This window comes from Ahaetulla prasina, chromosome 2 (assembly GCF_028640845.1).
Source record: "Ahaetulla prasina isolate Xishuangbanna chromosome 2, ASM2864084v1, whole genome shotgun sequence".
Classification (NCBI taxonomy): Eukaryota; Metazoa; Chordata; class Lepidosauria; order Squamata; family Colubridae; genus Ahaetulla; species Ahaetulla prasina.
Window position 1 is genome coordinate 189,174,926 of NC_080540.1, and position 129,751 is coordinate 189,304,676.

The 129,751-nt window shown below is 40.6% G+C and overlaps 1 protein-coding gene and 1 long non-coding RNA gene across 2 annotated transcripts; one reads left to right on the forward strand and one right to left on the reverse strand.

The window, feature by feature from the left end:
* Positions 1–39,747: 39,747 nt before the first annotated feature.
* On the reverse strand, positions 39,748–58,561 carry LOC131190261 (uncharacterized). The gene is made up of 2 exons (XR_009153276.1): positions 58,423–58,561; positions 39,748–40,484 (listed from the first exon to the last, which is right to left on the reverse strand). It is a non-coding gene; the product is annotated as an uncharacterized LOC131190261 (long non-coding RNA).
* Positions 58,509–89,161, forward strand: ATP1A1 (ATPase Na+/K+ transporting subunit alpha 1). The gene is made up of 23 exons (XM_058167446.1): positions 58,509–58,724; positions 71,525–71,632; positions 72,032–72,091; positions 72,799–73,002; positions 73,906–74,019; positions 74,141–74,275; positions 74,400–74,517; positions 75,629–75,897; positions 76,009–76,207; positions 78,181–78,290; positions 80,867–81,001; positions 81,249–81,441; positions 82,211–82,386; positions 82,707–82,843; positions 83,820–83,970; positions 84,474–84,642; positions 84,993–85,147; positions 85,343–85,466; positions 87,204–87,349; positions 87,479–87,609; positions 87,768–87,869; positions 88,114–88,205; positions 88,881–89,161. Exons 1-23 carry the CDS (start codon positions 58,713–58,715, stop codon positions 88,907–88,909), a joined length of 3,069 nt encoding a protein of 1,022 aa, XP_058023429.1. The 5' UTR covers positions 58,509–58,712; the 3' UTR covers positions 88,910–89,161.
* The last annotated feature ends 40,590 nt before the right edge of the window (positions 89,162–129,751 follow it).

Genomic DNA, 129,751 nt, shown 5'->3' on the forward strand with positions numbered 1-129,751 from the left:
TTGTTCTTTCTCCTTAATTGCTAGTGTTAATTTGTTCATTTCTGCACATTCTAATATTTTCCTAATCACCTTTTCCTCAATAGGCATCTCTTCACTTTTCCAATGTTGTGCAAATACAATTCTAGCTGCAATTAGAACATGGATAATTAAATAAGTATTCTCTTTATTATAACTTTTGGGTAAAATCCCAAGCAAAAATATTTCTGATTTTAGCTCGATATGTTGTTTTGTCATCTTTTCCAGCCATGTCCTATTTTTGTTCAATATTTTTGTGCTTCTACACATGTCCACCTCATATAAGCCTCCCTGAGTCTTCGGAGAAGGGCGGGATATAAATTCAACTAAAAAAAAAATGATAGTAAGACAATTATGGGTCACCCAGCTGCACCACTGACAGTTTTTCTACAATAAGCCTTGTTATTGAGTTTTTCTATCCTTGGAAATCTATTTTTGAAGCTTTCTGCATTGCTAGCTAAGGAGGGTGCTACTTTGGGGCCATTTGTTCAGAGAAGAACTTGTCCCCTGATACATGATTGCTGTAGTCGCCAGTGCTTTCTCCCTCACCTCCATGTTAAAGGGACAGCAGTTCAGAACAGATCTTCTCAGTTACAATTCAGGAATGATCTCCCACCTATCCCGCATCAAGGTAGGTGGTTCCCTATTTCAGAAGGCTGCTAAAAGCAAATTTTTTTCAGAGCCTTTGGGGCAAGTGATGCCTCTCAATTGATGGTAATCTAGAAAATCAGGGGGGGAAAGATATGATCATGTAATGTTGTAGAACTGCATAGTTCTATTTAATTATTGATCTGACCTAACAATTGGCCAACACTTCAGTTCAAAGGTAGGTAAACAAATATCAATACATATAATTGCCTTTTTATTTTAGATCTTGTCATTTCAATGGGAACCATGTTTGCATTTTGATCTTGCATCTCTTTATTAGAACTATATTCTGCTACAACTTTTATATGAAAATAGATATTTTAATTTTCCCAATTATCATGTATTACATAGCACTAGAGAGCTATTATCTTGCAATACAAAAAAAAAATGCTGAGACCCTAGAAAGAGTGTAGAGAAGAGCAACAAAGATGATGTTCTTATTGAACAAAGACCTGGAGGCTAAAACGTATGTTGAAAGACTGAGGGAAATAGGCACGTTTAGTCTAACAAAAAGAAGGTCTAGGGGTGACATGATAGCCATCTTCCACTATTTTAGAGTCTATCACAGAGAAGAGAGGGTTGACCTATTCTCCAAAGCACCTGAGGGCAGAACAAGAAGTAATGAGTGAAAGATCACTAAAGAAAGATCCAACCAAGAAATAAGGTGAAATTTCCCTTTTTTAAAATTATTTTTATTTTGCAATTTTCTTTGTTATATATAAAATTTCCATATTCACAATAGCAGTGTACTGTCTGGGTACAATCTCTTTTAAATACACATAATAAATCTTATACACACAATAATTATGACTATTATTCTCAAAATCTGTTTGTCATGTTCTTCGCTTATCCTTGTTAAACATTTTCCATTGTTTAATTAAACACTCTTCAGTTTTGTCTATAGTCAATTAATAATAACAGATATTATAAACATCATGTAAACATCACATTTATAACCATTATCCTCCAAGTCTATTAATCATAATGTTTACTTATCCTAATTATTCAATATTCATTATTTAATTATAGTTAGTTCATCTTTGTTTACATATCCTCCTTGAGTCTAAATTTGTAACTTTTGCTTCTATTTTCTAACCATTAATAAAATACTTCCCAAGTTAAAAGGTAATATCTTCCGTTTCTAGTTTCTACCTCTATAGTAATTTTTAATGGAACAACTTCTAACCTCTATAGTAATTTTTAATGGAACAACTCCTATATTAAACAGTATTCTACATCTATCACTTATCACTTGCCCATATTCATATCTTATCTCTTATTGACTTCTTGGCACATCTCCCATACTCCTCCCTTGGGGCCTTGTATCTCATTCATGTTTAATCTATTTCATCTATCTCTATAGCTTCTTCACTCTGTTGAGCCTTCAATAGGCCTTTCAATGATCCTTTCATCACTTCAGGGGTGTCTTTCCTTGTATCCTCTTCTGTTTTTTGATCTCTTAAAGTGTAATTTATCTTTTCTATTTCATCAGCTTTTACTATCTCTTCTCTTTATTTTTGTATCATTTGTTGTTTTTTCTCCCCTGTTCTTTCTGTTTTCTCCTCTATTGGATTTCATATTCATTATTCAGTCTCATAATTTTCTGGTCTCACAACTACATCATGTATTAATTCCTTTATGATCTCCCTATGATTTCTTGTCATCATTTTCTGTGTACCTTGGAACTTCAATAATATTTTTTTAATAATATACTTATTTCTCCGTTATACCATTTGGTCTTATTTTAATGAATTAAAAAGTTACTCGATAATCTATCAAGATCTAATGTCCCTATCACACCAAGAAAGCCAATATTAGAGCAGTTCACAAAATCACTCCATTAAATTAGCAACCTTTACTTAGTTTCAAAACAAATCCAAGCTGTTTCCCACTCTCATACTGTTCAGCATATTTGTAACCCTCAAGGTTCTAAGAATTGAATGTTTTCATAGTCTGTCTCCAAACACCAAGTATAATCAATTTGCAGGTGTTGTTTAGTGTACTCCAGCTAATTTGTAGACTAAACAACTTTCACTTCTTCCACTTTTTTCCAGCTCTATGATGTCTTCTCCGGCCAGTAGGTGTCACTGTTACTCTTTTTCTCCATTTTTGCTGGGAATAAAATATCTCCAATTTTCCAAAGTCCTTCAAATCAAGATGGCAATAAAAGTATAATCCAATATTTTGAAACTATTTAAATTTCTAAAAATTAGCCAAGCCAGTCTATCCTTTATCTTTATGGTTGCTTCTGTCTAAATTTCATTTCTTTCTTTTCCAAACTTGACAGTAGCTCCAAGTCTTAGTCACTGCTATTCACCTCAGTTGAGTCCCACTTTCCAAAGGGGGTATTTTTAGGGGAAATTCCATGGCAAAAGTTAGACATTTCTTACCCTGACTGAGCACACTGTTACAGGATCTTTCCTTTCTTCTCTTCCATTTCAGCTGTCATGGCTTCAGTCCAGCCATAATGGCTGTCTTCTGCCGGTTAAAGGGGCTTTCTTTGGGTCAAACGAGGAGACTGTGCTCTCCTCGCAACCATCAAAGCTTCCCCTCTGTCTTCGTCACCCCTACAAGGTGATTTTTGGCTCTGCAGAGCCTCCTGGCTAGAAGAATTCAGAGGGACTTAATGGAGCTACCGCTTATCCTACTTCAGCTGTCTTCTTGATTAAGGTGAAATTTCCTGATAGTGAGAACAATTAAACAGCGGAATGGCTTGCCTCCAGAAATTGTGAATGCTCCATCACTAGAGGTTTTCAAAAAAAATTGGACATCATTTGTCCCAAGTGGTATAAGGTCTACTGCTCAAGCAGGAGGTTGGACTGGAAGACCTCCAAGGCCCCTTCCAAACTTGTTATTTTATGTTCTGTATTCTATGCAGCTTTAATATCTTGACTCTGATTCAACTTAGGTAATAATCATGATTCTCTTTTTCCTGCACTAAAAGTCACGAAACGTATTTGGAAAATGTGAGACAGGACCACCGCATATGATAATACATTCCCTTTTGTTGTTTACATTTCCAACATAGTGGTGAAGTATTGGGGAACATTTTTGCCAATCTAGCTTTATATCTAAGTATATATGTAATTAAAATAATTAGAATAATATAATATATTATAGTGATATATATATATATGATATATTAGAAATATATGTATAAAAGATACATTAGGATAAGAGAGAGAAAAAGTTTAAATATTGATCATCGACGCGAAACTGTTGAAAAGAAGAAAGTGTTAATATTTCTTTTTTTTTAAAAAAACTATTTAATAAAAATTATTTACACAGAAAAAAGAAAAAAAGAGAATGTGAGACAGAACATTTAAAATTTGGATCCAAACTCTTATGAAAAATTGACAAAAAAGTCTAACCCAATTCTAGAAAACTATTTTTCTAAATTTATGGGCAAAAAAACCAAGACAGACTATATTTTTTTATTTAGTATTTTAAAAGGTGATTTTTTGCACAAACATGCCTAAATATGGCTGTACAGTTAATTAAAACATAGTACAGTATCAGACTGATGCACTAATTGTCTATGAAGTTTCTAAAGTATTAACACCAGAAATAATTTTTGAAGTTCCTAAATTTAGAGTTAACATTTATTCATAACTGAAAATTTTTATGAAAATAGCTACGGATAATGTATTGCTAATATGGAATAATGAATTTATTTTATTTTATTTTATTTATTTTGTCACAACATCATACAAAAAGATTATATAGTATATACACATATAAACATATATAGGAAGAAGAAAAGAAAAACAATAGGACAGGAACGGTAGGCACGTTTGTGCGCTTATGCACGCCCCTTATGGTCCTCTTAGGAATGGGGTGAGGTCAATAGTAGAAAGTTTTTGGTTAAAGCTATTAGGATTATGGGAAGAGACCACAGAGTCAGGTAAAGTATTCCAAGCACTGATGATTCTGTTGCAGAAGTCATATTTTCTGCAATCTAGATTAAAGCGGTTTACATTAAGTTTAAATCTATTGGTTGCCCTTGTATTATTGCAATTAAAGCTGAAGTAGTCTTTGACAGGAAGGACATTACAATAGATGATTCTGTGAGTTAAACTTAGGTCTTGTCGAAGGCGACGGAGTTCCAAGTTTTCTAAGCCTAGAATTTCAAGTCTGGTGGGATAAGGTATTTTGTTGTTTTCTGAGGAATGGAGAACTCTTCTTGTAAAATATTTCTGGACACGTTCAATTGTATTGATGTCAGAGATGTGGTGAGGGTTCCAAACAGGTGAGCTGTATTCTAGAATTGGTCTAGCAAATGTTTTATATGCTCTGGTTAGTAGTGTGGTGTTTTTGGAAAAGAAGCTACGCAAAATTAGGTTTACAACTCTTAGAGCTTTTTTTGCTATGTAGTTGCAGTGGGCTTTGGCACTTAGATCATTTGACATGAAAACTCCAAGGTCTTTAACGGGATGGGGGTCGTCTGTAAGGTAATGTCCATCTAGTATGTACAGTAATTGGAACTGTTTTAATATATCAGTGGGTTGAGTTTTAAAGAATGTCAAATGAGTATGCTAAAATTGCAATATATCAGAAGGAACTCTGTTTTGAGCTTCAACTACATTGACATAGAGTACCAAAAAGTAAAACAAACAAACACAAGATTCTTGAAAGCACAAAGTCCTACCTCTTCATATGTGCATGCAATGTCAACATGCATAGTGTTGGGACTTTGATCACATGCCAAGACTGACATATTTTTTATCTTGATGGTAAAGAGAGTGATCGTGAAAGAGTCAAAGATGGGAAAGGGATGTTGAACTACCGTATTTTTTGGAGTATAAGACGCACCAGAGTATAAGACACGCCTTCGTTTTTGGGGAGGAAAGTAAGAAAAAAGCTGATTGTCCAGTGGATTGGCCTCCCAGAATACCCCCAATCAGCTGTTCCCAGAGGTGAATTTTAGCAACAGTTTCCTTGGTTGCGAGCTCTGTGCCGTGCTTTTTTTTGCTTTTTTTTTTTTTGCCTCTGAAACTCTGTTTCAGAAACTGCCTCTGTTTTTCTGCCTCTGAAAGCCTCCGAAACAACTTCAGACAAAAAGCCTCTGAAGCTCTGTTTGGGGCTTTTTTTCTGAAGCTCTGTTTGGGGCTTTTTTTCTGAAGCTTAGTTTCTGATGCTTTTTTCAGCCTCTGAAACCTCCGTTTGAGAAGCTGGGTGGGGCTACATTCGGACTATAAACCACACCCAGATTTTCACCCTCTTTTTTGGGGGAAAAAGGTGCGTCTTATACTCCAAAAAATACGGTACATTCCAAGAATTCAAGAATTGTCTTTGTAAAAAACAAACTGCTTTTGTTGTACAGAAGCAGGAGGTAAGATTGTTCTGCTCGGCTGGACTTTTTATGTACTGTATAAATAGACTTTCTATGGACACCATGGAAATCTGATTAATATGATTCTGTATGGTCAAATTTAATTGGTTAAGATTTGATATCATTGTATAATGAATTGGTCTGATATACATTAACCTCTGAAATGTTGTTTCTTTTGTTTTTGTTTGTGGATTTTTTTAAATCTATGTTTTAATTATGTTCTGGGGATTTTGGTTATAAAGTAGAAAGCAATAAAATATCTTTGTAAATATATATATTTTGTAAAAATAGAAGGATACTGTAATATATTTAAGTGATTGTACCCTGTGGATCACAAAATATTGTTGTGTCTCAATTCTACCAGAAGGTGGTAGGCTTTGCATTATTGGAAATATTTCTGGTTTCAATAATGTGTAATATCCAGTTGTACAGCAAATAATATAGGCAAAGCCCCAAGTGATCATTTGAAGCTGCATAAGGAACTCAAATCTCTGGGAAACACTGATCTTAGACAAAAACAGAGCAAACACACAATTCACTGTAATTTTTGATACAGATAATGTTCTATAGATGACCCAAAATAAACTGATAATAACAATATAGTATGCCATCCCCTTTTTGTTTCTACCTGCTCTGCCCAGAATTTGTTCTCTTTAACAGTACATTTGAACCACAGATGGTATTCAGCCAGTTTGGGCTAATTCGGGTGAACCAGTAGCGGAAATTTTAACTGGTTCACCGAACTGGCAAATACCACCTCTGGCTGGCCCCCACCCTGCCCGCCCAGACACTACTCACCACCATCCACCTCTGGCCTTCCCCAGGGTCTCCACCCACATGCCGCCCGCTTGCCCTCATTCATCTTAATCCGCGCCTTGGGGGGGTCTCTGGCAAGGCTCAGCCGGCGAGCCTCCAGCCGCCAGTAGTTTTCAGCTGCCTTCTGAGCAGCTCTGCTGCGACACCATCTCTCTAGTGCAGCAGGTCGTTCTCCTGGCCGGGTCTTCTCGCAGCTCTTTTTCAGCGTGAGAAGCCTCCAGCCACCGCTGCCAGCTTAGTTCCTGCTGGCAAAGTGGCTTCCCGCGCCAAAATAGAGGTGGCAGCTGCTGGTTTCTTGCACTGAAAACTACCAAAAACTACAGTCCGAAAAAAAGGTCTTGAAGTCCCATTGCCACCATCACTGCCCTGTTCTTCTCACTGTCTGCACACGTGCACCCCATTGCCTGCCGTGTGCATGCACAGCTGCACCCCATTGGCAGACCAGGCCAGAAGAATGGCCTTTTGCATCAGAGGGACAGCATCGCAGTGGAGCTGCTCGGAAGACAGTCTCTTTAAGGTAGTTCAACACGGGGAGGGGGGACCATAAAGGGACAGGCTGCAGGAGCTGCCTTTTCTGCCGGTTCTATGGATGTGGCTTGGTGGAGGGGGGTCATGTGACTGAGTGGGTGTGGTCAATTTGATATCACTCTCAGCAAGTTGCTGCCCCACCAAGCCATGCCCACAGAACCGGTAGAAGAAAAATTTGAATCCCACCACTGATTTGAACCTGTTAACTCAATGCACAATTAAGTTATCACTAAATGTCACATCTGCTAATATTTGGATATCATAGTATGTAGTAGCAATTTTTAAGAATGCTTGTTTCTCTCCTATGTCTCCTATGCAGTTTGTTGGGCAGTTTTCAATCATAGAACCTGAGTTTTTAGACATAATCCTTCCCTTGTGAGCTTGACCTTTGCCTTTCTTCTGAGGTGGCCGCTACATGTCAGGAGAGTTTGCATTTCCTCCCAGCAATCTTAAGACTTGTGCCCTATGATGTATGTCATTCTTAAGGTATCCACAATCTGTTTCCATATCACATCTAGTTAATCAATGTTCAGCCTTCCTTTCAAATGTGAATGAATCCTCGTGTATATTTTGTGCACCTTTCACTGGCCATTGCTAGGCTTTCAGGCACAATTCTTGAGCTTTGCCCTGCTGCACCCGTAAGAGAGAAGTTCTCTGAGTTCCAGTTGGAAATGAGCTTATTTATTTACTCAAGTATTATCATCACACCCTCCAATCATATTTTAGAATAGTTTAAAAAAAGAATTAAGCAGTTAATATGTAAATCAGAAAGAAAGTAAGATAATTCAGAAAAGTAAAAAGACCCAAAATTATATAGTCAAGAAAAAAATGTCAGCGGGATTAAACTTGACACATTTTGGTGTGGCACCCACAGCCCAGTGAACAAGACTGGCTGATGTTCCTCCCGCTGTTTCCTGCCCTGCCACTGCCGCATTGACTTCAGGTGCAGACAAAACCTGTGTGGAAGTTCTTTCTTGAGCTGCAGCTTGTTGGAGTTTTCTGCAGCTCCTGATGCTGATGTCAGATGGCCAGGAAAGCATCCTGAAAACCGGAAGGGGTTTTGGCTTGGGGGGAGTCTATAGAAATAAGAAGCAGGCCCCAAACTGCCGAAGGCCCTGCAGAGTTGGGCAATCAATTAGATTTTGAAGTACAGACCCTCCCAAAAATTTGGGGTAGGGTTAATGAGGGCACCATGTGTGTCTTCAAATAACTATGATAATGAGAATTGTGACCATCCTTTGCTAAAAAAAGACCTTCCTAAGTCACATAATAGAAAGGCAAGAACCATATCTTATGCGCACACACAGTCTCTCACACACACATACACACACACCTTGCTCTGTAGCTTCTTGCCATCTTTTCTCATATCGCCAAGAAAAATGCTAAGACTCTACTTTCCTCTTCTGATTGCTTGGTTGTACACAGCAGAGTAGAGCAAAGCTTCAGAAGCAGTGGTGGGTTGCTACTGGTTTGCCCCGGTTTGAGTGAATCGGTAGTGGCAGCGACAGGCTCCGTCAAACCGCCTGGATGCTTCTATGCATGCGCAGAAGTGTTGCACGTGAGCATGAGTGCGTGCACAAGTACGTGCACAAGCACGCACACGAACAAACCAGTAGCAAACTGAATTGAAACCCACTACTGTTCAGAAGCCTAAAGAAGCAAAAATATAGCTATGTGTTATTCCAGACCCCAGACGTATGAATTCTCATTCCAAAAGTCCTAGTGTGCCTCTTTTCACAGGAAGGAGTCTATGCGGGTATGGGAGACTTCCCATACCTTCCCTATAGGTTTCCCCATTGACTTTCTTGGGAATCTGGCAGGGAAGGCTGCAAATGACGATCAGGTGATCGCGGGGTGCTGCAACTAGCCATATGTATGAGTCAGTTGCCAAACACCCAGATCATGAGCATGTCACGGTTGAGGTGCTGGGAGGGCCATAACTCAGAAGACGGTCATATTTATTCAGTGCCATCATAACTTTGAATGACTGCTGAACAAAAGGTGTTAAAACAGTTAAGACAAAAACTATCTGTAAAAGACAGATTATATTTTTGGGCTAGCGGTTTCTGTCTATCTAAAATTACTTCTAAATTATTCATAATTAAAATATCTGTTAAGTGGTATATAAATCAAGATATAAATCAAACCAATAAATTAGCAGAGATATTTAATAATATTCATACTGTATCAGTAAAACAATGCAATCCTGTATCAAAGAATAAGCTTATTAGAACTGTTTTCAGTATTCAAAATATTTAAAATATATTGTAATACAGATGGACTTTACTTTGGGGTGGATTTTAATGATAAAAATTGTAAATAAAAATATTATATGGCAGTCGAGTCAACAAGGGCAGTTGTTTCTGGGTCATCATAAAAAAAACCCAGAATTTTAAAAAATCTCACTTGAACCTGTTTTATTCTCATCTAAATAGCTGAACAATTCTCTTGACCTATGTGCACATCGGATACATTTCAGCCCAGAGCTTGCAAGGGACCCATTTCCAAAACTGAGGCAAAATTGAGTTGGGCTGATTTGATTTTAGGGCTCAGAAAAATCTATCTAAATTAATACTGCTTTGCCTCTGGATTTGGAGTTCATGAAATGTAATGCAGTTCCCATATGACTGAAACCGAGCAGTTTGTATAATAAAATTTCCTATATAATAATTTCCTGTATACTGTACAGTATTTGATGGCACTAAAGTTATGGTAGTGATCTGACAATGCCAGCAACAGAGCCCCCTGAAGCAGCTGTGAATTAACTGACAATCAGTTAGAACAATAGTTCATTTATAAATAATGTTGAGAACTAATGCCCGAAAGTGATATCACTAATGTTCTCTTGAAACTTTTCATCACGCTAGACTCTGCCAGGAATACATAGTTTTCTTGGTATATTCACTGCCCAAAAATAATTTACCTTCAGGTAGAGAACTGGACAACCATCATTGTAAATCAAGCAAGCCCTGGGAAAAAAACACTTTGAAGCTTCAATGCACTGTCCCTAAGCAGGAGAGTGAGCCCCTTGAACACTGCGGCCAAAGTCTTTGATTCAAATGTGCAATTCAACACCAGGTTTCTAGATATTAGGCTATTTTAGCCTAAATATATGCCCGGTTCTGCTGATCAGGCATGATATTCATTAAATCAGGATAAAAAATAGTTGAAGTGAAAGTAGGAAGAACATTAAATCACAAGGGGGCAGTAGGGTGTAGTCTGAGTCTATTCCTCTACTTGTTCTTTGGTCTAAGAGGTTGATAATCAGAGCATTTATTTTTACCATGAAGGGCTTGATAGGCCCAGCATCTTGAATTACATTTAAAATGCATTTAAATCTGGATTTAAGATAGGTATTTCCTGACTTGGGAAGTGGGGGGGAAGGGAGGGCGAGGAATAGAATCATAGAATCATTGGATTGGAAAGGACCTGGAAAGTCATGTAATCTACTACCCTGCCCAAGGCAGGCGATCTTATACTATCCTAGACAAATGGCTGTCCAATTTTCCTTGAAAACCTCCAGCAAAAGAGTACCCACAACCTTGGGAGGAAAGCTGTTCCATTGATTATTTGTTCTCACCCTTTAGTTTCTCCTCTAACTTTTGGTTGAAAACATTGTCAGTTATTCACGGAATGGGACTTTTTTCCTCTAGTTTTTCTCCCACAAGGCGGAAGCCTGGCGGAGAAGCAGGCACAGCCAAGGGTAGGAGGCAAAAGGTCTTAAACCCAATATTTCCTATCTAAGTACCATTGCTGAAATTCACGTTATTGGATTCTTCACATTCTACCAGCTTGTTCCTGAATCTTGACATGGTTCTCTAATGCAGAATTCTCCAATCTTTCCAGGTTGGTGGCCCAAAGCGGGAGGGAGGGATGGTTTTGTGGGTGGGGTAGGCACATGGATGCACATGAGCACCCAGTGCTCGTGCAAGTGGGGCTGCAAATTCCTGTGACCTTCATGCAAGTGGGGCTGTGTGAGCGCACACACCAGCTGGTCACTCACATGGGTCGGTTGCAAATAGGCCACAGACCTATTCAGACCCACACGTTGGGGACTCCTGCTCTAATGTATTTGCTATCCTCCACTATCCTTTTTATTATCCACAAATTTAATAACTATCTTTTCTAGCCTTTCACTCAGATTTATAAATATATTGTACAGGACCTAGATCAATGAACCTATGTCACGCGTGCTGGACGTGGCACACAGAGCCCTCTCTCTGGGCATGCCAGCCGTTGCCTGTTGCTCTTTCAGCACTCACAGGTGTGCGCACCAAAGTGCTGCTCTTCTGGTTTCCCGCACTCTCATTTCAGCACTCGGTGCCAAAAAGGTTCACCAGCAATAACCTAGAACGAAGCTTGTGATGCAACATTTCTATCAGCTTCAAACTTCAGCCCTGCCAAATAAAATTAAGTACCCTCCCTTTTTATTCTTACCTTCTATGTGTGTCTTATTCTTTCCATCCAGTTTTATTTTGAATATATTGTATGTAAAGATACCTGTATATTTTGCTGTTCAAGGCAGTCTAACTGCAGCTTTCCAGATTCTACCTCCACAGTTCAGAGCAGTGGTGAAATCCAATTTTTTTTACTACCGGTTCTGTGGGCGTGGTTTAGTGGGCGTGGCTTAGTGGGCATGGCGTGGCTTGGTGGGTGTGGCAGGGGAAGAATAGTGCAAAATCTCCATTTCCTCCCCACTCTGGGGCTAGCCAGAGTTGGTATTTGCCAGTTCTCCGAACTGCTCAAAATTTCTGCTACCAGTTCTCCAGAATCTGCTGGATTTCACCCCTGGTTCAGAGCTATCTGTGCTGATCCTGTGTTCTATATACTGTCCTACTTGGCTGTCTTTCTACATCAGTGATGGCTAACCTTTTCCAGACCGAGTGCCCAAACTGTGCGTGCACACTCAAAATGCAATGTGCTCACAGCCCCTGCACGTGTGCCCTGCACATGTGCGCACACCCTTCCCATATGCATCCCACCCCCCACACATGCATGCCTGTCTCCCACATGTCCCCGCCCCCCACTCGTGCAGCAGAGACCTGAAGACCAGCTGGCCCGTGGGAGGCGCATGCGCATTTGCAGCAGAACTGAGCTGGGCGATGACTTCGAGTGCCCACAGAGAGGGCGCTGTGTGCCACCTCTGCCACACGTGCCATAAGTTCACCATCACTGTTCTACATCCTACGTGCCCTTTTTTTTTTGTTAGTTTTCAAATCTTCACTGAGCTTTTCATGTGATTATTTTAGGTTCTGCTACTGTTTTCTGTTTCTTTTCTCATTGAAGTTACTTGCAATTGTGCATTTATCATCACTGCTTTTAGGAATTCCTATTCATACTAAACTCTACTTGTTAGCTTTCCAAGTGAGCTAGTTTCCTAGCTAGAAAGCAGAAATGTTTTGATCTGTTTTACCAAAAATCTATTTTTTTAAAAAAATCCAAAATACTCAGAGCTATATTTTCTACTAAAATCAAGAACTCCAGCACTGCATATTATAGCTCTAGAAAATTCTAGAATGGGCTGCTACTACCAAAATGTCCCTGGGAAGGGAAGCTGACCTTACCCTTCTAGCCTTTTCTCCAGTGTGATTATCAGCCCATTTTAAATTATGTGGATGGTTTTTTGAAGCCATTCAAAATTAAAGCTATTTAAAGCCATTTGTACTTAAGCAATGAAATGTGCTTAAGTGATAAAACAATGAAATGTAAACTCACATACTCCGTATTGTAGTCAGGACATTAGTAGGTCATGGGAATATAGTTGGACAATTCTCAGAACAATAAAGAGGATTTTGTACTATGACAGCACCAATGCAAACACTGGTTGTTTTTTTTAATGATTATTAAAGGCACCATCTTTATTACAACAACTGCACAGCGAATATCAGCTTCATGTGGTTTTTCTCACATGAAGATGGAAAAAAACATCACACAGAAAATACTATGATTTTTATTTGTCTAGCTTAAATGGTAACTGCACAAAATACTTTGCTTTAAAGACAACTCTTTGAAGTGATATGTGAAGGATCTGAGGAGAAATATTCCATGACATGAAAAACTGCAGTGTATACTACATTAGTTGCACAGATTTGAACAAATATTCAAGCGGGACTGGTCTAAAAGTTTTATTAAATTTTAATTGGGGTAATTTATATTTTAAGGTTTGTTAAATTGCTTTTAAATTCCGGCCACCTTGTAAAATGTTTTGTTTTAATCTTGTTTTAATGTGTATATTGTAGATTTTTTATATGGCTGTATTATTCTGTTGTTATAATCAGAGAAGCCATCGAGATAGAAAAACGCCCACACAGCATGAACAAACGAGATGATACCTCCTGCCTACCAGCCATTTGGAAACCCGCCCTTATTGACAAACGAGTCCCTAACATGATGAATGACACCAGACCCACACTCACGAGGTCCACACAGGATGTCACCACCACACATCCACCCAGAAAGCAGACCCAAACCCACACTGATCAGGAAGCACGACCAAGGACCAGAAGCCAGACCGCAGCTGCAACATTAGCCATTTCAAACCCCTCCAATCCATACATACAGCAGACAGACACCCACTATGAAGATGTAGCACGACCACAAACACGAAGCCAAACAACAGCAATGCAGCTCACCAGCTCAAATCCCCCTGCAACTCAGACTAATCTGAGCACAACCAAACCCCCACCCAAACAGGACACACCCCCAGCCAATCAGAGCACAAAAAAACCTCCATCCAATCAGAGCACAGCCAAGCTCCCACCCAATCAGTTCAAACCCCCACTAGCAGTTAAAAAGGAAGAAACAGCTGCAATCACACATTGCTCCCAGAAGCACGAAGCTGAAGCCTGAAGATGACGAATGAGACTTCACGAAACGTCGCCAAGACACTTCTAATTTTACACGGAGAAAACCCAACAACCAAAGACCTACATATATATATATATATATATATATATATATATATATATATATATATATATATATATATATATGTGTGTGTGTGTGTGTGTGTGTGTGTGTGTGTGTGTGTGTGTGTGTGTGTGTGTGTGTTTTCTGAGGTTTTCGGTGTTTGTATGTAGGTCTTTGGTTATTGGGTTTTCTCCACGTAAAATTGGAAGTGTCTTGCTCCCAGAAGACGAAGCTGAAGCCTGAAGATGACGAATGAGACTTCACGAAACGTCGCCAAGACACTTCCAATTTTACGTGGAGAAAACCCAATAACTAAAGACCTATATATATATATATATATATATATATATATATATATATATATATATATATATATATATATATATATATGAAGAAGAAAAGAAAAACAATAGGACAGGAATGGTAGGCACATTTGTGTGCTTATGCACGCCCCTTATGGTCCTCTTAGGAATGGGGTGAGGTCAATGGTAGAAAGTTTTTGGATAAAGCTTTTAGGATTATGGGAAGAGACCACAGAGTCAGGTAAAGTATTCCAAGCACTGATGATTCTGTTACAGAACTCATATTTTCTGCAATCTAGATTAAAGCGGTTGACATTAAGTTTAAATCTATTGGTTGCTCTTGTATTATTGCAATTAAAGCTGAAGTAGTCTTTAACAGGAAGGACATTACAATAGATGATTCTATGAGTTAAACTTAGGTGTTGTCGAAGGCGATGGAGTTCCAAGTTTTCTAAGCCTAGGATTTAAAGTCTAGTGGGATAAGGTATTTTGTTGTTTTCAGAGGAATGGAGAACTCTTCTTGTAAAATATTTCTGGACACGTTCAATTGTATTGATGTCAGAGATATGGTGAGGGTTCCAAATAGGCGAGCTGTATTCTAGAATTGGTCTAGCAAATGTTTTATATGCTCTGGTTAGTAGTGTAGTGATTTTGGAACAGAAGCTACACAAGATTAGGTTTACAACTCTTAGAGCCTTTTTTGCTATGTAGTTGCAGTGGGCTTTGGCACCTAGATCATTTGACATGAAAATTCCAAGGTCTTTAACGGGATGGGGGTCATCTGTAAGGTAATGTCCATCAAGTATGTATTTAATGTTTGGGTTCTTTTTTCCTATATGTAAGACTGAGCATTTGCTGGTTGAGATTTGGAGTTGCCAAGTTCTAGACCAAGTGGTTAGATGATCAAGGTCTTTTTGAATGATAGATGTATTGTCTGTGGTGTTAAATAGTTTGACATCCACCTGACTTTACTATTTAATAATTCTTTTTTAAAAAAAGAAAGAAACTGCTTGAAGAAAAATGTCTAATGGAGAGAGATATATCTTCCTGATCAAGCAATTTCTCTCTGGCTGATGTGGAATTAACTCATGGACAATTGGATTGTATTTTTGACAGGAGATGATCTTACTAACTTCACCTGCCCAATTCAGCCTTATTGAAACTTGGCTTAGCTCAAATTTGCACATTCATGCCTAAACTGCCTACGTGCATTTAAACTTTAAACTAACAGGCAAGTTCAGGCATAAAGTCTTTCACAATTTCACATTACTATACTATATAAATAATTGAGTTGAGTTTCAGAAGTGATCTTTTTGAAGTGATTTTTGTGAAGACATGTTAATTATGGTTTATTGACTAAATTGCACCTGATCAGTTTGTAAAACATGGTAAGCCATACAAAGGGAGAGTAGTTTTGGGTTTAGTGTAAAGTAGGAACTCAGGCAAATTAAGTAATTCAAGAGATGACTCCAGGGTGGATCTCTTAGCATATTGAGCAATTGTCATAGTGTTCTGGAAAGGGACCATATTCAGACAGTATAGATGGGATGTTTCTATCATAAGCAAATGGAAACTTGTTCTAAAAGGAAGAGTCGGTGCCCTGGCATGCATCTATGCAAATGTACATTTGCATTGTACATTTGTATTAGAATCTTTAAAAGCAGTATATTCTTACCACTCCCCTATTAAATGCTGAAAATATAATTGGATTTGATTACCTTAAACATGATTGTTTATGTTCATTAGGTTCATATCTTCATATAGGTGGGACCCACTTCAGCTTTGTAATGTAATAGCCATTTGAGATACAGTATGGGGCACTCTTTGTAAATTAAAGATAAATTAGGGATTTGCTTCTTGGGCTTAAAAAAATTAAACCAGAGCTGCTTCCCTTGTGCTCTGGAAAACAAAAACGCCAGCGTGCCATGACTCTAATTCAAAAGAAGCAACCCTTCCAACTGGCCACAGACACATTTTTCATCTGGGGGAGTATGGAAAATGTGTAGGGCAGACTAATTCAAAATGTGAAAAATCAAAGTGAGTATCTTAAGGGGATGGCATCTAATTTAATTACTTCACACAAAGTCTGTGTGAAGCTGGGTATAAATGAAGAGTTGTGTCCCTTCCAGCTATTAATGGAGGCACAGTCTGCATATTGTCCCTAGAAGAATCTGCTTTATATCAGTGCAGGCCTCTGATCCATTTGGCCCAGCCTTATCTAATCTGGTGGAGAGGTTGGCCCTGTGTGTCTTTCCAGTTCTGATACCAAGGATCCTTTGTGGAGATGCCAAAGATCGATTGCAAGACCTTCTTTATATGCACTGAGTTAAGTAAGAATATGTGGGTATATGTTCACTCACACACAGTTTGATTTTTACTGAATAATAAACAAAATCCAGGAGACAAGTCCCATCCTTGCCAAGTTGCAAGTTAAATATATTTCTTATAGTACAAGCCACTATTTATGTTTCTCTCCTGCTACCTACTAATCATCTGTACTCAGTTTCAGCTTTTAAATGGTCTCTGGATTCATAGAAGACAATGTGTCTTTCATTCACTTTGTTTACTGCCTTCACCCATAGAAAAACTGGAAACTGAATTAATAAACTTTCAGCTATTTATTTTTGGAGTCACAAGATTTCGTAGACAATGCATGCTGCCAACTATTATATCAAGGGCTTTTTGCAAAGGTCAGAACAGAAAAAGTGACCTGATGTGACTAATATTAATTTTTAGTAGGACTTTTCTAATGAAGGAGATGTTGAAAGTGAACTGTAGGTTGAAGGCAATGTACAGGTAATAGTCTACTTATGATCACAACTGAGTCCAAAATTTTTGTTGTTAAGTGAGACATGTAAGTTTTGCCTCACTTTACAATCTTTCTTGCCACAGTTGTTAAGTGAATCACTGCAGTTGATAACAACCAGTAATCTGGTTATTAAGTGAATCTGGCTTCCTCATTGACTGCTTGTCAGAAGGTCACAAAAAATGATCACATGACCTTGGGACACAGCAACAGTCATAAGTATGAACCAGTTGCCAAGCATCTGAATTTTGTTCACATGATCAGGAGGATGCAACAAAGGTTGTAACTGTGAAAAATGGTCATAAGTCACTTTTTTCGGTGCCATTTTAACTTTGAACAGTCACTAAATGAACTGTTGTAGGTCGAGGGTACCTGTATTTTCTATTAAAATAACAATACTTCTTATCCCACATTCCTAATATTCACAAGTCATGCCCAGAATAAAAGTTGCCCCTTTTAAAATTGTTTGCAACTTTAAACTCAAGGAACAAAATCTGCAAACTTTAAACAGGTTACTAATCCTATCTGGTGAAACTCAAGTAGTCAGCCCTCAGCAAGGACAACCCAAGACAGGACAGGGATTTGTGATCAGTGAAAAAGGTCAGATCTGAAAGCTTTATAGTGTTTACTTCTTTTCTCCAACCATTCCTTCTTTCAGCCTTCTCTATCAGGGTCCAAGGCACAATGCACCCTGGACCCCTGAGAGTTCTTTAAAAAAAAAAAGAATAGAACTCTTTCAAGTTAGGATTTTTTTATTATCCCTCCCTCCTTCTTCTTAATCCCTTCTGGCAGTATGAAATTAAATTGTGTTCCTTTTTGTCCTGTTTTCTTTTGTTTTTGAAGGTGGCAGGGTGGGGCAGGAGGATAGGACTGTAGAGCTCTCCTCATCAGGGGAAGAATAGAATGCTGTTGTCAGGATCCTGCCATCAAAGCGGAGGGGAGGGGGAAGCATTTGGAGCAATCCACACCTGTTTAGGAAGAGGAAGCTGACATGTGAAGAAGACCAGAGCTGTTTGTACTCATTATGCCGGGTATCTTCAAGGCCTCTTGCCCTGGATGTGAAATCTCAGCAGCCTAAACAACTCAGAGTTTCCCACAACATCACGGCAGATCCTGGATTGCATGGCAACAGACTGGACATTGGGGGGAGGGATGGGGAATGCTGAGTTTGGCTCTTTGTATCGGTGAATGGGAACTTCAGATTCTGCCTCACCTTCTTGCAACTGACATCTTTAGTAAAAGTTCTTTTCACTTCAATCAATTAGAGTGGAGAGTCTGCTTTGCTAAATGATTGTTTTGGGGCAGGTCTGACTGCTATATTTCTTATAGGTAGGGCAATTTGAAATGCTAATTGGGGGCTAAACATCAATAGGGCAGGGCAGACTGTATCTTCCACCACTGGTATTCATAATATCCTATATAAGGAAATGCAGGAAATGACCTGGCTGAATGTGAGGGAGGGGTCAAATCAGGGGTGAAATGTAAAATTTGTTACTACTGGTTCTGTGGGCGTGACTTGGTGGGGCGGGGTAATGTGACTGGATGGGTGTGGCCAATTTTTTTTACTTTTAAAAGCATTTTTTTGGCTGAAGAAAAAAAGGCTTTTAAAAGTAAAAAAAAGCCTCTGATGATCGCACGGCTCAGCCGGACATGGAGGGGGGCAGGGATTTTTGCTACCGGTTCTCCGAACCACCCGCCGCCATTGCTACCGGATCAGGCGATCCGGTCCGAACTGAGAGCATTTCACCCCTGGGTCAAACACATTGCTACCACCCTCACATAAGAGACCTAAGTCCAGGACCTCTTGAAGTCCATTTACACTTATTTGGTGCTAATTTGCCTTGACCATTAGTAGATAAGATTCTTATGTACAGGTTGCATGGAATAAACCCATAGTGCTTTTGAACTCTATTCTGGCTACTGATTTCCTGTGCCTGATAGGAAAGTCATAATTTGGGAAAGGTTGACAAACTCTGACATGACTAATGTTAGCTTCCTTCAGGATTCATAGGAGGGTAAAACAGCTAAACAAAGCAAAAGATGTCAGCCTGTAAGAATTTTGTCAGACCAGAAGATATTTATTTGTTTAAGTGATTGTAATTGGGATACATTGTCCACATCTATCAATTGTTCTTGTATGTTTGCCACAAGGTATTTTTTAACATGACCTTTTTCATGAATTTGTCAAGAAATGATTCCAGTTTCAGTTCCAGTCTAGGAACAGGGCAATCCAATTTATGCCAAGTTATTATTGCAATGTTCTCTACATGGGGCTACCCTTGAAGTGCACCCGAAGGCTGCAGCTAGTCCAGAATGCAGCTGCGCGGGTAATAGTGGGAGCAACTCGTTGCTCCCATGTAACACCAATCCTGCGCACTTTGCACTGGCTTCCTGTGGTCTTTCGGGTGCGCTTTAAGATTCTGGTTACCACCTTTAAAGCGCTCCATGGCTTAGGGCCCGGGTACTTACGGGACAACCTGCTGTTACCCTATGCCTCCCACCGACCCGTACGCTCACACAGAGAGGGCCTTCTCAGGGTGCCGTCCGCCAGACAATGTCAGCTGGCGGCCCCCAAGGGTAGGGCCTTCTCTGTAGGAGCTCCTACGCTTTGGAACGAACTTCCCCCTGGTTTACGTCAAGTGCCTGATCTTCGGACTTTTCACCATGAGCTGAAAACGCACCTATTTATTCAAGCGGGACTGGCTTAGATGTTTTACTAAATTTTAACTGGGGTTATTTATATTTTAGGTTTTAAACTGTTTTAAATTTTTGGCCATTTTGTAATATGTTTTGTTTTAGTCTTGTTTTAATGTATATACTGTGCTTTTTTATTTGGCTGTACACCGCCTGAGTCCTTCGGGAGAAGGGTGGTATAAAAATCGAATAAAATAAAATAAATAAATAAATAAATAAGTCAGCCTCCGGTCTACCTACTTCACTATCTGAATGACAGATCATCTGAATGATCTGTAGCAGCTCTACAGGATTTAGAATGGGAAATTTTCTAGCCAGACTTGGGCATCTGCATATTCTGCAGGCTTAGTTAGGCATCAACATATTAGAATAACTGGTTAGCATTTCGTGGGAAATAGTGGTAGGGTCATTTGCAATGGGTACAAAAACATATCTGGCTGGTTCTAGGACAACTTGCCATGGCCAACTCGCTATGGTCAACTCTCCACAGTCAACTCTCCACAGTTAATTTGCCGTGGCCAGCTTGCCACAAGACAATTCACCACAACTAACTTGCCACAACACTGTATTAATCATTTCATTCAGTTACTTTTATTATAAGTGTCCATGTTTTCATTGAAATTATTGTAACTCTTGTGTTTCTGGATTTACTTTCTTTCTTTTATTATTATTGATGGCCACGGTTCCATCAAGATTAATTTAACTTTTGTATTTGTTGAATTGTCCCATGTTGAGTTGTCCCATGGCAAGTTGGCCATGGCAGGAATTCCATACCTGACCAGTATCTGAAACTTAGTGTTCATACTGCTAATCAGGCAAGTTTTCCACCTGTTAAGAAAGCAGGCTTTGCATCACTGCACCAATATGCTGTGTAACTGGTTCCCATTTAAGAAAAAGAAAAAAGAAAACAACTCCATTCCATCCGGACTTTTTTTTATCAAGTTGCTGCTTCTGAGGATTTGCCATTAGAATCAGGGAAGCAACCATTTGCCTCAAGGTTACAGAGAAGTAACAGACGTGGGGCTCTTTCCTGGCACTATACAATTCAGCTAAGTCATGTCAACATTAAATGGGAGCCACTGTCATTTACAGGCTATTAGCACTGATCTGTCCAGTTTCCCTGCCAAGAAACCTTTCCCCTGTTTTAATAAAGAACCATTGTTTCAGAGTGTGGTACCAGTGAATCTAGCTGGGTTGCATTGGATAACTAATATAGTAGATTCTTTTCTTTAATGTGATACTAAAGGGCATAATGGGGCATGTATAAGCAGGTATTTCTATAGGCCACCACAACATATCTGAAATTGTGACTTGCCTTCAGAAGACAGTAACAATATATTAAACCAATGCGTGCAGTTTTTGGACAAACCCTTCCTAGCAAATAACATGTTTGTTGCTTTTCTAATAACCCACCATCTATGGGAACTTCCCAGACATCACATCAATAAACAAAGAATTCTCAGGCAAAGAGGCAGGATGGAAAACCACAAAGTTATACACCCCCACTTATGCAAATGAAGGAGTCAGACAAATAGTCTCTCAGAGCCACTGACTCACCTGACTTGGCTGGTTACGTTGCTAGTTAAGTACAAATTTTTATTTATTTTTCACATAAATCTTTTAGATGTTTTTTCATTGTGTTTACCAATAACTAAGGCAAATATTAAATACAGATGGCTCTGCAATGTGCTGTTAGATATGATTTATTTAACCATAATTTCTTGAATTAATCCAGTGGTGGGATTCAGCCAGTTCGCACCTATTCGGGAGAACCGGTTGTTAACTTTCTAAGCGGTTTGGAGAACCGGTTGTTGGAAGAAATTTTGTTTTGTTTTTTTCCACTTTACAGGGCTAATCCTGTAAGGAAGGAAACATTCTGGTGGTGTTTCTCGCCTAATCTTTATTGCCCTGCTTACAGAAACTGCCTCTCTGGTTAACCCTTATTACATTGTAGCAGCTAAGGCGAAGCACCCATCGACGTGAGTGACGTTGAGTTGGCACACCCATACAGTCACATGACCACCAAGCCACGCCTACCCAGCTGGTTGTTAGGACAGAGAACTGATTGTTAAATTATTTGAATCCCACCACTGAATTAATCCCACTTAGATTCATACAGAAGACAACAATCTCAAGATGTCTCAGGTACTGGACTAGGATTCAAACTTTATCCCACCTTAGGCTACTTCCCATATCAACCTACTTCATAAGAACTTCATTGTAAGGAAAAGGTTGGAGGAAAGAGAGTTAATATGGGTTTCTGGACAAACAGTGAGACCCAAGTCTAAGGAATAAATAATTCAACAAGCATACCTGTAAAAATCCCTTTTGCATTGGGGGAAAATCTCCCACTAATTCCTGTGAATTGGAGTTTTCCCAGAGGCAACGATAATTGCAATTTCAAAAACTGAAAACTCAAATTAGTTGAAAAAATAAACAAGGTTAAAGTAATTATTTAAGACTTAGGGAAATATTCACACATACTGAATCATAATGTCATTTGCTTAGGAGTGATTTGGTTTACATTTTGTGCTCAGCTGTAATTTGCTTAACCATGTTTTGATGAATAAACCACATTTAACTAGATACTCACAATATAGTGAATTGTAGCATTTTTATACAACTACCTTACAGCATAGAAGTTAGGGTTGGAATTTCTTTCGGTGTCTTTTGTATTCTAATAGTTGGTTTTTTTAAAAAAACAACAACATGCTGATTGAATGTATTTTAACCTGATCTAATACTACTATGTTTTTTCTTCTGTACCTATACATATATATGGGGCATATTTACACAACATGCTAATCATCATTAAGTACCATTGAAGCACTCACTTAGAGAACATATCCCAGCTGACACAACAAACTATAGTCAGCATATTGTTAAACCCCTCTTGCTTTTGAGTGATTCCCCAGCAATCTTTCCACCAGATGGAAAGAGTATTGTAGGAATTTAGCACCCACCCCCCTCCTAGAAGAATGAAATATTCTAGGAAATATTTTAAAAAGCAGAATATTATACCTTCCTGGATGAGAAATGGAGAAACATATTTTAAAGACAAAGGAGCTCCCTGCAACTTCCTGACTCCCCCCCACCTTTGTCAATGGGCCATTAAAAGCCTCAGCTAAGCTCACTCATTCTCCCCACCTTTGTCAATGGGCAATTAAGGCTTCAACCAAGCTCACTCAATCCCCCCATGATTTGCAACACAATACAACTGAAACTCACCACATGGCAAGGCTCAAGCAAGCTTGAGAGACAGCCAGCAAGGCTAGCTAAGACCCCCACCCCCTGGGAGTCTGACAACCAATCAGGATACTCTTCCTGTGCCCCAGAAAGGTCAAAGCTCAGAAAAAGCATAAAACCAGGGAGCACACAGGATCTCGCCCTTTTTTTTTTTCTGTTCAGGATCTCAAGCCATGTGATCCTGGCCAACATTAAACCATCTTTCCAAGCAGCCTCCATGTTTCCAGTGTCTTTGTCCCCACTTGGAACTGAACCCAGATGGATATTTCTTCCAACAGTATGCAAAAAATCAACAACAGGAAAAGACTAAGCTAGCCCAATGGGAATAGCCACACTGTGTCTTGGGGTGGAAGGGAGTGGAGGACACATGTTTGAAAAACAAAGTTGGAACAGCAGGAACTCTACTTTTGTACCTTTCTTCATTTTCTTGGAAGATGACTTTTTTTCATTGGGAATTATTTATTTGATTGGATTTGAATGATACATTAGACTTAATTTAAGGTAAGCTAATTTACAGCAAGTGATGGTTACAGGCATTCATTAAAGCATTCCTTCTTAACCACAGCTTAGCCTGCCATCTGGGTTCAGCCATTACATCAACCCAATATATTGTTTTTTTGGGGGGTGCCTTCCAGTCAGTCTTGACCAGGGGATCCCCAACCACCAGGCCATGGACCGGCACTGGTCCATGGCCCCCCAGAAACCAGGCCATGCAAGCAAGAGAAAGCCCACGCATGCACGCACGGGATCCAGATAGTACACAAAACCACATCCCTCCCCCCGGTCCATGGAAAAACCATCCTCCACAGAACTGGTCCCTGGCACCAAAAAGGTTGGGGCTGCTGGTCTTGACTTGGCAATGCCTGGATTAATCCCTGCAGTTTTCTTGGCCTTACCACTTCTTAAGGCTGAAAGAAAGAGACTGGCTAAAGATCACCCAGCCAGCTTTGTTCTTAAGGTGGGACTAGAATACTTGGTCTCCCAGTTTCCTCCTGGTTCTTTACCCACTTCACCAAACTGATTCAATGTATTGCTTAAATATTGTTTAACATGCCATATGAAAGAACAGTTTTTTCCCGAAGGCCATCACTCTGCTAAACAAATAATTCCCTCAACACTGTCAGACTATTTACTGAATCTGCACTACTATTAATCGTTTCATAGTTCCCATCACCAATCTCTTTCCACTTATGACTGTATGACTATAACTTGTTGCTGGCAATCCTTATGATTTATATTGATATATTGATCATCAATTGTGTTGTAAATGTTGTACCTTGATGAACGTATCTTTTCTTTTATGTACACTGAGAGCATATGCACCAAGACAAATTCCTTGTGTGTCCAATCACACTTGGCCAATAAAATTCTATTCTATTCTAAAAAAAAAAACAAGCAACCATCAGAGCATACCTGTGTGGTAAATTAATATTCTTCTCACAGGGGGGATAGGGAATAAACCAAGAATGGTATGATCAGACTATTAACATGGTCCATGGATAAGGTGAAATTTTTAGAGGGCTTCTGGGAAATGGGTAAAAAACCGGAATGGATTTGAATTGGTGACAAAAATAAAATTGATGCTACAAACAGATGTGTCAAAGATAATGTGAATGGTCTACGATCCACAACCATTTCAATGGATAGTATACCTTTTAGTAAATCTCCAGCCCTTCTGCAAGATTAAAACAGTGCAAAACACATAGACTCATCAATTACAGAGCATTAAAGAGAAGCTGAAACTACCATGGGAATCATATTTTTTAGTTCCAATGCAGGCCAAAACTCAATATAAGAGCCGTAGTGGTGCAGTGGTTTAGATTACAGTATTGCAGGCTAATTCTGCCAACTGCCAGCCGTTCAGTTCTGACTGGCTCAAGGTTGACTCAGCCTTCCATATTTCTGACGTGGGTAAAATGAGGATCCAGATTGTTGGGGGCAATATGCTGACTCTGTAATTCATTTAGAGAGGCCTGTAAAGCACTGTGAAGCAGTATATTTCTCTGTACTATTGCTATTTTGAAAGCTAAATAAAAGAAGCCAACCAAATAATAGGTCTTTTGGCTCTCTGAGATACCTGTGATTCAGGCAGTTTTCTAAAATAGGGACTTAGCAGAGAGAATTTCCATATAAGATTTACATCTGTCATCACTTGCATACTTTGTACAAAGTCACACAATTGCTCTTATTGCACTTGAAGTACCTATGAAAAATAATTTTTAGCTCATTAATTTCTTCAGCCTGGATAATTTAGACAGAGTATCAGCCAAGTTTATTATAGACAGCGACCAAAAATAAAATTCCAGCAAAATATTCATTGCATAATATTGAATGTGAATGTATATGTATGTATGTATGTCCAAAAAAGTTTGTCCTTAGAGCAACAGACAGACTAGAGCTATTGAATTTTATCAACAGCTATTTAACATACAATTTAGCAAGCCTTCCTGGTTCCAGAGATGATAATGAAACAATTGTTTCTCGAAGAGCTCAAGCTTAAAAATTTCAAGTAAAAAAGAATATGTTGTAGCTGCCACCTTTTTTCTAGTTAGATTAGAGAAATGCTAAAGATAAAAAAGCCCTAAATATTTTCCCCAAAGCATCTCTGAAGGTAATGCATTTAAACTGAAACAAGAGAAAACTAGCTGATAAGAGCTAGCAACATTCACATTTCCAAGATAAGCAGCTCACTGAAAAGAATTTCCTTAGGAGATGCCTGGGGAATAAAGGAAAAACAGGTTGATTAAGAAACAAGTTCCTGAAAGGAAATAGCCTCTAGTCTTTAGTTTATTAGTTTTATCACAAAGCTAAAATCCATCTGGAAAAAGGGAGAAATCATAATCCAATTTAATAAATTGGACTCTCTCACTGAACCATCTAGTTATCTAGCATTACGGCAGATGGCTGCACATTTCCCTCTAGCTGTTTGACAGTGTATTCCCCTGGAAGAGCTCAGGCACTTATTGATGTGTTTCTATCCCCCCAAAAAGTGTTGCCATCACCCCTCACCTAGAACTATCTTCTGGTTATACAATCAAGCTCAGTTTCAGCAATTTTCAAGCCACCCCACAGTTGAACTGGAGACCCCCAGACTTTTAGTCATGGGGGACTTTAACTTGCCATCTGCTGGCTCGTCATCGACAGTAGCTCGGGAGTTCATGGCCTCCATGACTGCCCTGGACCTGACTCAAGTAGTGGATGGCCCTACTCACATCGGGGGAGGCACACTGGACCTGATTTTCATCTCTGGTCAGTGGTTGAAGGATCTGGACTTGAGAGATATAGTCACAGAACCTTTGTCATGGTCAGATCACTCTCTCCTTCGCCTGGACTTTCTGACCGCTACCCAACACCGCAGGGAGATGGAACCACTACGTTGGTACCGTCCCAGGCGCCTGATGGACCCAGAGAGGTTTCGGACGGAGCTTGGGCCATTCCCTGAGGGTCTGGCTCACGGCACGGCAGAGGAACTAGCCGCAGCCTGGGAACGGGCTGCGGCTGGGGCGTTAGACTGTGTCGTGCCTCTGCGGCCTCTGACCCGGCGCAGATCCCAACCGGCTCCTTGGTTCTCCGAGGAGCTGAGGGGGATGAAACGCCAGAGAAGACGCCTAGAGAGTTCTTGGAGGTCCAGCCGTTCAGAGGCTGATCGGACACTAGTTAGATCCTATACTAGGACCTACCTAGTGGCACTGAGGGAAGCGAGGCGTTGCTACGCCCCCCCCCCCATTGCGCCGGCAGATAACCGCCCAGCTGCCCTGTTTCGGGTGACCCGCTCCCTCCTTCACCAGGGGGAGCGGGATGACCCGTTGCAGGGACGTGCTGAGGAGTTTAACGGTTATCTATACGATAAAATCGTTCAGCTTCGGGACGGTCTGGACCAAAATTGTGGCGATTCGGACGGGGCGTCTGAGGGCGGTCTTGGTGATATTGTCTGGGATGAGTTTGACCCTGTGGCTCCGAGGACATGGACAGGTTGCTGGGTAGATTGAATGCCACCACGTGTTTACTGGACCCGTGCCCTCCTGGCTGGTGCTGGCCACTCAGGAGGTGACACGAGGCTGGCTCCAGGGATTACGAGCGCTTCCTTGTTGGAGGAGTCTTTCCGGCCGCCTTGAAAGAGGCGGTGGTGAGGCCCTCCTCAAGAAGCCTTCCTGGACCCGCTGTTTTAGGTAATTATCGTCCGGTCTCCAACCTTCGCGGCGAAGGTTGTAGAGAGTATGGTGGCATATCAGTTTCCCCTGCACCTGGAGGAAACTGTCTATCTAGACCCGTTCCAGTCCGGCTTCCGGCCCGGTTACAGCACTGAGACGGCTTTGGTCGCATTGGTGGATGATCTCTGGAGGGCCAGGGATAGGGGTTATTCCTCTGCCCTGGTCCTATTAGACCTCTCAGCGGCTTTCGATACCATCGACCATGGTATCCTGCTGCGCCGGTTGGAGGGATTGGGAGTGGGAGGCACCGTTTATCGGTGGTTCTCCTCCTATCTCTCCGACCGGACGCAGACGGTGTTGACGGGGGGGCAGAGGTCGACCCCGCGGCGCCTCACTTGTGGGGTGCCGCAGGGCCGATTCTCTCGCCTTCTGTTCAACATCTATATGAAGCCGCTGGGTGAGATCATCAGTGGCTTCGTGTGAGGTACCAGCTGTACGCTGATGACACCCAGCTGTACTTTTCCACACCGGGCCACCCCAATGAAGCTATCGAAGTGCTGTCCCGGTGTTTGGAAGCCGTACGGGTCTGGATGGGGAGAAACAGGCTCAAGCTCAATCCCTCCAAGACGGAGTGGCTGTGGATGCCGGCATCCCGGTACAGTCAGCTGGGTCCACGGCTGACTGTTGGGAGCGAGTCATTGGCCCCGATGGGGGGGGTGCGCAACTTGGGCGTTCTCCTGGATGAACGGCTGTCTTTTGAGGACCACCTGACGGCCGCCTCCAGGAGAGCTTTCCACCAGGTTCGCCTGGTGCGCCAGTTGCGCCCCTTTCTAGACCGGGATGCCTTGTGCACAGTCACTCACGCCCTTGTGACGTCTCGTCTGGATTACTGCAATGCTCTCTACATGGGGCTCCCCTTGAGGGGCATCCGGAGGCTACAGTTAGTCCAGAATGCAGCTGCGCGGGTGATAGAGGGAGCCCCTCGTGGCTCCCGTGTGACACCTATCCTGCGCAGGCTGCACTGGCTACCTGTGGCCTTCCGGGTGCGCTTCAAGGTGTTGGTGAACGTCTTCAAAGCGCTCCATGGCATTGGGCCGGGCTATTTACGGGACCGCCTGCTGTTACCGAATACCTCTCACCGACCCATGCGCTCTCACAGAGAGGGACTTCTCAGGGTGCCGTCGGCGCGACAGTGTCGTCTGGCGACGCCCAGGGGAAGGGCCTTCTCTGTGGGGGCTCCCGCCCTCTGGAACGAACTCCCCCCAGGACTCCGTCAACTTCCGGACCTCCGAACCTTTCGTCGCGAGCTTAAAACTCACTTATTCATCTGCGCTGGACTGGGTTAGTTTTAAATTTATGGGTTTTTAATGGGTTTTTATCCTAAATTTTTTAATCTTGGCCAATTTAATAAGTTTTTTAATTGTATTTTAATTGTATTTATACTGTATCATTGTGTATTTTTACCTGGCTGTGAACCGCCCTGAGTCCTTCGGGAGAAGGGCGGTATAAAAATTTAAATAATAAATAAATAAATAAATAAATAAAGAGGGCAAGAGCTGAATTGTACCGCCTGCAGCATTTTCCAGCCATTCTGTCTGCAGTTGTGTCTCAGTCTATGTGCTCATACCCCTTGTATTCACCATTTACAGCTCTGTCTCCTCTTTGAGGTTTAAAGACCACCCAATAAACTTGCCCATCTCCAAGAAGTCCATAGGACGAATAAAAGGAACATTTAGGATGAAATCAACCTGGCCCAAAATATTTGTTGGAGAACTCACAGATGATTTTATGTAATTATATACTTGGTAGTAAAATACATTTTGTGAGATAATTATCTTTTTATTCAGGAAATCATAATTCAAAGTGTTCTAGCAGCAACATCCACCTGGGCAGCAAGATAGGCAAGCAAGAACATGTTCTGGGCTGCCTGGGTAACAGTTCTGCCTCCCATGGGCAAGTTGCTCTACCATGCAATTCTAGGCATAGGACAACGCACACAAAATCACTTTCTTTTGAGATGATTGTCTAGCTGGGAGCAGGAAGCAAATCTCAACAAGATAGACAATATCAGATACATTTAGATTTCTACAAATTAAACTTACATTCACATAATTCCCAGCGTCCAGGCTGACTTTAGAACATAGAATCATAGGACTGGAAGGAACCTCAGAGGTCTTCTAGTCCAGCCCCCTGCTCAAGGCAGGAAACCTTATATAAATGGCTGTTCCAGTTTATTTTTGAAAACCTCCAGTGAGGTTATTCCATTGATTAATTGTTTTCACTATTAGAAAATTTCTCCTTAGGTCTAAATTGGATCTCTCTTTAATGAGTCTCCACCCTTTATTTCTTGTCCTGCCCCTGGTGCTTTGGAGAAAAAGTCCTCTGTTGCTTTGATGCTCTGCAATGAAATGTTATCCTGGAAGAGAAAGTAGGAACTGAACATGTTGCTTAGAGGTGTTCTAAGCTCAACAGTTGAATTTACTAACCACTGAGAACATGGCCTGGGGGGAAAGAAGGAAATAGTAATTTCTCCTACACCAAAGTATATCTGAAGTTGATTGAAGTATCCTTGATTCTATTTGCACACATTAATTTCCATGGAGTTGGGGGTGGATGGGGGAAACAGAGCTTTATTTATTTATTTCATTTTGTCACAACAGTATACACAAACATTGTCATAAATAAAACAACATATCATGAAGAATATATGTATGTATGTATGTATGTATGTATGTATGTATGTATTGTAGGAATTTAGCACCCACCCCCCTCCTAGAAGAATGAAATATTCTAGGAAATATTTAAAAAAGCAAAATATTATACCTTCCTGGATGAGAAAAGGAGAAACATGCTCTTGGAAAGCGGCCCCCACCTTTGTTAATAGCCCCAGAAAGACAAAAGACATCTTATCTACAACACAGAAGACCTTCAGCTCCAGGGTGATGGGATTAAGACATGGCCCTCAGGACATGATAGGATTAGCCTCTACCCATTTCACCATATGGCACCTGGGAAGATTACATCAGCCAGCAAGGCTCAGGCAAGCTTGAGGGACAACCTACAATGTTAGCTAAGACTGCCACCCCCTGGGAGTCTGACAACCAATCAGGATACTCTTCCTGTGCCCCAGAAAGTTCAAAGCTCAGAAAAAGCATAAAACCAGGGAGCACACAGGATCTCAGCCCTTTTTCTGTTCAGGATCTCAAGCCATGTGATCCTGCCCACCATTAAACCATCTTTCCAAGCAGCCTCCATGTTTCCAGTGTCTTTGTCCCCACTTGGAACTGAACCCAGATGGATATTTCTTCCAACAGTATGTATGTATGTATGTATGTATGTATGTATGTATGTATGTATGTATGTATGTATGTAAAAAAATATGCATCAGCTATATTAATTTGATATAATGAAGGGAACGATAGGACAGGAACGGTAGGCACTTTTGTGCTGTTATGCACGCCCCTTATAGTCCTCTTAGGAATGAATATGTGAATGAATATAAGCTTCTTGAATATGTGAGGAAGAAAGAGCATCCTGTAGAGATATGAGGATGCTGCACTCACCAAAGCAGCCTTACCAACTTTCTTGTCTAATTTTGCCTCTCCCAACAGGAGTCTTTGTCAGTGTGTCTGTTAAACGTGTCCAGCTATCTTCCAGAAAACCACAGTACAAATGCTCCTGAGAGTTTAGGCTGTCCCACCCTTGGCTTCAGCACTGCGGTGTCAAGGTTACAGGGCGGGTAGGGGAAATACATTTTAACATCAGTCCTGTGGCCTTCTGGGTACTTTTAAAATGCGCCTATGGCTTTGATGCAGTGCTGAAGCTATAGGGAGAGCCTTACCCATGGGGAAAGTACTGCTTTCCCTCCTCTTCCCTGCTTCCTCTCCCAAGTCTTGCTCTGGGTGGCAGGAGAAGGGGCGGAGGGGGGAGACAGAAGGAGTGAAGAATGGCTCCTTTGATGTCAGTTCTCCAGTCTGAGAGAGCTGACAGCAGGAGAGTGGTAAATGCTCTGCTTGATGTAACTGGCCCCTCTCCTCCAGGTTTCCTATGTGGATCCAACTCCAATTTACATAACTGAAAAGGCAGTTGGAAATAGCACTTTTGTGCTGCTGTGGGAAAGTCCTCAATCTCTGCTGCCTCCAAAATTTATTCATCCAATGGACTACATTGCAGGGCTGCCCTGAAGCGCAACTTCCTGGGCCACCCCCACCTCTCATTAGATGTGGATCACAAGGATAGAATTCATTTGTCTTTGAATGGGCAGAGGGGTTGCTGATGGTGGGGTGCAAATGTTAACAACTACCCTTGGGTTATTTTGCACAAAAGAAGATCTGATTTAAAAAGACTATTTAAAGGACTTCATCTAAGTACCTGCCTTTTTGTTTACAAAGGCAAAGAAATTGCATACTGATAGCTGTGCCAAAATTTTGATTGACTCTGGTCTCCAAAGGCTGGGGTCATTTCTGCCCTGCCGTGCCCCTCCCACCCTCCCGTGCACCTCAAAGGTCTCAAAGAAATATTGCTTCAAGGCAACAACAACGGAATTGTTCACATAGGCATTAGCCTTGGGGGGAAAAGGGCTGCGGTTGAAGGAGAGGCACTGGAATATATAACAATGGTGTCTTCTAGCCATGGAAAATACTTGAATTGGCTTCCTTCCCAGTGTGGAAATTTACTATGGAAACCAGTATCCCTAAATGTTACAGAGGACATGATCTAAATGATACTAACACTTATAGCCAGGGAACGCATTACTACAAGAGAAATAGTCTGGGTTGTTTATATCCTGCCATTCCTTATAAGATATCTAAGCTGTTTATCCCACACTTAATGAAAAAATACAGACAGATATGTGTTCTCTTCTTGCTTTGCCCATTTGAGAACAAGGAACAAGACAAATATTAAATAGGTAAAGAAAAGCGAGTTTCATAATTCAATATTCTAAAATACCTGCCTAAATAAAAATGTAGCCTTTTTTGGCCTGGTATTCTCATTGCATTTTTACTGATGGAAGTAGCTTGGGGAGAAAACCTATTTAATACTGTTTTAATGCTTCAAAAAAAACTTTTTTTCAAAAAGTTCTTCTATATGAAAAAGAATGTGACATGATTCTACCTTAATGTATCACAAATCTTACCAAATTGCAAGGATTGCTTACATGTACCACTTGATATTGGTTACTCTCTAAATCAGAATTTGTAGAAAATCACCAACAGAAAAATATTACCTTCAAGGAACTCCATCTCTAATTTCTTCAAAAATCTCCAGTGGTCACCTCACATAAGATGTCCTCAGAATGAGAAGGGAAATGAGGATATGTGTATGATTTATTTTATTTATTCATTCAACAAACTTTTGTTGCAATCAAAGAAACTCTCAGCAGCTTAGTATAGGTGTAGTTGTAGATCATGCCATACTGGCATCACACACTATTACACAACTTTTAAAATGTCACTTATGCGAGATGATGATGCATATGTCATTTTGAAGTTGTTGCAGCTTGTTATGGAGACCACTGGATAAAAGGTAGACTTTGCTCGCAAAACAGCTGTATTTCTTCTTGAGCTCACTTTCTTTTTTGCTCATTTTGGCAATATTTAAACTCAAACCTTTGAACTATTACTAAATAAATGATAACAAATTAAATGGCATCCTTTTTTGCTTTACCATTTAAGCATAACTACTATTTGCAGCTTTGAATGCTAAGCAAGTATCTAACTCTAATATGTTTTATTTAAAATAGCAGAAACTGTTTTAAGTTATGGATTCTATAGATTCTGTTCCAGGGAAGGATCCTTCAAATGATCATCAGTGTAGCAGTATAACCTGAAGCCATGGTATATGCATACGTGACAAAAGTGTGTATTGGGAAATCTGCAACTGGAACAAAACTGGTTAGGTATGCAGACAGAAATAAAATTCAGAATTATATTTGTAAGCTAGGGAAACTCCTGAAAGCAACATAATGAATTTGAATAAAGACAATTTAATTAGGAAAAGCAGCTAAATGCATATGGGTGAATCCTGGCTTGGTTAATGGTAATTGCTTTTAAAAAAAAAGAATTATTGGTTTTTTTTAAAAAAAAAAGATAATGCAAAAGAAACCCAGAAGGGAAAAGAAAAGAAAGGAAAGAGACGATAAAAAGTAGAAGAGAAGGAAAAGAGAAAAGAAAAAAATATGTATTTTTTAAAAATGACTTCAGATCTTCATCATAGGTAGTGCTAACAAATTTAATAATTTTTTACCCCCTACAAAGATCTCTTCCCATAACTCTTCCTTATCCATCAACAAGTCCATAAATCATTAAAATATCAGTCCTGGTGTCAAAAAAAAGTCCATAAAGCATTCATGGTATTATATAGAAACATGTACTTTTAACTTTGTTCAAACAAACTAACCCTGTATTCCTTACTCTTGCTTTTAACAATCTTGATTTTTAACTCATTCATATATTGACATAGAATTTGATTTCTCTTCAGGTTTTCTTTTTCTGATCTCAAAAGTTGCTTTGGGGCTGTCATATCTGCCCTAATCTGATCCCTTAGGGAAGTAAAACTCTCGATTCCATTTGGTTGAAGTGAAAAGGCACTTTTACTTAAGAGATGCTGATTGCAATAAAATCAAGCAGGATCTAAAATTCCCGCACGCTAATACAGAACTAAACCCTGGTTCCCCCAGACTTCTCCCTGTGGTCTGTTTGTGTACAGCCAATACAACACCACCGAGATGTTTTAGGAAATGCTGAGGTGTTTCGGCAGGCAAAGATGCCAGCACACAGATTCCACAACCCTCTGTTCTTCCTCAATTGTCAATCCCCTCTCCCAATTTCCATCATAAAGTTATACAACTTTATTGCCCATTTGTTCTCTCCTCCTTTTCCCAATTGATGACCACCAAGGCACCAAGCCGAAGCTGGTGGATCTGGCATTGACCCCCTTAATAAAGACAGAAAGACAGATTAACTGAGTTGGAAGGGATCTTATAGGTCATCTAGTCCAACCCCACCACCCAAGCAGGAACCCCTACACCATTTTTGACAAATGGCAGTCCAATCTCAGCCTTCAGTGATGAAGCCCCCACAACTTCCGAAGGCAAATTGTTCCATTTGTTGATTGTTGTCACTGTCAGAAAATTTCTCCTTATTTCTAGGTTGAATCTCTCTTGATCAGTTTCGTGATCAAAGATGTCAGTCCTGCAAAACAAATGGAAAACACAAGAAACAGAGAGAGAAACAATGTAGAATAGGGAACTGTTTTTGTTTATGGAGATATTGGTTATGGAAGTGTTTGAGGAGTTCGCCTGCTTTGATTATTATTATTATTATTATTATTTAAATTTTTATACCGCCCTTCTCCCGAAGGACTTGAGGTGCTTGAGGTCCACCCATTCAGTCTCTGAAGGAGGAAAGTCTTTCCATGGCACTGGATATTAGAGCTTTCCCCAGTGTTTACGAGAATCTAAAATGTCCTTAATTTCAAAATGTTGTTCCCCCTCAATCATGAGTGGCTTAGGAAGTGGCATTGTGTGTTAGACAGGAGTTTATGATTTTAGTAGACTACAGTGGAAAATTGGGTGAATGCATCTAAGGCATACATGTCAAACTCAAGACCTGTGGGCCAGATCTGCCCTGGGCCACCCCAACCCGACTGGCTGGACATGTGCACAGGAGGTGGTGAGTGTGCAGGGGGCTGGTGGTGCCCGGCAGCTTCAGCTCATTGACCCCTCAGCCACTCATTGCCTGGCAGCAACAGCTAGCTGGATATGAACCTAGGTCATCCAATAAGCCAAGCTTGGCCCTGCCCTGCCCCGCCCCGCCACCTGCCTCACCTTGCCTTACCTCACCCCACAGCAGTGGCACTGGCAGCAGCAGCAGCCACCCAATCTAGCAGGAGCCACACTGCTGAGGCTGAAGAGGTGGAGCTGTGGGTGCAGCACTAGGTGGATGCGCCACTTCTCGGCTCTTGAGATGGTAAGCAGGAGAGGCGGTCCTCAGTGCTTGGAGCTCTGCAGTGGACTGGGCTGCTCCACTACACCTCTCACAAGACTGCCCTTCCCTGCAGACAGCAGCGCTGTCAAGCCTCTAATTTCCCTGCAAGCTGGCTTCGCCATCCTGCTTGGGCTCCGTGATCAGCTGCCAGTTTCCGGTGCGCACGCCTGGCCAAGCCTCAACAGTGTGGCTTTGTACAAAGGAGTGTGGAGAGCATGCCAGATACCAGCCAGCAGGCAGCGTCACCTTTTCTGGCAGTGGATACCACGCTCCTCCCCTCCACTTTCTTTGACATTTTGTTCCCGAGGAACCAGCAGCAGCAGCCCCAGCAGCCTGCAACCAATCAGCAGCCGCAACCGGGCACAGCCGGTTCAACGATCCCACCTGCTTGCCAAAGCAGCCAATGGATTAGGGCGCTGAAGCTGGAGAGGCAGGCAGAACAATCCTCCCCTTTTAGTGTGCTTTGAAAGTTTGGAACTGCAGAAACCACCTTCCCCTGGCATAGCCAGGGTAAATTTGCAATCAGGCGCCCGCTGCTATTCAATCAGTCCTTCATTTAACCCACAACACTTTTATTGGAGAGTTCAAGGAGGGATCAGGGGAGGGGGCTCCCCAGATCCCTCTCAGGGCTATGAAACAGACTGGCCCAACCACATCAAGGGAGGCCAATTAGAGGTGATCGAAGTCCAACTCTCCCTGTTCCTACCGCTGGGTTCTAAATCATTAAGCACTCTGCCCTGCTCTTGAAATCATGGGCAGCTTATGTCCTTGTGGGTAGTGGATTATGTTTACTTTACTTCAACCTCCCTTAATCCCACTCTCAGGGGGGCACAGCCATGCAAAGGGAAGAGGGCAAAATCATTGCAATGAGAACTTGAGGTGTGAGGAGATAATTGATCAAAGTGAAATGGGAAACAAGACAGAAAGCAGAAATAACTTTCCCAAACCAGCCACCTTGGCTCCAAAGCTCTAGTTAGCCACTTTGGGCCGAAGGAGGAGAGCATCCCACACACTTCCCATCCAAAAATGAGATTTTCCGTGCCACATGATTTTGCCAAAAGCCAACTGACATCACCCTAAGCACTTTGCTCTCATTCACTGGTGGGGAGGAGGGAGACGCCAGAGGAAACAGACGTAATCAGGACATGCAGCACCCATTCAGCCTGTCCTCGTCTTCTTCCAAGCAGTGCCTTTGCGCTTTAGGTATCAAGTGGCACTCTCCAAGAGCTTCTGCTTGAAAAGCCACGTTTTAATTTTTCCAACTTCCCTCCTCCAGCCATTAAAACTAGCAGAAAGTTGGTTGAACTGGATAAAGACAACTTTTTAAAATAAACAATGTAATTCTTGAGGATGCTATACATCCATATTACAATAAAGCACTTAATTACCTGTTGGTTTTATGCATTTTGATTACTGATGAGTTTCCCTTTTATATCCTTTGCCATTAATTTTCTATGGAAATATTGTGATTGTTTCTGAACTTTGCAGAGGATGGCAAACTTGTAAACACGAGATCAAAATCTAATAATAAATGTTTTAAAAATCTAAATAAAATTTAACATTCAAAGTCGTAAATTTCTTGAATACATGCATACTCAAAAACAGACTGTTTAAGAATCTTGAGGAATGGCAGAAGGGAATTAACAAATTCATATGGGAAGGTAAAAAAGCTAGGGTTAAAATGAAAATAATTCAAGATTCTCGGGAAAGGGGAGGTTTAAAAATGCCTAATTTTAAATTATATTATGAAGCAGCTGCTCTCTCTGCAATAAGTGATTGGTTTAATTTAACAGAGGACAGAATTTTGAATATAGAAGGTTATGATTTGCTATATGGATGGCATGCATATTTAATTTATGACAAAAAAGTGGATAAGGCCTTTAAAAATCATGTGCTAAGAAATGCCCTTCTGCGTGTTTGGAAAAAATATTCTTATAAACTAAATTATAAGGTTCCTATATGGGCAAGTCCTAGACATACAATAGAAAATATAAACATAGAACAGAATCAGGAAATGATTACATATAAAGATCTTTTGTATACTGAAAGAGGTAATTTGCAGTTAAAATCTCTGCAAGTATTAAGAGAGGAAGGGAAAAATTATACTTGGTTTCAATATGAGCAACTACGTGCTAGATGGAAGGGAGATCAGAAAATTGGTATAGAGCAGAACGAGGGAAATTTGGTAAAGCAAATTAGAAATCAGTCTCAGGAGCATATAAAGAGATTGTATAATGTGTTACTTGAAATAGATTCTGAAAGGGACTTGGTAAAGGACTGTATGATAAAGTGGGCACAAAATTTTCAGGAGCCAATATTATTGGAAACTTGGGAAAAAAATTGGGTTAGAAATGTTAAATTCACGCAGGCACAGAATCTGAGGGAAAATTTTTATAAAATGTTTTATAGATGGCATCTAGATCCTAAAAAATTATCGTGTATGTATCCAGATATGCAAGCAAAATGTTGGAGATGTAATTGTGATGACGCTACATATTTTCACATTTGGTGGACTTGTAAGGACATAAAGGCCTTTTGGATAAAAATTTGGTGGATTTTACAAAATGTTTTGAAAAAGAAGATAAAGTTCCTGCCGCAACTTTTCTTGTTGGGAATTATTACGGATTGTACAGTAATTGAGACTAAATTGATTTTAAATCTAATAACACCGGTCGCAGTCGGTGTTGACAGGGGGGCAGAGGTCGACTCCGAGGCGCCTCACTTGTGGGGTGCCGCAGGGGTCGATTCTCTCGCCCCTCCTGTTTAACATCTACATGAAGCCGCTGGGTGAGATCATCAGTGGTTTCGGTGTGAAGTATCAGCTGTATGCGGATGACACCCAGCTGTACTTTTCTACACGGACCACCCCAACGGTTATCAAGTGCTGTCCCGGTGTCTGGAGGCCGTACGGGTCTGGATGGGGAGAAACAGGCTCAAGCTCAATCCCGCCAAGACAGAGTGGTTGTGGATGCCGGCATCCCGGTACAGTCAGCTTAATCCGCGGCTGACCATCGGTGGCGAGTCATTGGCCCCGATGGAAAGGGTCCGCAACTTAGGCGTCCTCCTGGATGAACGGCTGTCTCTAGAAGACCATTTGACGGCCGTCTCCAGGAGAGCGTTCTACCAGGTTCGCCTGGTACGCCAGTTGCGCCCCTTTCTGGACCGAGATGCCCTATGCACGGTCACTCACGCACTCGTGACGTCTCGCCTGGATTACTGCAATGCTCTCTACATGGGGCTCCCCTTGAAGGGCATCCGGAGGCTGCAGTTAGTCCAGAACGCGGCTGCGCGGGTGATAGATGGAGCCCCTCGTGGCTCCCGTATAACACCCATCCTGCGCAGACTGCACTGGCTACCTGTGGCTTTCCGGGTGCGCTTCAAGGTCTTGGTGACCACCTTTAAAGCGCTCCATGGCATTGGGCGGGTTACTTACGGGACCGCCTACTGCTACCGAATACCTCTCACCGACCCGTGCGCTCTCACAGAGAGGTCTCCTCAGGGTGCCGTCAGCAAGGCAATGTCGTCTGGCGGCGCCCAGGGCAAGGGCCTTCTCTGTGGGGCTCCACCCTTGGAACGAACTTCCCCGGACTCCGCCAGCTTCCGGACCTTGGACCTTCCGCGGGCTTAAAACATATTTATTTAATTGTGCAGGACTGAGCTAGGTTTTAAATTCATGGGTTTTAATTGGGTTTTATTTGTATATTTTAATTAACGGGCTTTCAAATAAGTTTCTTAATTGTTTTTATTCTGTATTTATATTTATATGTTTTTAAATGCCTGTGAACCGCCCTGAGTCCTTCGGGAGATAGGGCGGTATATAAATACGATTAATAAATAAATAAATAAATAAATAAATAACTGCAGCAAGATTACTAATAGGACAATATTGGAAGAAAAAAGAAGTACCTACAATAGAAGAATGGATATTGAAAGTTGCCAATTTGGCTGAGATGGCGAAGATATCAGCCTTTTTGAAAGACAATACGCAAGAAAGATACTTAAAGGAATGGAAAAAATGGATTGACTATATTCAACGTAGATATCAGACTAAGAGTTATCAGACTGTTTTTGAATGATTATGATGTATTATTTTTGATTGTTTTCGGGGGAAGTTAGGAATTGTTGATTGTAGGGGTATAATTAAGTTGGGACGAAATTTTTTTAGCATATGTTTGTTTTATTTTTAACTATACCTTGTGCTCGTTCCGGGAAGTCGGGGGGGGGGGTGTTGTGAAGGGAGGGGGGAGGAGGGGGGGAAAGGGGAAAAAAAATTTTGTAAAACTTTTTGAATAAAAAAACAAAAAACAGACTGTTAATAGGCCAAATAAATTTTATTTATTAATTATTTTTATGCCACTTTTAATACATAAGTAACTCAAGGCTAACATTGTATTCTTTCCTCCTATTTTCCTCATAACAAAATCTTGTGAGGTGGGTTGGGCTGAGAGAGTGACTGGCCCAAAATCACCCAGTCTGCTTTCATGCATAAGGGGAACTAGAATTCAGTCTCCTGGTTTCTAGCCAGCACCTTAGCTACTACACCGAAGTCACTCTATTGTCCTTTGTGAAATGATTTCACTATTTCAGCATTGGGCAAGACATTTCTAGCATAGGTTGAGATTTGAGTATTTGTTAACAACATGAAAAACCCCCAACCTTGTACAGATAACTAACAACAGTTCATTTGCAAAGACTATGCAAAGTTACAATGGTTTTACACACAAACATGCTGCCCTCCCACACCCATCATGAGCAACCTGGCCAAGGAGAGTGAGCACAGCGGTAGCAACTTTAAGGAGAAGGCAAGCAGGGCTGGGCCATGGGGTCCCAGTACCCTGGGAGCTTGAGGGCCAAGCTGGGCGTTTTCCCTCCATTGCCCAGGGCTCAGGGCAGCCCTTGCCGCTGTCCATGTGACCTGAGAGGGATGGCGAGGCTCCTCTGGTGGACGAGGCTTTAGCACTTGCTCTGGTCTTGCCTTCCGCCACTGGAGACCTCTGGATCCCCCTCGCAGCCTTGCCTGCCCCACCCCCTCAGGAGGCGGAAACATGGCTGTAGAAAAGACAAATGTAGTTTGCAAAGCAAAGATTAGTTTACAGATTAAGATCTTTCTACTACATTTTTGGGGGTAAAATTTACACATTAACAACACAGAGAAGGACTATGAAGAATTTCAGAAATAAAACTATTAACTCCAGATGGAAGGAACATGCCTATAGGAACCAAAATGCAGCCAGTAGAAATAACTCCTGCCATGTCACCACTATTGTTGTGGCCAAAGTACCAGAAATCTAATAGACTGATAGCAAGGCTAATGTTCGGGAAATATAGAAAACAAAATTTTAATATCAGATCAACTAAATATGAAATGTTATACTCTGGTGGTGAAACAAATATGAAGGCATGTCTCAGAAATCATACAAGCTACAAAAATATCATTATTGGAGGAAAGGATGAGAGAATTCATATTTTCTAACCAGAGAAGGTAGAAATGTCTGTTATTGTGAAAAAGAACTCACTGAGTCCCACTGACATTATGAAGGATCTAGAGCAGGGGTGTCAAACTCATGTCATCATGGCAGCGTCACGTGACATATTGGAACTTTTTTCCCCTTCGTGGGTGTGGACATGGCTAGCGCTTGACACATCCGGCCCGCGGGCCGGGATTTTGACAGCCCTGATCTAGTGATTTTCTTTTGTATTTTGAAGGATCTAGAAACTTCCTTTTATCTGTCTTTTAATCATAAGGCAAAATAGCTGTTTTTCACAAACATTGCAAACAACGCAGCCCAAGGTCCAGACTTCATCATATTTAATCCTGTGGTGAACAGCTAAGCCCAGGATCTTCCTAATCAATTGTGCTCCATTCTACTGCAAATATTATGCTTGAGTAGCTTTCCATTATACATAGGAAGTTAAAACCCACCCTTCTCCTAGAACTGTGATGGCGAACCTATGGCAGGCGTGCCGGAAGTGGCATGCAGAGCCATCTCTCCAGGCATGCCAGCCATTGTTCTTCTGGGTTCTGGCACACATATGTGCTGGCCAGCTGGTGTTTGCGTGCACAGTAGTGGCAGAAACCTGAAGAGCTGGTGACCGGTGTGCATGCGCGCGCCGGAAATCAGAAGCTCAGCTTCCTGGCGCATGCATATGTGCTGGTAGAACTGCTTTTCCAGTTTCTGGCACTCTCATACATGCACACCAGGAAGCTGCTCTTCCTGTTTTTGGTGCTCCTCCCACGTACGCGTGCATGTTACCATTTTGGCATTTGGTGCCAAAAAGGTTCACCAACACTGTCCTAGAAGAATGAAATATTTTAGAAAATATTAAAAAGGCAGTATATTATACCTCCATGGATGATAAAAGGAGAAACATGCTCTTGGAAAGCAGCCCCCACCTTTGTTAATAGCCCCAGAAAGACTGGTGCCACCCTATCTATAAGACAAAAGGCTGGGCCAGCTTATCTACAAAACAAAAGGCCTTCACCCTCAGAACATAATAGGATTAGCCCTCTATCCATTTCACCTACATGGCACCTGGGAAGATTGCATCACCTAGCAAGGTTCAACCAAGCCCGGGACTCACAACAGCCTACAAAGTTACCCCTGCATGGCCCCATGGGAGTCGGACAACCAATCAGGATACCTGTCCTTACACAGGAACAGGAAGCTCTAAAACAGGAAGCTATCGAAGTGCTGTCCCGGTGTCTGGAGGCCGTACGGGTCTAGATGGGGAGAAACAGGCTCAAGCTCAATCCCTCCAAGACAGAGTGGCTGTGGATGCCGGCATCCCGGTACAGTCAGCTAAATCCGCGGCTGACCATCGGTGGCGAGTCATTGGCCCCGATGGAGAGGGTCCGCAACTTAGGCGTCCTCCTGGATGAACGGCTGTCTCTAGAAGACCATTTGACGGCCGTCTCCAGGAGAGCGTTCTACCAGGTTCGCCTGGTGCGCCAGTTGCGCCCCTTTCTGGACCGGGATGCCCTATGCACGGTCACTCACGCACTCGTGACGTCTCGCCTGGATTACTGCAACGCTCTCTACATGGGGCTTCCCTTGAGGGGCATCCGGAGGCTACAGTTAGTCCAGAATGCGGCTGCGCGGGTGATAGATGGAGCCCCTCGGGCTCCGCGCAACACCCATCCTGCGCAGACTGCACTGGCTACCTGTGGCCTTCGGGTGCGCTTCAAGGTTTTGGTGACCACCTTCAAAGCGCTCCATGGCATAGGGCGGGTTATTCTGGGACCGCCTACTGCTACCAGATACCTCTCACCGACCCGTGCGCTCTCACAGAGGGACTCCTCAGGGTGCCGTCAGCTAGGCAATGTCGTCTGGCGACGCCCAGGGGAAGGGCCTTCTCTGTGGGGGCTCCCGCCCTCTGGAACGAACTCCCCCCAGGACTCCGTCAACTTCCGGACCTCCGAACCTTCCGTCGCGAGCTCAAGACACATCTATTTACCTGTGCAGGACTGGCCTAGATTTTAAATTTATAGGGGTTTTAAATTGGTTTTAATATTTATATTTCTATTTTTAATAATTGGGCATTAGAATAAGTTTTTTAATGATTATTTTAATTTGTATATAGATGTTTTATATGCCTGTGAACCGCCCTGAGTCCTTTGGGAGATAGGGCGGTATACAAATTCGAATAATAAATAAATAAATAAATAAATAAACAGGGCCCAAGAGAGGGTATAAATATATGTCTCTCTCTCTTCCATATGCTCGATTGCTCAGGATGTCAAACCATGTGGTCCTGTCCACTATTAAACTATCTTTTCAAACAGTTTCCATGTTTCCAGTGTCTCTATCCCCACTTGGAACTGAACCAAGATGGACATTTCTTCTAACACCTTCAAATTCAGGTAACAATTTAGGAAGAAAGAGGGACTGGATTAATCTAATTCTTTGACTAATGAACAGGGACTGGAACACAGAAGCTAAAAAGATGCTGAGGCGCTAGAAAGAGTGCAGAGAAGAGCAATAGAGATAATTTAGGGGACTGGATGCTAAACCAATGAACAGTTAAGGGAACTAGTTACATCTAGTCTATGGAAAAGAAAGGTGACACGAGAGCTGTTTTCCAGTACTTAGGAGCTGTCCCAGAGAAGAGAAGCTCAACTTATTCTCTGTAACACCTGAGGACAGGCCAAAAAGCAATGGGTGGAAGCTCATTAAAGAGAGATCCAATCTGGAACTAAGGAGAAATTTCCTGACAGTGAGAACAATTCATCAATGCAACAGCTTGCCTTTTGAAGTTGCGGGTGCTCCATCACTGGAGTTTTTCAAGAATAATGGAATAATTTGCCCGGAATGGTATAAGGTCTCCTATCTTGAGCAGGGGGCTGGACTAGAAAACCTCCAAAGTCGTTTCCACTCCTATGATTCTATTTAAAACTTCTACTAATAAGAATGATATATTCAACACACTGGACCTTTCTTCTGAATAGACATCCATAGACATGTGCTACATAAGACATTTCACACTAGTCTTGCATTTCTAAGCAATGCAAATCATTTGGGTATTCAATGGAATAAGGTATATAATCTACAGAAATTAACATGAGCCATAACCCGTTTCCCCCAAAACCCCAGTGTTGTGGATCACAGCAGGCTCAATCTATGATCTTCCATTCTACATATTTTACCCAATAACTTACAAGAGTGCCCTCTAAAAGTTGTTAAGTAATCTATTCTGAAAGGGTGCGATAACTGCTGTAATTTTCCACTAAAAAATTACAATGATTGCCAGACAAAGCAAGGCAAAATTGCTCAAGGTATTCTGTGAATTGCACAACTCAGCAACTTAAATCCAGTTACTGAATAAAGTTTGATGCCTGTACATTCCTACTGCTCAGTTTTAAACTGGTTAACGATATTGAAAAATATGGTGCACATATTTTCAGCATTAAAGTAGCCTAGCTATATAATATTCATTTGTCTAGAAATACGCATGAGTCTTAATCTCTTTTTTAAAAATGGCATGGTAGCTTGAACCCTTTGGCTACATCTCATGCTTCTTACTGAATTGCTGAAAAGTGACTGACTTGTGAAATCAGAATAGACCAGTCAGAAATTAATGCAAGGGGGTCCCTAGTTACTGATTTCAAAATGGCAAGTTTAAAACTGTAGTTATGTAGTTGATGAAGTTCTCAAAAGAAAAAAGTGAGAGGCTTAAAGTATATAAGGCAATGTATCAGTTTTTACATGGACATGTTTCTTCTTTTTTACTGTGTCCTGTTTTGTATTGCTTTTTTTTGTTTTTTGCTTTTATTAGAATTGTGAAGCTCTTTGGATTTGAAAGGGAAAAAATGTGGCTGCAATTTTCTTCAAGTAACTGAATCTTTTCTCAAAGGCAATGCAAAGATGCCTTTGATTTAAAGATTAGCAGTCTCATGCTATCTCTGCACCCCCTTTTTATCTTTAAATCCAATGTGCTACATTGCCCTTTCAGTATGACATAAAATATGCATACATGCAAGTGTAGCAAGTATCTTCAGGCAAGCTGTAATGTAATGCCTGTATTTTCTTCTATTTTGTTCTTGAAACAATGGGTGTGCATTGCATATCTATCAACGTTTTACAAAAAGAAAAAGAAAAAAGATTGTGAGAGTATCTAGAGACCCTCCCTGTTTGATGAGTGTGGATTCTGTGTGAAGGGCAAAAGAGTTGCCTATTTCCCTAATCAGCAAGACATACCTTTGATAATGCAGTATGCAGGCTATCCTGCCAATATTGCTGAATTTTATCCCCAACAGATCTGTTATGGAATGGACAGAAACACTGGACTCAAGGCTCCTAGTGCAGAGGGAAATTCTCTTTCATGACCGGTGAACTGTTGTCCAGGATCACCTATCTGTGTTTTTCTTATAGCATATGAACGTTGTTCTCCAGCTCTAGCCTGGCAAGAAGTCAATGAAATATGAGCTATTCAGGAAGGTACTTGCGCAACTGGCCTGTCCAGCCCATCCTATATCTTTTATGTTGACAAACTGTTCAGGAACAGAATGTGTGGGTGGGGAGCCTTTTTTATGCCTATAGGCTAGCCATTAGACAGTGTAGTAGCTTGCAAGCATAAAGGAAGTGTGTGTGTGTGTGTATGTGTGTGTGTATCTCCTATAGAATTAAACCTACACAGTTGTCTGCGGTTGTTGCTTGGACAAGGGTGAATGGATTCCTTAGGAAGATCCTCCCCCACCAAATAACAATATACCTTAGATTTAAAACTTGTCATATAGTGATTGTTGGACTTTAAATTCAGTTTCCAGCATCCAAAAAAAGATAACTTGATCAAGGAAGCTTTGGAATATTTTGCGTAGGAAAAAAATCCAGGATCTTGATTTTTATCACAAATTGAATATTCTTCTTTAGATAGCTGTTATAGTGCCAACATGAGTAAATACTACCCTGATTAAAAGATATATTTTTCAAGAAAGGAACTAATCACAGCCTTTTCTTTCATTTAATTGTGTCCAAGTCACAGAGACTGCAGACAAATCCGTAGTTTTCCTGACAAGATTTTTCAGAAGTGGTTTGCCACCTTTCTAGGGCACAGACAAAGTGACTGACCCAAGATTGCTCAGCTGTCTTTGTGCACAAGGTTGACTAGAACTGATGGTCTCCTGGTTCTGGTTTGGCCTTAACCACAACACCAAATTTGCTCTCTGCTATAAAGCTTTCTATAAACATTTATATCCTGGCTAGAAACAGTAGTAGCTTCGTAGTTTTTGGCACCCTGGGCAACAGTATTTATTTTATTTATTTAGGGAGTTCCATGGAACTCTGATTTTTACAACTTCTCAGCAATTGACCAGTCTTGACACATCTAACTTTAGGGGAAGATTTATGAATCCATCATGTTCATGAATGGTGCAGCCATGCAAGTACAGATTTTTGTAATTCATTCTTCATAAGAAATGAAAATGAAGAGCAAAAACTCACTTCTGTTCTTTATTATATACCTTTATCCGATCTCCATAGTGTACTGAATATGGTTATCTGATATCATAAGAGAACACAAACTGAAAACTTAATGAGTTTTATTTATTTCATGATTGAAATGAAACCCTGCTAATCTTTTTGGATGAAAAGTCCTCAACAAGATCATTCAATTTTCCCCCCCAATTTGATATTGAGTTGAGATCATAACTTATTCAAAGCATATAAGACTTTTCATAATTTTCAGTTTTGAAAATAACCTCTTACCTGGAATAATTATTTACAATACAGTTGAGAAAATGCATTTTGAATTTTATACTTAAACTAAACATATCACAAAGCTGTGCATATTGAAGCTAACTTGTATAATCACAAGAAATTCTTGATTTCAGTCATCAGCTTGGTAAAATCAGTGTCTTTCCCAAAGTGAGAAAATATAATTTGTTATCTCTTTCAGTGTTTTCATCACTAATTTTTGTATCTGACTATAAGATTAAAAATTGTTCATCCTAGATTTCCTTTTTATCTACTATAATTTTATCAAAATTGTGGAGGTCCTGGAGTAGGGCACAAAATTGTCTACTTGCTCACCTGTAAAGCCACCAGAACCAGATGGAACTTGGCTAACCAGATGGTAGGAATTATAACCATTCCTTGGAAGGTGTTTCTGCTCCAGCTAGTCTAAAGAATGTGTGTGTAAGACATTCATTAATGACATCTCCATGGTTTCCATTACTTTGGTTAATTATTGCCCAATTTCTAATCTCCCTTTTTTTAGTTAGAGCATGCAATAATGTTGCAACTTCTAGCTTTCTTTGATGAAACTGATTAGCTGGATCATTTCCCATCAGGATCAAGTATGACACTGTAGTTCAAGCAGTTTTAATTACTTTGGTGGATCACCCATGATCAAGAACTGAACAGAAGTCATGTCACCATTAATTCTCCTATATATAACATATATATTGGTGAATTTCTGTATATTAAACAAACTATCTTTCTGAGACATTTCAATTTTGAGAAGTTAAATTTTGTGGTGATTCTAATGTAATATAGTATCAACAGTAGAGACCTTCAATTATCTGGGTTCTATAATCTCCCAGGATTTGAAATGGACACCTAACATTAGAACCATCATTAAAAAGGCACAACAAAGAACGTTCTTCCTGCATCAATTTAGTAAGTTTAGACTGCCCAAGGAGCTGCTAATACAGTCAGTGGTGTGCTCCAATTTTTTTAACAACCGGTTCTCCGCCCTAATGACTGGTTTGGTGTGGCTGGTGGGCATGGCTAGCTGGATCATGTGACTGAATGGGCATGGCCAACGCTATATTACTTGACTGCGTCAAGCTAGACTGGGAGACCTGGCTGCGAGAGGAAGAGAAGCTGGGTAAGCTGGACCCAGATGCTTCCCGGATCCCCTCATCTCAGAAGCAGCAACCTTGCACTCTCCCCTCTCTGCTAGCCCCGTTCTTCACACAGGATCACCCAGCAGTGGAGACAGAGAGGGAGAAGAGGGCAGCGGTGGCCGTTAGCATTGAGGGGAGAGTGCCACACAGAAATGGGAGCACACAGAAACACCGCCCCTTTCTCCCTCTACGTCTCCATTGCTGGGCAATCCTGTGCAAAGAAGGGGCTAGCAGAGAGGGGAAGAGTGGGAGGTTGCTGCTTCTGGGACGAGGGGACCCAGGACATGTCTGAGTCCAGGTCACCCGGCTTCTCTTCCTCTCGCAGCCAGATTTTTCGGGACATTTTCAGGCCATTTTTCGGGCTGTTTTCGGGGGCATTTTTGAATGGAAAAATGGCCTGAAAATGGCCCAAAAAACAGATGGGTGGGGCTAACCAGTGTTCCGATTTGCTGGTTCTCCAAACCATGCAGAATCAGAACAACTGGTTCGGGCGAACCGGACTAAACTGGCAGCAGCTCACCTCTGAATACAGTTCTACAGAGGAATTATTGAGTCTAGTCATTTGTACTTCTATATCTGGTTTGGTACAGCAACCAAACAAGACAGGTACAATCGACTTCTATCGATTGCAACCAGCCTGCCTTCCACTGAGGATCTTTATACTGCATGAACCAGAAAGAGGGCTGAGAAAATACTGAACATAAACTATTTCAACTACTCTCCTTGGGATGCTGCTATAGGGCATTGCATGCCAAAACAACTGGACACAAAGACAGTTGTTTTCCCTTATGCCATCACTCTACTGAACACCTAATTCCCACAGTACTGTCTTATGTCTAAGGACATTTAGCCATGAGAGGTTGAACAACTAGCCTCGTGGTGCAACCGGAACAATCTGGAACAGAACACACTCAAAACTATAGAAATGGTCATAGATTTTAGGAGAAACCCTTCCATACTTCCACCTCTCACAATACTAGACAACACAGTATCAACAGTAGAAATCTTCAAATTTCTATGTTCTACCATATCACAAGATCTAAAATGGACAGCTAACATCAAAAAAGGACAACAAAGAATGTTCTTTTTGCGCCAACTCAGAAAGCTCAAACTGCCCAAGGAGCAGCTGATCCAGTACTACAGAGGTATTATTGAGTCTGTCATCTGCACCTCTATAACTGTCTGGTTTGGTTCTGCAACCCAACAAGACAGACACAGACTTCAGAGGATAATTAGAACTGCAGAAAAAATAATTGCTACTGACCTGCCTTCCATTGAGGACCTGTATACTGCATGAATCAAAAAGAGGGCTGTGAAAATACTTACAGATCCCTCACATCCAGGACATAAACTGTTTCAACTCCTACCCTCAAAACGACGCTATAGAGCACTGCACACCAGAACAACTAGACACAAGAACAGTTTTTTACCAAAGGCCATCACTCTGCTAAACAAATAATTCCCTCAACACTGTCAAAACTTTTTACTAAATCTGCACTACTATTAATCTTCTCATCATTCCCATCACCCATCTCCTTCCACTTATGACTGTAACTTTGTTGCTTGTATCCTTACGATTTATACTGTAATTGATTGTTTCCTGATTGCTTAATTATAACCTATGACTATCATTAAGTGTTGTATCCTTAAGTGTTAAATTTGTACCCTGTGACTACCATTAAGTATTGTAAGTGTTGTACCTTGATGAAGGTATCTTTTATTTTACGTACACTGAGAGCATATGTACCGAGACAAATTCCTTGTGTGTCCAATCACACTTGGCCAATAAAAAATTCTATTCTATTCTATTTGTTGTTTGTATGTACACTGAGAGCTTGCGCTTAAGACAAATTCCTTATCTATCCAATTACATTTGGCCATACTCTGCTCTGCTCTGCTCTGTTCTGCTCTATTCCTATACACTTATGCCCTCTGTTTTTAATATCTATATGAAGAAGTGACAGAGGCTATGTGGAGTTTAGTAAGGAAGACATCTATCTGGTTAAGGTCAACTGAAGACTGGTCTCCTTTATTTCTTAAATAAATCTCTCTTTCATGGTTGATACCTGAGAAAGGGTATCTGGGTAGCCCGCTCTGTGGGCACCCGCACTGTTGCCAGCTGCTCTTCCAGTTTCTGGCACACGCATGTGCGCTGCCCAGCTGGTTTTCACATGCTCACACCCATAGACTAGCTAGCCGTTGTGCGCATGTGCCGATTCCATAACACTCTGCTCTTCCTCAACTGACAATTCCCCCCTCCCAATTTCCCATCATAAACTTATACAGCTTTATTGCCCATTTGTTCCCCCCTCCCTTCCCCAATTGATGGCAGAAGACACACAGACAGATTAACAGACTTGGAAGGGATCTTGTAGGTCATCTAGTCCAACCCCCTCACCCAAGCAAGAGACCCTACCTACAGAGTCTCTGAAAGCAGACAAAGAATTGAATATTACTCAGGTTTGAAGTTAGAATATCATATGAATTCTGATTCCCCTGGTAATTCTGTAATATAGTTGCCACATTTATGGTTGAAGGCCTAATAAGAATCAGAGCTATGCTTTGGCTTTAATAGTCTCTTTAAATTTACTTTAAAATATTTTATGAAATTAAATTGAAATTGAAAAGAAAATGTCACAATGAAAATTTTATATTGAAAAAAAATATTAGAACAGTAGGCTAAAATGCCTAGGAATTTATATTCTTTTTTTGTAATATGAAAATTGCTGCCTGGCTTCACTAAAACAACAAATCTTCTGGGATGTTTGTTTAAGAAGAAAATATCTAGGACTATGAGACTGAAGAATGTGCTAAACAAAGAGATAACTGATTTGCAAACTCAAATCATTTGTACAGGATGTTCTAATGAAAGGTCTGTGATCAATTGTCAAGGAAACAACTATGGATAAGAGTGGATGAAAAATCAGCTGTATACAAAAGGTCACTCATAACAGACAACAGCTGCTGAAGAAACAGATGGGAAGAAAAAGACATGGATTGTGAATGGTCAGAATTTACTCAGGGGGAAAAAATCCCACCCCAATAGATTAAATGTGTGTATAGGGTCTCCCTGCCTTTTAAAAATAGATACTGCTAAATAAATGCTGCTGAATGACTAGCATATGATGCTGAACACTTGTTCTCAGAGATGACCAGTTATAGTTTGGTAAATGGGAGGATGAACAAGTAACTGAATCATGGCCCAAATAAATCCACGCTGCCCATTCTGGACAGCTGGACAAATTAGATGTGAATTTGCATTATGATCACAATTTTCATACAATCCCTGAACTGTAGCAGGCTATTTAGGCCATCAAATCCAGTCTCCTACAGGACTTTTGTTTAAATCTCCAGAGGCAGATGGCTGACTGGTCTGTTTGAAAACATCAAATGAAAGAAAATTTGCCACCATTTGGGATAATTGTTTTTAAAACCAGAATCCGCCTTTCTGTAACTTATATCTATTACGTTTCTATGTTTCTATTACGTCATAACCTGTACCATGGAATAATAAAGAAGTCCTGCCCTTCTTATCCTTAGTGGTATTAAAGAATGCTATCATTATTCAAAAGAAACAGATCCAAAACAAGAGGAGGAGGAATTGCATTATGTGCAGGGAATCGCTTATACCTCTACAGAAATACACAACACCGAGGATGAAAGCCTTCTTGAATTCATTTGGGTACATATTAGAGGGAAAAGGAATGACATTGCTATATAAATGTATTGCTATATGAATAGAATAGAATAGAATAGAATAGAATAGAATAGAATAGAATAGAATAGAATAGAATAGAATAGAACAGAATAGAATTTATTGGCCACTTGTGGTTGGACACACAAGGAATTTGTCTTGATGCATATTTATTTATTTATTTATTTATTTATTGTTTGAATTTATATACCGCCCTATCTCCCAAAGGACTCAGGGCGGTTCACAGGCATATAAAACATCAATATACAAATTAAAATAATCATTAAAAAACTTATTCTACTGCCCAATTAATTAAAAATAAAAAATATAAATATTAAAATCAATTTAAAAACCCCTCTAAATTTAAAATCTAAAAAACTAAGCCAGTCCTGCACAGATGAATAAATGTGTCTTGAGGGCATATGCTCTCAGTGTACATAAAAGAAAAGATACCTTCATCAAGGTACAACATTTAACATTTACAATACAAACGATGGTCATAGGGTATAATTTAACACTTAATGATAAGCAACAAAAGTTACAGTCATACAGTCATAAGTGGAAAGAGATTGGTGATGGGAACGATGAGAAGATTAATAGTAGTGCAGATTTAGTAAATAGTTTGACAGTGTTGAGGGAATTATTTGTTTAGCAAAGTGATGGCATTCAGGAAAAAAACTATTCTTGTGTTTAGTTGTTCTGGTGTGCAGTGCTCTATAGTGACGTTTATGACTTCAACTGGGAGATAAACTCTACAGAAATTGGTAAATCTACAGCTTGCTGCATCAGAATAGGAATTGGTGATGATACCAGGAGCAGCCCAGGCAAAAAGGCTTTTTGCATAGCTTGGTACATCCCAAGCCGAACATAAACTATGGTAATAACATGAAACAGCTGTAGAGAAATAAATGAAGTTGTGGGTTGCATCAACAAGCTTATAGTATCAACATCCATAAAATAATTATTTTTCTTTCTTTCTTATTATTGCGTCCAGGTTTAGAGATTGCATTTTAGGACATTTACAAATTGAAGAGCATGCTGAAGAGGGTCAAAGCTGATAAGGAAACTGAAAGAAAAACCTACAAGGAATGGTTTAAAGTATCCGGTATGTTTAGTTTGGAGGAGGGATGACTATAGGGAGACATAACTGCTTTCAAATAGTTAAAACTGTCATGTAGGCCACAGAGCCGAATTATTCAAACAACTGACTTAAATTATAGGGAACTAATGCAATGAACAATGAACAGTGCAAAGAAATAGAAGAAAATAATAATAGAATAGGGAGGACCAAAGATCTCTTCAAGAAAATTGGAGATATGAAGGGAACTTTCATGCAAAGATGGGCATGATAAAGGACCAAAATGGCAGGGACCTAACAGAGGCAGAAGAGATTAAGAAGAGGTGGCAAAATTACACAGACGAACTATACAAGAATGAACTTAACGTCCCTGATAACCAAGATGGGGTGGTCACTGACCTCAAGCCAGACATCCTAGAATGTGAAGTCAAATGGGCCTTAGGAAATGTGAAAAACAAAGCTAGTGGAGGTGACAGTATTCCAGCTGAGCTATTCAAAATCTTAAAAGACGATGCAGTAAAAGTGCTACACTCAATTTGCCAGCAAATTTGGAAAACTCAACAGTGGCCACAGGATTGGAAAAGGTCAGTTTACATTTCAATTCCAAAGAAAGGCAATACCAAAGAATGTTCAAATTATCACACCATTGCACTCATTTCACATGCTAGTAAGTTATGCTTAAAATCCTAGAAGCCAAGCTCCAGCAGTATGTGGATCGAGAACTACCAGAAGTACAGGCATGATTCTGAAGAGGCAGAGGAACTAGAGATAAAATTGCCAACATACGCTGGATCATGGAGAAAGCTAGGGAGTTCCAGAAAAACATCTGCTTCATTGACTATGCTAAAGCCTTTGATTGTGTGGATCACAACAAATTGTGGCAAGTTCTTAAGGAGATGGGAGTACCAGACCATCTTATTTGTCTCTTGAGAAACCTGTATGTGGATCAAGAAGCAACAATGAGAACTGGACACGGAACCACTGATTGGTTCAAAATTGGGAAAGGAGTCCGGCAAGACTGTATACTCTCGCCCTGCCTATTTAAGTTATATGCAGAGCACATCATGAGAAAGGCGGGGCTAGATTAAGATTGCCAGGAGAAATATCAACATCCTCAGATATGCCAATACCACTCTAATGGCAGAAAGTGAAAAGGAAGTAAAGAGCCTCTTGATGTGGGTGAAGAAGGAGAGTGCAAAAGTTGGCTTGAAACTCAACATTAAGAAAACTAAAATCATGGCATCCAGCCCTCTCAATTCCTGGCAAATAGATGGGGAAGACATGGAGGTAGTGACAGATTTTATTTTCCTGGGTTCCAAGATCACCGCAGATGGGGAGTGCAGCCAAAAAATTAAAAGACGCTTGCTCCTGGGGAGGAAAGCTATGGCAAATCTAGATAGCAAACTAAAAAGCAAAGATATCACCCTGCCAACAAAAGTGCGTATAGTCAAGACTTTGGCTTTCCCAGTTGCAATGTATGGCTGTGAAAGTTGGACCATAAAGAAGGCTGAGCGTCAAAGAATTGAGGCCTTTGAACTATGGTGCTGGAGAAGACTCCTGTGAGTCCCTTGGACTGCAAGGTGATCCAATCGGTCAGTCCTAGAGATCAACCCTGACTGCTTTTTAGAAGGCCAGATCCTGAAGATGAAACTCAAATACTTTGGCCACCTAATGAGAAGGAAGGACTCACTGGAGAAGAGCCTAATGCTGGGAAAGATTGAGGGCAAAAGAAGAAGGGGATGACAGAGAATGAGGTGGCTGGATGGAGTCACTGAAGCAGTCGGTGTGAGCTTAAATGGACTCCAGAGGATGGTAGAGGACAGGAAGGCCTGGAGGCACATTGTTCGTGAGGTCATGATGGGTCGGACACGACTTTGCAACTAACAACAACATATGGAACTAGATCTTAATTGGACATTGGAAAGAAATTTCTGACAGTCAAAGTTGTCCCACACTAAATCAGATGGTGGACTCTTTTTCTCGGAGGGCATTTAAACAGAGGCTGAATGGCCATCTATTGGGAATGCACTGGCAATAGATTCCTCCTCTGGGTTGGGGGAGTCAATGATGTTGAAGTTGCTTTGGCCTGTCACAAAATATCCATTTACCAAAAGACAGATTGCTGAATGTCTCTATTCTCTAGCATTCCAGATAGCATTTATCACCTTAACTCACAGACTGATAGTATGCTTAGATTGGTGCTTTTCAGCCTGCTAATTTCCATTTTTTTTTTAGTTAAAAGAAGCTAAAAATAAAGTAAGTTGGGATACCTCAGCATATTATATGCTAAACCAAAGTAAAATACTACAACTTAGTGCAACGTCTGAATCACAGGCTCCTGCAATGCAATGTGATACCCAATTGCAGCCCATTAATCATTATTACAGTCTAACTAGGCAAGTTATCCACTACAATTAGCCAATTGCTTTATCTGATCTATGTTTCTCCCATCTTCATTTTCTTAATTAGTAGCATTATTTCAGGATATTCAATAATTAGTGTTCCTCTTAATGGATGCATTTACAGAGATTGACACTAAAAACAAAATGGATTCTGAGTAGTCTACATAAAGGACAGACTGTAAAAGTAAGTAAAAGAAATATGGAGAACATAAAAATTGCTAAGTTTCTTATGAGTTTTGTGAACGTATTTCACCAATTTCTCCACATTTGAACAATATAATATACATTAAAAGGTTGTTCTGAATGCATCTTAAGTAGAAAAGCAATATATAAATGTTTATAAATACATAAAATAACAGTGAAATTTGATCCCTCCCTAAGAAGGTACTCATGGAAATGACTAAAGGTAAAGGTAAAAGTTCCCCTCGCACATATGTGTTAGTCGTTCCCGGCTCTAGGGGCTCATCTCCGTTTCAAAGCCGAAGAGCCAGCACTATCCGAAGACGTCTCCGTGGTCATGTGGCTGGCATGACTCAACGCCAAAGGCGCACAGAACGCTGTTACCTTCCCACCAAAGGTGGTCCCTATTTTTTCTACTTGCATTTTTACGTGCTTTCGAAACTGCTAGGTTGGCAGAAGCTGGGACAAGTAACGGGAGCTCACCCCGTTACACGGCAGCACTAGGGATTCGAATCGCCGAGCTGCCAACCTTTCGATCGACAAGCTCAACGTCCTAGCCCCTGAGCCACCACGTCCTCTGACTAGTGCCTCACTAAGTGCCTCACTAAGTGCAATAGGCATGGGATCATTTTAACTTCTATGAGAAGAACATCAGTGCCTTGAATTGCTGTCAAAACTTGCCAATTTAGTTCTCCATCTGGTCTCCAGTCCAGCTCAATCCTGGCAGATCAAGAGTCTCATATGAACTCCTCTGACCCTAATGAGCCAAAGGTCTGTATATGTTTAAATATTCTTCTGAACTCTCATAATAGCTTTTTCTGGAGTAATGCACATTTATTCTTGCTCTTCTCACCATTATATATATCTTTTGTTTCCCATTATGATTTCATATTGTCTTGAAGCTGCTTTAATGGAATTGGAGATTTATCTTGTTACATATGTCATTAAACTCATAAAACCAACCAACCAGATGTGAGAGATAATTACAGCTGGCTGGTCAATGGAATTAAAAATAATCATATTGTGTTCTCTAGGCTTGCCAAATGTAAATTGTTATAAAAACAGACAAGCAGCTGTCCAGTCTCTTCTTAAAAGCCTCCAGTGATGGAGCACCCACAATTTCTGATAGCAAGCTGTCCCATTGGTTGATTGTTTTCACTGTCAGGAAATTTCTTAGTTCTAAGTTGCTTCTCTCCTTGATTAGCTTCCATCTGTTGTTTCTTATCTTGCCTTCTGGTGCTTTGGAAAATAGGTTGACCCCATCTTTTCTGTTAAAAAATTAGGGGGAACATGATAGCTGTCTTACTTGAGGAGCTGTTTACTGAGAAGGGGAGGGAGATGTCAACTTATTCCCCAAAGCTCCTGTGGGTGGGACAAGAAACAATGGGTGAAAGCTTATTAAAGGGAGGTTCAATCTGGAACCAAGGAGAAACTTCCTGACAACAAGAACAATTAAATACTGGAAGAGCTTGTCTCCTGGAGGTGGTCCATCACTGGAAGTTCAAGAAAGTATCAGACATTCATTTGTCTGGGATGTTATAAGGACTCCTGCCATGGGCAGGGGGTTACTAGAAGACCTCCAGGGTCCCTTCCAACCCTATAATAACCCTAAAACTATAACTTCTGAAATATCTAAATCTTTCTATAGTGCAAAAACTTGTGATTCAGGTTTTCATCTCAAATTCACAAATGATTTTAAGAGGCTCTTGATCAAGCTACCATGTTATGGCCAAACACACTTCTATTAATTTTTGAGGTTCAACTCATTTCACATCCAACAATGTATCATTTAGATAATCAAGCTCTTGGTCCTGAAAATCAAATCAGTCCCATCAAGAAACAGTATAACAAGTACTATTTCTTTTCCAAGCCATATCCATCGTCTAGAAAGATGGCTATGGGAAATGCTTCTAAGCTTTCAGGATTTTGATTATACTTCCTTGATGGTTCTTTGCAGTTATTGCTTCCCATGTGGTTACTAGGAAGAAATAATTGCCAGCAGACTTGATAAATCTTAAAAGTTGCCCTGTTAGATCTATGAACCTTTCCCCTGGCATAGAAGGTACTTATAATTGCGTTTTTCTTTTCTTGAAAGTACAATAAAGAAATCAAAGTCCTTCCTGTTTGTTCTATTTCTTTCTCAAACACACTCCCATAGCATTCTTCCAACCTTCCCACATTCACAAACAGGAACTCTCTGTAAGTGAACTGTAATTGATGGAAACAGTATTCTTGTTTTTTCCCACAGCAGCACACAACATTGCTGTCTCCGCTGGCGATCATGCTGGGAGTATAGATTGGAAATAGGGACATTAGATGCCATTCTGGAGAATTAAAGCTTATACTTCTCATTTCTGTTCTCATACTGTTTATTTTTTACATTATGCAATAACTTTTTCCTTAAATAGTTTCCTTTAAAATATTATGTATTATTTATATAATTACAGATTGGGACAAAGGAGATTTTTTACAGGACAGTGAATGTGTTTTCTGATGTCTACATCTTCTAAAAAAGGAATATAAAAGTCCCACCATTCTTAAATATCCCACAATTTGATGAAGACATATAGTTTTAAGCAAAATATGCAATTCTGTGATTCTTTATTCCCTGCTGACAGATTTTTACAGACAAGACAGATTACTTTGATTTTTTAATATGAGGTCAAATGTTCCAAAGTAGGAATGGATTGAGAAAAACAAAATTGCTCACCAATAAATGAAAATGAAAGATGAAAATGGCTCCATATACACATTTGTTTCCTAAACTTGGCAGTCACCCCATTCATGCTCACATAAAAAACACTCACTTGGAGAACACCTTCATATTCCTAGAGAGAACATACTGTTTGGTATGCTTAGTGTAATAATCTCTGGACAGTCTAAGAAACACTTTTCCTGAAAACTTTTGTATCGTTGTATTTCTAGTGTTTCAATATAAAAGAAAAAAAGCTGATGTATTCGTATAAAGTTAAAAGTGTATCTCAAATGTTTTGCTGTTTTAATGTCTAATGTTCTACTTCATACTTGTTAGAAACTGTCCTCGACTTTAATCGCTTGTCTATAATGTCCTCTAAACTTTGTACTATCGAGACTTACAGATCTCTCTTTTAAGCTGGCTTCACGGTTACAAATCTCGTTTAAATGGAGAAACTGGGGAACAATGTGCGGGGAGCAAGTCCTTCTTAGGCACCTGAAAGAGGAGGCGGCGCGGGAACCGAGAAAAATCGCTTCCACAATGCCCGCCAGGCCCTTCCACCGACATAAATCGCCCGAGAGGCCCTTCCACCTACCCATTCTTTTCCATCAGGGCGGAGCCAACACCGTTCAAGGGCGGAGCCGACGAGGCTGGCCAGCTGGGTTTAAGCGGCACAGGCGCTGTTAGGCGGTCACTCCGGCTGCATTCCGCGGGTGCTCCGGCAAGCGGTCGCTGAAGAGGGGGGGGCGGCCCAACAAGCGTTCCCCAGCCGGGCTTTCCACTTGCTTGCAGCGCACACGTGGCAGTCTCTCCTTCTCTATCTGCCACCCCCCGCTTCCCGGAGATCGACAGTAGCCCCAGAAAGGACCGCGGGCAATCGCCACCATGAGCAAAGGGGTGAGGAAAATAAAAGGACGGGGTCGGGTCGGGGAGCACCGCGGGAATTCGGTCGCGTCTCTTAGCCAGAAGGCTGTAATCGCCTAGACGTCGACGGCACGAACCGCCGTAGCACCGCCTGTCGCTAGCAAAGGAAGTTTCTTTCCTTTAATGGTACCGACGGCTAGCGCAGCCCCCGCCTGCTCGGCCGCTGTACGGGCGCCTTTTTTCTGAGGATGGATGGCGCGTTGCCGCGATCCCTGCCGTCCGGCATCGTTTGCACCGAGGAGAGGCGCTGCCATCCAGACTGAAAAGACAAGAGGGCTTAAAAGCGCCGCCTTACAAACTAGAGCTGAGAATGTGCCCCAAACACGAGTTCTTGTAGAAGCGGAACAGGATCTTGTTTTATGGGGCGGATAATTCCACCCTTGGCGGCTCGCGGTGCGCAAACAGGCTGCCGGAGCTTGAAGCAACGAATCGCTGGTGGGAAGGGGCGGGCGGGCCGGCCGACGATCTCCGGAAAGGCGTTCGGGAAATTCCGTAGTGATATCCTCCCTTTTCTTGGTTTTAGCGGGTGGAGAGCCTCGCGAATATGCCAGTCAGAATGGCGCGCCTAAGGCGGCGAGAATCGAAGTATTCTTCGAATTCCGGAGCGGAGGGTTCATGTTAGTTTTTGGAAAAACCTGTTAAAAAAATAGAAATCCCACAGGTGGCAAACTGTTCTCTGAATTACATATATGGACTTTGATAAAGTTATTTCCTGGAGACATTAAGAAATTATCATCCATGTAGGAGAGTTTTGTTTTGGCTTTGAAATGCATGCCATTCGGCCCGCACCTTCCTCATCTTGTCCGATTAATCCTTTCTGTTCGGGTTCCTTCTTCGGTTTAATAGTTGACAAATTATCTATTTGTTAATTTAGCAGTTTAAGGTTGTGACATGAGGTAACTGAAAATATGTGGGCACACACATCACATTCGTCTTTTGTTTAGTCAGGAATGCCTGTAGAGAGAAATATCACTTCCTTCGCTTGAATAGCTTTTAAAAGGCATAACTTTCTAACCATGAAGTTAGAAGAATGAGCTATGACTTTTAAAAAGTGAAAAAAATAAGCAGGTTCAGACATCATATTTCGAGCTTTTCTGTATTGGAGAACTATTTTTAAGCAACCCTCCAATCTGAAAAGAGGAGTGAATCATCAGTATGGTTTTTAAAATGAAGTTCTTGTACTTCAGTTGTGTCCTGAAGAGGAGATTAGATGAAAACTTACTAGTGGAGTGCTGCCATTTTGTCTTTCCATTCACTTGTGGAAATCTGGATGCTTTCTAATCAGTCTATGCCTAGAAGAACATTCAGAAACCGGAGGAAATTATCCTAAATGAAAAATGTGCTGCCTTAGTTATGCCTCCAGTTTTTGTCTATAGCATGATGGGTTTAGACCTGAATGTGAGGCATGTCTATGTGTTTTGGGGGTTGGTGTTTTTTGCCCCTGCCTGTAAATGTCCTTGCCCCAGCCTCTTAGGATTCTTTCCTTGTCTAAAGATTGGTCCAAGGTCATTGGGTTGATTAGTGACTGTTCACAGAAGTCTAAACATTTAATTCCAACAGGGCACTCCATAGGCTGTTTCAGATAGCACAAACAGAAAGGTTCTTCCTTGTGTTAATGTTGAAATCATATTTGTGTACTTGAATATTTGAATCTTGTTAGAGCAGCTTTTTTTCACTATTTCTGCAGAGGCCTTGAGGGCCTAGATCTGCAGAATGATTGCTGTTTAGAATGGTTCATTAAGTAGGGCAGGTGGAAACAAGAGAGGCTGTTGCCACATTGTGGAAACTTCTATAAAATCCTGTGGTTTGATGCAACAGCTTGCTTCATTTTCAAATGAGTATGTGATTGTTTCAGACAGAATGGATACTGTTATTTTTAATGCTTTTTGGGTGAAAGTTTGGAGCTTTAAAGAATTGCAGCATAAAGCCTGATCATGTAATTGAATAAACTAAGCTGCTTGACTATTAGGAATGTTCGTTGGTTTTCACAGAACTGCAGTTACAGAAGCAGAAGAATCATCTAGTATTTTTTTAGCTTTTAGTCTCTTTGCTTTCCCATTTTTTTTTAATAGTAATAAAACATTACAATTAAAAAGATAAAAATTGGTAAAGGTAAAGGTTCCCCTCGCACATACGTGCTAGTCATTGCCGACTCTAGGGGGCTCATCTCCGTTTCAATGCCAACTCTAGGGGGCAGTGCTCATCTCCGTTTCAAAGCCGAAGAGCCAGCACTGTCCGAAGACGTCTCCGTGGTCATGTGGCTGGCATGACTCAACGCCAAAGGCGCACGGAACGCTGTTACCTTCCCACCAAAGGTGGTCCCTATTTTTTGTACTTGCATTTTTATGTGGTTTCGAAACTGCTAGGTTGGCAGAAGCTGGGACAAGTAACGGGAGCTCACCCTGTTACATGGCAGCACTCAACAAGCTCAACGTCCTAGCCCCTGAGACACCGTGTCCCTTAAAAAAAATTATATAAACTAAAAAAAAATAAAAGAATAAAATGAAAATACAGAATGTGCAGAAAAAACAAAAAAATAAGATAGTAAAGAAAAATACAAAAAAAGTATTTACACAAGTATAAACACTTTTAGTAACTTATCACCTTCTCTTAAAATATTTAAGCAAATTATCTTTTCTTCTCGTATCTTATTTTTTATCTTTAAACAAATCCTTAAAACCTCGATGTTCAAGTCCTAGTCAGCAAAAGTCCATTACTAGAGATAACAACATATCTGTTCTAGCCTTGATCAAATAAACCAACTTTGTATTCCTTCTTTTTACTTTTAACAATCTTGCTCTTTAATCCCTTGAAATAATGTCCTAGAACAGTGATGGCGAACCTATTCGGCACCAAGTGCCCAAACCAGGCATGCGTACACTGAAAACCCGAAGACAAGCTGGCAACGGCGCACATGTCCACAGAGTGGGCTTTGCATGCCACCTCTGGCACGCATGCCATAGGTTCACCATCATAGTTCTAGAACTTTCTTGTCATTCTTCTTTGCTAGTTTTTACAAAATTCTTGAAAACTTTAACCAGTCTCTCTTGTAAATTCAATATAGGAAAGTTGTCCAGATTGCTCTTTTGGTTTATTTTTATATCATCAGCCAGTTTCATTTATTTATCTTTATCTGTATCATTTTTTAGTCTTATCATTTTTAAAACCACGTTTCATATCAGTCTCCATCTTACCTGATAAAACTTGTTCCACTTTCACAGCATCTTTTAAACACTGTCTATAATGGCAGACACTTAAAATTAACTTCTGGATCCATTGTTCATTATTATCCTTCAAAACACACAATGTTAAAGTATTTTGCTCCGTTATGTATTAATTGAAAATGAAGTGTTTTTTAGTTCATTCTGGTTCTCTCTAGTGTCTAATTGATCCATTCTATCAATTTTTAAAGAATAATTCGAAACAATAGCATTTCCCCACAGGAAGGATTGTTGTAACTAAATTCCAAAATCTTATTTCAAGTGCATCTGGATGCTTAGTCTGTAACTTTCCAGAATCAATGTTCTAGTCACCATTTCACTGTTTATTGCAAACAAACAACCCCCCCCCAAAAAAACTGATTTAAACCTTAAACCGGCATTTAAAATTTCTTCCATGAAAGTTTGAAGGAGACTCACTGAGTGGTACAAAACTTGTCATTCCAAAGGTTCCAAATAGCTGAAGAGCAATTAATAAGCAATTTCCAAAAGTGATTAGAAAAAGAAGTATACAAAAACTCAATATCCATAAAGGCACCAACTATGGTCAGGGCATCCCTCAACAGAGACCTCTGTTTTCCAGTCACATCATGAGAAGTAACTTGTGGATGATCCCAAAATTGCTGCTTGTTGTGAGAAGAATTCTAAAGAGCTTCCACCACAGTTGTTAGCTCTGCTCTCAGCAGAACCATTTTCAATTTGCCAATTGTTCCCCAAAAGTCCATTTTCAGTATAGTTCTGAAGATGTACCAAATTTATTAGGATTTACTGCCTCAAAATAGCATTGAGAATTATGGATAGTTCTATGCAGCTATACTGTGTTGAGGAAACAATGTTAATGGCCTAGAAGTTGTGCATTTGCTGGATTGATTAAAATTCTGCCACCAATATTCCTTCACCATAGTTCTGAATGGCAAATGATGGAAAGTCTACATATGGATGTCTGCCTGTAAGATTCTTAATATACTATAAACTTTCTAGCTGTATGATTCTAGCTTTATATTAGCAATTGGTAGCTTTCAGGTGTGCATTTGTGTGTGTGCAATTAGCTAAGGCTCGGGAACATAGGTTTCGCTCCTGCAACAACTAGATTGCTTAATTCATTTCAATGTGCAGCTATGAGGTTGTATCTTTGTTGCAAGAAATGTAAGAGCTTCTTTTGATTGCTCTGTTACTTCCTTGGTAAAATAAAGCTGAGATTCTGTAGTTTGGGAATTTTCCTTGTTAGCACTGACTTCATTAAGCAAATCACAGAGGGATCTTTGATTCAGAAGAGTCAGATTTGGATTTCAAATAAAGGGTAGCAACTAGGCTAGCAACTGTTGATGAATATATTTCAACACTAGAGAAATGGAAAAGTACTTGAACCTATCTTGCTGCTCTTTGAGTGAGTTAGATCCTTGGGTTTGGCTCTTATGTAACAGCAATTCATGTATAGTTGCAAGGCATAACTTTCCCGCACAGATGATTACTGTAAATGTAAATGGGAACCTTCACGTTTAATTGAGGTTATGGATGTTAGCCAGTAGCTTTTTTTCTTTCTTGAGTGCACTATTTTCAGTTTTAACCATTTGTAGTTGAGCTATGATAGAGGACAACTATTATGTATCCTTTGCTTGACACATCCATGAACTGCCCTCCCCTTCTGTAACTAAAATCTTTTTGTAGCAAAGTATTTTATAGCACTGGGAAGAAAACAAAGCAATTGTGTTAATGGAACATAAAAATCAATGAAGAGGTGGTTGCAAAATCAAACATATTTTAAGAATTAATTCAAATGAATTCTTGGTAGTCAAAAAGATGGTAAACAATTTTCTAGCATCTAGCCATAGTGCCCTTGTTTTTAGGATTTCCAGTGTCTTCTCCCTCCCACCTCCCACAAGTACAGAGAGAAATATTGCATGCCAGTGATGATCCTGTAACATACTGAAGTACCCAGAAAGGCTCCCTTTAACATCATCAGAGTTGTTCACTTCCATCTAAAAAAAATCAAAATGATCTTGGAAGCTTTTACACATAATCAAAAGAAATATTGACCTGGAAATGGAATCTAGGAATGGGTAAGTTTACACAACACACTGTGCTCAGAATACCATCAAGCACTTCTAGAACATAGGATTTATTTTGGAGGGAAAGAGTTTATTCCAGAGATCTCCCTAACATACCTAATCCCTAACTTCATTCCTTCAAATTTTGCACATTCCTACTCAAAAGAGTTTTGATTTTTACAAGTCTGATCAGGCCCAGCCAAGCATGGTTGGGATGAGAGATGTATCCAACATGTCTTGTAGCCTGAGATAGCTTATACTAATCTATACAAGTGCTGATATATGAACCAAAATAGGTAAGAGAGACATAGTACAAATGTACAGAATCATCTTAGCTCTTCTAGGTTTTCCAGTTAAAATGCACTTTTTGCAAAACCTGATTTCAGGAGGGCTTCCACTCCATATCTTGAGATAGTCCTTGGTCCATATTAGTCTTCGGGTTTTTTGCAGGATTCAAATTGAGTTTAAAACATATTTTTAAAACTATGCAATTTGTCTTAAATCAAATCAACATGTTTATGAGAGTTAATTTTGTCGCAAGAAAAGAAAATAAGAGTGTCCAGGGGAGAGAGAACATACTTCCCATTCTGTTGTGACACAGTACGGAAATTTAATTGCTGCATTTGGGCATGAAATAACAATACCGTAGTCAAGGTGTTTGTGCTGTAAATTGTTCCTACATCTCGCTCTCCGTAGAAGTATAAAGATAATAACTTGTACCAAGGGATCATTTTTGTCAGGGGAATAAACTTCCACAATTGTGATCTCCTTACATCGACTTAGTCTCATATAAGCCACATTTGTTAAAGCACAGTACACAATGTATAAAAATCTGGATATAGCACACAGTAAAAAGGTATTTTGAATGTACATGTTTTATCGGCATATAAGTGAAAAATGGCTGCCATAAACCCATATTTTTTGTTCATAAACTCTCCAAATGGAAAACAAACATTTGAAATGGGAAAAAATTATTTGACGGGGGGGGGGGGACTTACATTGTGTCCCTTTGACTTCCCTCCCCCCCCATAAGAAATAAGTAGAAATTATTGACTTTGTTCACTTAAGCTGTTCTCTGGCAGTGTTGGTGTACTAGACAAATCAAAATACTGACTGACATGTAAGAATACCGTTTGTGCTTATGTATTGTGTTACAAATGGAGAGTATACAGCTGTTGAGCAGTAGCATGAGAAGAGAAGCTGTGGCCTGAAAGAATGAAAGGAAAGAAACAAATGAAGGAAGGCCCACTTTACCTGAAACTCTCAAAGAAGAAAAAATTTGTCACATAAGTAATAATTCCACCTTAGCTAATCTAGGTGTGGCCCCCTAGCCTAGAAATATTGCAGGCTTCTGGTTCACTGGAGCACAGGAGTGGCCTTTCATTCCTTTGCTGAGAATATAATTTGTACCTGAAAAATGCCACTTCAGGCAACACAGGAAAGCGAAGTGGCATGACGTTTGAACAGCAGTTTGTCCATTTTCAAAAAGAACTTGGCGTACTCTGGGAAGGGGGAACGAACATTGGACCGCCGTGGGGTGATGCAATTGCACAAAGCCACATTGGAGTGGGTTAAGCATTGCTGCTTAAAGGGATTAATTTTCTGGTATTGCAATTCTGTGAAATGTGTCAGAGGCTTAATACAATTTTACTTCAGTTTCTTCCATACTGGTCTTGGGAACTTCAAGAGCTAAAAAAAAGCTGCATGTAGACAGTGGCTGCTAATATTCATTCTAGAAATTAGGTGGAAATAGAAGATACAGTAAATACAAATGCTCCTTTTTTGGTGGAATTACAGTACCATTATATTATATTAGAAAGTTCTGAAATAGAAAATTGTAAATACTGTATAGATATACCACGTATGAGGTAGCTGCTGAACTGCTCAGAATAATGCCTTCTCAGGTTGTAAAAGGACTTTGTAATATAAAACCTGGTGATTTCAATTATGGTTGAAACTGAAGATTGTAGCAGGTGCAGTGAAGCCTGTTGTAGAAGTGAAGTCCTTTTTTTCCAGTAGGGGTATCCACTATGCATGTAATGGAAAATGAAATTCTCTTTTGATCTGGAGCCAACCATTGTGCCCTAGAAATCTTGCCAAATGACTTTAGATGTGCCATGGTTTGGCAGAATCAAAAACTCAGAATGCTTTGGTTCTCAGCGTTCACCTGAACTCAGTATCTGGATGGTGCAAGTGGATTAGGCTGGCATGTACCACCCCTGCTTCTTTCAGCAGCTGCATATTCAACTGGCCCACTTGCACTGCTCTCCGCCCTTCCCAGCTCCTTCCTCTTCCTCCTCATGGTTGTTGCCACTGCCACCATCTGCAGTGTCTCAATGCACATATTCCATTGACCCGCATGGCCTCATCTTCCCAGCATTTCTTTCCCTCCCCTTAGCTGCCATCACCAATGGGTTGGGCTCTTCCTCCTCAAACCAGTTCTTCCCAGAATAATTGCATTTCAGACCATGCCCGGAGCAAAACAGCTCTTCTCTTGTTCTATACATGAACTGAAGCACCTCAATTATGCATGTTTTGGTTCAGGCACAGCCCCTTCAAACGTGTTGTTTCAGGCAGAATTTTGCACATCCCTATTTTCCAGATTGTACATGTAGGTGGCTTTTGACCTCATGTCAGAAGTCATGCCTTTAAGGAAATCATTTATTTTTGGTTTTGAAACCATTAAAAAATTGTGCCTCGTGGCAACCAAAAGAGGAATAGTAGAGGTATACAGCCTGTTTTGCAGTCCCAAAGTCTGAGCTGCCAACATTCTAAGACTTATAACAAATATTTGTCAACCCAGTTTGTGGTGGGCAAGCACACACACTAGTATGGAAGAAAATAATAGCTCACTTTCCTGTGAAGTCATGTCTATAATTTTTGTGGTCTTTGTAAGCTAAAAAATGGGGGGAGGGGGTTTGCAGGAAAAAATGTTCAGCCCCCACATTGAAAGAAAGTTACCTGTCTCTGAAATAATTTGTGGTATGCCTAAAAGATCCAATTAAAAGAGATTAATATTGGCTCGGAATGGATGAAATCTTTTTCTCAGGTTTGCAGTATCCAGTTGTTTTCTCCTTGTACACTAGCCTTGTGACTGAATGCTAATCTTTGGTCTGGGCTTCTCAAACAGCAGCATTCTCTAGGGCAGTGATGGCTAACCTTTTGCCATCGTGTTCCAAAAGTGCGGGGAGGTCATGGGTGTGTGTGCCCATACCCATAATTCAGTGTGCCCCACCCCCACCCCCCATGCATGCCTGCGTGACTCCCCCTGTGGTCCCCCCACATGTGATGGCACGGTGGGCCCGTTAGGCCCATTTTTCGCCCTCCCCAGGCTCTAGAGGCTTTCTAGGAGTCTGGGGAAGGTGAAAACAGCCTCCCCCCCCCGGAAGCCCACTGGAGTTTCCCAACTTCCAGTGGGCCCAGAAGGCCCGAAAATCATCTGGCTAGCACGCAAACAAACTGGAGCTGAGCTAGGGCAATGCTCGTGTGCCCACAGATATGGCTCCGTGTGCCACCTGTGGCATGCATGCCATAGGTTTGCCATCACAGCTCTAGAGACATACTACACGTGGGATATGAAAAAGAAAAGGTGCTTTGCAGGGGAGGCTGGCACCACCTTAAAAAAAGCTTTTTTCCCACATAGTTGCCATGTGATCCTAGAGAATGCATGCTTGAAGTAAGGAGACATTGTCAACCTAGCCATCCCCCTCCAAAGCATCTTTTCTGCTTTGGTCCTGAAATGCTGCACATCCCTCCTCTGTGCCCTGTATATGCCAGTTACTTCAAAAAAAGTATTTGTAGCTTTTTTTCTTCCAGTCTTTAGGAGAAAAGTTCATTGTCTGAATCACCATATAAAAGTAATTGTTCTGAAGTGTTGCTGAGACTAGAGAACAGTAGCGTTTCTAACTCTCCTTGAAAGCCTATTTTTATGATGTCATTATAATAACAGAACAGATTCCCAGGGACTTTGTTCTGGTGTCCTATCTGTTCTTATCTTGTCCAGATTGAAAGAGTAGCCCTCCTCCCCCCCCTCAGGTTTTAGTTTGGGCACATTGTTAACTTTGCAAGTTATTTAATGTGGAAGAATTCTTGACATCTTTAAAACTTTCATAGCATCTATTTCATTGAAATACAACTTGGCTGGGTGAGTAATATTGTTTTGCATAGCCTGAGTTACAGCACTACCATAATTTTTGCGTAAGTAAATGTTTTGACTGTACTTCTAAAATTACATGTTTGAGCAGACTTTGTCATTTGGGTGAATATATCACATGACTAAGCACATCCTTTAATATTGAAGAGCTTAATTAACAAATTACTGTGGCTCTGGTAATTAAGCAACTTTACTGTATTTTATTGAATACTTGGATCAATTTTCCTTCCTGATATGCAATCATGGACTAATGTTTGTTTAAGTACAAAATCCTAGTTGCAGGCATCCTAATCCCTGTTCTGCCCAGGCTTCATCTTAATTGGAGGAATTTCTTGCATATTTACCAGAAAGTAGTGGATTAAATAAGACCTTATCCTCCTGGTTAATTGTGTCCAGTACACTTCCCTGTTGCAGATTGAATTGCATAGTAAGGAAGTAGGTAAGTGCTACTCCAGTGTTTCATCTAAATTAAATATCAGCATATATTGATACAGAAAATTTTGTAAGCAATTGTTCAGCCATGATATTACACAAAGGATTTAGATTCAAGCCAGTAGTTCATGTAGTTGATGGGGGGGAGGAATGTGTGTTCTGAAATGGTGAGGGGGAAGAGAATTGGGGTCATTAAAATAACAATTGTAGATTGTGCTCCCTTTTAAATTGAAATGTGTGTGTATGGGGAAAATAAAGTGATTCTGACTGAAACAGTTTCCTGTGCCCTTACCTGATGATAATCTTAAGATTTTTTGCTTATATTTAAAATAAGCAGTTGGGGTAACTGAAATGCCATTCTTGCAAAGAATGTAGATGTTTTCTTTTTTGAAATTTCCCCCCTTCCCCTCTTTTTAGAAGGGAAACAATACAGTGAAGGGAATGTCAGGAATGTTCAGCTCCGCTTTACCTTCTAACAGATAAGAGGCAGAGAACAAAAAGCTCCATTCCAGCTCTCAGTGCTCTTCAAAATGTTCCATAGTATGTGAAAAACACGAACAAAGTATTATTCCTTGAATGTCCTATAATGCTTTACCCAGGTATCTGGGCTCCATTTTCTCTTGATAATATCCTAACCTCTGCAAAGCTTTTTGAAGATACCATTGGCAACCAGACCCAGATTTTCCACAACTTATTTAAAAGTGTGAGTGGCTCTGTTTACCTTGATAGGCAACAGGAGGAGCAGGGAACTTAGTTTTCCATTATGTTAAATCTCAACACTTCTATTCTTAAGACTTCCCCTTTCAGGAATATGCTAAGAAATAAAATTTTAAAACATTAATTAAACCCTTCACTCTATTTGTGAAATAAAGTATGTGTGAAATAGAGCGTTTGTGACTCAGGAGTCACAAAATGATAAAGACTAGGAAGAGTTTTTATCATCAGAATCCAGGCAGGATCCTGCAAGCAGCAGTTAGAAGAAGGATGAATGTCTAGAGAGGAATGGGAAAGTGGCCATCCTGGTCTATGCAGTCCTAGTCCTTGGAATGCAGTCAGTACTGTAGTTTTCACATATGCTTCAAATAATAGTTGTTGGGAGAGGGGGAAAAGCCCTTGGAGCAGAATATGACTAAAAATAGTGGCTAAGTTCAAAATGACCAGAGATCTTTTTTTTTTCTTCCTCGTGGTCTATCTGATATAGTAAAAATATTTATTTAAATGTCCTGTCTAGATCATTGTTCAGTTTAAAGTTTGTTCCTTCGTTATAGGATTTGTAAATATTTGTACATACTGATCTTAGAAACTACCATTCTTAAGGAAAAAAAATGGATTAAAAACAATTTAACAGTAATCTCTCTGAAACAAAGGCATTATACATAAGGCAGTTACAGTTCAAATAATAAGTTGCAGAAGTAATTACTTTTTTATTAATATTTCCTTTTGATTTAACTTAAAAATGCACATGCTGCCTTTCAAAATAGGATGTTTCTGGAAAGAGGTTTTTAGGGCTGAAGTATTTATGTGTAACGGTACATTACATTTACCCATTACATGAAATACATTCCAAATGAATGAAGAGGAGTACCAGTATATGTGTCCCAGGATAATGTTGCAGGGTTCAATCTGGGTCACTCACTGGGATCAGAGATTTTGTCTTCCAAGTTTTTGGACTCATGCCGGAGCCCATCTCTGAGAAATTCCCTGAGGATGGGCTCTAGGACGAGTCCAAAAGCTTGGAAGACTAAACCTCTGGTCCCAGACCAGTGACCGACTCAGACTGGATCCTGCAACATTCCAAATGGTACAGAGAGAGAACCTCTTAGAGAACCTTATTAGAGAACCATCTTTCTAACCTCAAATGTATAGCCAACAATGTTTTCTAAGGCTTCTTATATGCTATATTTATTTATTGTTATTAAATTACTTCCTTATCCAGAAGTGAGAGCCTAATATCATGACTGTAATTGTATAATGTTATTATTTCTTTAAAATAATAATTGTATAATTGTATACAATTATAAAATAGTAATTGTATAATGTTATTATTTCTTAGCTGGGCAGGCTATACTGTATTCAAGTAGACTATATTATCCATAGTGTTATATATGAAACAAGCCGGTAGAATAAGCACTTAAAAAAGCAGTTATCTCTGTGTTTTTATTTTGCTAACTAGTCAGAAATAATGCCATATCAGTACAGACTAGGGGTGTCAAACTCAAGATCCGTGGGCTGGATGTGGCCCACAGGGTGCTTACGTATCTGGCCCTCAGGGTCACCCTGGAAACAACAAAGAACAGGCCCATGGTGCCTCTGCCAGCAAAAATGGAGTTTGGGAGCCTGTTTTCTCTGGCAGAGCACTCAGGCCACCACAGGCACCCCTGACACGAGTGATGTCGAGCTGACCAAGCCCCCCCAGTCCTTCTGAGGTCAAACACGACGCTGATGACCTCATCCTGAAATCGAGTTTGACACCCTTGGTTCAGACACTATTTCAAAGCATAGCTATTCATCCTGAACCATACTCAGGCTCCAAACACCTTAGTATTAAGAGTGATGAAAATCAGCTTTACAAATGAAGTCTTGTGATTGTGTTTTGTGACATGTGCAGTAGGCTTCTGTGCACATTATAGACCATTGTTTTTAATATATTGTGAAATTTGAAAAGGATTGAGTATTCTATAATGAATGTTTTTAGGATTTTTACATAAAAGAGCAAAGATCTCTGAAAGGGAGATGTAGCATTAGAACCTCTGTCCAAAGCCCTGGAAAGGCTGATCAGAAGTTGAAAATACAGAACTGCATGGGTTCCAACTGCAGTTGGAATTGGGTGGTAAATAAATTCAAATAACTAAAATAAAATAAAAATAATGACCTGGTTCAGTGTAAGGCAGTTCTTTTATTGTGTCTCTGACTTTCATATAGACTGGACGTGACAAGTATGAACCCGCAGCTACATCTGAGAATGGAGCAAAGAAGAAAAAAGGAAAAAAAGAAAAGGATTTGGATGAACTAAAAAAAGAAGTTTCACTGGTAAGAACAATTTTTATCCACAGTGTAGGGATGAAGAAATTAACATAACGCTTGGGCTGGCATGAATTGTCAATTTTCTGATTTTTAAGTAGACTACCTTGGATTGGACCATTTTGGATCTATGATGGATTTTGCTAGTATTCCAAATTGGCTTAGAGAATTTGCCATCCCACTGTCATCAAAACTCTGGAAATAGGGTAGTAAAATGGTAATTTGGTAATTGACACCATATAGTGCCTTCTTTCCCCTTGACATACCCAGGCTTAAACTTCAGGTAAACTTAATTTGTTTATCGACTTGGGATTCTTTCCAGCAATTGTTATGGTTAAACTCCATCAATATATTGATAATATCCTTGGATACCTAAATGTGGCTTCACTAGTCTTTTTGACTTTGCAGGATGATCATAAACTCAGCCTTGATGAACTTCATCGCAAATATGGAACTGATCTCAGCCGAGTAAGTTGGTCAATTTTGGATGGAGTTTTCTGCTTTGAAAGTACAAAATTCTTGGCAGCAGATTCTGGGAGGAATACAATGTCAGTTCATGTTCTTGTCATAATTCAGAAATTATATTCTCTTCCCCAACTTGATTTGAGCATTTTTGTGAAATGCTGCTGCCATTGAATCATTGTGAATGATGCTAGAGGATCATTCTATGATAATCTTCTAGTTTATCAAGATCATTTTTATAATATATATTATATTATATAGAGACTTCTAAGTCCCTTCCAGCTCTGTTAATGTTATTACTGTCATTCATAGGTTATGATTGTCACATACTTGAAATAGATAGTTTTATGGTAATTATAATATTAAGAACTGCGGTCTTTTATCAGTGAAAGTATTGGAAGACAACAGGTTTTTAAAATTAGATTTAATGTTTTTAATGTTTTGGATTTTAATGGATTTTAATCCATTATTATAAGCTGAAATAGCTCAAGCAGGCAACATTCAAATAATTGTAGTAGGTTAAAGCAGCAATGACTAAGAGGTTATTTGGAAAAAGTTGTTTTGAAAGTATGAATGAATGAAAAACTGACATGTTTCACAGTTACTTAAGAAAGCAACTCTGCTATGTTCCAATGTGACAACTTTAGCACTCTCTAGTAACCTCCATGTTGCATTTCTGTAATTCAATTCCTCATTCTCTTTCTGTGTCTTAGGGACTGTCTGTTGCGCGGGCTGCAGAAATCCTGGCTCGAGATGGCCCTAATGCTCTCACTCCCCCTCCCACAACCCCGGAATGGGTCAAATTCTGCCGGCAGCTCTTTGGAGGTTTCTCCCTTCTGCTTTGGATTGGAGCTCTTCTTTGTTTTCTGGCGTTTGGTATTCAAGCTGCAACAGGAGAAGAGCCTAATAATGACAATGTACGTGGGGTGGGGAGGGGAAAGGATTGAAAATGGGAGTATGACTGAATAGCCCAGTTTAGATAACATGGGAAATCATGATGCCCCGGTATGTCAACACATTGGCTGTGGGCCTTGAGGTTATATGTCTGTCAGAAGAGGCTGCTGGAAGATTTTACTTCAAAGCTACTTAGAGTTGTCCAGAATTAGGGGAAGGTTATATTCTCGTGAAAACAAAATACTGAAGTTGCGATTTGTCCTTATTGGCTGTGGCTTTCATTTCTCTTAGAGTAAGTGTAAACATGGTGGTTATGATCTAAGGCTATACAGCAATCCAGGTGGGAGCTGAAAATGTGATTTAGAGGTGTGTGTATCACCCATAAGTTCACCTTAAACCAGATGCCTCTTTTCCCAATATTATATAGCAACTACAGAATTCAGCGATCCAAGCCCAATTACTTTAAGATAGTTCATACAAGTGCTACATGTCCACTATACGTGCTCAAATTACATTTTCCCCTTTGAACTCAGGTTTCTGCATGACACTTCTGTGATCTGCCTGTAAAAGCTTGATTTGTGTATTTCTAATGCCCTTGCCGGCTAAGTTTAGGGTGGGCCTACTTCAACATCAAAATCTTAAAATTTCACAACGGGTTTCTCTCATATTGTTTAATTTAAGAATTAGATTAAGTTATGACCCCTTCTCCCTCTGACCTGAAAATAGTTTACTGTCCCGCTTTTTCTTCTTCTTTAAATTCTTCTCTTGATATATTCTTTTTCATCAGCATAATCATTGGGAACATTGTTGTAAAAATAATTGCCTACAATTAATGTTGCAGACTCAGAGCAGAATTTTTTGAGGTTTATGTGAGTAAATAATACCATTTAAAAGACTGACTCACATATACTTGTACATACTTATAGTTATATCTAGGTGTTGTGCTGGCTGCTGTTGTCATCATAACTGGGTGCTTCTCTTACTACCAAGAAGCAAAGAGTTCAAAGATCATGGAATCCTTCAAAAACATGGTGCCTCAGGTATGAAAGTGCTAAGGTTTCAGATTTTTTAATAATACATAAGTTACAATTTTTTAATGTATCTTTGATCACATTGGTAGTGAAGCTGTCCTATATAGTCACTGAACATTGCTTCTTGCAGCAAGCTTTGGTAATCCGAAATGGGGAGAAGCTGAGCATCAATGCTGAAGGTGTAGCTGTTGGAGACCTAGTGGAGGTGAAGGGAGGAGACAGAATCCCAGCTGATTTGAGAATTATTTCAGCTAATGGATGTAAGGTATGTATATCTTCAAGGAGTAAAAATAAAGAAACTGTACTGGATGACCCGCAGAGGATCCAGGCATGGCATTACCCAGTGTCTTCATAAACCCGTATGTGCACTTTTTGTTTTTCTCCTGCAGGTGGATAATTCATCTCTCACGGGTGAATCAGAGCCTCAGACAAGATCTCCAGATTGTACAAATGATAACCCACTAGAGACCAGAAATATTGCATTTTTTTCTACTAATTGTGTTGAAGGTAAAATTTCCAATATTTGACCAACAAGGCTGTTAGGATACAGCAGTTCTCAAATCTAGAAATGATAGATTGTTCAAGGAGAAATTAGGAAATGTCTTAGCAAAGCATGTCTTCTATTAGCACATTTTAGAACTGATCGATTTTAATTTGTAAAGAGTAGATGCTGTTGGTTTTTTTATGTCTTTTTGAACTAAAACATGAATGTACCATGTTTCCCCAAAAATAAGACCAGGTTTTATTTTATTTTCGGCCCCAAAATAAGCACCAGGTCTTGTTTTTGGGGATGTCTTACTCACTTACCTTAGGACCACTGCAGCCATGCATCTCATATCCTGACACCTGTTGCTCCACTGCCTGACTTTTCTGGCCACTTGCAGTCGCTTGCAGCCAGACACTGTATGGCTTGTCATGCTGGAGCCGCCGCTCACGGCAGGAGGCTGTGTTGCGTATTGTGCTGTTGTGGATGTGAGAGTTGGCAGCAGCGCGAGCCTTGTGGCACCACCACGATGTGCCACATGGCATCTGGCCACAAGCAGCCACAGAAAAAGTCAGGCAGAGGCACAACATGTTGGGGCATGGGAGGCCTAGCTGTGGTGGTCCTAAGGTAAGTGTGTGCAGGGTGCGTGGGGCAGCTTCACCTAGCTTGATTTTTATTCCTATACCTTGTACAACCAGACTGTGGGCAGGACTTAACTAGGGCTTATTTTGGGGTAGAGCTTATATTAAGTGCAGGCGTGAAAGTTGGTCTAGGGCTTGTTTTCGGGGTAGGTTGTATTTTCAGGGAAACACATTATTATTGCTGGAACATCATTTCTGTAGCTATACTTGAAAGCTTTGTCAAAGACTCTTCTGTCATTCCTATATGGATTAGGGGACAAGTTTTGCAAGGAGGAAAAAGAACAAGAATAAATTAAAGATTATAAAACATTCTTAATACATGAGGGATGAAAATATGTACCACCATTTGCAATATCTTTGAACTACTAGAATGGGAAACATCTGAAGAGATGTCCTTGTTTGCGCTGAAAGCCAAAATTGTGTATTATGCTTGCATTGCACATAGCAAAGAGAAAAGGGAGAGTTTAATTACAATCCTCCTTGTGATTTTCAGGTACTGCCCGTGGTATAGTCATCAACACTGGTGACCGAACTGTGATGGGCCGCATTGCTACGTTGGCTTCTGGATTGGAAGGGGGACAGACTCCCATTGCTGCGGAGATTGAGCATTTTATCCACATAATTACTGGTGTGGCTGTGTTTCTGGGTGTTTCCTTTTTTATCCTCTCATTGATCCTCGAGTACACTTGGCTAGAAGCTGTAATATTTCTTATCGGCATCATTGTTGCTAATGTCCCTGAGGGTCTGCTTGCTACAGTGACAGTAAGTTGCCATAAAGAGGAGATTAGCACACTCTTGTTATTAATAAATGATCTGAGGAAATATAAATTGTGATGGAAGGCAGCCTTCATCTCCCCTTTCCTCATTTTTTAGGTATGTCTGACACTCACAGCCAAGCGCATGGCTCGTAAGAATTGTCTTGTGAAGAACTTGGAAGCTGTGGAGACTCTGGGCTCTACTTCTACAATCTGTTCTGACAAAACAGGCACCCTGACCCAGAACCGCATGACTGTTGCCCACATGTGGTTCGATAACCAGATCCATGAAGCTGACACAACAGAAAACCAGAGTGGTAAGCTGCCTATTTCTGTAAGAGATAATTTGGTACTGCTTTCTGCTAATAGTCAAGATAATACTTGTTCAGACCTGCAGCCTAGCTTTCTAGCCATAAGTAAAAACTTTTGCTTTGTCTCCACAATAGCCAAAAAGAATACATTTTGCAATGCTTCACATACAGTTTTAAGTCAATCTCGATCTTGGCAACTTTAAGAGGGGTAGACTTCAACTCCTAGAATTACCCAGCCAGCCCTGCCAGGTTGGCTAGATAATTCTGGGAGTTGAAGCCCATGTTAAAGTTGCCAAAGTTGAGAAACACTGATCTAGACTCATCTGAAACAACCACTTAAAAATAGGGTTTTTCAGAACACAAAATCCCATGTTAAAGCACAATATTAAGCATAAAATATATTTGAAAAAAGTTGATCATTGTTTGAAGAATATTATTTTGTTGATTGTTTAATTGCAGAGGGAAAAAAATTCTAAATTCCTTTAATTCTGAAATCTTGTCATTTGAGGAGCCCTATTTCTCTCTACTTGCATGGACAAAGGAGAGGACCAAGTCACTATAATGAAAGGATAGAGAGCTGAAAATAAGCCTCACCAGAATTTGCAATACTTTTCATCCTGCTTTCTGAAGGCTTATAATATCAAGGTTTTTCCTACCCATCCTCATCCCTATATAATAGAGAGTAGTGTATTGTTTCTTATCCAGTGGAGTAGAAGAGACTTTTTGGATTCCCCCTACCTTTTCCATAAAATTGATGGAAAAACAACAATCAAGTTATGAGTTTATCTTTCACTCTTCATAAACCACTACAGAAAAGATAACATTAAATGTTTATCCTTTATCCTGCTTGGCCAACATTATTAATTGAAAATTAAAAACAGGAAGAAAATAGATTTATTCATTGTGTTTTTCCATATATTTTGAAGCTATATAATTATTTTCCTTCTATTGTAGTAAGTATTTTCATATAAGCAGCCTACCATTTGCTTTTAATGTAACCAACTAACATAGCAACATGGATTGCAATACCATATGCTAAATAAATAAATCCACAGACTATTGTTAAAAAGAAAAGATCAGTAAAGTATGTATGGTTAAACAAACACATGATTACCCAGGGAGTTCTTTACAAGCCTAATTGTTTATGTCTAGAAGAATGGACCTTAAATTATTGCTTCTAGATACAGAATCAAGACTGAAGTCCTATAGCTATTGTTAAGAGCTGTTGTGGACCAGGAAGAGATCTTTCTTCTGCATCTAAGCTTGTAATTCAAGAACTTGTGAGAGGGACTTTGCTCCACTGTGCCTGGCATGATAGCTTTAAATCAAACAAGGGGAAAGTGTGGAAGAGAAAATTAATTGTGTGCTGATTTGAGCATTGAATTGTGTACAATGTATGGGTTCCTTCCAGGGGTGAAATGCTCCCAGTTTGGACCCAGTAGCGATGGCAGTGGGTGGTTCAGAGAACCGGTAGCAAAAATCCCTGCCCCTCCCCACCACATGCCCAGCTGAGCCGCGTGATCATCAAAGTTTTTTTTTCTTTTAAAAGTATTTTTTCTTCGGCCAAAAAATGCTTTTAAAAGTAAAAAAAAAGTCTCTGATGATCACATGGCTCAGCTGGGATCGTCTGAACCTTTTAAAAGCATTTTTTTCTCAACCTCTTCAGCTGAAGAGGCTGTTAAAAATGCTTTTAAAAGGTTCTGGCGATCAGGTAACTCAGCTGGGATCATCAGAACCCTTTAAAAACATTTTTTCTTACAACCTCTTCGGCTGAAGAGGCTGTAAAAATGCTTTTAAAAGGTTCCTCTGGCGTCCCAGCTGAGTTGGCCGAAGAGGTTGTAGAAAAAATGCTTTTAAAAGTAAACAAAAAAAAGTTGGCCACGCCCACCCAGTCACATTACCCACCACCACCACCAAGCCATGCCCACAGAACCGGTAGTAACAAATTTTACATTTCACCCCTGGTTCCTTCCCTTTAGGTGCTTCTTTTGACAAAACATCTCCAACATGGACTGCTTTAGCCAAGATTGCAGGACTATGTAACCGGGCTGTATTTCAGGCTAACCAAGAAAATGTTCCCATTTTGAAGGTGAGTTAATCCCTTGGTTCAGTTGCCATAGCTGCACACATTTGTCTACCATCTGTGGCCTTGCAGTTAATGTGAAGCAGCATAAAGAAAAGGCATCTTGGAAAATAGAATGTTTCTGCTAGTAGAAAAGGCAACATTGCAACATCTTTAATATGAGCATCATTTCCTCATTTATAAGCTCTTATGGCAGCAGTGTCAAACTCAAATTCAGGGGTGCATAAATCCAGCCCATGGGGCTGGCCTGGAAATACCAAAGGACTGGGCTGCTCCCCACAAGCCTGTTTTTGGTTGGCCGAGTGCTGCTGAAGGCCATGGAGGGTGACAGCGAGGCACGGGGGGGGGGCTGCATTCACCCCTCCCCCATGCCCTATTTTGGCTGGTAAAGTTCTGCAGGAGGCCGTTCAGGCCAAAAATGGGGCAGAGGGGGCCACACCTGTTCCCCCATTCCCTGTTTGCCTGGCACGATGGTGCAGGAGGCATCCATCCCATCTCCCCCCACTCTTCCCCCACCACTAGCCCGGAGAACTACAATGCTGATCCAGCCGTTGAAGAAATCCAGTTTGACACCTCTGTCTTATGGCATGCAGTGATGTTGATTAGGATTACTAAAGACTTGAATAGAAATTTAGTTCACAGATTTTGTGCATAGATCAAGAATCTATTGAAAATTCTATCCATGACAGCAGAAAGTTTCTTCCAACAGTAGTTTTTTAAAACCGATATAAGAAGGACAGTAAAATTATGCCCCTTAAACAGAGAAAAACCTACACTGGATAGGTAATTAGATCTTGTGATTTGCAAAGTGCTAGACAAACTTTAACAAAGATTTGTTAAAAACAGATCATGCCAAACCAATTTTATCTCGTTCTTCAACATAGTGACTAAATTAGTAGACCAGCAAAATACTGTGGACATAATATACTTAGACTTCAGCCAGGCATTCGACAAATTAGACCACAACCTACTTCTTCATAAACTGGAAAAAAGTGGGATAGCTTCACCACCAGATAGATTCGCAACTGGCTGACAAACCATACTCAATGAGTAGTCCTTAATGGATCTAAGTCTACATGGAGAGAAGTAAGCAGTGGGGTGCCACAAGGTTCCATTTTAGGCCCAATACTCTTCAATATCTTCATAAACGACTTAGATGAGGGACTAGAAGGGGAACTCACCAAATTTGCAGATGATACTAAGCTGGCAGGAATAGCTAACACCCTAGAAGATAGGCTCAAGATCCAGATGGATCTTGACAAACTTGAACACTGGGCCCTATCTAACAAAATGAAATTCAGTGTAGAGAAAAGTGAAGTCTTACACTTAGGTAAGAAAAGCCAAAAGCACAGATATAAACTGGGGGAAACCAAGCTTAATAGCAGTGACTGTGAGAGGGATCTTGGAGTCTTAGTGGACAATCAGCTAAATATGAGCCAGCAGTGTGCAGCGGAAGCTAAAAAAGCCAACACAATCCTAAATTGCATTAACAGAGGGATACAATCAAAATCAAATGAGGTACTAATACCACTCTATAAAGCCCTAGTAAGACCACACCTAGAGTACTGCATCCGGTTTTGGTCACCACACTATAAAAAGAGATGTTGAGACTCTAGAAAAAGTTCAGAGGAGAGCAACCATGATGATTAGGGGACTGGAGAATAAAACATATGAAGAACAGTTACATGAACTGGGCATGGCTATTCTAGTGAAGAGAAGGACCAGGGGAGACATGATAGCCATCTTCTAATAACTTGAGGTGCTGCCACAGAAAGGAAGGGGTCATGCTGTTTTCCAAAGCAACTGAAGGCGAGACAAGGAATAATGGATGGAAACTGACCAAGGAGAGATTCAATCTAGAAATGAGGAGGAACTTTCTGACAGTGAGAACAATCAACCAATGGAACAGATTGCCTTCAGAAGTTGTGGGAGCTTCATCACTTGAGACTTTCAAGAAAAGATTGGACTGCCATTTGTCAGAAATGGTATAGGGTCTCCTGCTTGAGCAGGAGGTTGGACTAGATGACCTATTAGGTCCCTTCCAACTCTTAAACTATTAACTGCCTGATCTTGGCAGTCAACAAACACATAAAATTTATCAATCGTATAATGCTCCATCATCTAAGGCTTCTGGATTGCCTTATATTTCAGTGAAATGGAGATGATACAAGTGGTGTATCATCAGCAAAACAAACTACTTATAAGTAAACAGCATTAAGAGAACTTGCATTTTAACTACTTGAGAGTAACTTGTAAAAAGAACTTAAAGAGACTTGAGGTATGTTTTTTAAAAGTTATTTACAGATGGCTTCTGCCCTCTCTTAGTGCTGAGCACATTCTGTTCCACTATAATTATTATCAAGCCTGCCTATCTTCTCTTTACAGTATTGCTGCAAAAATATTTACTTTTGTTAGTTTCTATTTAACACTAGTCTCTTTTTTTAAAATAAGAAACCTAACTGGTTTTCTCTCAGAGAATGTTGAAATATGTCTTGTTGATAAAGTTAAGCTTATTTTGAAAGGGGGGGATTGCCGTCAAAAGATTTCAAATCCTTATTGTGAACTGCTGTATCATTTGATAGAGAGCAGTGGCAGGAGATGCTTCTGAATCTGCACTCCTAAAATGCATTGAACTTTGCTGTGGATCTGTCAAGGAACTGAGGGAGAAGAACCCCAAAGTAGTGGAGATCCCATTCAACTCTACCAATAAATACCAAGTAAGAAATCCCTGCACACAGACATTCCCTGGGAACAAATTCAGTATCTTTTATGTTGGGCTATGTTGCTGTTTTCCTCAAACTCAGTTAAGCTAAAATCAATCAATAATCAATCAGATTATAGCTCTGGCTGGGAGAGTTCTGTTCTTTTGCTTCTGTGTTTGTCATCTGCAAGGCATATTCCAAACCAGTGTATGAAATACCATCCAAAAGGCAGTTAACTAACACTGTTATTAAAAATATGCAGCTGTCAATTCACAAGAATCCAAACACATCAGAATCACGATATCTGTTGGTGATGAAAGGTGCACCGGAGAGAATTCTCGACCGTTGCAGTACCATCCTGATGCATGGAAAAGAAGTTCCCTTGGATGAGGAGGCCAAAGATGCATTTCAGAATGCCTATCTTGAATTGGGAGGCTTGGGGGAGAGAGTTCTGGGTAAGATGCCTGACTGAATTCTTGTTTGTTCCTTCTTCTCTCAGAATAATCTGTCAGTCAGCCATGATCTCTATAGGGCCCTAAAAAGGCAAGAGGGTAGTTGTGGCAGTGCAGTTAATAGCAATAGTACTTAGACTTATATACTGCTTTATAGTGCTTTACAGCCCTCCCTAAGCAGTTTACAGAGTCAGCCTATTGCCCCCAACAATTTGGGTCCTCATTTTACTAACCTCGGAAGGATGGAAGGCTGAGTCAACCTTGAACCAGTAAGATTCGAACTGCGAAATTGCAGGCAGCTAGCAGTTAGGAGAAGTAGCCTGCAGTACTGCACTTTAACCACTGCGCCACTGCGGCTCCATCTCAGAGGTGGGGCTTTAATTGCATTGCTTTGCCTCCCATTTTACCTCTTTTGACAGTCTTCCTGACCTCGCCCCCATCCCTATGGACTCCATTGCCAGCTGGCTTACCTTATAGCCAAGAAATTGCATGAAATGCTTGTAAACTATGATGAAAATACTTAGCCAGTGGGTGAGAAGTGCTTGAACTACTATCACTTAAGATGATGATATGGCTTGGATGTCATGGTCAAGCACTCACTGCAGTATTGTGGCAGAGAGGGTCCCCAGCTGAAAATTTTCCTCCTAAGTGCTCATGTCAAATACACAAAGCCTTCCCAAACAGAACTGGGCAACTTAACCATTAATAATCATTGCTGAATGTCTGCCCTAGTCTGTTTGTCTACAAATAACTGAAATGGGATTTCTTCCAGGCTTCTGTCACCTGGCTCTGCCTGATGAACAGTTTCCTGAAGATTTCCAATTTGATACGGATGATGTGAACTTCCCTGTAGAGAAGCTGTGTTTTGTTGGTTTAATTTCTATGATTGATCCTCCTCGGGCTGCTGTGCCTGATGCTGTTGGAAAATGCAGAAGTGCTGGAATAAAGGTAAAAGTGCATCACTAACCTCTCCCCTCAAATATTTAAGGCTAAGTACAATACCAAATAACTGAAAAGGGGGCTATGTTTGACAGCTTTATAGATAAAGGATGAGGCTGGTGGAGAGGAAGATATAAACTAGGCCTATTGGTAGCCTCCCTTTCCATCTCAAAAGGTTCTGGTTATTGTTGATTGTTCTGTTTCTTTTGAACGACTGACATCAGCACCAGCTTATTTGTTGCTGCTCGGGTCAGGCAAGGGACATTTGAAAAGACTTCTAGGGCTTGTCTTCATTGCACTCACTGAGGTTGATTTGTTTCATCATGTAGGTCATTATGGTGACAGGAGACCATCCCATCACAGCGAAAGCTATTGCCAAGGGTGTAGGCATCATCTCTGAGGGAAATGAGACCGTGGAGGATATTGCTCTTCGCCTCAACATCCCTGTCAACCAGGTCAACCCCAGGTATTGGACCAGCTAGAGTGAAAATGTGGAGCATTTCTGGGAGGGATTGAAGCAATCCTGCTAATTAATTTATTTATTCTGGCATTTACAATATTCTCATATGATATGAGAAAAAGTAAGTAGTAAAGTAGTAAAATGGTTTTAATATTATTTTGTTTCCTTTTTTCAATTCAAGAGCTGTTTACAGTATTTAATTGTTTTAGGCAGCTGAGTTCTTCTGAAGGTTTGAAAGTAAAGTAGGGTGTGTACACACAAAGTGCAGATGTTTGCTTCAAACCCAGAACAAGCAAATCTTTGTGGTGGTTCTGCCACCTTCTTCAGTTCAGCCTGTTTGGCAGAGCCCAAACGTGGACCACTTTGACTTCCTAGGTTTCATATGAAGTAAAATGTGGATGAGCAACTAGGGCAGGGCTCTGTACTCCTTCCCTTGGGAGCTTCCACTGGCCCCCATCCCCCTCTCAGATGCCATCACTGCTGCTATCTCAGTGAAGAAAGTCCTATTGGACCTTCAGTCTGCCCTTTAGCTTTCCAGGTACTTAGCACTCCCTGCCGCTAAGCAACTTTCACCTATAAAAATAGCCTCCGTTTCCTTCCATGCTGTGACAAAAATGTCTGAAATGGGTTTGGGCATAAGCTCTGCATGCACAGAGAACCGTAAGGCAAAACAAGCTCAATCCTGCATGGAGGAGAGTACTGCTTCATTAGAGGGCAGGACAAGCAATGTGAGGCTAATCTCTGAAGCTAAGGAACCCTGGTAGATACCTGATAATTTCAAGATTATTGGCTAGATTAGGAAATTGAAATACTGGAGGAGGGCAGTTAGCAAAGCACTATCAGTGTATTGCCAAGAAAAGTGCAAGGGTACAGTCACTGGGACCTGAGCGTTAACTTCAAGGCTATCTTTTCATTTTCGTTGGAAAGCAAGGTTTGAAGGAATAATCTGCAACTTTTCAATATGCCATCTTTTAAATTACAGAGATGCCAAAGCCTGTGTGATTCATGGGTCTGACTTGAAAGATATGACCAGTGAACAACTAGATGATATTCTGAAACACCATACAGAAATAGTCTTTGCTAGAACGTCTCCACAGCAGAAGCTTATTATTGTAGAAGGCTGCCAACGACAGGTAAGCAAAGGGGATCCCTGAAATGTTGGTCAGTCCATTCTATATAAAATCTGGTGGTAGAGACTTTGAGAGTGATCTATCCCCTCCAGCTTCTGATTATCAGTGTATTTACCCTGACAGTATCCAGTGTCTGTTTACTTTCAGTAATGAGTCTATTCTATCATTAATTAATAAGCTTGCCCTAATATATATAGCCAAAATATCTCTCTCTTGCATTACCTTCCATTACAGATCTGCAGGGTTTTCCCCTTCATTGATCTGCTCTGCATAACTTCCTGATGTTTTATAATTGCATACCCAATAGTCCATTGCTGTCTGGCAGCAGATTTCTTCAGATGAGACTATCTGAAATACTTTTAATTGGAGATTCAGTCTGGTCTCTCAGTGTCAATCATGTGCTTTAACACTAAACACTGTGCCCTCCCCAAACTCATAAAGGGGAAAAAAATAGGCTGTCCTTGAAATGAAGTGTCTAGAAAAAAGAGTTTGTTTTAATCTTTCAGGGTGCTATTGTAGCTGTCACTGGAGATGGTGTGAACGATTCCCCTGCTTTGAAAAAGGCAGACATTGGTGTTGCTATGGGCATTGCTGGGTCAGATGTCTCTAAACAGGCAGCTGACATGATTCTACTGGATGACAACTTTGCTTCTATTGTTACTGGAGTTGAAGAAGGTAAATACCTAGCTCAGTTTTCTAAATTGAAAAACTTGTCTTCCTTCTCTTCTTCCATGTTATAGTCCGAGTCCCCAAATTCTGTGTGGAACTGTGTATGTTTATGCAAAAAATATAAAATTCCCTGTTTGGTATTTGGAAAAGTAGGCATGTTCTCCACTTGTCAGTTGGCTAAATTTTCATCTGCCTTTTGTTAATGTATGCTGTCCTACAGAGGATTTTTCCTCATCTTCTTTCGTTAGAGTGAATTAAATTTTGTATTCTAAGGAGTTTGTGCAAGAAGGAAGGTTAGCCTCAAATGTATGACAATCTTCTATTTGCTTTCATTTTAAAGTGCTCTTTATTTTTAGGTCGCCTGATTTTTGATAATTTGAAGAAATCAATTGCCTATACTTTGACCAGTAACATTCCTGAGATTACGCCTTTCCTTATCTTCATAATTGCCAACATCCCCCTACCATTGGGGACAGTCACCATCTTATGCATTGACTTAGGCACTGATATGGTTAGTAAAATTTATTAATATTGCAACTAATCCCCTCAACCCCACAGAATGAGACATACAGTTTATTTCTGTTGCAGAATTTTTGCAGGGAGGCCAAATGCTTTTTCAGTGCGAATGATACTGATTCATATATGAATCAGCATACAGTTTATGAAGCTTAATTTAATTCTGCAACTTCTCTTTCCTGTTCCAAAGGTTCCTGCAATATCTCTGGCATATGAGCAAGCAGAAAGTGACATCATGAAGAGACAGCCCAGAAATCCCAAGACAGACAAACTGGTAAACGAAAGGTTGATTAGCATGGCTTACGGTCAGATTGGTAAGTGGAGAAGCACCTGCCTCTATCTCCTTGGGGGTGAATAGAGATGGCAGTTTTTTGTGGAAGGGCAAATGCTCAAAAATCTAGCAAATGCTTTACGTGGGAAAAGAGATGGCAGGCTTTTTAAAGTATTGCATTATTTTAATGGAAGGTAAGCAGGAAAGTTGGAAGAATTAATATAAAATTTAAAATAGGTGCAGGACATGTCATTCATACTATTCTGTATTTCTCCTATCTACATTTTTCTCTCCCCCCTCCCTCAAGTTACATTTTTCACATTAGAATTTAACTCGGGGCAGGGGGGCTGGGGAAATAGTGGGGGGAAAAACCCATTATCCACTGTGACAAATTTTCTAACCTCACATATAGAATGTGGCTTACATCACCTTGAAATTCGATGCCACAGCTGTGGAAGTATCCAGAGCAGTCTGGACTAGTTTTCAGAGATCAGTTTCTACTGATAAGGCTTGCAACTCTCTGTATTTCCTCACATGCTAGGGAAGGTGTGCACTCTTGCACTTTTCACATGAAAAAATACAATTGCTAATAGCAATCTACTTAGTATATGTAGGATTGTGGCTGATCAAGGAGGCTCATTAATCATGACCTGTATACTACAGAAATTTAGTGTGCTAATAATATTGAAAGCTAATATCATTAAGGGAAACTGCAAAATAAGGTACATTGTATTGTACAGCTAGGGAAAGACAGCTGAATTCTTCAGTGGGAAACAGTATAAGTAAGAAACCTAGGGGGATATATAGGAACCAACTGGATGTTGGGACTGGGGGTTAACAGCTGGGTGGGAGGTACCTTTAAGAGGGCAGTGCTGGTTCTTGGAATGGCCATCTTGCATAGCCCTCTGTACAGTTACATTGTGCAAGAGACCTTAGAAAAACTGTAGTCCTTCGACATGATGAAGATATACTTCATTGGAATTTGGAAAGTTGCAGTCTGGTATATTTTTTCACAAAGATCAGTACAGCAGTAGCCGATCCTTAACACAAGGATGCAACTTGTTTTTATGCAAATAGGTCGGGGTAGTCAACCTTTTTATACCTACCGCCCACTTTTGTATCTCTGTTAGTAGTAAAATTTTCTAACTGCCCACTGGTTCCACAGTAATAACGCCATGTATTGTCATCTGCGCATGCCTCTCGCGCATTGTGGATTGGGTTTGGGGGGGAGGCGCCGGCTACCAGCTCTGCTTGCCTGTTACCGCTGGGTGGTGTGGGGGGGAGATGCGCGAGCTATTCTGGGACGAGGCACTTTTGTTTGCGGTCACACTATAGTGCCATTTAGTTTCACTTATGTAACATGAACTAAATTTATGCGCGGGCGATGCAAATAGTATATTTTCAGAAATTTACATTGTCATGGGGAATTTTATGAAAACCTAATGAAAATGTTTTTAAATAATGCTATGAATTTTTTTTAAAAAGTCAATTAAATTAAAAAAAAGGAAAGTGCTTCAGACAAAACCCCTACTGCCCACCATGAAAGCTGAAACGCCCACTAGTGGGCAGTAGGGACCAGGTTGACTACCACTGAAATAGATCATCTGAATAAATGTGTACTACAAAAATGATTCCTGCTTATGTTAATTGGAAGATGGTGAGATATTTTCAGTTTCATGAGATAGTTTTAAAATAATACACAAAAGAGATCCCCATGTTTTTGGAACGTGTGTTCCAAAAGTACTGTTAACATTTACTCACCTCTGTTTTATTCATTTAGGGATGATCCAAGCCTTGGGTGGCTTCTTCACATACTTTGTAATCCTTGCAGAGAATGGCTTCTTGCCATCCTCTTTACTGGGGATTAGAATGAAGTGGGATGACCGATGGGTAAATGATGTGGAGGACAGCTATGGACAGCAGTGGGTGAGTTTGCGTTTAACTCAAGGGAACTACTACCAGACATTACTAAACCCCCTGCCCATTGGATCTTTGTTTCATTTGCAGTAAGGAGGAAGCCCAATAATCAATTCTTTTCCTCTTAATTACCTTTAGACTTATGAGCAAAGGAAGATCGTAGAATTCACATGCCACACATCATTCTTTGTCAGCATTGTGGTGGTACAGTGGGCAGACTTGGTTATCTGTAAAACCAGAAGGAATTCTGTCTTCCAGCAAGGAATGAAGTAAGTAGCAGACTCTTAAGAAGGGTATTTTTTTCCTGTGGCCCTTGCATTGCTGGATATCACACAACTTGGAAGTAATGTAGGACAGCAGCCTTGGGAAAATGTTTGCAAGCTGAAGAGCCTGCACGATCAACTTTGATCTCTTAATGCTTCCACAGGAACAAGATCCTAATATTTGGTCTCTTTGAAGAAACTGCTCTTGCTGCCTTCCTCTCTTATTGCCCAGGAATGGATGTTGCCTTGAGAATGTACCCATTGAAGTAAGTAAGAAACCTGAGTAATGTTGGGCCTTTGAAGTTGATAATTAGCTCATCTATTCCTCAGTTGCTATTACTGGATTTAGCATAATTTTGATCATTTTTAATTCAGTGATGCATTAAAGGAATGGATCTGGGCTTCCTCTGAATTATATGTTCATTGTTGTTCTTGAAGCTTCTGAGCTTTTGCTAACCATCAATTATGTCATACAGATATGTACTAAAACTATTTTTTTTAACCTTGCAGACCTTCATGGTGGTTTTGTGCTTTCCCTTATTCTCTCCTCATCTTTGTCTATGATGAAGTAAGAAAACTAATCCTCAGACGTAGCCCTGGAGGTAAGCAGCTATTTACTCAACAACATTCTAGGGTGCCATACACTCATTGCACTAATCTAGAAAGCTCTCTAAGGATTCAGATGGGCAACACAAATATAATAATAACAATAATAATAATAATAATAATAATAATAATAATAATAATAATAATAATAATAATAATAATAATAATACTGGCATAAACCAGTGCAGGTGGTTCCAGTGGTACTTGGCACACTGGGAGCTGTGCCTAAAGACCTAGGCAAGCACTTAAAAGCAATTGGCGCTGACAAGATCACTATTGGTCAGCTGCAGAAGGCCACCTTACTGGGATCTGCTTGCATAATTCACCGATACATCACACAGTCCTTAAAGCTTGGGAAGTGTTCGACTAGTGAACTGTGATACGAAATCCAGCATAATTATCTTGTTTGCTGTGTATACTGTCATTTTGTGTAAATAAAATAATAATAATATTTTAAAAAACTATGAATCAGACAGGTTTCTTTTAATATCTTGGAAGCCCAGTTGTTGGCATGAATTTACAGTACATTATAACACTATATTTAATTTATTCACCTATGCTTTGAGAGCTCAGTGTTGTGTGTTCTCTAATTTGTTTTTGATATCGAGGATTAATCTGATATTTAAACTAAGACATATACAACTTGATATCTTTGTTTTTCTCCTCTGTAGGCTGGGTGGAAAAAGAAACCTATTACTAAAGGACTGCTGGACCAGAGGTAGTTGCACCCTTCCATTTTTTTGCTCCTGAAATGCAGGAAGAGGGAAACTTTGGAGGATGAAAGCAACTCAGAGTGAAGAAGAATAATGCAATGGAAAAAATGGGTAGTGTTAATATAGTCCAGGCTTTGGGGTGGAAAATACAATAGTTTTTAATGTGCCTTTTCAGGTTTTTTAAAGAAATGTTAAGATTTTATATCTGGACTTTTACAAATAAAGATGGATCAGAAGAGGATTCTGACTCTCTTATTCATAGTAATTCAGGAGAAGGGGGGCACATTGCACTATGGAAGAGAGAATGCTAGCCAGCTTAAAGGCAAGAAAAGTGGACCAGTCTCGGGAGGATTTTGAGGTTCATTAAAAATAAATGCCAGACTAATTTATCTAACAGCCTTGAAAAGTGAGCCAACGTGACCAGTTGGGAACTTAAGGAGAAATATGAAGTCCTGCATCTGCGAACTAAAAAATAAAGGCACAAGATAGCTGAAGATGAGCCATCAGTGTGATGCAGTTACTGAAAAGGCAAATTCTGTTTTGGAAAGCAACTGCTCCATTGTATTCTCCCTTGATCAGGGCCATTTTGAACACTTCGTTGAGTTCTGGGCACATAATTTTTTAAAAGTGACAGATTAGAGCAAGTTAAGTGAGAAAAGGTATCATGTTAGGTGAACTAGAAATCAACATAAAGAGCAGTTAAAAGTTTGGTTTGGCAGAAACAACATTCAGAAGCTTCAAGGATTGTCATGTAATAGACTGGGAGTGGACTTATTCTCTGTTTCCCTAGCAATGGGTTGAAATACAGGGAGGCAACTTCAGTTTCAATAGTAGGCATCTGCTATTGATAAGATCTGTTCACCAATGGAATAGATTACATTATGAAGCAGTCTGGGCCTTCAAAAACAGCTATCTAAATGTTTTAGCACAGCCTAAGGGAGGAAGCAGAGATGATTAGATGACCTCTGATAAACCTTCCAACTGTATGATTCAATTACAGGAAATCAAAAAGGACACATCCATAAGGTAAACGTGTGCATCACCAAGAATGAATATAAGTTGCTCAAGAGTTATAGAGATGATAACAGGAAAATTTAAGGACAGAAGCTAGGATTAATGCAAACAATAATATAAAAAAGGAGTGTCAAACTCGATTTCATTGAGGGCTGCATCAGGGTTGTGTTTTACCTCGGGGGGGCCAGGGGGGGCATAGCCAGCCTGACATCACTCATGTCAGGGGCACCTGTGGTGGCCCGAGCAGTCTGCCAGCGAACAGTGAAAATGGAATTCAGGAGGGCTGGTCCATTTTTGCTGGCACAGGCACAGCAGACCAGTTCTTTGCTGTTTCCAGGGCAGCCCTGTGGGCCAGATCTAAGCACCCCACGAGACAGATCTGGCCCACAGCCCTTGAGTTTGATACCCCTGATAGCAATAGCAATACCACTTAGACCAGTGGTTCTCAACCTTTATAGTGCTGCGACCCCTTTAATACAATTCTCCACGATGTGGCGACCCCAACCATAAAATTATTTTTGTTTTGAATTTATCACGCCTGAAGCCGTATTGGCTAGCGATCTGAACTGCTTGCAATTGCCTTGGACGGAGGCATTAAAGCGGAGACTCCTCCCCTATTAAGTTTATTGTGCCTGAAGCCAGATTAGGCTAGCGATTGGGAGTGATTGCAGCTGGCTTGAGAGGGAGACATCAGAGCAAAGATTTCTCTCTTTTTTAATTCATCGTGCTTGAAGCCGAATTCGGCTAGCGATTTGAAGAGCCTGCAGCTGGCTTGTGGAGTCAACCATTGGAGCGCGATTCTTCAACTTGCAAGTATACTTCCCATATTTCCGATGGTCTTAGGCGACCCCTGGCAAATCATCATTCGACCCCCAACGGGGTCGTGACCCACAGGTTGAGAACCGCTGACTTAGACTTATATACTGCTTCATAGTGCTTTACAGCCCTCTCTAAGTCAGCATATTGCCACCAACAGTCTGGGTCCTGATATAAAAGGCTTCTTTGGTTGTGTTTGAAATAAAAGAAGCTGCTCAATGTAAATGGCAAAATATTAGGTTATCCTTGGCTTTTAGTTTGGAACAATCTTCCACAAAAGGCATGTGCAGTTTTAAGGAATAAACAGTTTTAAGGAATTGAAGAGATAGAGAATTTGTTTCTACCAAATTCCACATTAGAGAACTGGATAAATTGCAAGCTAAGCTACTTAAGGAACTTCTCAGTGGTCTAGCTGAACCTCTATCCAGTTTGTGAAACTGGAAAACCGGACAAGAAAAGATATAATTCATACAAGTAAAGTAGGGATTTGAACAACTGTAAATTGCTCAGACAGAAGGAATTGGGAATTGATTAGGTTTGAGAGGAGAAGATCATACTAGCACTTTCACAAATACCTGAAAATCATACAGAAAAGGTCAAGATTCTCTTGTTCCAAAATGCAGGACAAGGAAAAATAGCTTTTTTATAGATTTAGAAAAGCAGAAGTGAAAACAATTATTTAGATGGAAGATGGGCTCACCCTCACTAGCTGTTAAATGAAGAAGTGAAGGTTGCTTTAATTTGGATTCCTACAGGAAGCAGAGGTTACAAATTCTAGGAAATAATTACAGTTCACTGGAAGCGAAAGAAGTTGGATGAACATTTTGTATGAGAACATTTAATGTATTCACATGTATCTTCTTTACACTTGAAAATTAAGAATTTTAGAGCTGACTTTTTAAAGATATCTGCAGTACCTCCCCAAATTCAAAATAAAAGGGGTAGATAGGCAAGGGGCAACATGAAAATGAAAATACATTAAAAACAAAGAAGTTTCTCTGCTCGTTCCACATCTCAAAAGCTTTCCTAACCCTTCTGTCTTTTGCTAATGATGCCTTGATGAATTGCTATGCAACGAATTGCAGGCCAGCTGATCTCTGTGGGCTGATGGGGAGCCACCTCCTCACAGGACAGCCTTTGTTCCCACTGCACAAAGAACTTGGTTCTTTTCTGTACCTCAATCAAGCTGTTTTCTGCCATGCTTCAAGGATACCGTTTAGAAGAATAGGTCAGTTAGGGATCAGATGACTTGTCCTCATGCTCCACACCACCTTCCCTCACAAAGCCAATACACATTTGGCTGTGCATGGAGCTGGCAGTCTCTGATGCTAGGACTGACCTCCTCAGTGGAACACAAAGCCAAGGTCTCTCTGTTCTTGTTAGAGCTGAGAAGGCCACTGCCAGTCTCCAAGCACATACAGTGGTAGCCCAGGAAAAGGAAATGCTTTTATTTTGGTGCTGGATTTCTTCCTAATTTCAGCAGGTAGATCTGCAGAGTTTTGGAATGAGTGGAGTGAACAAGTGGTTTCCTCAGACTTGCAAGCCCTTACAATATATCTGAGAGAGAAATTTTAAAATTAGCTAGTGCAAGGCTTCTAGGGCTAATTCTCACAGAAGGTTAGGTTTATATGGGCATTACAGAATTCCTAGGATCAGGAAGGCTTTTAAAGCAAAAATGAGACCCTTGAAACAAAATCAGTCAATAGGCACGAGTACAATTATGGAAAGTTAGTGCATGGCCTTAACAGAAGGGGAATCTAACATGTAAGAATTAGAAGGAATTTGATAGTTCATCTATTCCAGTCCTCTGCAGAAATCCACTAACTCAGGGGTCTCCAACCTTGGTCCCTTTAAGACTTGTGGACTTCAACTCAAAAAAAGCAAAGCTGGCTGAGGGACTCTGGGAGTTGAAGTCTTAAAGGGACCAAGGTTGGAGACCCCTGCACTAACTCATTCCCAATAGGTTGCCATCCAGCTCCACTTGAAAAGTTCCAGTAAAGGAGTTCCAGTGCTTTACTGGTTTTATAGGTAGGAAATTCCTTCTAAAGGTCAGACTTATTCTCCTTTTTAAAAATTTCAATCTATCGTATTGCCTTTCATTCAAAGAGAGAACAGGTTCTTGCCCTCCACTTTGCATGTGTCAGCCTCTGTAACACCTGTAGACTGCTATCACATGCCCCCTTGTCTTTTTCTTTTCCAAGCTACGTGCTCTGCTATTTTAATGGTTCTCCTTAGGATTTGTAGGTATGATGACCCGGGGTGAAACACGGAAGCAACACAGCGAGAGAACAGTTCTAACTCCCCTTTCTTGCTCCAACTTTCCCCCAAACATTCCTACTGCAAGTCCTGGAGCAAAGCTCTCACACACATCTTAGCCTCTGGCTAAGAGTAGTCCAACAAGCAAAGTTAGCAAGGCAGCAACCAAGGCAAGGCACACAAGATAAAGCACAGCAACATGCAGACATCAGCAACTGCACTTGACGCTCCACAGATTTAACGCTTCTTCCCGAAAAACACTCCTTCCAACAGCGTCTCCTTAAGTTTCAGGCTCAGGCGAGCCTTGTAAAGGGGGGTGGGGCACTCACCTCCCAAGTCATCGGGTCGGCCTGCGCTGCTCCTGCCTCCTCTCCACTCTCCATGGTCAGGGATCAGGAGGGGACGGCCCTTGCTCATCGCTGGAACTCCGTCACTCCTCTGCTCCACTGCCTACCCACTCTTCCCCTCTGTCTTGGTCGGCCTGTGCCCTTTCTTCCTTGCTGGCAATTCTTCCCAGGCCCAAGGGACCCATGACTGTCTCGTCCTGTTCCTCCAGTTGTTCCTTCGGAGCCAACGAGGCCACCATCAGCCCCAGCTCTGGCTCCTCCTCCACAGATTCAGGCTCTGACAGGGTCATGACAGTAGGTCACATATCATTCTGGCAGTTCTCCTGTCATTCCTTTACATAGATAATTCTTTTAGATTGTCCATCTCTGTTTTAAAAATCCGCAGTCAGAACTGGATACAGTAAAGAGCTCCAAATGTGGTTGCATAGCTACAGAGTACAAAAGAACTACAGTATTACCTCTCCCAAGCTGTCTTAGCCTGCACATAATTTGATTTCCTTTGTACCTCCCCTCTATTCTTCAATGCCATCATCTATTTATACAAGTTGCCCACAAGTATATCATGAAAAACCTGTCAAACAGAGATCCGGTTATGCTAGGTTATTTAACCAGTCTTCACTTGGCCCATCAAACTAATCACTCAATCATAAAAAGAGATCACAATAATCTAACAATCTTATTCTTGAGGAACTCCTGCCAGTTTCTGGTAAAGATGGCTTTCTTTTCTAAGTGATTTTTGAAATTTCATCAGTGAAGCCACAGAACAGGGCATCTGCAATAGAGTTCATCCAGGTCTCCTTGCCAAATGATACGCTGTGTCATTCAAATGGCTCATCAGGTCTAGAAAGGCTAGGAGCAAGTCCAGATAGAGTATTTCTAGCCTTTCAAAATTGGAGGCATTGTGCGACCTTCCTCCTTCTTCATCTATGGGAGTTGTTCTCTGTTTTTTAAAAAAGTAGTCAGAATATAGGACACTTGAATATGAAGAAGTAGTCTCTATCCTCCCCATAACACTCAAGTGGATGAGACAGAGTATTTAGAGCCATCCATTAATTTCTACAGCAACAGAAACATTTTTACAGCAATTAATAGCAGTAAAGATCCAGTTTGTCAACCAAATTCTTGCAACTCCTATTTGGTAATTCTAATACAGTCACACTCCTGGGTTGATGATTTGTCCAAAATGAGAGCCTCACAAACTAAAAGTTCATTGGGAAAGGAAAGAATTTGTGTGTTCACTGAATATTTTTTATAATTTCTGAACTTCACATTTCATGGAATGTTTAGGTAATATCATAGAGCAGACATGTCAAACTCAAAGATCTGCCGGCCAGATCCAGCCCAGGATGTGGTTAGATCAAACGCATGGGGCCATCCTGGAGATAATGAGTGCACAGAAGGTGGTAAGCATGCAGGGGCTGGAGTCCTGGATGTGTTGTGGTCTGCCAGCAGCCTGCGGAGCTGGCAGCAGAGTCAGACAGTGAGGAGGCTGGGGAGGAACATGGGCCAGTCTTGGAGTCTGGGGAAGGCTCGGACGAGGGCTCTGCATTGGAGGCAGAGATGGGGCCAGGGCCATCTGGGAGTTATGCACGGACTCCGTAGCCTCCAGAGTCGGATATCAGAGAGGCAGAGGAACAGGAGTAGCCTGTTCTTAGTGCGCGCATGTGCAGAGCTGCCAGAAGGCAAGAACAGTTAAAACAAAAGGGACAACTCGGGAGTAAGGCCTGGAGATGATTGCCCCCCTCCCATTAAGGCTTAAAAGAGGAGGAAAGACATGTGGGCCCTTTGCAGGAAAGCATCATTGGTTAATTCTGTTCCCAGTTGGCATCTCTGTTTGAGTCTGGACTCCGTGTGGCTTTGCCAAGTAGGTCTTTCGCAGCATGTCAAGGGAGATAAAGGTTGGTGATTGTTCTGAAGGAATTCTCCCAAAGGACTTTTTGCAACTAATTCAGCTATGAATGAATAAAAGAGGTTTTTGGGACTACTCGTGTGTTTTAATGACTCAGGAAGCCAAGGTCACAACAGGGTGAAAGGGAAGTGTTCAGAACACAGAAAGTCTGCAGGGCAAGACAGTCACCCGGAACACCAGCCCCAATGTGTTGCCACCTCCTTTGTGTGTGCAGGGGGAGCACCCAGCTTGACAGATCTCTAGAAAGGAGGAGGGGTGGTGGGGGAGCTGCATGAGGGAAGGCTGCCCAAACATGCCAGCATCCTTATCACACACAATTGGAAACAGGAATTCCCTTTCGAGATGGGCCAGCCTCCCTCACGCAGGACTGGGGACTGCTGCTCCTCTGCCTCCTCCTCTTACTCTCCAGAGATTTGTCAAGTCAGAAGTTGGACTGCTTCAGAGAAATCTGCTTCCTGCAAACTTTCCACACTTCCACATGCAGCAGTGTCGTCCTCTACCTCCTGCTTTGCTGGGAGTGGGCACCGGATAGGGAAACATCAACAATGTCTGGGATTGGGAGAAGAATGCCTCTTTTGGTGTGCTGTGGACACCACACACACACACACACACACACACACACACACACACACACACACACACACACACACACACTAATCATTCCAAGCTTGGAGACTTTATCCACATCTGAGCTTCCAAACTGCAAATCATGCCTGGGCTTGAGGAGAAGACCCTCTCCTTCCTCTGTTGATAAAAGTCCCCAAATTTAGAATGTGGTGTGTGTGCGCACTTGGCTGCCAGCAGTTTGGGGTGAGGAGCTTGTGGAGCACCGAAATGTCCCCATGTCAAGTTAGTCAGTGCAACGTGTTCCGCCCTGACCCAGCTATCCCAAATCTGTCACGCCCAGGGAGTGGCATCAGGCCAGCCACACCCACCCAGCCACATTCACTTAGTTGCGGCAACCTGGATGTGACCACCCAGCCATGCATACCTAGCCATGCCCACCTGGCTGCTGTGAGTTATCATAGTCTTACATGCAACTGGCTCTTTGAGGGCAACTTTAATGCTGATGTGGCCCTCAATGAAATTGAGTTTGACACGCCTGTCCTAGAGAGAGTGCGGCAATTCAATATGTGGTTATGCAACAAGAATAACAGTTGTCTAATTAAGCTTCCAAAGGTATTGTGTGGATTCCCAGACTACTCTGAATTATAATTATATATGGCTAGTTTTGACATAGCATATTGTGCTATGCAAGTCTCCCAAACCCTCTGCATGCCTAGTTTTTGTGAAAAAGGGCCCATTTTCATGAAAAAGGGCCCTGTTTTTGGCCACTCAAACCCCGCACGCATCACATTTTTGCCCTCCGCAGCCCCCAGGAACACTCTGCAGGCCTCCCAAACCCTCTGCAAATCCTGTGTTTGCAAAAAACAGGACACACAGAGGGTTTGGGAGGCCTGCAGAGTGCTCCTGGGGGCCGGTGAAGGCAAAAATGTTTTTTTTCTTGTTTACCTCTTCTAAATCTTGGTGCATCTTATTCTCCGGTGCATGTATTTTTCCATTAATCACAAGAGAAAACTTTCTGGTTTTATCTTTATATTCACTTCGAGAATCTTCTGTATTAGAATATGAATCCTACTCCAATATGTCTTTGTCATATGTCACATGTCCACCATAAATGATAAAAAGTCCTTTACATTTTCATTTCCAACATTTATTTGAAATACCTTTATACATTCTTGATAACTTATCTGGTGTTAATACCAAGAATATATCATAAAATTTTCTTTTAAATTTTAATTTAATGTAAATTTTAAATCTTTCATCCATATATTCTCCTATTGCTCAAACTTTACATTGTATCCAAAGTTCCTTGCCCACTGAATCATACAATAATTTACGTATTCACTTTCCAAATTCAAATTCAATAACATTTCGTAGACCTTTGCAATAATATGTTCATCACTACCACACAGTAGGATATCAAATTCATTTTTAATAGAGTCAGACCTATAGCCCTTTTTGTGAAATTTAAATCTTTCTTTCAGATGTAAATATGCAAACCAGTGGCAGTGACATGCCCTTCTGATTCTATGTCTTCCTTAGGCTTGAGGAAAATGAAAAGATTCTATTTTACCATAAATCCATCAGTCCAGATTTGCCACAATTTTTTTCTAAAAAAAAAAAAGTAATTTAGGTTTAAATTGGGGGTTTTCTGGAAATCCATTCATGCTCTCACACCATTCGAAAAGGGTTCATCCCAAAGTGCATAGCTAAGTGTCTAAGGAGATTCTCAGTCATCCAGGTCATGGATGAAAATCTCCATAGACATTTAGCTATGCAGTTTGGGATGAACACCCTTTGAATGGTGCAAGAGTATGAACGGATTTCCCGAAAACATTGCAGACAACAGGAACCATTTGTGCTTCAATTTGGGATGCAGACAACACAAACTCATCCCCAACAGCCTGCACCTGTGTTCAACAGTGAAGGGACACAGGGCAGAAAACTTCCTGTAAAAAGCATAGTTCCACAACGCAGTACTTTCAGCAGTTCCAAGAAGGCTCCACATCCATTTGCACTACTAAGGTAATCCTGAGGATACACAGACCTCCAAGTAGACTCAATGACTCTCTAAAAGGCAACAATGTACCCAACACTTTCTTTTCAGATTATCCATTACTATAAAAATGGGTTTAACTAAAATCTGACTGTTTTGAATATAGATTTAAAATTGACAGGATACAAGAATAATATAACCAAAGGTGTTACACATGTTTTACAAATGAAACTAGTGGATGTTTTAATAACTTAAAAGGTCATACAAATAATGCATTAATAAGAGTAATTTGCAAGTTGGTTTTCATCTTGAAAGAGCAAATTTTCTATTTTGGACTTACAAAAGATTCTAGTCAACTAAAGTTCCTGTGAAAAGATAAAGAGAGAATGAAAAGAAATCAGCTTCTGGAACACTATTTAAAAGGAATAAACTTCATGACTTCTAAAAGTAAAAAGATTTATAAAGTTGGCTTCTTTGATCAAGGTTAACATGTATATGATTTGTTTTTTCTATCGGCTTTTGATGGTTTTTTCTTGTTCATGGTTAAGTATGAGGCCTTAAAACTTTGTTTGTACAAAACATATGGAATAATAAGTTCATGATAAGTTTATTTCTACATTTTTACAGAAATTGGTAAGCTATGGTATTAAAATTCTACTACTACTTCGTAACCTTCTAGGTACTAACAACCTACTTCTTCATAAACTGGAAAAAAGTGGGATAGATAGCTTCGCCACCAGATAGATTCACAACTGGCTGACAAACCGTACTCAAGTACTCAAGTAGTCCTTAATGGATCTAAGTCTACATGGAGAGAAGTAAGCAGTGGGGTGCCACAAGGTTCCGTCTTAGGCCCAGTACTCTTCAATATCTTCATAAACGACTTAGATGAGGGACTAGAAGGGGAACTCACCAAATTTGCAGATGATACTAAGCTGGCAGGAATAGCTAACACCCTAGAAGATAGGCTCAAGATCCAGATGGATCTTGACAGACCTGAACACTGGGCCCTATCTAACAAAATAAAATTCAATGTAGAGAAAAGTAAAGTCTTACACTTAGATAAGAAAAACCAAAAGCACAGATATAAACTGGGGGAAACCAAGCTTAATAGCAGTGATTGTGAGAGGGATCTTGGAGTCTTAGTGGACAATCAGCTAAATATGAGCCAGCAGTGTGCAGCAGCAGCTAAAAAAGCCAACGCAATCCTAAATTGCATTAACAGAGGGATACAATCAAAATCAAGTGAGGTACTAATACCACTCTATAAAGCCCTAGTAAGACCACACCTAGAGTACTGCATCCAGTTTTGGTCACCACACTATAAAAAAGATGTTGAGACACTAGAAAAAGTTCAGAGGAGAGCAACCATGATGATTAGGGGACTGGAGAATAAAACATATGAAGAATGTTTTCTTGAACTGGGTATGGCTATTCTAGTGAAGAGAAGGACCAGGGGAGACATGATAGCCATCTTCTAATAACTTGAGGGGCTGCCACAGAAAGGAGGGGGTCATGCTGTTTTCCAAATCACCTGAAGGCGATACAAGGAATAATGGATGGAAACTGACCAAGGAGAGATTCAATCTAGAAATGAGGAGGAACTTTCTGACAGTGAGAACAATCAACCAATGGAACAGTTTGCCTTTGGAAGTTGTGGGAGCTTCATCACTTGAGACTTTCAAGAAAAGATTGGACTGCCATTTGTCAGAAATGGTTTAGGGTCTCCTGCTTGAGCAGGAGGTTGGACTAGATGACCTATAAAGTCCCTTCCAACGCTGTTAATGTTAATCTGTTTAATCTATTAAAATGAAGCAAAGTGTTAGACTTGTGAGGAGATGAAGAGAAGAGAAGAAATTAATTATTATTTGATGGAATTAAATTTCAATATATTGTTTGAGTGGCTCTGAATGGAATCTTTTCTGATTAACTCTGAATGATGAAATTTTAAAAAATTATCAATATACAGGAAGAGGATAGTTTGTATTTTTAGAGAAAATAAGTTACTGTTTAAATGAAAAGAACATAAACTTGATTTACTTCTTTAAGGTTAAAATATATATGTTATTATTTTGAGGAGAAGAGCAGGCAGAGTTGCAGGATGGAGTTAAGCACATCATCAGCTTAGAGTTATCACATTGCCACAAATGGTCTAAATCCAAACCTCTTGGTTTCTGTTGACCCTTATCTCATGCCAATTTGGTATTGAACTTTAGTTGACTAGAATCTTGTATTTAGGCTTGAGCAATAAATCCTTTTCGAACTGCAACTTGACATATGATCCTGATCCTTTGTGCCTGACACTCTTACAGAGCTTGTGAACAAGCAAACTTGGTTCTGGAACAGTACCTTAGATGCTACATGAATTACCATGTTTCCCTGAAAATAAGATCCTGTCTTGTATTTTTTTGAACCTTGAAATAAGTGCTTGGCCTTATTTTCGGGGAGGTCTTATTATTTTGGGGCGCGTGGAGCAAGACGGGGCTCTTCTTGCAGTCTTATCAGATTTCCAGCTGTCTCCCTAATCCTAACCAGACAAAATGGCAGGGACTGGCTGCGCATGCATTTAAATATTTTCAGGGAGGGCATATTTTGGGCAGGGGGCTTATTTTAAGTTATTGGACTTATTATCGGGGGATGTCTTATTTTCAGGGAAACAGGGCATTAATTTTTTATCTTTGCATTTTAAAACTTCAATAAAAGTTATTATTAAAAGTTATTAAAAAGTATTCTGTAAGATAATAAAGAATCACAACATACATTTTCTGATACTTTTTTGCAGGCTGATTCAAGCTGCTGTTGCTGACATCAAAGTGACAGTCTTGAGGGCCTTCTTTCAAATCTGTTGTATATCCTCCTGCCTTATAAGAGCAAAATTCTGCTCTGATAGCAAGAAAAGTCAGCAGAAACAAGGCTGGCAGCTCTCCAGGATGTAGCACAAGCCCAACACTCACTCTCCTTATCTGTCATGTGTGCTGTAAAAAGATATTTGGGCTTTATCCATTCATCATTCATTTAATTTGTATCTACCCAGTCAATTTTTGGCAGATTATAAATATTCAATGATAAATCCACCCTGCCCATGGCCTCCACCTGGCTCTCCAGCTATATTTCTGGCCTGCTCTCTTGAGGTAGTACTGTTCCCCTGACAATACCCAAACTGTCAGAGGACCCTGATAAACAAGTACTAGTGGTATCGCAGGCCATCAAGTGGTGTAAAGAGGAGGAACCAGAATCAGGCCCAGCTCCTGTCAAGAGCAACTCATGCCGTCTCTGACCATTGTCTCACCCCCCCCAAAGAAAAGGTCACAGATAGGCAATGGCTGACAATTGGATCTCCTCAGGTATAGCCTCCTCCAAAGATTATGTGAACAACATTTTTGTTACTGATCACTAGAACAATCCAGAGGGTAATTTTGTTCTGTAAAATATTATCAGATAGCTGCAAAAATGCAGGAGCTGGAAATGTCCAGTGTGGCCATGATATCAACATTACTTTATAGCCATACAATTGCACAGTATCTCATAAAGAACAAGTTATGTCTAGTAAGTCAGAAAATTTGAGCAATCTTAGTGAGCAAAGCTAGGTAGTCATTTGTTACATCAGCTGCACTTACTTAGGCAGAGAAGCAAGGATGGCAAAGCATTTGCTATTCAAACTACAATGTAGGTTTTAGCTACTTAACAGCAATCTCACACTTAGGTGAAAGTTTTGTTAAATATCAACTTTAAAAATGTAGTGCAGTTTAGTAATTAAGAATTTTGGACTCAGCCCAAGGAGACCCAGGTTCAAATTGACTCAGCCATGAAGCTTAATTGTTGACCTTTGTCATCCACACTATCTTTCAGCCTAACAACTATACACAGTTCTTTTAATAAAAAAAATGGAAAAATTATGTGTGTTTTATTAAAAAAAATAGTTCACCTCCATGTGAGCTGTAACAATTAGCAAGGCAAAGGAACGTATCTTGGAAGGAATGATTGGCACCCATGTCTTCCCTGTGCATTGCACTAAAGGTCAAATGATAACGATCATTAAATAACAACCAAAGGAGGGGGTCAAAAAAGTAGAAACAATTTGATTCATGCCATGCCCATTTAGATACAAGCGAAAAGATTAGGGTTTCATATAATTTTAATTGAAATAAAGATCCTTATTTTTCTCTTGGACGGTTAGAGAATTGTGAAATATGCACCTTGAAATTGGCATACAAGTCACATTTTTTTCCTGACTTTAACATTTGTTCCACATCAATATTAATCTATTCAATTTAGCTTTAATGCAGTAAGATTGTTTAAACTTTAAAGTCAATCACTCTCAGCTATTTTAGAACTTTGATATTGAAATGTAATAAAATGAAGTTATAACATTACTCTAGTTGATTTTAAACTTTCAGTACATTCAGTGGAATCAAAAGTTTTAATTCCTTTCTACACAAAAATTTTCTCACCTCTCAACCTTGTTATTCTTGCAAATTTGTACAGCTATACAAGGCATAAGATATTCATGGGCCAAATTAGGAGGCAAGGAGAGGGGAGGAGTATACTGTAAGTTAGCTTTGGAAAGACAACTTTGGCCCTTGTTCCTCATAAACATTCAATAATATACCTTATGATAAGAAAATTGCTATCTACCCAGAATCATATTCTTTTTATTTCCCCATTCATTGCTTTTATGGGTGTCTAATCTGATTAATCGTGCCAAAGGAGTGGCAAAGCACAAGTTGTCCTTAGCAAAGTAACACTGAGTAGACCAAATATGGATTCTTCTTTTGCCTCCAGAAAAGTCACTACCCTCACCTGGGGCCAGCAGAAGGCAATAAATACTTTCCCTGAGCAGATGAATAGGACTTTGGAGAATGGGATTAAGAAGGATGCTTTCTTTTTCTTTTTTGTGATCATGGATAGAATGAATTAATGAACATTTTATTACAATCCAAGACCAAGTCTCAGTTGAAACTAGAACAGATCAAATTAAAACAACCAAATATAATTTAAAAATACAATAAAATCTCATTAGTTAAGTCAGTCACCTGTTTTTTTTATGGTTTGGGCTCACAATTTAGCTATTTCAGGATGCTTAACTTTTAGGAATAATTGTAGATGCTTTGATCTAAAAGGCCAGGCAGTTTATTTTTTAGTTTGGAGTTACAAATTAGTTGGGATGGAATTCTTTATAAAATTTACAACTCAGGAAGTCATCTTCTAAGAACTCAATTTCACCAGATGCATAGGGGTGTGAGAAGTTTTATATCCAAATATATTTTATTCTTTATACTGTTTCCATCTTCCCTTAAAATATTAACAGAATCCACAATGGTCTGAGAATCAATGTCTCCACTAGATAACCGACAGTGAAGGTGAAATTAAATTAATCAACTAAAAATAGCAAACAGAGGAAAATCCTTGCGTCAAATTTCCTCAAACCTCCTAATAAGTTACTGAGACCTGATTCACATATTGAACGGGCCAGATTGAAGCACCCCATGGGCCAGATCCTGTTCATGGGCCTTGAGTTTGACACCCCTGGATTAGATAGATAGCAGGGAGGGAGGGAGGGAGGGAGAGAGAGAGACTGAATACTTTTCTCATTACATTCTCTCATTTGTAAAGTTGCATGTTGGTTAAAGCTATTTTTTCCTCCAATATTCCTCTAATATTAATTGGTGATTTTGATTCATTCTGGAGTAAAAATGGAATTTGTGTTGAAAATGTCTACCTGCTGCCCTTGATGAAGGATATGCTACCTCATTTAATCAAAGGGAGGATTTTCACCAAGCTGAACTTACAAGAGGCATATTATTAAGTTAGGATCAAGGAAGGCAATGAGTGGAAAACGGCTTTTAATTATTCTATGGGCTCCTAACCCGGGGGCACTACTTAGAAAGGAGAAATAGCTCTTTTGAATTGTGGACTGAACATAAAATTTAGAAGCCCTGAATACACACACACACTGGACATTGTGTTCCAAATAAGTTTGTTGAGATCAATATTTTAACCAATTCAATTTTACGGTGTGATATTTCCCAGGGGATGAAGAATTTCCTAGCAGATGCCTTATCCAGGCTGCCACAATATAATAGTTCAAAGCTGGAACGTAATTACACCAGTTATCCTATCCAGGCAATTGACAGCTGCTTGGTAGTATAGTTCCCAATTCGGCAGTCCAAATCCTCCACATAATCTCACATCTTGTAACATTTTTATGTTGATCCTCGCTTTCTTCTCTTGCCATATAAATTTCCTTATTATTTTATTAAGGTGTTCAAAATATGTTTTTTCCACTTTTATCAATAGTCTGCAATAAGGACAATAGTCTTGTAATATGTTCATGTTTACTATCGCTATCTTTCCCATTAATGATAACTGTAAATTTTTCCATTTCTCCAAGTCTTCCTCAATTTGTTTCTTTAATTTATAATAATTATCTTCCTTTATTGTTACACAGCTTGAGGTTAAATATATTCCTAAGTATTTCACTTTCTTCACAATTTGAATATTTAATTTCTCCATCAATTCTCTTTTCTGTTTTTCTGTTATATTTTAACCAATATTTTTGTTTTGTCTTTATTTATTTTTAATCCTGCAACCTCTCCGTATTCTTTTATTTGTTTGGGGCCTGTTGTTTGAGGCTCTTCCAGTATAAAAACTAAATCATCTGCATAGGCTTGTAATTTGTATTCTTCTTTCTTAATTTTCATTCCTTTTATTTCTTCATTTCATCTTATATTTCTATTTAACACTTCTAATGTTAATATAAATAACGTTACAAATAATGGTGATAATGGACATCCTTGCCTTGTACCTTTCATTATATTCACTTTTTCTGTCATCTCTCCATTCCTCATTATTTTTGCCAATTGCTTTTTATAGATTGATTAGGAATCTCTCTCCAACGCTATCATCTGTAATTGTTCTATCATAAATTGCCAGTTCACAAAGGCTTCACCCCTTTTAAAGTGGCCACTGGGCATGACTTTGTATCTATTCCTGAATTGCCCCAGGTTTGCCCCATTGACTTCCTCCTTAAAGGAATGGGTCACCCAACTACAAAATACCTGGCAAGTAGTAAGGAAAACTTTGGAGGAGGCAAGGGAAATGTATAAAAAACAATCTGACAAAAGGTGCATGAAGCCGAAAGATTTTAGAGTTGAAGATAAGATCTCTTTTTTTTAAATTTGAATTTATATCCCGCTCTTCTCCAAAGACTCAGGGCGGCTTACACTGTGTTAAGCAATAGTCTTCATCCATTTGTATATTATACAAAGTCAACTTTTATTGCCCCCAACAATCTGGGTCCTCATTTTACCTACCTTATAAAGGATGGAAGGTTGAGTCAATCTTGGGTCTGGTGGGACTTGAACTTGCAGTAATTGCAAGCAGCTGTGTTAATAACAGACAGACTTAGTCTGCTGAGCCACCAGAGGCCCCTTTGTCTACCAAGTATTTACAATCTAGACAACTTTCAAAAAAAATGGGTCCCAAGTATGTTGGCCTTTTTCCCATAAAAAGAGTTATTAACACAGTTTTTTTGTTTGTTTGTTTGTTTTTTTTGTTTACATTTATACCCCGCCCTTCTCCGAAGACTCAGGGCAGCTTACAGTGTATAAGGCAATAGTCTCATTCTATTTGTATATTTTTACAAAGTCAACTTATTGCCCCCCCGACAATCTGGGTCCTCATTTTACCTACCTTATAAAGGATGGAAGGCTGAGTCAGCCTTGGGCCGGGTTTGAACCTGCAGTAATTGCAGGCTTTGTGTTCTTAATAACAGGCTTTACCAGCCTGAGCTATCCGGCCCCTTGATTATTATTATTATTATTGATTATTACAGTGATTATTGAATTCAAATTACCAAAGACCCTTAGACACATGCATCCAGTATTTCATTGTAGCCTCCTAAAACCAGAAATCACATATTCCCTATCCCCAGAATCACAACCATCTCCTGATCCCATCATGATTGAGGGGGATCAACATTTTGAAGTTAAGGTTGTATTGGACTCTTACACACATCAAGGGAAAACCCAGGATTTCCCAGATGTGGAAAGACATCCCTCTCTCAGAAACCGAATGATTCCAAACATGTTAAAGTGTGCAGACTGCTTAAAAAGTTCCACAAATAATATCAAGATAAACCTTGATGACCATGCAACTAATGGTACCTTTTATGTATGTCTCTTCTTGTCTTCTCTACAGGATCAATGTCTCTTGAGGGGGGCAGAATGTCAGGTCTGCCATCTTCAACTTGGTGCCTCACTGGCATCCTGCCATCAAAGGCTAGAAGGGAAGGGGAACATGGGAGGGACAAATGGCAATAAACCTGCATGTGTACATGATGGGAAATGGGAAGGGAAAGATGAAGCTTGATAAAGACAGGGAAGCTTGGAACCAGTTTGTGCCAGCACTCCAGGCCATGCACCCTGAGAAAGAATGTGGAATACCCCAAACATCTCAACATTCTCAAAATATTTAGGTGAATACTTATTGACTGAACACAAACTGGCTGGGGTGGGCGAGTGGGCTGGGATGAGGGGAAACATTTTGTATCTTTTCACATGGAAAAGTTAGTTCTAGCTTGACACTATCACTTCAACAAAATTGAGTCAAGGGTCTTTCTTTCCTAAGCGACCTATCTGGATAGGTCTGACAGTAAAGACTGTAAGGTCCCAGATGTTTCCTCGAGCCACTGAAATGCCAAAGAGAGTGAGACTTGAGATGAAGCTTGCAAAAAATATCAGCTTTTTATTCTTTGGCCAAAGTAAAAAGTCTAGGTGATACTATTTCCAAAACACAGACAAAAGCATAAGGAATAGATACACACTGCAAGAATGGCTCAGAGTATTATATACATTTTACGCCAATAGAAACAAAGTTTATCCAATCAGACAAACATCCGTCACCAACATGATCTTTCTTTGTTCAGGCCCCTGTCTCTGTTCATGCTTTGCTATCTTACAGAGTATTCCTTGTCCTTCAGGCTCCTGTGTGTTCAGGCTCCTAGGCAGCCATCCCCCCGCCCCCTATCTATGGAGCAGGATGTTCCTGGGAATTGTCTCCAAGGATGTGCCTAGCTCTGAAACAAATTATAGAAGTGAGAAACCAGATAGAAAAGGATATAATTCTCTTACAGAATGAATTCCTAACAAATGATTCCCAAACATAGCAAAATAGTACAAGCAACTTCTTTAACAGAAGCTAAAGAGCAAAGGTTAGATTGATTCATATCAACATGGCCTTTCATTTTTCTCCCTTTTCTTATGACAGGATGCTTCCTGTCAATGGTGGACTAGGGGAGCATTTAAGGACCATGAGTTTTATTGGTCAATGGACACTGAGGAGGCCAAGACTGTCATCCCAGTGATGGGAGATGTAACCATATGCTGGATCAGAGGGATGAAATGGGAGGAGAAGGAGATCTCCAAAGGCTAAAAACATTAGAAACCCAATCCTTTTCCAGTGGGAGAAGATACTGCCAAACCAGCTGAAGTCAACTTCCCCAGTCAAAGTTTGCACAAGGATGTGGGCAGTTCTCCCCATCCTGGCAGCAATCTCCTCCATAACGTTTTCATCTATCTGTAAATAACAATTTGTCAGATAAAATTTTCAACATACACACCTCCTTCTGTTTTTGACAAAAAATGTAAAGCAAGTCTATGCTAATCTATATCTATATCTATATCTATATCTATATCTATATCTATATCTATATCTATATCTATATCTATATCTATATCTATATCTATATCTATATCTATCTATCTATCTATCTATCTATCTCTGACCACTCTTCATGCACAAGCACGAAGCCACCTCCCCACCAGTATTTATAGAGAGATGGCAGTTCCGACCACGCTTTGCTCGCACAAGCACAAAGCCGTAAGCACCAGCCTGAAGATGATGAGTGAGACCTCATCGAAACGTCACCAAGATACTCTCAACCTTACACGGGAAAAGACCTGAATATGCCAAGACCTACATTTATCTATCTATCTATCTATCTATCTATCTATCTATCTATCTATCTATCTATCTATCTATCTATCTATTAAACTGACCCTGATCTTTAGCCATTAAAATTAAAGCAATAGCTGTTTCATTAGTTGTTATTTCAAGCACAGCCTGTAACCTTATAAATCTATTCAACATATAAATAGGAGTTCTATAACCATACAGGACATTAAATCTAGGTAGATTGCCTGAATCTCCTATATTGTCACTAGAAAGTAAAGGTAAAGGTTCCCCTCGCACATACGTGCTAGTTGTTACCAACTCTAGGGGGCAGTGCTCATCTCCGTTTCAAAGCAGAAGAGCCAGGACTGTCCGAAGATGTCTCCGTGGTCATGTGGCCAGCATGACTCAACGCCAAAGGCACACAGAATACTGTTACCTTCCCACCAAAGATGGTCCCTATTTTTTCTACTTGCATTTTTACGTGCTTTCGAAACTGCTAGGTTGGCAGAATCTGGGACAAGTAACGGGAGCTCACCCCGTTACACGGCAGCACTTAGGGATTCGAACCGCCGAGCTGCTGACTTTTCGATTGACAAGCTCAATGTCCTAGCCCCTGAGCCACCGTGTCCCTCTATTGGTATTAGAGTTTAATTTAATTTATTAAATAGAATTTAATACCTCTATTGGTATTAGAGTTAAATTAGAATTAGGATTAGCATTGAGAAATATGCACTGATGCAACTATTCAGGCAGTACTTCAAGGTGGGTTTTCTGATCCTTATTTATTTATTATTTATTATTTAAATTTATATACCGCCCTATCTCCCAAAGGACTCAGGGCGGTTCACAGGCATATAAAACATCGATACATAAAATTAAAATAATCTTTAAAAAACTTATTCCAATGCCCTATCATTAAAAATAGAAATATAAATATTAAAATCAATTAAAACCCCTATAGAATTTAAAATCTAAGCCAGTCCTGCACAGATGAATAAATGTGTCTTGAGCTCGCGACGGAAGGTACGAAGGTCCGGAAGTTGACGGAGTCCTGGGGGGAGCTCGTTCCAGAGGGCGGGAGCCCCCACAGAGAAGGCCCTTCCCCTGGGCGTCGCCAGACGACACTGCCTAGCTGACGGCACCCTGAGGAGTCCCTCCCTGTGAGAGCGCACGGGTCGGTGAGAGGTATCTGGTCGCAGTAGGCGGTCCCGTAGATAACCCGGCCCTATGCCATGGAGCGCTTTAAAGGTGGTCACCAAAACCTTGAAGCGCACCCGGAAGGCCACAGGTAGCCAGTGCAGCCTGCGCAGGATGGGTGTTATGCGGGAGCCACGAGGGGCTCCATCTATCACCCGCGCAGCCGCATTCTGGACTAACTGTAGCCTCCGGATGCCCTTCAAGGGGAGCCCCATGTAGAGAGCGTTGCAGTAATCCAGGCGAGACGTCACGAGGGCGTGAGTCCTATCTGCTATTATGTGATAAGAGCTACAGAATGTACAGATTCACCAGCTACATAATTAACCATGACATTGTCTATCACTCTTGGCATGGCTACAAAGCAATGGCTCCTACATATTCTTTCTTTTGCTTCTAGGCATGATCTAGGTCTATCTCAGTCCTTTAAATTGTTCTCTAGTTTCATGATAATCACTTGTGACTTCTGCATCAATTCTGATCACTACAAGTAATTAGATTTAAAGCAAGGATTAAGGTTAAAGATACCATTTGAGATAGTTATCATGTATAGTTTTATTCTTAATAATAAATTACAGTTTCTATTTAGTTTTTAGGTTATAGTTAATATATTACATCAGTTTTAGGTTTGTTTCACTATGGGTTATATGATTGTGCATTATGATTGACACATAAACAACCAAAAAATGAACATTCAGTTAAAATTAGGGTTTAGTGTTGTGGTTAAAGTTGAGATTCATGTTTGTACTGCTATTAGAGTTAAGTCAGAAATTGTGTTAAATTGGGACAAAGTTGGGGTGATTTTAGGGCTTGCAGCTACCATTGTTGTTACTTTTTATGATTACTCTGGTACTAATTAATGATTCACATTTAATGTTGAGATTAGGTTTAATATTTTATTAATGTTAAACTTATTTTAAGGATTACAGTTTTGTTCGGTTCAATGTAAGAACTAGACATAGGATAACATGGTAGCTTTCATAATATTAATGCTAACTTTAGAATAGAATAGAATTTTATTGGCCAAGTGTGATTGGACACACAAGGAATTTGTCTTGGTGCATATGCTCTCAGTGTACATAAAAGAAAAGATACCTTCATCAAGATACAACATTTACAACACAATTGATGATCAATATATCAATATAAATCATAAGGATTGCCAGCAACAAGTTATAGTCATATAGTCATAAGTGGAAAGGGATTGGTAATGGGAACTATGAAACGATTAATAGTAGTGCAGATTCAGTAAATAGTCTGACAGTGTTGAGGGAATTATTTGTTTAGCAGAGTGATGGCCTTCGGGAAAAAACTGTTCTTGTGTCTAGTTGTTCTGGTATGCAGTGCTCTATAGCGTCATTTTGAGGTTAGGAGTTGAAACAGTTTATGTCCAGGATGCGAGGGATCTGCAAATATTTTCACGGCCCTCTTCTTGATTCGTGCAGTATACAGGTCCTCAATGGAAGGCAAGTTGGTAGCAATTATTTTTTCTGCAGTTCTAATTATCCTCTGAAGTCTGTGTTTTTCTTGTTGGGTTGCAGAACCAAACCAGACAGTTATAGAGGTGCAAATGACAGACTCAATAATTCCTCTGTAGAATTGGATCAGCAGCTCCTTGGGCAGTTTGAGCTTACTGAGTTGGCGCAGAAAGAACATTCTTTGTTGTCCTTTTTTAATGATGTTTTTGATGTTAGCTGTCCATTTGAGATCTTGCGATATGATAGAACCCAGAAATTTGAAGGTTTCTACTGTTGATACTGTGTTGTCAAGTATTGTGAGAGGTGGAAGTATGGAAGGGTTTTTCCTAAAGTCTACCACCATTTCTACGGTTTTGAGTGTGTTCAGTTCCAGATTGTTTTGGTTGCACCACAAGGCTAGTCGTTCGACCTCTCGTCTATATGCGGATTATATTATATTATATTATATATAGTTGGAATTAAGAAGAATATAGAATATTTATTTATTTAAATATTGATTAAATAATAATTACAGTTATTAAATCCTGTCAAAGTTAAATCACTGATTATGTAAGTATAATGTAAATATATGTAGCTAGTAGGGCCTCTGTGGCTCAGACTGGTAAGACAGTCTGTTATTAACAGCAGCTGCTTGCAATTACTGCAGGTTCAAGCCCCACCAGGCCCAAGGTTGACTCAGCCTTCCATCCTTTATAAGGTAGGTAAAATGAGGACCCAGATTGTTGGGGGCAATAAGTTGACTTTGTATATAATGTACAAATGGATGAAGACTATTGCTTGACATAGTGTAAGCCGCCCTGAGTCTTCGGAGAAGGGCGGGATATAAATGTAAATAAAAAATAATAAAAATAAAATAAAAATAAAAAGTATGGTTATAATGGCTGTTATAGTTTTTATAAAGGATAGAAAGTTAAAGTAGAAGAGCTAATTACAAAAGCAGAATATACATGCTCACGCGGAAGTCTGTAAAAATATGATGTTTGTCTTGTTTTTTATCATTTTTCTGTTTATTCTGTTTTTAAAGGTGAAAAATGCTTAATAAAACTATTTTATAGAATAGAATAGAATAGAATAGAATAGAATAGAATAGAATAGAATAGAATAGAATAGAATAGAATTTTTATTGGCCAAGTGTGATTGGACACACAAGGAATTTGGTGCATATGCTCTCAGTATATATAAAAGAAAAGATACATTAATCAAGAATCATAAGGTACAACACTTAATAATAGTCATAGGGTACAAATAAGCAAACAAATCATATTAGGTAACCGTCAATATAAATTGTAAGGATACAAGCAACAAAGTTATAGTCATACAGTTATTAATGGGTGATAAGAACGATGAGAAGATTAATAGTAGTGCAGATTTAGTAAATAGTTTGACAGTGTTGAGGGAATTATTTGTTTAGCAGAATGATGGCGTTCAGGAAAAAAACTGTCCTTGTGTCTAGTTGTTCTGATGTGCAGTGCTCTATAGCGTCTTTTGAGGGTAGGAGTTGAAATAGTTTATGTCCAGGATGTGAGGGGTCTGTAAATATTTTCACAGCCCTCTTTTTGACTCATGCAGTATACAGGTCCTCAATGGAAGGCAGGTTCGGTAGCCATAGTTTTTTTCTGCAGTTCTAATTATCCTCTGAAGTCTGTGTCCATCTTCTATTTTTTGGTAGCTTCAGAGCTCCTTTTTTTAAATATTGTGATTTGATTTTCTTTTTTTTTAATTTTAATTTTAATTTCTTATACACCTATTTTAAATGTACATTCTCTTATCCATAATTTGTCATACATATACATATTTTTTCTAAAGAAAGCATAAAATTAAGGCATTTTGATTACATTCGGAGTTGCTCTTCTACTCTTTCTTTTCCCTCATTTCACAACAAATCTTCTTCTCCTTCCTCTTTCTTTCCCTTTCCTCCCTCCTCTCCTCTCCTACTTCCTTCCTTCCTCCTCTCCTTCCTCTTCCCTACTTCCCCTTCCTTTCCCCCATTCCTCCCCTCTTTTTGCCCTTTCTCACCTTGTCTCCTCTCTTGTCCCCTATCCTTTCTTCCTCTCCTTTTTTCTTTCTTCCATTCCTCTCTCTCCCTCTCCTCTTCTATCTTACTGTCTCCCTCCTCTCTCCTTTCTTTCTCCATTGTTGTGCAATATTTCCCTTTTTTGGTATCCGAGCAACTCCCAAGTCTGTGTCTGTCTTGTTGGGTTGCAGAACTAAACCAGACAGTTATAGAAGTGCAGATGACAGACTCAATAATTCCTCTGTAGAATTGGATCAGCAGCTCCTTGGACAGTTTGAGCTTTCTGAGTTGGTGCAGAAAGAACATTTTTTGTTGTGCTTTTTTTATGACCTTTTTGATGTTAGCTGTCCATTTTAGATCTTGCGATGTGGTAGAACCTAGAAATTTGAAGGTCTCTAATGGTCACTTGATAAAGTGTTGTTTAGTATTGTAAGAGGTGATAGTATGGGAGGGTTTCTCCTGAAGTCCACCACCATTTCTACGATTTTGAGTGTGTTTCAGATTTTTCTGGTCACACCACGAGGCTAGTCGTTCAACCTTCCGTCTGTATGCGGATTCATCATTGTCTCGAATGAGACTGATCATTGTTGTGTCATCTGCGAACTTCAGTAGTTTAACAGATGGATTGTTTGAGATGCAGTCATTGGTATATAGAGAGAAGAGAAGTGGGGAGAGTACACAGCCTTGGGGGCCCCTGTGCTAATTGTACTTGTATCTGATGTGATTCTGCTTAGCTTCACCTGCTGCTTCCTGTTTGTTAGGAAGCTTATGATCCATTTACAAGTGGATCAGGTACCTCTAGCTGGTTTAGTTTAGTTACAAGAGTGTCTGGAGTAAGTCTATATTAGGGGTAGAGCTGAAACTTCCATTTTAAATATAGTTCCAATATTTTTAAATCAGTAATCCTTTGTGTCTATAAATATGCATACCATATTTTTTATTAAGGTATTAAATTCTTCACCGTCAGTATATTTTAACATGCCATTTTGACAGAGGATGTATGTTCAACTGTCCTGTCAAACTCCATTCTGTCCATCCCAAAACATGTAAGAGTGTCATTGCTCTAACATATATTTGTTACTATTATTGACATAGTGTAATCTAGAAAAAGCTTTAATTTTTAAGAAAGATTTGGACAGCTTGTCAAATAACTTATGCTACAGATGATAAAATAGTTAATCCAGACTGATCAGCTCTTTCTGACCTATGCTTCTTTACTTGTTAAGGAAAACTTGCACTCACCTGAAAATACAACATTAAGCCACCAGACCAAAGATATTTCCTTTCTAGCTTTCTGCTAAGTATTAAAAGCTGCCAAGAAATAATGCAATATGGTCCTTTTAAAACACCTGAATAAAAGAAAAGTACACCAGAGTGACAGCTTGACACAAGTGTAAATATGCACAGTTTTTCCTGAAATCACTGATACTATGGAATGCTGCACTTCCTGTTCCTTCATTATATACTTTGACCTTTTAACTTATAAGACTTCTGACTCAGTGTCAAAAGCAGTTTTGAGCCAATCCATTCAGAGGAGGGATGTGAATAATTATCCATGGAACGATTTTCATTTTTGATGACAAGAGTTCATTTCACATGAGAAAGCAGAATACTTTACTGTACATTTTGTTTCTTGTCTTACTCATCAGATGGGTAAATATTTAACAGTTGGAAGAACATTACTTTACAAGACAAAACCTGTAACATTAATTTCTTTCCAGAGTACATTAAAATCACAGATACTACACAAGCCCTGGGCTGCTTTAGCTTCTCCCTCCCTGTTGCTGAAGGAGGAGAATTAATACATTTATTGATTATATTAAGTCAAAGTTGACTCTTAGTGATTTTTTTTCCAGGATGATTTGTCCATAAACTGGCTCTTCAGTTCTCCCAAAAATCCACATATCACTATAGTAAATGTCTATGGAGATTCTCAGTCATCCAGATAATGGTTGTCCCAAAGGTGCTTTTTCAAGAGGCAACTGGACTTTCTGGTTTTTCTTTGAAATTGTTTCGCTTCTCATCCAAGAAGCTTCTTCACCTCTGACTGGATGGTGGGGAATGGAAAGATTTATACTCCTTGCAGACAGCTGGTCATTTGCGTTCTTTTAGCAAATCATTAAGGTCACCTGGAGTGGTGCAAATGAATGTGGAGCCTTCTTGGAACTGTTGAAAGGACTGTGTTGTAGATTGGAGATAGATGGTGTAAAAGATCTGCACATGGCGCACTGCATTTTACTCTGTAGTGGGATTCAATTTTTTTAACAACTGTTCTGTGGGTGTGGCTTATTTGGTGGTTGTGTGACTGGGTGGGCATAGTTAGCTGGTCACATGACCGGGTGGGTGTGGCTAGCTGGTCACATGACCGGGTGGGCATGGCTACATGAATAGGGACTACCCAGAGGGCTAAAAAAAAGTGATTTCTGATCAGTTCTTGTGCTTTTGACCAGTCCTTGCACTTATGACCAGTCATCATTTATGCCCGTTGCAGCATTCTTAACAACTGTGTCACTCATTTCACAACTGCGGTGCTTCATGTGACTGGGTGGCCAGGTGGTTATGTGACTGGGTGGGCATGGCCAACTTGACATCACTTCTTTGCCCTGACAGTTTGCTGCAATGGTCATAAGTGTGAAAAACGGTCTTAAGTCACTTTTTTCAGTAACTGTTGTAAATCAAGAATTACCTGTACAAAAATACAAAAAGCTTCTTTGCTTGCAAAAAGCTGCCCTAAATACCAATCATTAGATTAGAAATACCTGCAAGCTGGAGTTACAAATCAGGCAGGGTGCCAGAGCACCTTGAGGAATTAAAATAATTAAAATGCAATGATAACTATCAGCAGCCAACTCTTGCTCATAAAGTGAAACCCTTTAGCAGAGAGGTCTCCAGAAAGAGCACACCCAGGAAAAGTAATCCTTAGATTCATTTGCACCACTTAAAGATACCAGCTGGTCTCACTCACCTCATAAAATATCCCAAGGGAATCATCCAGATTTAAGGAAAGATCATATGTCCCCCAGAGAGGCAGTAAAAAAACAGTGCCAAGCTTGCAACCTGCCTCTTGGAAGTATACCCCAAAAAGACAGTGCTAAAGCATTGCTAAACAGTGCTAAACCACTAAAGCATTGAAGGAAGACCTCCTCCCCAGATAGAAAAAGCATTTGAGATAATCCTAACTACAAAAAAAAAACACAATTACACTAGAATGAAGCAAAGGAGCAAACACAGTAGCTGTTGCTTGTTAAACCAATTACCAGAACAAATAGACACAGGAACTAGTCAGATTTCTGAAGCTGCTTCTTTTCAGGAACAGAGATTAACATTTTTCCTTCCAAATAAAGCTGAATAGGGAAAATTATCCCATCAATAAACACAGGATTAAACATCACCAACACAGAATTAAACTTCACCAAAAACCAGTTTTAGACCAAAAGTCAGAAAGGTTATGTAAACTCACATTTGAATGTCAATCTTTCTAGCTAGCCAAGAAGCCTTGCTGAATGTCACTCATCTTGGTTCCTTGTTATTTAAAGCTTCTTTCTGGCAGCTCTGCTTTGTTATTCAATTATTTCTTCAAAGTGCTGATCATTGCATCCTGGCTGGAAGAACTCCAACAGGGGAGTATTCCTCCCAATAGCAGTGTAAAAAGCTTAAAACAACCCTTCCCCTTTAAGAAAGTCAAGCATAGGGGGGAAAAAACCTCCAGAGAAGCTGCGGAAGCAACACTAAGTCTAGGCGTACTGTGAAGAATGTAATAAGGGTTAATGGAAAGGCAGTTTCTGTAAGCAGGGCAATAAAGATTAGGCTAGAAACAACACCAGAATGTTGTAATTCCTTACAGGATTAACCCTGTAAGGTGGAAAAATACAAAAGGAGATTTCTTCTAACAACAGGTTCTCTGAACTGCCTAACTACTTAACAACCGGTTCTAGTGAATCCCACCCCTGATTGTACTGCATATACCACATTGCTCAGTTTGTGTCTGGGTGTCTTGTCCTTCAGATGGACAAGCTTCTGCCTTAGTGTATTCTTGGGTATGAAGTGTATACATATGTTGTGTTGGCTGAAGATCTGTCTGAGCTTTTCCAATATCCCTGCAATGTATGGAAATGATAACATTGCTTTGTTTATTGTTCTCTTCATTGTCTGTTATGGAGGAGCTCCTGTGGGGTCTTTTTTGAGATTTGATGAAGGCCCACTTGGGATAGCCACATGTTCTGAGGGCTTCCTTGATGTATTTTCGTTCTTTTTCTTTCCCATCTTTGCTGGTAGGGCTTTGGTTTCTACCTCTTCCAGATAGAGATTGGCCACAATAGGGAACACAGGTGAACCCATGGAACTGCTATGTTTTTGTTTGTAGAAACCTTCATTGTATTTAAAATAAGTAGTGGTTAAGCAGAGGTCCAGCATGGCACATATATGGTCTGGGCTAGGGTTGGTTCCAAAGCTGCCGCAGAAAATATGGGCAGTGACAGTATCACTTTATACTGCACACGTGAAGCCACACTTGGAATACTGCACCTAATTTTTGTCACCATGATACAAAAAAGATGTTGAGAGCCTAGAAAGTGTGCTAGAAAGTGTTCAGAAAAGAGTAATTGAGATGATGAGAGGCTAAATCATATGATGAACAGTAAAGAAAATTAGGTATGTCTAGCCTATTAAAGAGAAGAATTAGGGTGGTCAACAGGAAAAGCATTGGTAAGGTTGCAGCCTGTCATTTATACTATTCAACATGTACACAGACATAGTTATGAGAAATACACATTTGGAAAAATCTACCACTGGGGTTAAAATTGATGGTATGGATATCAATAATCTCTGATACACAGATGATACAACGTTGCTCACAGAAAGAAAGGAGGATCTGAAGTGGCTAATCCTAAGAATTGAAGATGAAAGTGAAAAATTTGGCCTGCCCCTTAACATCAAGAAAACAAAGAAAATGACAACTGCAGAGAACACAACAGGTTGGAGTGCAGATTGACAATGAGACCATCAAAATAGTAAAGGAATTCATCTTCCTGAGTTCTAAAATCAAACGAAGTGGTGACCTCAGCTCTGAGGTCAAAAGGCGTATAGCACTTGAAAGAAAGGCAAAGTCTGGCATGAATAATATCTGGAAGTGTAATGACATTAACCTCACAACCAAATGCTGATTAGTTAAAACAATAATTTTTCCAATTTCTACTAATGGCTGTGAAACTTGGACTCTGAAAAAGGCAGATAGAAGAAGAGTGGACACCTTTGAACTGTGGTTCTGGAGGTGACTATTAGGCATCTCATGGACTGCAAAAATAACAAAAAAATCCTAGACTGAACCTCACCAAAAATATCACTTGAAGCCAAGATCACCAAATAGAGGCTGTCATACTTTGCTAATGATAATGAGGTCCGACCCACTCAAAAAGTCAAATCATGCTAGGAGTGATCAGTGGAAAAAGGAGTAGAGGCCGCCCTAGTACCCACTGACTGGACACTATAAAGGATGACACCGGGATGATGGTGGCAGATCTGAAGGAGATGGTGCAAGACAGAGGGGCATGGAGAGTGCTGATCCATAGAATGTTCGAGGATCAGTCACCAGGAGCTCTGTGGCTCAGCGGACTAAGACAGTCTGTTATTAACACAGCTGCTTGCAATTACTGCAAGTTCAAGTCCCACCAGGCCCAAGGTTGACTCACTCAGCCTTCCATCCTTTATAAGGTAGGTAAAATGAGGACCCAGATTATTGGGGGCAATAAAGTTGACTTTGTATATAATATACAACTGGATGAAGACTATTGCTTGACATAGTATAAGCCGCCCTGAGTCTTTGGAGAAGGGTGGGATATAAATGCAAATAAAAAAAACCAAAAAAAACCCTGAATGGCTGGGAAAAGTTCTTCTCATAATCTTCATGAAAATTGCTGGGATGGGAGAGAAGACTTTAACCTACAAATTTGCTATCATGATAGTTTCTCTGCTAACATCAGTGACAAAACAGCTGTCTTTTGGGTTCTTTCCCATTCCCCTTTCCACTTACCCTTTGGACAACAGAAAGGTAAACCAATCTCAGATTTGCTGCCACCCCCCACACCCCCACCTCTACCTTGTTGCAATCTTTATTATGTCACAATCATATTGCTGCCAAATCTACTCCTTGCTAGAGAAAAGGCTGAGGTTTGACACATTTTTGAAGAGGGCTAAAATGGCTAAAATCAACTCCAGGAAACATTCAGGATGATCCAGGAATAATATAGTAGGCCAGGTGCTAATGGGTGTTGCTGTAGTGAAGTAGAAGAAGAGTTCCAAACACATGTTTAGCGGTTTTTCAAAAGATGCTAAAATCCACATTTTGATATTGCCTGGCAATAGCTAACAGGCATATTTTATTTATTTATTTTATCCTCAACATTCATAGTTAAGATGAGGAAATTGCTCACTTCCCACTGCTTACTTCTCCATCAAATTCCTGTCCATTCACTGGTAGTTAGCTCTCTGCCCTCCACTGTACAATCAACCAGAACCTCTATTATATCTCCAAAAGGATGGGTTTACACGAGGGCAATTTCAGGTCTTTTCTGCCATAGGAAAAGATTAGGGGGCAGCAGAGGAAAGTAAAAGGTGTCTCCTGTGCATAGGACTGATTATACGTGCAAGTCACATACTTGCCAAGTTGTTTACCCCTAAATTATTGTGCCACTCACTTGATCCTTGTACCTATGGAATTTCTGCATGCCCTGGGAAAACAGCAAGGGATACTCTACACGAGGTGGCATTCAAAGATTATCAGCACCAAAAATGGAGACATGTCTGCCCATGTCATCTAACCAATGGTGGGATTCAAATTTTTTTACTACCGGTTCTGTGGGCATTGCTTGGTGGGCGTGGCAGAGGAAGGATACTGTAAAATCTCCATTCCCACCCCACTTCAGGGAAAGATACTTTAAAATCTCCATTCTCTCCCCACTCCAGGGGAAGGTTACTGCAAAATCCCCATTTCTTCCCGATTAGCTGGGACTCAGCAGAGAATAGATGGGGGCGGGGACAGTCAGAGGTGGTAATTACCAGTTCTCCGAACTACTCAAAATTTTCGCTACTGGTTCTCCAGAACTGATCAGAACCTGCTGAATACCATCTCTGCATCTGTCCTTATATTAATAAATGTGCTACACATTTCATTGATGTGATTTGACTTACAATTATACATAACCAAAATAAAATTGTCAGGAAACAAAATATTTCCTACTGCAATAAAATAAATCATGTTAATCATGAATATGATAATTGAGATTTAGTGACCTGAATCTAAGAAATTTCAGTCCATTCACATCTGTAACAGAAGATTATTTAGAAAAGCTAACTAAATAGTCTTGATATGCTATGAAGTATGCAAAGACTGATTTCTTAATTACAATAGTTATTATGAAAAAGGAAAAGAATGGGGAGGAAAGGAAGGGATCGATAAGTAGCAGCTTAATTCCTTGCCAGAGGTAGTCTGACTTTGGAGTTAACACCAGTTGGAGGCAGCAATAACTGCTTGGAGCAGAGACTGAAAGTTTATTAGGCAACCAGCTGACCTGAAGGAGAATAATTAGAAAGGTTATAGGACTTAATATTAGATTAATGCCTGCCTGGAGGAAAAAAAGCAGAAGCCTTGAAAAAAATAACACTGCAGCAAATCTGTACTGTGGTCTCACAGTTTCCCCCTTCTCTCTCTCTCTCTCGCTCTCTCTCTCTGCTCTCAAGGACAAGTTGGTCTCCCCTTCCCCATTTCCCTCCCCAAAGGACAAATCTGCCTTACGGACAATCTCTCCTCAGTCATATGAGTTGTCAGCTCAGCACAGCTTCCAGAAAATGGTATCTAGTCACCTGACAGCTTTCCCCTCTATGTGGAAACCCAGACTCATATTGTCTGGAAGCCTGAAAAGAAGGAAAGAGGAGTGTGTGCCCTATTTCCTGGCAATGTGGTAGTCCCTCCAACTCCTGTGTGAGTGAGAGAAGCCAGAGACTAAAGAATCTTAGCATATTAAACTATAGGCAAGCTTGCTTGTGTGTGATTTTGGGAGTTACCCTTCAAAAATTGGATTTAAATTAATTAACATCAATTGGAAAGAAATACAATTAATAAGAACATTTCATAGAAAGTTATTCATTTCATGCTTCTGTCATATTAATTATTATAATTTATCAACAGGTAACAGTCCTCAAACTGGGTTTAGTAGCAATTTGAAAACAGTGTATGCTGTCGAATGCCTTCACCAAAGGCTCTTGCAAGGCTTTGGCCAGTCATGGAACAATTATTTCCTATCAGGAAAACCAGTGAGGTTACTTTCCTTGAGTCCAGGTGTTTTCAAACTTTCTGAGGCCATAGAACTTGTTAGTTAAAAAAACAAAACCAAACAAAACCGTTTTCTCTGCCTCTTACACACAGAGAGAGCAAAGAATCATATGAGCAGAAGAACTGCCTGAGGACGAGGAAAAGGCTTCTGAAGATCACCTGGCAAACCCACCCTTTCCATTGGGTGGAAACTAATCAAGGAGAGAAGCAACTTAGAACTAAGGAGAAATTTCCTCACAGTTAGAACAATTAATAAGTGGAACGACTTGCCTGCAGAAGTTGTGAATGCTCCAACACTGGAAATTTTAAAGAAAATGTTGGATAACCATTTGTCTGAAGTGGTGTAGGGTTTCCTGCCTAAGCAGGGGGTTGGACTAGAAGACCTCCAAGGTCCCTTCCAACGCTGTTATTCTATTCTATTCTATTCTATTCTATTCTATTCTATTCTATTCTATTCTATTCTATTCATTGTACCATAAAAAAGTGGTTAGGGATGCTGCCTCTCATGGAACCCCCAGGCTTCCACAGAACACACCCTCCCTAACACACCAGAAGCTCTTCAGCTGAACTCAACTTATCTTTGGTTCTGATTTGTGGCATTTTTGGATATAAATGTAACACTGGCACTTAGTTTTGCAACATGCTGCTTTCAATATATTTTCCTTTAATTAAAGAATTATATTTTTTAAATGGGGAATCTGGCAGGTCCTATGGAAGGAAAGTATTCATTTCTATACATCATTGAAAATTCTGGTTCTAATTCTGAATCTAGTTCTGGAGGCAGAACAGTTTACAGTACAGAAATTATCTGGACAACTTCAAAGTTCAATCAGTCAATCAGAATAGAGCTGGAAGAGACCTTGGAGGTCTTCTGGTCCAACCCCTGCCAAAGCAGGAGACCCTATACCTGTGATGGCGAACCTATGGCAAGCATGCCACAGGTGGCAGGCAGAGCCCTCTCTGCAAGCACGTGAGCTGTTGCCCCAGCTCAGCTTCAGCGTGCATGCGCATGCGTCTCCCGCCAACCATCTAATTTTAGGGTCTCTGCCACACATGCGGGGGGGCAGAGTGCATGCGGTAGATGCGCACACTTGCATGGGGGGCAGAGGGTCACGCACGCATGCACAGGGGTCATGCATGTGAGGGAGCACAGGGAGGTCACGTATGCATGCGTGGGGATGGGGGAGCACGGGGGGGCATGTGCACATGCACTCGGGGCATGGGAGGGTGGGGGTAACGCAAGTGGGGGCAGGGGAGCACAGGGAGTCATATGAACATGTGCTGGGGTGTGGCGCATAGGGGGGTCACACATGAATTGCATTATAGGTGTGGGCATGCACACACGCTTTCGGCACATGACAACAAAAAGGTTAGCCATGACTGTCCTATACCATTTCAGATAGGTGGCTGTCCAGTCTTTTCTTAAAAACCTCCAATGATGAAGTCCCTAGAATCGTGATGGCAAACCTATGGCACGTGTACCACAGGTGGCATGTGGAGCCATATTGGTGGGCACGCAAGTGTTGCCCTAGCTCAGCTCCAGCGTGCATGTGTGCACTGGTAGCTGATTTTTGGGCCTTCCAGGCCCACTGGAAGTCAGGAAATAGGCCTCCAGGGGAGTGGGGAAGGTCGTTTTTGCTCTCCCCAGGCTCCAAGAAAGCCTCTGGAGCCTGGGGAGGGTGAAAACTGGGTCTACCGCACCCACCGTGCCAAAAGCAGGGAAAGCCAGGGGGGTTGCATGCATGGAGGGTACACTGAATTATGGGTGTGGGCACGCATGCGTGCAATCCCCCCTGTGCTCCCCCCCACTTTTGGCATGTGATGGCAAAAAGGTTAGCCATCATTGCCCTAGAACTTTGAAGGCAAACTGTTTCACTGGTTAATTGTCCTCACTTTCAGGAAGTTTCTCCTTAATTCCAGGTTCCTTCTCTCCTTGGTTAGTTTCCATCGTTTCTTGTCTTGCTTTCTGGTGCTTTGGAAAATAAATTGACCCCCTCTTCTTTGTGGCAGCCCCTCAGATATTGGAACACTGCCATCATGTCATACCTAGTCTTTCTTTTCTCTGGACTGGCCATACCCAGTTCCTGCAACCATTCTTCATATATTTTTGTCTCCAGGCTTTTAATCATCGTAATTGCTCTTCTCTGCACTCTTTCTAGAATTTCAACATTTTTTTTTATGATATGGTGACTGAAACTGGATGCAGTATTCCAGGTATGATCTTACTAAGGATTTAGAAATTGGTACTAATACTTTACATGGTTTTGATTCCATGCCTCTGTTTATACAACCAAGGATTGTATTAGCTATTTTGGCTACTGCTAGCTCATGTTTAAGTGATTGTCCACTAGGACTCCAAGGTCCCTCTCACAATTACTGTTTTTGAGCCAGGCTTTGCCTCATCTGTTCTTGTCTCTTTTTTTTTTAGTCCCTAGGTGTAGGACCTTTCTTTTCTCTACAGTAAATTTCATTTTGTTAGATAGGGCCCATTGTTCAAGTCTGTCAAGTTCTTTTTGGATCCTGAGCTTGTTTTCTGGGATGTTGGCTATTCCTGGCAGCTTTGTGTGATCTGCAAATTTGCTGAGTTCCCCTTCCCTCATCTAAGTCATTTATGAAGATATTGAGGAATACTGGCCCTAAGACCTTGTGGTAGTTCACTGATTATTTCCCTTCATGTAGATTTAGTAGCATTAAGGATTACTCATTGAGTACGATTTGTCAGCCAGTTGTAAATCCATCTGGTGGTGATGCTGTCTATCTCACATTTTTCTATTTTACGAAAAAAAAGGTTGTTGTACACTTTGTCAAATGCTTTGTTGAAGTCTAAATATACTATGTCCACAGCATTTCGCTGGTCTACTAATTTAGTGAATGAAATGAATGAAAGAATGAAATAAGATTGGTTTGGCATGATCTGTTTTTAACAAACCCGTGCTGGTTACTAATTATAACTTTATTTGTTTCTAGATGTTCACAGGTCTGGTTTGTTTAATTATTTTTTCCAGTATTTCCCAGGTATTGATGTTAGGCTAATTGATTGATCTCATCTAAAATACTTCTTCTGATTCTCTGCCATGATATAATGTCATGTGTTTCATTCATTCTCTGAGTTCATTTTAGAATGAACCTCTTCCTTCCTTCCAGGACTTGAAAGGGGTGTGTACATTCGCGCAACAACTGGTTTGCAATTAGAGTGGAAGAGGGAGTATTTATTTCATTTTGACCTGGCTTCATGATAATCTCACAGAAGATCTCTTCCACTTTTTCTCCAGTGAGAAAAAGTTAATAGAATTCAAAAAATAACTGCTGCATTATCAGTTTGAAATACCATTGGTCTTCTAATAATCTCTAATAGGATGCCCTAAATTCTAGATAGCTGTAGAATGAAACAAACAAACCTATTTTGTTTGATACTGATATGGCATGCTAATGTCCCCTGACAGGAAATACTGAGTTGTAGGACATGTTGAATGCCACTAGACTCTCCCCCTAATTCCCAAATAATACCTGGTAGTCTGCTTTCATCACATACAATTTTCATAACCCAGCACACCTTATTTCCTATTGTGGCTAAAATGGAATGGCTTTATCTTTGCAAACAATAGGAAAACAGCACCACCAATTGACCAAGGCAATTCTTGTTCCAAATGAAGATCTAAATAAATATTGCCACCTGGCATCACCACTCTTTGTGCAATCTTTTATGCAATAGGGACCCCTAGTGATCTGCTAAATTGTGAACAACATTCATATTAATCCTAAATATAATCTTCCCATAGCAACTAGCATAGTTTAAAGAGTGAATTTTATTCAGAAAATATCTGATTTCCTTTTCCTACATGAATAGCTTCTATTTCTCCTAAATATCTTTGTTTTTACAGCCAACTTTTCTAACCAACAAGACCACTTTATTTATTTATCGCGTTCGATGTATACAGGCGATCGCGTGCCCCGATCCCCCTGGCTTCTCCCGTTCCCCGGATGGTCAAGACCCTCAGAGCCTGGGCCTTCGTCTGATGTTATGCAACGCACGGTCCGTGGCCAATAAGGCCCCCCTAATACATGATCTGATTCAGGGGGGTGCCGCGGATATTATAGGCGTTACGGAGACCTGGTTGGGCACTGAAGGGGGCGTGCCCCTGGTTGAGATGTGCCCACCGGGTTTCCGTGCATTCCATCAGCCGAGGGCCCAGGGTAGGGGTGGGGTGGTGGTGGTTGTTATTAAAGAGAGTCTAGAGCCGAGGGAGACCACTGTACCTCAGATCGCCGGGTGTGAATCCCTCTTTGTGAGGTGGGGTCATAGATGTCAGATGGGCTTGCTGATCGCGTACCTGGCTCCTTGCTGCGTGACAGCCGCCCTGCCCGAGCTCCTGGAGGTGCTTGCCGGGGTGGCAGTGGAGACCCCCAGACTTTTAGTCATAGGGGACTTTAACTGCCATCTGCTGGCTCGTCATCGACAGTAGCTCGGGAGTTCATGGCCTCCATGACGGCCCTGGACCTGACTCAAGTAGTGGATGGCCCCACTCACATTGGGGAGGCACACTGGACCTGATTTTATCTCTGGTCAGTGGTTGAAGGATCTGGACTTGGGAGATATAGTCACAGAGCCTTTGTCATGGTCAGATCACTCTCTCCTTCGCCTGGACTTTCTGACCGCTACCCAACACCGCAGGGAGACGGAACCATTACGTTGGTACCGTCCCAGGCGCCTGATGGACCCAGAGAGGTTCCGGACGGAGCTTGGGCCATTCCCTGAGGGTCTGGCTCACGGCACGGCAGAGGAACTAGCTGCAGCCTGGGAACGGGCTGCGGCTGGGGCTTTAGACCGTGTCGTGCCTCTGCGGCCTCTGACCCGGCGCAGATCCCAACCGGCTCCCTGGTTCTCCGAGGAGCTGAGGGGGATGAAACGCCGGAGAAGACGCCTAGAGAGTTCTTGGAGGTCCAGCCGTTCAGAGGCTGATCGGACACTAGTTAGATCCTATACTAGGACCTACCTAGTGGCACTGAGGGAAGCGAGGCGTTGCTACGCCTCCTCCCCCATTGCGTCGGCAGATAACCGCCCAGCTGCCCTGTTTCGGGTGGCCCGCTCCCTCCTTCACCAGGGGGAGCGGGATGACCCGTTGCAGGGACGTGCTGAGGAGTTTAACGGTTATCTATACGATAAAATCGTTCAGCTTCGGGACGGTCTGGACCAAAATTGCAACGATTCAGATGAGGCGTCTGAGGGTGGTCTTAGTGACATTTTCTGGGATGAGTTTGACCCTGTGGCTCCCGAGGACATGGACAGGTTGTTGGGTAGGCTGAATGCCACCACGTGTTTACTGGACCCGTGCCCCTCCTGGCTGGTGCCGGCCACTCAGGAGGTGACACGAGGCTGGCTCCAGGGGATTACGAGCTTCCTTGTTGGAGGGAGTCTTCCGCCGCCTTGAAAGAGGCGGTGGTGAGGCCCTCCTCAAGAAGCCTTCCTGACCCGCTGTTTTAGGTAATTATCGTCGTCTCCAACCCGCTCATGGCGAAGGTTGTAGAGAGTATGGTGGCATATCAGTTTCCCCTGCACCTGGAGGAAACTGTCTATCTAGACCTGCTCCAGTCCGCTTCCGCCCGGTTACAGCACTGAGACGGCTTTGGTCGCGTTGGTGGATGATCTCTGAAGGGCCAGGATAGGGGTTGTTCCTCTGCCCTGGTCCTATTAGACCTCTCAGCGGCTTTCGATACCATCGACCATGGTATCCTGCTGCGCCGGTTGGAGGGATTGGGAGTGAGAGGCACCGCTTATCGGTGGTTCTCCTCCTATCTCTCCGACCGGTCGCAGACGGTGTTGGCGGGCAGAGGTCACCCGCGCCTCACTTGTGGGTGCCGCAGGGTCGATTCTCTCGCCTTCTGTTCAACATCTACATGAAGCCGCTGGGTGAGATCATCAGTGGCTTCGTGTGAGGTACCAGCTGTACGCTGATGACACCCAGCTGTACTTTTCCACACCGGGCCACCCCAATGAAGCTATCAAGTGCTGTCCCGTGTCTGGAAGCCGACGGGTCTGGATGGGGAGAAACAGGCTCAAGCTCAATCCCTCCAAGACGGAGTGGCTGTGGATGCCGGCATCCCGGTACAGTCAGCTGAGTCCACGGCTGACTGTTGGGAGCGAGTCATTGGCCCCGATGGAGAGGGTACGCAACTTGGGCGTTCTCCTGGATGAACGGCTGTCTTTTGAAGACCACCTGGCGGCCGTCTCCAGGAGAGCTTTCCACCAGGTTCGCCTGGTGCGCCAGTTGCGCCCCTTTGTAGACCGGGATGCCTTATGCACAGTCACTCACGCCCTTGTGACGTCTCGTCTGGATTACTGCAATGCTCTCTACATGGGGCTCCCCTTGAGGGGCATCCGGAGGCTTCAGTTAGTCCAGAATGCAGCTGCGCGGGTGATAGAGGGAGCCCCTCGTGGCTCCCACGTGACACCTATCCTGCGCAGGCTGCACTGGCTACCTGTGGCCTTCCGGGTGCGCTTCAAGGTGTTGGTGAACGTCTTCAAAGCGCTCCATGGCATAGGGCCGGGCTATCTACGGGACCGCCTGCTGCTACCGAATACCTCTCACCGACCCGTGCGCTCTCACAGAGAGGGACTCCTCAGGGTGCCGTCGGCGCGACAGTGTCGTCTGGCGACGCCCAGGGGAAGGGCCTTCTATGTGGGGGCTCCCGCCCTCTGGAACGAACTCCCCCCAGGACTCCGTCAACTTCCGGACCTCCGAACCTTTCGTCGCGAGCTTAAAACTCACCTATTCATCTGCGCTGGACTGGGTTAGTTTTTAAACTTATGGGTTTTTAATGGGTTTTATTCTAAATTTTTAACCGTGGCCAATTCAATAAGTTTTTTAATTATATTTTAATCGTATGTATATTGTATTATTTTGTATTTTTACCAGGCTGTGAACCGCCCTGAGTCCTTCGGGAGAAGGGCGGTATAAAAATTTAAATAATAAATAAATAAATAAATAAATTTTTATTCATTTAATTTTACTAAGTATAGCAATCCCAGCTGCATTATGTCACCTATACATTTCTTTTACATATTCTTTTAAACCTTTAATAAAAAATAATACAAGTATCAGGCCCCAGACAGAGTTATGAAGCATTTTACTCAATACCTTACACATATTTCATTCCTCACTGCTCTCTCTCAGTCCAACCCTCTTTGTAGGATGTTGTGAGGCAAATAGAAGGTGGGAATATTAAGTACATTGAGTTGCACTTAATAAAAATGGGGTATAATCTAATAAGTAAATAAATAACCGTGTGGGCTGTTTCTTCCAGGGCTCACTTTAAGAAAAAAAAACCTAAAAAACATTTTTTTCATTCAAACCTTCCACCTCCAATAATTTGTTTTTAATATTGTTATCTTATATTTATTTTTTTTGTTCCTTTATTAGTCATTTTGGAAAGATTATTATTTACAGCTTTATAGTTATGTTATATTTTATTATAGGTATTTTGATTTATACTACAGGTAGTCTTCAACTTGCAAGTTCGCTTAGTGACGGAAGTTACAAAGGCTCTGAAAAAAGTGACTTATGACCATTTTTCACACTTATGACCATCACATCATCCTCATGGTCATGTGATTTACATCTGGATGCTTGGTAACTGGTTCATATTTATGATGATTGCAGTGTCTGGGCTCATGTGATCACCTTTTGTGTTCTGACAAGCAAAGTCCGTGGGGAAGCCAGATTCACTTAACAACTGTGTTACTAATTTAACAATTACAGTGATTCACTTAACAACTGAGGCAAGAAAAGTCATAAAATGAGGTAAAACTCACCTAACAAATTTCTCACCAAAATAAATTATGGACTCAATTGTACATTGAGTATTAACCTGTATTAATCACTGTGGACTGGTTTGCCCAGGAGTGTGCAGGTTGCAATAATTAACAGATTAACAGAATTGGAAGGGAGGTCATCCAGTCCAACCCCCAGCCCAAGCAGGAGACCCTACACCATTTCTGACAAATGCAGTCCAATCTCTTCTTGAAAGCCTCCAGTGATGAAGCTCCCACAACTTCTGAAGGCAAATTGTTCCATTGGTTTATTGCTCTCACTGTTAAAATATTTCTCTTATTTCCAGGTTGAATCATTCCTTGTTCAGTTTCCATCCATTATTCCTTGTCTGGCCTTCAGGTGCCTTGGAAAATAGCTTGACCCCTTCCTCTCTGTGGCAGCCCCTCAAATATTGGAACACTGCTATCATGTCTCCCCTGGTCCTTCTCTTCACTAGACTAGCCATACCCAGTTCCTGTAACCGGTCTTCATATGTTTTAGCCTCCAGTCCCCAAATCATCTTTGTTGCTCTTCTGTGCACTCTTTCTAGAGTCTCAACATCTTTTTTATAGTGTGATGACCAAAACTGGATGCAATATTCTAGGTGTGATCTTACTAAGGTTTTATAGATTGGTATTAGTACTTCACTTGATCTTGATGTATCCCTCTGTTAATGCAATTTAGGATTGCATTGGCCTTTTTTGCTGCTGCTGCACACTGCTGGCTTATATTTAATTGGTTGTCCACTAAGACTCCAAGATCCCTCTCACAATTACTGCTATTAAGCCAGGTTTCACCCAATCTATATGTGCACTTTTAGTTTTTCTTGCCTACGTGTAAGACTTTACTTTTCCCTACATTGAATTTCATTTTGATAGATAGGGCCCAGTGTTCAAGTCTGTCAAAATCCATCTGGATCTTGAGCCTATCATCTAGGGTGTTGGTTATTCCTGGCAGTTTAGTATTTTTTTTTATTTGCATTTATATCCCACCCTTCTCCGAAGACTGAGGGCGGCTTACACTATGTTAGCAATAGTCTTCATCCTATTTGTATATTTATATACAAAGTCAACTTTTATTGCCCCCAACTATCTGGGTCCTCATTTTACCTACCTTATAAAGGATGGAAGGCTGAGTCAACCTTGGGCCTGGT

What these genes read in the sequence shown, in the direction of transcription:
- ATP1A1 (XM_058167446.1), top strand. An exon ending in TAGAAGGCTGCCAACGACAG is followed by an intron (nt 83,971 to 84,473) that starts GTAAGCAAAGGG and finishes TTAATCTTTCAG; the next exon opens with GGTGCTATTGTAGCTGTCAC. An exon ending in GTCTTCCAGCAAGGAATGAA is followed by an intron (nt 87,610 to 87,767) that starts GTAAGTAGCAGA and finishes ATGCTTCCACAG; the next exon opens with GAACAAGATCCTAATATTTG.